Source organism: Labeo rohita, chromosome 20 (genome assembly GCF_022985175.1).
Source record: "Labeo rohita strain BAU-BD-2019 chromosome 20, IGBB_LRoh.1.0, whole genome shotgun sequence".
Lineage (NCBI taxonomy): Eukaryota > Metazoa > Chordata > Actinopteri > Cypriniformes > Cyprinidae > Labeo > Labeo rohita.
Genome location: NC_066888.1, coordinates 17,830,205 through 17,950,442, shown reverse-complemented (window position 1 = coordinate 17,950,442; position 120,238 = coordinate 17,830,205). Strand labels below are relative to the sequence as shown.

The following is a 120,238-nucleotide window of genomic DNA, read 5'->3' as shown; positions in this document are numbered from 1 at the left end:
GATCTAAACATTATTTACACTTTTAATATTGTATATTATGTATGCGTCTCTGTTTTTTCATTGTTTTAAGGCCTGCAGGATCAAGACCGAGCCTGTCTATGAATGATGAATGGTGCGTTCCGCGACGCCTTCGGACTTCAGGAAACAACTTAGCTTTCTGCCTTTGTACCGCCAGACTGTTACTTTTCTGCAGAGATTAGCATGCCGTCTAACATCTGTCTAATTATGTTCATATCTAAGTATCAATTTGCCTTTTCCCATTTTGCCAATTCAAGCTCGCTACAACAGGAGGCTGCATGACAGGAATAGCTAATTGTGCCAAGAGAATATTGGGCAGAGGTAAAAGGCAGATGGGTTTCAAAGCAGATCCGCCTCTCGAACGGCATTTTCAGAGACACCTTCAGGGCTCCTCCCAGCAATCTCACAGAGCGGCTGAAGCTGATGAGAAAATCTGAAACATGAGGAGTGTGGGTGCAGGAGAGCATCTCTTCCACTCCTACTCAGGTCAATCTACTGCACAGTAGTTCATATCTGCTCAATATAAAACTATGCAAATGGCTGTGCATATTTCCCTAAAGCACCCGTTTCAGTGTAATACCTCTTCTGATTATGTGCATATATTGGGATTGTATCATTTCTTTGCACCAACATTTGTTTTTCAACTTCTATTGTGGGATAATAACTGCAAGTTTGGTTTTGCGCTTAAAGCAGGAAGCGGCACTGCACTCATGCTATTCGGCCTGGCTTTGTGAATTGTAACTCCTCATGAAATTATAATCGGAGATGGAGTATGGAAATCACCAAGTACCATTTTCATGGATGAAACATTAACCGGTCAGGCAAAACAATGCCAGCGCTATGGGAATGTGAAGAGACCCAGAGTCACATAGGTGAGTGAATCCTGTGGGAGTGAGATGTCTGCCGTTGACAGCTCTCCCTGGATAGCTGTTCCAGGTGTCTGTACTTCCATAGACTGCCCCTGTAACCCTAACCCATTAGAGTTCCCATAGTGCTCTAATGATGAGAGTGGTCCCTCAGGCACTCCGAGCAGCATTAACCCCCTTGAGGCGAAGAAACCAGTCAGCTGACATGCACTGCTCTTCAAAAGTTTGGAAACGCCTGCAAGTTTTAGACAATGTTACCATAAAACTTATTTCTTGGTATAAATGCATTAAAATAATAGGGCCCTATGATTTCCACGATGCAGAAAACGCGGACAAAAACAGAATTTACAGTGTAACGGAATGTCACAGAATTTGCCTAATTTTGGATGAATAAATCAAAATAGGTCAGTACATTTAAATCAAAACGTAAAATTTACTAGTGTCTGTGAACATTAAGCCGCAAAAATACTATTTAAATATGAATTCTGCATGCTCTGCATGTCTCTGAGTGAATGAATGGCACAAATGCACGTTTTAATCCACTACACATATTCTGAAGCACACATGACGTTTGCAGTGTTTTCAACTTCTGCCACAGAAAGTTAGAGGTCTTCACAGCAACCCGTCAAAATAAAAGTTTGGTTTAACTTGAAGAAACTGTGGCAGAAATATATTACTTAAGGTATGCAGGGTTTTTTCCCCCCGTTTTTTTGCCATCTCTTCATCATTTCGTCATCTTTTCGGATGCGAAAATGCAGACAATCAAACCTGACAGACAAAAGTTTCGGAGGCAGTGTGTAAACATGATTGACACAACGGCAGTGTGTAAACATGATTGGGGGGGGGTTGGGGTATTTAATAAAAATGTAATTAATGTAATTAATTAAAAATGTAATTTTTCTTAAACTTAATTTTGTTAAAAATAAATAACTGTTAAATACGTTTCTTAAGTTCAATTAATTAGACATGCTTTCTGATTAATATTGTTACCATTAGAACAGATTCTAGAAAAATGAAAACAGAATCCAGAAAAATGAAAGCTGAAAAAACGGATTTGGAAAAAAACAAAACTGAATTTGGGAAAAAATAAAACAGATTTAATTCTTTCTAAAATAACTTGCAATTATGACAAAATAGTTAGCTGTTCGCTGGTCTCACAGCCGTGACCAAAACCTCTCTAAAACCAACCAGCAGACCAGCTTAGGTTAGTTTAAGATGTTTTTGGTTTCAGGGTTTTCTATGTTCTAAAATTATTAATGTTTTATAGTTTGTATTGCCCTTCATCAGTGTAAATGCATTAAAAATGCTAAGGATTTATGCTGATATTGTCCAAAAGTACACTTGCCAACACTGTTTTCAGAAGCCACTGTATCATGAAAATCTGGAAAAAAAAATTCAGCAGCTTAATTTATCGGTAGAACTGAAATTATAATTTAAAACATTGTTACATCCTTAAAGATGTTTGAGTTGCCGTTTACAATTCATTATATAGAGTGTACTTTTAATGTACTGTAACAGATATTCTGAACATGATTTCATAACTGCATCTTGACTGCATTGTTTAAAAGACAACAACCTTCACAGTAGTAAATTAAAACTCCTACACTGTTGCATTTCATTAAAAACTGAATGTTTTTAATGTAAAAAGCCAAACAAACAAGGATAAGTATGGCAGACAAATAACACATAGGGATGATTTGGAAAAGCAACCTATTTGCATCTCTTCCTGGGGTGAGTGGCTCTGAAAAACTGTCCCTGTCTTATTGTTTACACCGAAAAAAAAAAAAATAGCGTAGAGGCACCAGAAGCTTTTATTCTCACACCTTTTTTCCTTCAGCCTTTTCTTCACTCTGGTATGCACATTTCCTGAGAGAGACAGCAATGAAAGAGCTAGATTTATATCTCCTAAATCCTCAACTGTGGCCCTGCTATATCTTTGAGGATTTTGTATTGACTTTAAATCGTATGAAAAGGGAAGAGCAAAACTAGAGAAAGGAGAAAGTTACACTATGCATCTTGGTACACAAGAACACTTACTACCTGACTGGAATGCAAAACGGCACCTTCTGGAAAATAAAACACATGCGCGTTCAGTTGACCTGGGACAATCTTTTCTCGCCAATTAGGCAGAAATCAGCCAGAAACAGAACGCCTCTGACATAAATAATCGTATCATAGAACTATGTGTTTTGAACAACATGTACTAGCAACTAATCAATAATTATCTGTGTATGCACGCCCTTCTTAATTTATACCCAGAGTGAGCAATCTCATGACTCAAACCCTAAACAATGAGTCATCTGGCTCATATGGACCAGCAAATATTTAACTGCGTTACACACACAGCCACTCAGACCACAGCTCACTCTCAAAAACAGAATCTTTCCTGTTTTTATAGTTGGATTTGCCTTTCAAATATGAATAACACTTGTGCAAATGAATAATCTGTCAAATCGACTCATGAAATTCAACGGCATATGTAGAATAAATAAAAGATGAGCGAGATGAAATCTAAAAAGCACAGACAATATCTTACCCAAGAAATGTCAGGCCTTACTTACAACAGTATAAAAGCTCTGCATTGATGAAGCATCTGCCACACTCTGGAAATATCCATGGCTACCAACAGAAGTCAAAGCAAATGTTTGAGTGTTTTCACAAGCTTCGGCACAATGTAAGCACCAAAGACAAACAACATTTCTCATTCACAAGAGCATACTTTGAATGCTGATTCTTGGGTAACTGCCTAAAACAGAGCTAGTACGTAGTCATTTCTTCAAAACGATGTTTCTGGCAGATACTACCACTGTTGCCAGGGTGCCAAATTAATTACTTTTTTTTTTTTTTTTTAGATAGATAGATAGATAGATAGATATGCATTTTTCCAATCATCAGTCATCAAAGCTCAGTAAATATTGGTCACAGCCATGCAGATTAACTTTATATTTCACCAAGCTGTTTACTCACTAAAAAAATCCCACAGATGTTTTAATGCCATCTTAAGTCTTATTTTGACATGACAAAGTGGTTATATCTAAGTGTGTGAGCTGTTTACTTACTTTTTTTTTAATTTGTCTTCCCTTTAACACCATTACATTGACCATTCAGACTGTTTTGCGAACATGGAACCCACAGAAACACAAGAGGCGGGATTTATCATATGAACCAATCACAGCCAAACATAATCAGTCATATCCAATCAGATCGCAATTGATGCATCTTCTCAGGTGACTTTCCCCCATTCATTCTCAATTGACCATATGCACGGATTACTGCCTTTCAGGACGTACTATGTACATTTGACCGGAAATTACTGAACTAGGTCAACTGTACTGTGTCGTAATAGGAGTGTCCTTTGCTCGTTTTCTCTACATTATCCATTTACAATTCGAAGAAAAATTTTGTTTGTCTAGAAGGACCAAATGCCCATGTATACCGTTTCAAGAATGACGAACGAGAGTATAAAAATTATGCAAGTAAATCCGCTAAATATGCGGGAGTCATTGCTATGATTGACAGTAGTAACCGACTGAAACATCTGACAAGCCGGTGTTAAAAAGAGAGCTGTGCATTAAATGATTCAGACTAAGAAAACTACAGCAGTAACAAGTTTGTGTTGGTTGAATATAGGCTATTTAATAGCTTTTACAGTTCAAGATAAAACTTAAAAGATGTAGTTATTTGAATTAAATATAAAATATTTTTATCAAATTAATATTAATTCATATTGAATGAATTATTTAATTCTTATACCATTAATTAACTTAATTTGTAGTGAACTATATATATGTAATTAATTCACCCTTATAGTCTGTTTGTGTCTGAGCTTATTAATTTATTTATTTCATTGACTTTCTGCACTTGCTATACAATATACTTAAGTGCGGTAAAAGTACTAAAATTAGTAATTTTATAATAAATCGAAAAGCAGGCTGAAAACACTAGGGAGTTAAAATGGCAGCTGCAGCCAATGAGCCATTTTTTTTTTTTTTTGTGAAAAGACATTTTTTCATCCCATCTTTATGAATGAAAAGTGAATCTTTGAAGTGATTTTTACTGCACAGCTGTAGAGTTGAAAACTAATAAAGGCTTTAAAATATTAAAAGATTTTTCAAATGTGTTCATGACCATGAAGGAAAGTTATTGCTTATCAAGAATACTATTAAAATGTTGTTAAAGAAAAGCATCGTCACGTTAACCTAAATAGTTATGACAGTGTTTAGCTGTCAGCATTGAAATGTACAACTATGTGTCTAGGTACTCTTTTCCGATTACCAGGCTCTTTATATGTTGTTAAATAACATGAAACTGAACGGTCATGCCGCTATCATTATTTACGATGTTGCAGTTATTATTTTTCTTAGTTTTTGATAAGACCAAGGCAGGAGAGGAGTTTCAAGAGTCTCCACGTATATATAGCACATATAAGATGAGCTTCACCTGTGGTTTACAAGCTGCCTTTTTTAAATTGATCAAAAGTGATGATGAAGATGTTACAAGAGATTTCAATTTAAGATAATTGCTGTTCTTCTGAAGTTTCTACTCAGCTGTTTTCAACACAATAATAATAATAAATGCTTTCTGAGCAGCAAATCATAATATTAGAATGATTTCAGAAGGATCATGACTGGAGTAATGATGCTAAAAATTCAGCTTTGAAATCACAGGAATAAATTACAGTTTAAAAAATACATTCAAATAGAAAACCGTTATTTTAAACAGTAAAAATATTTTAAAATTTTACTATTTTTGCTGTACTTTGAATCATATAAATGCAGCCTAGTTATTGTTCTAAAGGCTTCCGTATTCTCTTTCTTATTTCATAAATAAATCCAAAAACAAATGTCAGCAATTCTTTGCCAGAAAATAAAAAAAATAAATTATCAGCATATCAATACTTCCATGATTTAAGTCTGCAAAAGGCAAGAAATCAAAAAATAGGATTAGAATGATCCCTGCACACAAATCCTTTCTGTTCTGATGAACATGAGATAAACACTAGTAGTTCACAGAGCTCACTCTCCCTCTCAGTCCTCAACCTAATGACTTTCTCCAGACCCAAAATCTTGTCGACAGGTAACATCACAGACTCTGGTCATTAAAAGCAGCACTCTCACCTGTGTCCTTTCCAGTGTCACAATTGCGAGGCAGCTACCTAGACACTCTAATGAGGCTGTGCCTCTCTTCTTCTCTCTCATGTAATGATATATCTATCTTTGGCCCTTTCAATCCGTCCATTTCATTATTTCTGTTTTAACAACACCAATGTTCCCTCCAACCCCAACTGCGAGGACAATATAGTTCTGTCGACATCTACTGACTTGCATGTCTTTCCAAACTTGTATGATTTCAGAAAAACATGTTTCTGCCCATATCATGAGCAAATGGGGTCAAATGTTGTTTCTGGAACCCACTGACACATTCTTCATATCTTCTTTTGAGTGTAAATGATGACAGGGGAACTATATTTTAAACCTTTTTTATTGGAATTTCTACTTTATGCTTTAACAGATTGGGTCTATGTTTATATTCTGAAAATTAATATAAATGCGAATCAGAGCATGAATGTAGGGAATGACTGGCACATGTAAGAGGTAATATGTGCTAACAGGATTAGCCATTAAATCTGGCACATTTCTTGATTAACGCAGGTGGCGAGAGCACCTCTCCATAATCCAGCAAAGTAATTAACCTTCGAGAAGTGTCTGAACCAAACGAACGGTTTTAATTCCAGCTCAGAGAAAGAGATAGAGCAGTTGAGCTGTGACATTTTGCCACCGAAACTGACTGGAATAACAAGGTCTGAGAGGGACAGATCTTGGTTCGTCGTCCACCTCACTGACTTTTGTGGAGTATTTGAGTTTACAATTGACAGTCAATTACCACCATGACAGCAAAGTCCAATGGCGTGGCAAGCTTTCTGAAAGCTTTCTTGACATCTCTGTAGAGGAGCCAGGTTCATGGCATGTCCACTAGCAACAAATCAATCTCAACTGTGGTTTCTTTTTCAAAAAGCCCAAAATAGGAAACTGGTTAAAAACGATGAAAGAAAACAGACTGGAATCAAAGGCAGACAATTTGGTGACAGCAGAGAGACAGGTCTGTGATTGCAGCGTATTGATTCTACTCAAAGACTGAGGATGAACTAAAAGATGGAAGCTGTTTTTGTAGTCATGAATGACCATTGAGGTCTCACCACTGCATTTGTCCCAGTTTTTAAATCTCTGAACATAGTTATGGAAAGACGAAATGACTCAAGTGGAGATGAAAAGAGGCCCTGTGAGGTATTCAAAGCATGATCAATTCTTAATTAGTCAGCACCAGCCAGCTGTCAGCGTATTTATAGAAAAGCGCTTTCCATGAGGTCAGAAGGTGATGACATGACAACAAGAGTTGCAGTAGAAGCAAGAGCTATCTGCAAGATTGACAAGTGAAATGAGTCTCATAGAGGTTTCTTGTGTTTGCAGGTCAAGGAGGTCTGTTGATTTTATTGCTACACACATACTAGCATTACACAGCACTGTTATTCCTCAGCAGTTTAGTTGCAAGGAGAATTTTTTTGACAGGTGAACCTGCAAAGCTAAAATTCAATTACGTTATGAATAGAGATGTAACGGCATGTATCTCACGATACAATAATATCACAATGTGAGGAATTCATGATATGATGTTTATTGCAATATTAAAAAAAACAAAAAAAACATTCTGTACGTTTTAAAGTTAAATTCTTCTATCTAATGCACTTTGAGAGTTCAAAATTAAGAGCTCCATCCCAAGTTCTTATCTAAGAAAACTTAAGTCAGAAAAAGTCAGTGAATTGACTTGTACCCGAGCTTTCAAGGGAACTCAAACCTCTTTTTATTTGTAATATACCGTCTCAGTCGAAATTACATTCACACTGGCCAAACAAATTAGAATATAATATTAATAATAACAACAATGATAGTTGTTGTTATTATTAATGATTAAAAGAGATATTTTAAATTTGGACTGCAGTAACATTACCCACTGAAACCGCTAGCTGTCAGCAATTCATACCGCACTTTTAAGCTTTTATTTTGACGGAAACGGCAGTAGAGCTTTTATTTGAAATGAAAACTCCAGCTTCAGTGAAAACAGGCTTACAAAAAATGCGTCTCACTACAAATCTAGAGAAATGCTGTAATCATCTGCCGCGAAAATAAAGCGCAACTGGTGGTCGTTGCATTCCCAAGCGTGCGCTAAACTCACAGCACATGCAATAAACGAGTTCACTGCTTTCACTGTGAACGGGGCCGTTCTGAGGCGTGGAAAACAGCGGATCACGAGCTGATCGCTTGAATGAAGTGCGCGCTTGGCTTTGAAACGTGCAGCGAAAACAGACTTGATGAAGGGATTAAAGGAGAAGTCCACTTCCAAAACAAAAATTCACATATAATGTACTCACCCCCTTATCATCCAAGATGTTCATGTCTTTCTTTCTTCAGTCGTAAAGAAATTACGTTTTTTGAGGAAAACATTTTAGCATTTTTCTTCATATAATGGACTGATATGGTGCCCCGATTTTGAACTTTCAAAATGCAGTTTAAATGTGGCTTCAAACGATCCCAGTGTGGTTGTAAACGATCCCAGCCGAGAAAGAAGGGTCTTATCTAGCGAAACAATCGGTTATTTTCATAAACAAAATACATTTTAAATACTTTTTATTCTCAAACGCTTGTCTTGCCTTGCTCTTGTTGAACTCTGTGTATTCTGGCTCAAGACAGTTAGGGTATGTGGAAAAACTCCAATCGTATTTTCTCCCTCAACTTCAAAAATCATTTCAAAATCATCCTCAGAAGTACCGACCCAGTCTTTGCAAAGTAAACATGCAAAGAAGATCAAACACCCTTAACAAAAAAGGTAAAACGCTGATATAGGACGATTTTGAAGTTGAGGGAGAACATGAGATGGGAGTTTTTCGACATACACTAACTGTCATGAACCAGAACAAAAACAGTTTAGGCAGAGTGAGACAAGACAAGCGTCTGACATTAAAAAGTATAAACTGTATTATTTTTATGAAAATAACCGATCGTTACACTAGATAAAACCCTTCTTTCTCGGCTGGGATTGTTTACAACCACATTTGGGATCATTTGAAGCCGCATTTAAACTGAATTTTGGAAGTTCAAAATTGGGGCACCATATCAGTCCATTATATGAAGAAAAAATGCTGAAATGTTTTCCTCAAAAAACATAATTTCTTTACGACTGAAGAAAGAAAGACATGAACATCTTGGATGACAAGGGGGTCAGTACGTTATATGTGAATCTTTGTTTTGGAAGTGGACTTCCCCCTTTAAGCCATATTGCACTTTCAGTTTAAGATACTGTGTCAAAGCATAACGGCCCAAACTACAACTTTAAAGACCTTTTATGTTAGAATTAGAAGTTTAAATAGATTTTACAAATTACACCTTTTGCCTGAAAGACCTATCGTTTCATGTCTTGTGACCACAAAAATATCGAGACAGTTCTGCTATCGCGATATCACAGTATTGATAGTATCGTTACATCACTCGTTATGACAAAGCTGACTGACTGATGGCACACATACAGAACAGTCCCAAATGCTGTACTAGAAACCTTACTTCATTCTTTGAAGAGGAAGAAAGCCAGTGAAGAAAGGTAATACTGTGTGAGGAATTATCACACTGTTTTTGTTTTTGACCACTGCTGTATGACAAGGGTATAATGTAAAACAGTAACTAAATCAACCTTCTCACTCAGGCGGCACAATGCGTTAAGCCTTCCTCAACTTTGATTCTTTGTGCTATGAGGGAAAGAGTTGTAATTGGTTTTTATTTGTTCTTTCTCTTATCACTGTCTTGCTTTCATGGATAACTTCAAACTAATTAATCAGGCCATGAGAATGATGGAAACGGTCATTGTATCCTCCTCCCTTGTCTTTTTCTCTGAACGTCCCTTGCGGTGCTGACAAAGTCTTTTTAAAAAAACAATCTGTTATGAGCAGATAAATTGTAGGGGGAAAAACGTGAATATTCAGTAAATATATCTTTAGTAAAACGTTCAATTTCCACAACCTCAATTACATTACAATTTTGTCGTGCACTGATTTTATTTTTATATTATCTTATCCAGGCCCCAAGCTGTGTCATATTCAAGCACTTTCTCCTGAATTTCTTATCAAAAAAATTTAAATAAATGAATAAACAAATGCCTCACTTTGCACATCAAATCTGCATTTAGATGTTTTATATGTAAATTCCAAGCACTGTGAATTTAATTTTTCTTACTGTGCGATGCAAATGCAGGAAAATAAAACATAATGTGGTCTCTCCAACAAGAATTTTAAAAAGCCTCATTTGATTGGAGAACATAATTTTAAAGTGATTAAAATATGTACTTCCCAGTTAAATCACCTTAAGAGATTTGCTGTCCTGTTCTGTTAAGAAACTTAAACTTGTTGGAATCAAATGTAATAGCAAGGGATGCATGTTCAGATGTTAAAGGGTCAGTTCAGCCAAAAATTATAATTCTGTCATTAATTACTCACCCTTGTGTCGCTCCAAACCCCTAAGACCTTCTTTTATCTTCGGAGCACAAATTAAGACATTTTTTGATGAAATCCGAGAGCTTTCTGACCCTGCATAGACAGAAACGCAACATCAATAGTTCAACCATAATTTTATGATGCGACAAGAATACATTTTGTGTGCAAAGAAAACAAAAACAACAACTTTTTTCAACAATTTCTACTTAATAGTAGTGCATGTCATTAGCATAATGTCCTAATATGTGAAGTCCATTACACAACTCCCATGACAAATTTACAAGTTCTTTAAAATGTTATTTTGCATGAAACATGTATCTCAGTAGTGTTTTCCCTGCCATTATATTAGGGGGCCTTGTTCTTTTAATAAACTAACTAAATGGTCTTATTTTATTTATCTTATTTACACGACGGCATGTCATTTCTGTCTCTATATGGACGCGTGTCTACAATTTGTCTTCCGCGAAAACGCGGACGCGGAGTCCATTCATAAAAATGGAATTTACCCAATAGCACGGAATGCGTCGATTTTTTGTTAAGTAGATCAAAATTGGGTCTGTCACTTAATTCGAATTGAGATATGGACTTATCTCTCTTAATATTAAAATGCAAAAAGACAGTTTAGATATGGATCCTGAATGTTCCGCTTGGTTCTGTATGTATGAAACACTGAACAAATTCTGAAGCCCACGTGAGGCTCGCGGTGATTTTCGGCCTCTGCGTCTCATTATATGACGACATGAACACATCAACTTCCTCTCCAGAGCTGCTGTGAGAGTAAATTCATGTGAATTTTACCATTTCGTTTAAGAAAACTAGCATCATATCATACTGAATCACACAGAAACTTCACGGCAACCTGTCAAAATAAAAGTACGGTTTAACGTGTAACAGAAATACACTTTTCTTACTTTTGTACATTATTATTAAAACTTTTTAAGCAAATATTCACACAAATTTTCTTCCATGTATTAATTTCAACAGTATACCTCTTTTTGTTTTCCAAAAATAAAAGGGTTTAATTTTCATTTGATTAAAAATATATAAATGTTTAATGTCTTCATTTGATTATTAGAAAAATTAAAACACAAAATTTTAGAAAAAAAAAAGAAAAGAAAAAGATTGTAGGGCCCTATTGTTCAAAATGTTAAAATTGAGAGTTTTGGGCTCTTTTTTCTGTTTAACCCATAAATAGAATATGTCATTAAAAAAAAAAAAAAAATCACACACACAAAACCAAATAAATCAGAGAAATCTTCATAAAATAAGATTTAAAATGTCACCTCAACTTAAAACTAAGAAAACTAAAAGCATTTAGCCCTCAAATATTGTAGAAGACATTTTGATTTCTCTGATCTAAGTATATGGTGGTCTCTTAAATGAGGCCTCCTGCTGGCTGTCAAACTCTTAAGTGGATCTACGTGGGCTAACATCAACGATTTAAAAATCCCAGACAAAAGTTGTCATTATCACAGCATAAATCTCTCATTTGATGCAGTCGCAGCGGGCTTTGAGACATAATGACTGCTGCTAGATTTACAGGCACTGCATGCTGCCACTGTAAAGTGGCTTAACTGCTGGCTGCTTTTATAGCCCCAGTGGTTTATTTTAGCACGATGTTAAGGTAGCAAGAAAGGCGCACAGGTCTAAAGCAATAACTCCAAGTTTATAGCAGTGGACCATGACCACATAACCCACCAAAAGCTAGGAAAGGCCTTCCACAAATCCACTGAGGAAAGAAAAGACCATTTCTTTCTGTCCTCTACAGTATGTTATTGAGTTCTCCTATTCATTTCACGAAGCAGGGGTGCTGACTAAAATAGAATAGCAAATGATTATATAAATGATACTTAGGGAAATGAAGGGGAAAATCATGAGGATGGATGTAACATTCACAGTCAACTAGGACAAATAAGAAGTTCATCTGTAAATCAATCTCTTCTAATTCTCTGAAAGAGCATCCGTGAGAACGAACCCATTTGTTATGTTGTCTGAAACAACCAGAAGGTATGTGCTAACCTGTAACAGACTGCATGTAATAGAAGCTTTCTCTTTTTTTCCAGAGCTTAAATTTATGGAACAACACCAGAGAGCGCCTAAACATTTTTTTTTTTTTTTTTTTACAGAGCTTTGCTTTCTCAAAGGGGATAAGAGTAGCAATGCTTTCACCTCAGCAAAATGTCTGGATTTCTTGCTAATAGTAGCAGTATTTGATTCCAGAGGGTACAGTGCAGCTCATGTACCAACTGACATCTGAGAAATGGCAAAAACACACGAATATGAATGTGGCACAATGCAGGAAATCTGATGGATGAACACTGCTTGTTGTCACAGTGTTTGCAGCAGGGTTCTACAGTGCGACCATGAAAACTACTGCGTGCGACTATGAAAAAATATTTAGAAGCACCATGTGCAACTGACCCAATCAGCGTATTTGTGTATGCGCTGAGGGGAGCTTTAAAGGTTTTTATGTGTTTTTGCAATGCTGAGTAATGAATCACAGACATATCTCATGAATCCTTTCATAAACAAAGTGTAGAGAGAGTGTAAACAGATTCACTGTGCAGTGTAGAGAGCTTTGTTGATTATAATGAAGCTTTGTGAGATCGCAATGAACTGAGATGAATGACAGCTTTCAATGATTTTAAGGGACTTTGTAAATGAGATACTGATTTAATACAACAGTTAAATAAACAAGAAGTTAATATTAAGTGACTTACATTGTCTGACTATAACATTATTGCCTCTATTTTGTCTTCAAAAATGTTACATTTTTAATCAGAGTCAACGATTCACTTTCCCATTTATAAAGACAGTCACTTGCTTTATTCCTGAATGAAACAGCTGTTTAAACAAATAAAATGAATGAATGATTCAGCAATTAAATCAGTGACTTGCCGCCACCTACTGGCAGAAGTATCTTTTTCAGTTATTTAAATATTTTTTTTATTTCTGTATTCAAAATGTTATATTTAAAACATTGAGTTCAACATGAACTTATGAATTTGATTGCGCTCATGCCACCTCTGAGCCTCATTAAACATGGAAATACAGGTACAAGCCACTTTTGTGTTCTTCTATGCCACTTCTGTAATACAAATGAATATTGTTAATACATACTTTTAATAAAGTTAGAAAAATGCCATTACAAAGGTAAAAACCAAATTCCCCTGTAAATCACTTTAAGGAGTCAAATATCACCTCGTAATGGGAAGGCTAAGTTTTGATCAAATTCCTTGATTATTAATTAGAAGGTGCTCCTAAAATTTTGACTGTGCTCCTAATTTTTTTAAAGGAGAACTCTACTTCTAGAACAATTTACAAATAATTTACTCACCCCCTTGTCATTCAAGATGTTCATGTTTTTCTGTCTTCAGTCGTAAAGAAGTTATGGTTTCTGAGGAAAACATTTCAGGATTTTTCTCCATATAATGTACTTAATTGGTGCCTCAATTTTGAAATTCCAAAATGTAGTTTAAATGCAGATTTAACGGGCTGTAAACGATCCCAGCCGAGGAAGAAGGTTCTTATCTAGCGAAACGATTAGTGATTTTTTTCAGAAAATAAAAATTTGTATACTTTTTAAGCACAAAAGCTTGTGTAGCACAGTCTCTGGGATGCGCGCCCACAACTGTCATTCCAAATTCGTAAGACCTTCGTTCATCCTCAGAACACAAATTAAGATATTTTTGATGAGCAAAGACAGCAACAGTATTACCATGTTCAAGGCCCAGAATGTGACATCAGTTGTTCAAACGTAATTTTATAAAGCTGCAAGGATACTTTTTGTGCACAAAGAAAACAAAAATAACTACTTTATTCTACAATTTCTTCTCTTTCGTGTCAACACCCATTCAAGACAGTACCACAACGCCTGCTTGTGCATAATTAGAAATTAAATACCTAATATAGACAAAAGCTGACAAAAAAAATCTTATATGAACTGCTAAACGATATGCAGATATGGTGCATACCTAAAATTATTAACAACAATGAATCAATCATTTATTAATCATAAATATCTCTGTCCCACAGACTTGAGTCACCCCAAAACAAACATTACAGAAGTTAATCAAAGGATGCCTCGTATACAACAACAAGGCCTTGTACTGTGTAAATTCTGTGATAAGCATTACAATTATTCTCTGTGTGATCAGACAGGAGAACTAATCAGGAAGGCCTGTCTTGCTTAATCTTTGAACTGCCTCTCAACTGCTTCTGGTTCAGTGATCTAAGAAGCATCTATTTCCCCAAATAATGAAGCAAAATAGAATAGGGAAAGCCAACAAACATATGTCAGCAAGAGCGATTTTAAACTCCTTATCCGCAGAGGCACAGAATATCCTCAATTTAACCTTCTGTCTACTGGATACAGCATCTGCTGTTCAGCCAGAAACATATAACAAATCTACATTTAGGGAACATGCTTCCACTATAAAAGCTACAGGGAAATCATCCCAGGGGTCTCATTAGTTTGGGTTTATCGAGAGCTGAATATTTCTGGGAAGGTCTGTGCTTTAGCCCACTTATCATTAAGTCTTACGGAAATTGAGGTCGGAGCCTGTGAGATGTAAGGAAATGCTTTTATTAGAGTGCTTATGAATGCTTGCCAATGCAAAAGTCGTAACTGTTTACAACGGCAAACACTCACATTCTGAAATATGACTGAACGTGTGCATTTCTGAGCAAGATGCTTTCTATAAAACATTTCCCTCTCAATTTAGTCCCTTTTGTTCATTTGTGATTCCTGTGGCCAAACCTCAGGGGACAATTAGTGCTAGGCTAACATTAAAATGTAATTATCACGGCAATAAATTATGATTAACTGCAGGGCTGTCATATTCTCAATGGACCCGCTGCCATCTCAGAGTGGTGCTGGAGGTACACATTCATCCCTCAGGGGCTTCAGTCAGCAGTGCAGAGGGCACAAAAGCTTTGAACAGCATTCATCCAACATCAGCCAACCACTTCTTTCGTCCTACACCAAGCCACATAAGTTTATGGTTTGTGAAAAGGACTGTAATGTTGTCCCCTGGGAGAAGGGCACCAGCAGCATGCAGATTTTTTTTTGCATCTTTTTAAAGCATTCTGCTGAACCGCATAGGTTAGGCCATGTTGATCATTATTTGAATTAATGTTTTTATAATGTACCAAATTGGAAGGATTCCTGTATCAGCGTATCTGCTGAATATGTCGCTACTGAAAAAAAATGAACATACAATATGACAAGTGTAATACTATAAATGGGGGTGTGCGATAATGACAAAAAAAAGATATCTTGATATTTTCTGGAATTTTGTTGATAATTTAATTGACAATATTTTGTTGAGAGTGCTATTGTGCTGGTACTTTGACAGGTTTAGGACTGCCATAGACAGGTGACCCCCCCCAAACTTTTGATATTCTTCCTATTCTGAGTGGTAATTAGTTTGCTGGAGTAACAGAAATTTCAATAAGTTTAAATAGATTTTTACATTTTATTGGCATTTATACCTTCATAAGGCCATTTTTCTAACCTAATTAAATGTGTGAATCATCTGTTGTGTCTAATTCTTACATTTAATCAATAAATTTAAATAGTAAGACACTAAAGGTTGTTACCTATCAAATGAAATGAATACCTATCAAAATTTGTGTTTGCAACGCAGAGGTGGCACAGAATCTGGATCCGAAGTGGCATTTAGATGCATTTACACAGACTGTTTAATGCAGGGCATGAATGCATTTAATCTGCAGTTACAAATGCATGAATAATGTTTTGATGTTTTAAAAACAAAATGTTCAATAGTGATGTTTAAAATGATTTTGAGGGAAAAAAGGGAAAGGGAAAATATAATTTAAAAATAAACCTAAAATCGCCAGTAGGTGGTGGCAAATCAATGCATGATTGAGTCATTGAGTCATTCTTTCAACCGAATCGTTCAAACGCGTAATTGATTCAGTAATGAAACACCGTCATGTCTTGCACAGATACGCAAAACAGTTCTGCTGTGGCTTTGTTTGAAACTATTTTCGTTGATAAAAATAAAATGTAATTACCTCAATATTAACTTTTTATTTATAGAACTGTTCAATAATTTCTTTGACGATATTTAACTATATCAGAGAATATAAATATAAAAGAAATATAAAAAAATCTAAAAAATATATATATATAAAATATAAAAATAAATAAAAAACGGGGGCATTTTCACCCCTTTTTCTTGAATTTGAAGGGAATTCTTAAAGTGCCCCTAAGTGAATACAAACATCCTGCAAAGTTTAAAATCTGAAAGTGTATAAAGTTATCATTTCAGAAATCATCATTTAAACGAGTCGTTTTTAAAACGAATCACAAGCTGTTTTACGTTGGTGTCAACATGAAACGTTAGCATATTTCCCACTCATTTGTTGTGTGCACAGACCCGGGAAAACCTGAAAAAAGTGTATAAATATAAATTTTTATAAGAAAATGACAGATCGTTTCACTAGATAAGACCCTTATTCCTCGGCTGGGATCGTTTAGAGCCTTTTGAAGCTGTATTGAAACTGCATTTTTAACCTTCAATCCATTGAGCACCATTGAAGTCCACTATACGGAGAAAAATCCTGGAATGTTTTCCTCAAAAAACGTATTTTCTTTGCGACTGAAATAAGAAAGACATGAATATCTTGGATGACATGGGGGTGAATAAATAATCAGTAAACTTTTATTCTGAAAGTCCTTTAAAAATCCTTTAAAAAATCCTTTAAAAATGGCTGCCCTCATGCCCTCAAAATTGTGCGTGTTATGTTCACTCAGCACAGCTTGTAGGTCTCTAGCTAACCGGCTAACAGCAATATCTGTGTGCTCGCAATTGTCTAGAAATGTGTCGATGAATATTGAAAGTTTGTTGTTGTTATTACTTGGAGTTATGATACAGAATAATGCAATATGTTGGTGTACAAACTGCAGTGCTTTATCAATACATTTCATACGTTTCTGTTTGGGTGTTCAATGTAATGGTGATGGGTGTTCCATTTCCGACATGCGCTGCATGCAGTAGACCAATCACAACAGACAGGGTCATCACCACAGATTAATGTCACGCAAAGGAGGAAATGAATCATTGAGCGAATCGTTTGGGAGTCACTGAGCAAATAAGGTAAATATAAATGCAGATTATAAGACAATGAAAGTGTTTTTTGACCTTGCATGCATGTTAACTTCTTGTTGGGGATTCCCAAAGCCAATATATGAACCTTTCATAATCCATAACAGGGGCATTTTAATGAATTTTAATAGACTAAATCAAGCAGTGAAAGCGTATACCATAAATGTGAATGCAAAGTAGTCTACCCTACATCACGTAGCGTATGTGTGTGTTTTTGCTTGTTTTTTGCCATAAACTCGATAATGTCAAGTCGCATATTGCTTAAAGAACAATTACAATAGTATTGCAGATGATGTATATCGCACACCTACAATCAACTTACAGTGTCACCAGTGTAACCTGATTCCTCAAAAGCAAACAAGTTCTATGTGCCAACCAAACACCTCTACCATCCAGGAAATGGATTCAATGGTAGGATGTTTGGTTTCAGACTTGTCACACCTAAAAGCACCCATCTTTTTGTCGTTTCTTTTCTATACATTAGGAACAATGGACCCAGCAGTAACTACAGCAACAAGCTACATAAGATGTATTGACACTCTCCCAGACTAGCAGGTCCACTGAAAGCGACCCACATCCACAATGGCCTTTCCTCAGACGTGTATAGTCCGCCCTGCCTTCCTCCCAACAGAAATTACTCCCGCTGAAATGTGCCATTCATCCCCAAGAATCAGATGCTGTGTCGCCTGCCAGTGCTGCCAGCCATTGAAACCCAACTGCAAAGCTCCAAATGAAGATGTGAAAAGCCAATCTACGTTCCAGCAGGAGAGGGAAGTAATTTTCTCTTCCCGCCTCTCTATTGATCTCGGCATGGCTGATTCAGAGCCCTGCTGCTTTCTGGGCACAGGAAGTAGAGAGAAATGGCCTCGCTGGGAGGAGAAGGCAAACAATTGAAGAGAGACGTTTTTTGTCTTACCTTCATTGCGCATTTAAAATCCCATAGAGGACAAACAAGCCATGATAGACACTAGATTGTGAAGAATCTGCTGTATTTTTGTGCTTCCCCTCACTGGGACACCACCTCATTGGGCATCGGACTACAAGATAAATGGCTTATTGTTTCAGAGAATATCCTTGGTTGCTCTCTCTAAGGCATGTACAAAAACTGGCTCCACAAAGCATAATGCATGAGTTTACACATCCTTATGGGAAGTCATTTCACTGCACAGTAGTTTCTGACCTTATTCTGTTCTGAACTCTCAAACACAATGCAGAGAAAAAAAAAAAAAAAAAAACACAAGGCTGGAGAAGTACATGAATTAAAGGATTAGTTCACTTCCAGAATAAAAATGTCCTGATTTACTCACCCCATGTCATCCAAGATGTTCATGTCTTTGTTTCTTCAGTCAAAAAGAAATGTTCTTTTTTTTTTAGGATAACATTCCAGGATTTTTCTCCATATAGAGGACTTCAATGGGAACTAATGGGTTGAAGGTTCAAACTGCAGTTTCAATGCAGCTTTGATGGACTCTACACTGTAAAAAACAATTTGTTGAGTCAACTTAAAATAATTTGTAACTTGGCTGCCTTAAAATTTTAAGTTCAGTCAACTCAAAAAAAAGTTTATTCAACTTGAAATGTTAAATTATACTAAGTGACAACTTAAATATTTGAGTTAAATCAACTTCAAATTTTAAGGCAGCTGGGTTACTTACCCACCTGTTATGTTTAGCAAACACAAATATCTAAGTTGTTACTTAGCACAACTTAACATTTCAGTTTGACCAAACTTATTTTAGTTGACTGAACTTAAAATTGTAAGGCAGCAGGGTAACAAATTATTTTAAGCTGACTCAACAAATTGTGTTTTTTATTTTTTACAGTGTACACAATCCCAGCCGAGGAATAAAGGCACTGATTTTCTCAAAACAAAGTTTCTATTTGTTTTTTGTTTAGGTATAAAACAAAGTTTGAAAAAATGTGAGCAGCGGTATACTGAATATGCAAATAAGTGCTGCACACTTTCCTCGCACTCCCGTGAAGTCACGTCACATCTTTACATGGCACTTAATTCAATTTATTGCATAAAACCAAACAGCAGTATTAAATATGAAAAACGGCATCTCATTTCATCAAAAGCAAACTTTATGCTATGCTACTAAGAATGGGCTCTCCACAGTGTTTATGTTTTTACCCGCGAACATCTCACCTCCAAGGACTCAACAGATGAAATTAATCCAGGTGGAGCCTCAGCACACACCTCCTACGAGGTAATCATCATGGACCAATGGTAGTGCGAAGGTCTTTTGCAGCTGGAATGAACTTTTCTGGAAAGTTCACTTTGGCAAGCCGTTTCGAAACAAACACAAAACAAACTTTGTTTTGGCCGGATTTTGTTCAAAATGATCTTACATCAGTTCGTTCTTTCATTTCGCTTTAAGTATAACAGGGTCTTATCTAGCAAAATGATTGGTCATAAAAAATGTTTTTAACCATAAATACGTGTCTTGCACTAGCTCTGCGATGCGCATGCATGACTTTGTGCACTATGTAATGATGTTGGAAAGGGCATGCGTTCAAGGCAATTCAAAGAGGTAGCATAGATTTCCACCAATTTGCACCTTCAACTTGTTGAGTCCCACTGAAGTCCACTATATGGGGGAAAAAACCCTGGAATGTTTTCCTCAAAAACATTCATTTCTTTTTGACTCAAGAAAGACATGAACATCTTGGATGACATGGGGGTGAGTAAATTATCAGGAAATTTTTATTCTGGGGAAGTATACTAAACCTTTAAATAGTCAGTTTTTCAAGTGTCAAAAATAACTACTAACTTTCTTCCCAGAGATAACTGGAAGCACAGCAACAGTCATCAGTGTGTAGCAGTAAATCTTCAGCTCACTGCCCGGGGGAAACAGCACCTTACCTTGGTGACAGATGTGCTGCTGAATAACTTTGGTGAAATGAGGAGTAAACAGCCAATGGGCTCGTGCCACATTAGAGACAGATAATCCAGGTGCCATGCTGCAGGGAAGTTAGTCCGTCAAGAGAACCTGTTGATCCAGCCATAAGGGGTCAGTCTACATGCCTGAGAATAAAATTTAGAATCTTTAGTTACTGCTACACAACCAGGGCCAGGCGAATTGGGTTTCGTTTATCACAGGGACAGCCACTCTGGAACAACACAGAGTGAAGTGCTTTGCCCAAAGGCACAAGATTGATGGCTCACGGCGTGATTCTATTGTTAATTGACCCAGCAATCTTCCAGTTACCAGCCTTGAGCCTTAAAGATGAAGGAGTGTGTCATTTCTGAGCCACTAGCATCACCAAACGGAATTGCAAAAATAATGTATTTTCAAACAGGTTCCCTAAACACTTTTTTAAAAGGAGTATTTCACTTCCAGAACCACGTCTTTCTTCAGTCACAAAGAAATTTTGTTTCTTGAGGAAAACATTTCAGGATCTCTCTCCACATAATGGACTTCTATGGTGTCTCTGAGTTTGAACGTCCAAAACGCAGTTTTAATGCAGCTTCAAAGGCCTCTAAACCAAAGAAGAAGAGTATATCATTTTCTAAAAAAAAGTACAATTTATATTCTTTTTAACCTCAAACACTCATCTTGCCTAGCTCTGCGTGAAATCTGTGTATTCCGGTTCATGACAGTTAGACTCCCATCTCATTTTCTCCTCCAGCTTCAAAATAGTCCTACATCACAGTTTTACTTTTTGTAAAAGGCGTTTGACCTTCTCTGCATGTTCACTTTTAAACACTGGGTCAGTACTTCTGCAGCGATGTAGGCTGTAGCAGTTGAGAGTCAGTTAGAGAGTCGGACTTGTAACCCAAAGGTCACGGGTTTGAGTATCGTAGCGGCAGTGGTTGTACCAGCAAAAATGGCTGACCACTGCTCCGGGTGTGTGTTTACGGTGTGTGTGTGCACACTTGGATGGGTTATATGCAGAACACAAATTCTAAGTATGGGACACCATATTTGGCATATGTCACCTCACTTCACTTACCTACTGTACTGTTTAGCCATCACTGAACTTTTGCTGAATCCCCATTAAAGCTCACTTTAATATGGTACTGATACTGGGTATAACTATTTTTTAGCATGGAATAGCATGAGGACTTATTCTGAAAAACATATTCTCAGTGCAAGAAAACAGCTTCAATCAAGTACTGTACCGAAGTGTACAGACATTTGACTCTGTAGTACTCTGCCATCCCACTCACTCTTTGTAAGAATAAAGCTGTTGAAGAGGGCATTTGTATACATGATCTATTAAATTATACATGATGCCCCCCATCGAGCCAGGCAAAGTTAAGGTTTGTATATCACCACCTGAGGGTCTCTAGAATGCTCTGATGGAGGTGAGGAAAGGGGTTGTTTTGCCGCCTGGGGAACTGCGAGATAGACTGGACTCATTTGCAGCCACTCTTCAGTGGACATTGTCGACTGCATGCCAAGTGGAGCTGTGCATCGGAGGTGTCAATGTGAGCTCCCATATGGCGACAGGCCTCTCTGCTCTTTTCTATCTGTCGTGCCTCACACATTCAGAAACTCTCCCAACCTGCGCTAAAGGAGCAAGTGTCAAACAGTGAAGCATGACCAACTGTGAAATTGTAACAGCTCATATTGATCTGAGAGTTGAGAGTGACCCAAAGTTGTGCAAGGCTCAGTGCTGACACTTAGTCTTTCATTCTGCTTTAATGGTGCCTTTGGGTTTCTTGTTGAACCTGCACTTTTAAGTTAAAATGTTCAGTGCTAACAAATACACCTGTACTGCGCTTGTCGATATTTAAACTTGACTTTTCCCAAAGTGTAACCATCTCACTGTAAGAGCTTTAGGAGTTCTACTGACAAAAGTGCAGCTCTTTTACTACTGATGAAAAAGAAAACTTTCAGCAATGATAACAGAGAGAGGCAAAAACATTATCATTATCATGACATTTCAATAAAACCAAAATAAACAAAATAATTGACAGGCAAAAAACAGGAATGCACAGCATGGGCTGAAATGACCTGATTTTCTAGTCTGTGTAAGTGTTGTAATAGTACATTTATATTTTGTATATATCTGTTTGATCTCACAAACTAAGCTCATAATCATCTTCATCTGAGAAATTATATAATACACACTATCAGTCAAAGTTTTTTTTAGAAAAAAAAAAAGAAGTCTCTTAAAGAAGACTCTTCTGCTCACCAAGCCTGCATTTATTTGATCCCAAGTACAGCAAAAACAGTACAATTGTGAAATATTTTTATTATTTAAAATAACAGTTTTCTACTGGAATATATTTTAAAATGTAACTAAATTTTCAGCATCATTACTCCAGTCTTTAGTGTCATGTGATCCTTCAGAAATCATTCTCATATGCTGATTTGCTGTTCAAGAAACATTTATTCTTCTTCTTATTATTAGTTGTTTTGTCTTCTTCTTATTATTATCATCAATATTTACAACAGTTGAGTACATTTTTTGAGGATTCTTTAATGAATAGAAAGATCCAAAGATCAGCATTTAACTGAAATAAAAAGCTTTTGTAACATTATACACCATACAATTTAAAAGCTTGGAGTCAGTATAATGGGTTTTTTTTTGTTTTGTTTTTTTCCTCAGGAAAAGAAATTATAGAAATTAATACATTTATTTATCAAGGATGCTTTAAATTGATCAAAAGTGATGATAAAGACATTTATAATGTGACAAAAGATTTCTATTTTGGATAAATACTGTTCTTCTGAACTTTCTATTCATCAAAGAAACCTGAAAAAAATTCTACTCAGCTGTTTTCAAAATAACAATAATAATAAATGTGTTTTAGAGCAACGAATCAGAATATTAAAATGATTTCTGAAGGAGTAATGATGCTAAAAAAAAATCAGCTGGGAAATCACAGAAATAAATACATTTTAAATATATTCAAATAGAAAACAGTTATTTTAATGTTACTGTTTTTGCTGTGTTATATTTGTGTGATAGTCAGAATGTTGCTGCCATATCCATGTTGTTCTGGCAATGAAATCAACTAAGATCAATGAATATGAAACAAAATTTAAAGGCACAATATGTCAGATTTTTTTAAAATTAAAATATCCAAAAAACACTAGAACAGTGTTATATATTTTGCTGACTTGTGTAATTTATCCCGTGTTTCCAAGAATGTTTAAATCCAGAGAAATAAGCTATTTTTACTAGCAGCCTATACCTTGTCACTGAGTCGCCTGCCAATGACATCATACACCCTCGGTTTTATTTTGTAGAAAACATGGTTAATGTGTTATGCGTTTTATTAGACAGTCCTTTCAACACACTCAAATGTATCTAGTATGATAAAAAGCGCTGTTTTACCCCACATACGCATTACCGAAAAGAGCGGAAGCAGACGACTGTGGCATAATAAAAGCTCTGCTGCTTTCGAGCCAGGTGTCGTGCTCGTCTCTCATTAGCAATCACCCCAGTGGCCTCATTTTGCTTCCACAGCTTTCAGCCCCACCCTGCTTCATACTACAGTGATGTTAATAAATATTTAATATGTTAGCTAATCAATGAACGTGATTTCTGCCCGAGTCCGGTCCGACTGCGCAAGCTGTAAAGAGGACAACTCCCATGATTTCACACTCAATCACACCATCATCAAACTACGCCTTTGTTTCTTTGTTTGTTTCAAATAGCGGTGAAAGTGACATACTGTGCCTTTAAAACAAAAAACAGAGTTGCATTTGTATTATTATACTGAAATAACTGCACAAGGCTTACAGCAACAATCTATCAGATTGACAATTAGCTGTAATAAAGGTACCTTGTCGTTAGAATAAACAAATCTAGCTATAGAGGACACTACAATGAAAATATTCCCCAGTTTTACAGTATAGCCATTAAAGATTCAGCAAAGGGCTTTGATCCTTTAAGAAGCTAACAGCTCATTTAGATATCACCGTGACCGTTTTGCTGCACTCAGTATTTTTTAAGATACAGTTCTATATCCTCCCACATCCCCTGCTCCCTCAGGCTAGCAGCACATAGATAGGAGAGGTTGTAGAAGTTGATTAAAAAGCCGTAAACCCAGGGAGAGTAGTGTGACTGCACTGTGACCCCAAGAGCTCAAACATGGCAAATTGAAAGCCGATAAACTCCAGCACAGCCCCTCCACAATAACCAGCAACGGGAAAAGAGGGTCAGCGGTTATGATGGTGCCTGAAGACGAATTAACTCAAAGTCTGGGTGGTTTATATATAGATGCATACGCATGAGACGCAACAGTTCACTTCACTTTTGCGACTGAAAATGGATTTGTTAGACCCAGATCCCAGTGGCCCATTGAATGCAGTTTTACAATCAGTGGAATGAGAACTGAAAAAAGAAACTCTGATGGTAAAAATGCTAAAATACTATTTCCTGAAATTACTTACTGAGATAATGGGTGATAATTCATTTAAATTCAAATTAAACAGCCTCGGTGGAACCATGTGACAGTAAAGTTGAGAGATGGCATCGCTTTGGTTTCCAAGTTTGGGTACCCTTCAACTGAAAAGTAAAGTGAAAGTTACAAGCAAATCAAAAGTTACAAGACTTCAAGAAGGCCGTGTAATTCCCTTGACAGAAAGTACAAGCACACAGAGTGCCAACTAGTTCGGCAACAAACTGATTTAACATGCGGCTGTACACTATGAAAGATGACAGGTGGAAAGGGAAGTGACAAGGTAATAATTCACCAAGGACATGGGGCAATCCTGTATTTACCTTATGCTCACTGCAAAAACAGGCCTGGGTTCGTCCTAGTCCATTACACTGCATGCTAAAGGCACAGTATGAGAGTGTCAAATGCATAATGAGAGGCTAACGAACAAATCAGACTTCATTTACTCCTTCTATAACTGATGCATTCATAAAACAGTTTCACGTTTTCTGGGTCAAAATGTCAGTAAAGCTACTTTGAGATCATTAGCGGTTTGAACGGCTTGAGAAATAAGTCAACTGATGTGAGTGAATAATAGAGGTGAAAGTTGAATAATGGACTTCAGTCATGGGTAATTTACTGACTGCGGCCTTAATCATTACCATAGCTACCAGCTAAAAAACCTAATTTAATAGTCATTTCATATCACCACTGGTGATTCCCAGTAGTGTCTGGTGCAGAAATGTAGTAGCATGTCACACCTAAGCCTACGCAACATATGCATAACATCAAGAATAACCAAATGGCACTTTATCAACTGTGTCATGTAATAGAGACTTAAATTGTTTTATTATAGCAGTAAGCACAGTGTTACAGACCAATAGTTGGGCATTAAACAAGAGGATGCACTATACTGAATGTATCCACTGTAAGGTGTTCTTTAGGGAGTGTGACATTTAAACACCTTTTTGTTTTTAATTCACTCCCTCTAGCCCTTCTCTTTAAATAGGAGCATATGAAAGATAGACATTCAGCATAGTAGAATAGGATATCCATCTGTTTCAGCGGCCAAAAATTATGGTAATACATCATTTATTTAAACTGGGATTGTCCCCGTTTATGTAACTTTTGGCTCTGGGGCCAGTGAAGATGTGCCAACATTAAGAGTTTATCCAATTTAATGAATTTCTGCTCCATAAATTGCTCATAAATTCCAGTGTTGTGTGAAATACCTGCCGGCAGTACACTGACCCCTTTCTTAGCGAGTGCTTACCAGGTTTGCTCTCCTTAGAGGAATGAATCGATCCGAAAACGGTCAGAGTTAATTATAAATCAAAACCAGCAGACACTGACAGGGATACTGACGAAAAGCTCCCACTGTGGAGTGCAAGTCGGCCTCAGATACTTTCAGTTGGAAATGTTGCTAAAAACATACAAACAACTCTCTTGAAATTTACCCAAGAAAATAAGCAGAAAGGAAACCTAAAGGATTAGTTTTTTTCCAGAAATTTCCTGATGATTTACTCACCCCTATGTCATCCAAGATGTTCATGTCTTTATTTCTTCAGTCGAAAAGAAATTAAGTTTTTTGAGAAAAACATTCCAGGATTTTTCTCCAAATAGTAGACATCAATGGGAACCAAAGGTCCAAACTGCAGTTTCAACGCAGCTTCAAAGGGCTCTACATGATTCCAGACGAGGAATAAGGATCTTATCTAGTGAAACGATCAGTTATTTTCTAAAGAAAATAAAATGTATATACTTTTTAACCACAAATGCTAATCATGCACTAGCTGGACTTCACGATTACGTAATCACGTACGAAAGGTCACACGTGACATAGGCAGAAGTATCGACCCAGTGTCTACAAAGTGAACGTGCAAAGAAAGTCAAACGCCCTTTACAAAAAAGGCAAAAACAATGATGTCAAAAGATTTTGAAGTTGGAGGAGAAAATGTTTCACCCTAAGAGTTTTTCACCCTACCCTACCTTTTTGAACCGGAGTACACAGATGAAGAACTAACCACGCATGACCTTTCCAATGTGATTACATAATACGTGAAGTCGTAGAAACTAGGTGTTGGTGGAAAAAAGTTGATTCACATTTGAATCGCAATTCAGTCTTCTGGCGATTCGCATCGATTCACACATTTCAAAAATCGATTTTCTAGTTAATATAATTGTAATAGCCTATGCCAAATAATAATAATAATAACAACATAGTGTTACAAAACAGTAACATCAATGGAGGAGGAAAAACAAATACAGCCTGCCCCATTTTCAGCGAGGGCAAGTAATTATTGATCGTTTGTTATTATGGGAATTAGGGATGCAGCCAAATCCGTATTCGCAAACACACGGAAAACAAAAAACACGTTCTACGCAGCCACTAAAGGGAGATTACATTACATAAAGTTTCACTTACCAAATAAACAAAGGAGAGATGCCTGATAGGACGATGGCAAATGATTTGCAGATCCTGAGCACCACTGACAAACATCTAATCTTGTAAAATGTGTGATCAGTACTGCCACTCTATTGTATACACAGAATATGTGCAATCGCAAATCTCGAAAGTGAAAGTAAAAAGCAAGCATATTAATAATGTATATATAATAATGTATATATATCAAAACTCCTCTTATCTCACATTTATTCCCTTTAGGGGTTCCGTAGTACAAATTGTGAATCGAATCGTCATTTTAATTCTGGAGTGAAATCCTTAAAAAATAAAGGCTGGTTAAAAGTGGACCTCACTGAATTAGAAGGGCTAAAAACTGCCTTAGGTAGACAACAAGGTCACATTTAAAAGCAGAAAGATGCTGACTAAAAACTTAAATCACCACCAATAGAAAAAGCGACCTTCACAAGCTTCTCGCTGAGACTATAACTTGCAGTATAACACCAGTAATATACACAATTTGTTATATTTATACAGAAAACTCCAAAACATAAACACTGGAAAATAATAGCATGCATGGTAAAGTATACGTAACTGGATTGTAACTTACTGATGTTATCAAAACAAAAACTTCAGGTCGGCAGGTTAGATAATATCACCAAGCTGCCAAGTTTAAAACATTTACAAGCAGAGTTCACAACTAAATATCCCAACACAAAGAAAACAAATAGTTTCAGTTTGCAAGACATAAATGCATGTATGCTAAAAAATAAAGTAAGATATAGCACTAGCCAAATACAGCAAGTGACAGCTCCATCAACTGCCCCAAAATTCTCGCTAATGGTCTCTAGGCTATCTTTATTCTTGAGCCCTGAAATGTATTTATAATAACTACGGATTTGCATTGCAAGTTTTCTTCATGCCCTGCTAAGGCTCTCTTGCTATCGCTTAAACATAACTACAATTATCCTTTGTCCCTCTCTTTCACCTCCTCTACAGCAGACAAAAGTCGACATGGCTTGTGTCTGAGGCTGTTTGCCTCTTAATCACAGAGGAGCGAGGCCATTAGGGAGGTGCAGCGGTGAGCAGAATTTCACAATGGAAGTCATTTGGTCATTATCAGGGATGAGGTTAAATGAGAGAGTTGGGTTTCTAATGAGGTGGTTTTATTACAGAAGAGACACGAGGCATTAGCATGCAATGGATGGTACTGATGTTTGCCCATCTCTTTCTTTCTTTCTCAGGTTTATCCTGCTAAGACAACTTATGTTGCCCCAAAGCAATCTCAGAGGGGTGCCATCAAATTTCTCTGACGGAAAAATCCTTTTAACGCCATAAAACATTACATTTGTGATATTTACAAGCCTGCACAGAAGGCAAACTATTATTGCAATGGTAAATGAATGGTAAGCTCAGCTGCTGTCAGTGTAGATTTCACCGTAAGTGCGTCTGAATGGCATAAATGAAAGTTGAGAGCAAACTCACTACCAAATGAGTTAATTAGACACCTTAGTGATGAAAAATAACAAGTGCAGAAATGAGACAAATTTGTGCAAAAAGTTTGTTAATGCTTCCGGAAAATCTTTCAGGGCATCTGTTGGGGTTTTCTCACGTATATGCACGTCACGCATTGCGCGCAGTACAACAAATTACTCAAAATGAGCAGGAGCAAAGCGCCATGTCTAATCTAGCAAAAGTGTGTACAATTAGTCAGAGCTGACTGATCACCTCAGACAAATTAAACAATTGTATAACACACTAAATCTCCAGTCCTTCTGTTTGAATGCAGCAAAAAAATATGGGAATTCAAATGATCATATCATTAAAGTCTTGATAAATGAACCTATGACCATTCATGTTGTGATGTAGGGATAACATTCAACTGAAAAACGATTATAGAAACCAGGATTATAATGATCTGTCCATCCTCTATCCATCTCTTTCTCAATTTTACCTGTTTTTTTTTTACTCCCAATTCCTGTCAGTGCAGTTTTAACTCTGCACTTAGCTAAGTTTCCAACTATAGCAAATTTTTTAAGGTGCATTTAGTAAGTTTTGGTTTATGATTAATTGGTCCTTAAGCCTCTGAATAGTGCCAGAGGTTGCAAACTATTTTTGTACTTTTATGTTTATGCTTTGTACAGCACCTCATAAACTCATACAGTAACATCAGTAACATAACTGTCAGTTTCAGGAAAACTGTCAACTGCATCTCAAGACAGGAATTAAACGTGAATTACTTGTGAATTAAACTTGAAATGCATACTGTTCACATAACACAAAAATAGTCAATATAATTATGCTTACAATGAATGGCCGGTGTTTAGTTTTACAATCCACTCTTATAAACTCACTGTTAGTTAAATATGTTAAGGTCACAGACAAACAGACATTAAACGGTAGGCAAACTTGCAGGTCATAAACAAACTAAACGAAAATGTACCTATATTTATGTATTAACAACTTAAATATCAAACTTTGCAGACAATTTCCACAGAAATTAAAAGAACATAATTACGTTACCTCACTCATTTCTTGAGGAAAGCGTCGTCTTCTAAACTTCAACGTCATCATCCGATTCGCGCTTATTTTTGCATTCTGTACGCGCACTAACGTAACCAGGTAAAGGTACAGGTAATGTCAAAGTAAAAGTCCCACTAATATATCTTAAAAGAACGATAAAAATGTAAACAAAATAATTATATTGTTTAATTGTTATTTATCTCTAAATGTCATAGTGTACTGTTCTCAAAATTGTGATATAATAAACGGCCACAAGCTCAAATGCTTTGCCACAAATAAAGGAAAGGCATAGTTTAAGCAAATGGCTTTATAAGCTTTAGCTCACCTTTTCTAAATTCAACAAAGATAATAAAACTAAGCAAACTAGTCATAACTAATGACTGCATTTATTGATTTGAAGTTTGAATTCAGTTATAAGAACTGACTAACTTCATTTGTTTTCACTTTTTTGATTTTCTAAAAACTGTATATGACATAAAAACTGTTTATTTTGGTATAATTATTTTTAATTTGTAATTATTGTTCATTGTAAAATACTACATGTAGAATCTCAGCCAGCCATTGCAGAAGCACCCAGCAGCCCCAAAACCAAATTAAAAGATGCTCCTAAAGAAAGCCCGCCACTGCCATCTAGTGCATTTATATCTAAATACTCTTCTTTTGTTTTTTTCATGACGTGCAACGTCTAAACAAGGCTCACAGATGCGTAAAACCATCAAAAGAAACCAGAAGAGGATGAATACTTGATTTAAAAAGGTTTTGCTCCGTCTCTTATGGATTTTCTAAATTCTATTCTCATTGAGGATTCTCGTGAATATCTATCTATTGTCGCTTTCATCTATCCATTAAAACGTCACAAATTAAAAACTGACTCAAGACATCCATTCAAATCTTCTTTATCATGATGCTCATCTTTAAAGGCTTGACCCTGTCAATTATTTTCATGCTTCTGTAAACACGTAAACACTTATTGAAGCTGTGATAAAATCACTGTCTGAGAAGTGCTTGGACAGACATTGATTAAGTACACCAACAAGCTTTTAGAATACCTTATTTGCCATTTTTTAGAACCAATTACACCTTGAGACAAAATTAGATCTGTTAAGCCAATAGTGGACTAATTTAAACAACAGGAGTTTCTTCCCAAAGGCAACTGGACTAAATAATCTGCCTCAACTGAAATTTTCAACATTTATTCTCAGCATTACCCCGGAGCACTTTTGCGTGCAAACAAGAGTACAACCAACAAAGATCTTTATTAACAAATTAGTTGAAGACTGGGTAGTTAAAATTTCTGATATTGCATAAAAGCACATAAAGAGTGAAGAGAGGGTATAAACCAGGTTTTATTGCACAGAGGAACTGGTCTCATACATGAGATGCTCAACATAATAAAATTAACAAAATTAGCTTTGTGCTTCATCAAAATGAATCCAAGGAGCACATTGTGAACTCATTTTTTAGACAAGTTTAACAGTGTTACAAAACACTGCAATGGTGAAGCTGAAAAAGTCAGTCAGGTAGTTAAACACAATAACTTTAGAAAACACTTAAACAGTATCAAGTAAGAGATTATCAATTATTTACACCTTTAGCAGCAAAAAAGTTAAACGTGTGAACTGAAACGTGGTCAAAAACAATGTGCAAAATGGCAACAATTCTGTAACATTCAAGTGTGAGGAATCTATTTTAAATTGGCCACATAAAGATTTCCCAAGCAGAGATAACATTCAATCGTCAGTATAAAAATATATATGTATAAAAAGAAAACAACACTACTCCAGGGTACAAATTAAAATACTATACATTTTTGTTCAAGAAAAAAAAAAATTAATAGAAACAAAATAATCAAAATTAAAAAGGTCTCAAAACAGCTAAAAGGAATAAAATGAACTTAAACAGAACTTAAAACTCATTTAAATTGTAAATATTTAGGGGGTGGGGGTCAACAGAGAGCCATTTGAAAACCTGATAATGTCTTTGAACTGCCTTTTGCCTAAGGGCCATCAGCACTTACTGTAGGTGGACACAAAGACTGTCTGATTTCACACACACGCAAATGTCCTTGAGCTAGAACCAAGTGGTCAAATAAAGGAAAGGGACAAATAATTAAGATGCATGAACTGCAATTATGTGGGTGACTCAAAAAAAAAAAAACAACTAAAAACAAAACAGTCAGACTCAAAGGAACATTGCACTGTGAACTAAAAAAAATGAGTAGTGTCGAATTTGGACTTAATTACAGGACATTACAGTGGTGAGGAATATAACAGAACATTCAGCCATGAATTAACGGCACCCCGTGATGCAGAGCCCTTTTCCACATGTAGTAGGTGGAACGTGGAGTAAGAGGAAAGTAGGAGCGGAACTCTTTGAATGTGGGAAAGGACTTTTCTTCAAAGCGCTGTTGCAAGAACAGCTTTGCTTTGGCCTTGAAATTGGCCAGTGCCACAACATCCATCACAAACATCTGTTCGCTACTGGACTGGTCAGGCAGAGAGTATTCAGGCAGTGTGAATTCAGAGGGACTAACTGTCTGTCCATTCAGGCAATCCATGTTCCCATCAAAAGAAAACATTCTTTGAGTTTTTATCTTTTCAAAGACGTCTGGCGAGACAACCAAGCTCTGGGATTTCTCCATCTCAGACATCAAGACCGGCTCCTTGGTTTTCCTGTTCAAAGAACCTCTCCAGAGCCAGTAGAAAAAGGAGGAAACTGAGGGGAACTTGAGCTTGAATTTGATGAAGGACATCTTTGACCTCCGGACGTGCATTTTAGCTTCTTCCCGTAACGTTTTCCTCTGGTGGTACATCAGCCTCAGGCTTCTCTGCTTGCGTCTGGAGATCTTCACTATTGGTGACAGTTTTTGTCTGTTAAACTTGGCAGGGGATACTTGACTTCTGGGACTCTGGGTTTTATCAGCATCTGAGCCTTCCTCGCTGCTACCTGAGAGCTCTTTGAAAGGCGTAAACAGCATGGCTTCCCTTCTCCAGTTGTAGTACGTGGACCTGGAGATGCCTGGAAACCTTCTTTTGAAAATTCTGTAGGGGAACGACGTGTTTGCAACGATACAGTTCTGCAGGCTCTTCTTCGCCTCCTGCATCAAAGCCACATTTTGGGCACGTTCTCCTTCTAGCTTTTCACATTTGAAGGCCAACATGCTAGCAAAGCTCCCTTGGCTGGGCTTCTTCTTGACTTCTGGTGAGGACCAGTAGTCCTGTTCAGTGCTGTCTGCAGGACTCAGCTCTCCCGTGGAGCCGCCCGAGACACTGCAAGTGGACACGAGCTCTTGCTTCCAAGCGTAGTATGTGGACCTTGGAATTTCTGGAAAAAGCTGTTTGAATTGGCTGAGGGGAATAAGCTTCCCTTGCTTGTAGGATGTCAGGAAAAAATGTTTGGCCTCATACCTAGCCACCGATTTCTTGTGATACTCGATGCTTTGTCTCTTCCAGCGGTAAAAGGTACTCTTGGTGATGTTGAACTTGTCTTTGAGATTGGAGTAAGACAGCTGGGAGTCTTGATTCAGAAGATCCACCGAGGGAATTCGCTGCTCACTGTTTGGACTCCCAATTTTGAGGTCGCTCACGTGAATCAAGGCCACGAAGTTGTGAGGTTTGAATACAGAGCCTGCCTCCAAGTCACCTGACCACATGATGTGAAGGGTCAAGGGCTCAGCGTCTTTCGACCACGTCCTCGGACGAATGACTCGATTGAAGTAGGGCCGAATCTTTAAATTGTACATGGGATAAACCGAATAAATGTTGCACTGCAGGACGGAAGCCAGCGCATACACATGCCACATGTTTGCAAACGACCCAGGGAAGCAGGAGGCTTTGACATCGGCGTCGAAGATGGCTTCCAGCACTTGAATCGGCAGATTGAGCATGTCCTGAGACTCCTCGGTGCAGAGGGAAAACCTTACTGCCTGCAGCATGACCTTTGAGTCAATCATACCACACAGGTAGTATCGCTTCCAAAGCAGCATCTCCACCACAGTTCTGACCTGCAGCTCCAGACTCAGGCTCGTAGAGCCCACCAGAAGCATGCTAGCTGCATCAAACAGCAGGTTTCCTTCTCCTTTGCAGACTAGAGGGAGCAAACCCGTCGGTGCGTCTGCCGGGTACAGTCTGTGAGCTACTGCATCAATGCCCAGCCATGAGGAGATCTCAGAGCAGAGTGCTGTAGGAAGATGGAAAGGAGCCAGGACCTGCTCCACCTCCACAGCAACTTTTGTGAGGGCATCAAGACCCACACACTCCGTGGCCTCCTGCAGCTCCCCCAAGACCGAGAGCACCACCTCTGTCCTCTGAATCATGCCTACACAATAAACACAGGAAGAAACAAGAGGATTAGCATTAGTACATCCATATATAGAGCGGTTGCCAAATTTGCAAAAATGCATTCATTTGGTTTTATTGACAAACGTAAATTGTCTTTGATTATATCGCTACTTCTGCGCTACTACTTCAGAAGTGATGAAAGAAAAAAAAAAAACTTTTGTACGAAATTAATAAATTTAAAATATTTGTTGTATAACGCAAAAATATGATGATAATAATAATGCTGATTAATGTAAAATGACAATGCTTCTTTGTAAAGAGATGGGTGTGATTGTCCCTGCCAAAAAAACAAATAAAAACGTAACCATAAATCCATTTTTGTAGCAAACGAGAGAGAGCGAGAGAGAGAGAGAGAGCGAGAGACTAAAATAATTATTAGTTGACAACTATACAAGAAATGTAAAACTGTCTTGGTTTAACGTTAACATTTTTTCAATAGTCATTTAATTCCAGTTTGCTCTTCTGAAAGTTGCCAAAGCTCTAGAAAAATGTGACCAAGGACCACAAAACCAGTCATAAGGGTCAATTTTTTGAAATTGAGATTTACACATCATCTGAAAGCTGAATATATAAGCTGTCCATTGATTTATGGTTTGTTAGGATAGGACAATATCTGGCTGAGATGCAACTGTTTGAAAATCTGGAATCTGAGGGTGCAAAAAAAAAAAAAAAAAAAAAAATCACCTTTATAGTTAAAATAAACTTTTGAGCAATGCATATTATTAATCAAAAATTAAGGTTTAGAACAATTACAAAATATCTTCAAGGAACATGATCTTTAATTAATATCCTAGTGATTTTGGCATAAAAAAAAAAAACAATGTGTGTTGCCTATTGCTACAAATATACCCATACTACTTAAGACTGGTTTTGTGGTCAAGGGTCACATATAATTTTTATAGGCTCTATTATCAATATTGCTCTTTATCACAGAAATCATGATCAACATATGTCATCAGAGCACCATTTTGAATAATAATAATAATAATAATAATAATAATAATAATAATAATAAAAAAGAAAATATAAAATTCTTGGTTTATCAATCCATTTTCCCACATCTGTCTGGTAAAAAAAAAAAAAATTTTTTTGTAGATTCACACGTACTTCCACTGACTTTTATGAAACCTTTTTAGAAATAGACATGCGGCTTGTTTTTGTTTTTTGGCCAGATATGTATTTTACGCTTTAGAAAGCCCATGTATTAAACGGAGACAATTAAACGGAACATTATTATACAGAAAGATCAGTTACCGATACTTTTCACTAATGAGGCTGAAAGTAAAGTCCAAACGCACCAGCAATGAGTCTCCGTTACACACGCGAAATGCACAGTTCAGTCATACAAAAACTTATCAGCACTTTCGGTACTTTTTTATTGTGTACGTTTACCCATTAACATTTTTGTTCATTTCCTTTGTGGACTTAACAAATAGTTTAAGCTATTTAAGAAATAAGAGAAATACGCCTAGGAACACAAAACTGTCCTCATACTGAGAATGAATAATTCCGAATATATACAAACAGTAACTTACCGTGCCGAGTGAACGACATTCAAACGAACAAAATTAAAACCCAAATATCTCACCTTGTTTTTGCGTTTCCCTGCCTTGAGATTTAAATCAGCTTCGTAAAGCAGTAAGGTATGGCAAACTGTGAGCTTCTCACAACTCAAAGTTTAATCCATTGTGTGAGGTGGACAGCGTGCTCATCATAGGTGAGACAACGAGCGCAATCTGAACCCAAGCAGTGGAAATTTCACATGATAAGGGAGGGACCTCCCTCCAGGAAATTGTCAATCACTGAGTTGTGTTGAACCCCTACACACACACAAACACACACCTATAGGCTATCAGTGGAAACTGTTTTAGTGAGGACTTCTCATAGTGTAGACAATGGTTTTTTATACTAAGATAATATTGCATACGATGCCCTGCCCTTACATCTAAGCAACACAAACCAGTTAATAGTAGTTTGACTAATTTTTGAGCATTTTAAATAGTGAGGACCACCTAAAATGTCCCCAAAAAACACATTTTAACATATTTCACTATAACTGTTCAGGTATTTCCCAAATAATTTCTCCATCACTAATAAAAAAGCAAACTGCACAGAGGCCTCATGTCATTGTCTTTTAAGTGTAAACAAAGGCCACATTTTCATATGTATCATTATCACAGAAGACAAATAATGATGTGAAAACATTTTATATTAGTTTATTTATTATGTTAATTAAAAATATATGGTTAATCACTGGAAATTTGTAATTGCGGTGTTAACTATAGGCCTGTGCTGAAACTTCATAGAAGCTTGAGTAGTAAGTTTGTTGCATAGTTTAGCCTTAAATGTTTGGAATAACCATTACAAAAAATGAAACGATTGTAAATAGACAACAAAGTTTGAATAGAGTCTATAGCTTCCTTGGTAATTAAAGTTAAGCTTCACTGCACTTTTGGAGTTAGCCAATTATCATTGAGGAATGCTGGAAATTTCCATTTCCATAGCTCAAAGTGAACTCTCTCAGACAATGGCTTTGAAGTGTTTTCTTTCCATGCCAAAGCCCGGGGTCCAGTTTCAATCAGATGTAGATGGATTTTTCTGTATACCTGGGGATGTTCAGTGTAGTGCTCTCTTTTAATGGATTAGCAAGGCCTTGTTTTTCATTTTAACCCCCCATGAACACAACTTTTATCATTCTCAAGGTTCAGAAAATCCAGCAGGTGAGCTATTTACCTAAACCTTTACCTATTTATTCATAGTGCTGCATGTGTGTTCATCTCACTAAAAAGCAAGTCAGACCAGCAGGCTGTACAAGGTCAAGCTCACTCTTTTGTTTATTGGAGTTGTGCTAGAGCAGACAGTGTGTGCAAATGGCAGAGAGAGAGACACAGATCTGGGAAGGTGCATATCTGCCTCTTGTTTCTTCAGGGTATCACTTTTAACACCTCTGCCTGTCCACCTTTTGCAGGCTTTTCACAGAACCTTTTGTTTCTGCTGCTTCAGCCACACACCCCTCCACCCAGCCCTCACTGACCTGACCTACATCTCTCTTCCTGAATTTACCCTATACAGTCTAGTTTTTTGAATGGAGACAATGTGGTGCCAGGCTTAAAATCATGCTTTAGCTTGTTTTATTAATTCTTATGTCCAAAAATGCATCATTATTAATTGTCTTAAATGGCCAATCAATGGGATGCAACTCTTGGGTGAATCTAAGCAGTGAGGAGCCTGTACACTCTTAGAAATAAAAGGTTTATTTTCTTAAAAGAACCATTTTGGTGTATGAAGAATATTGTATTAATCTGAAGAACCTTCTTTTATTCTTGAGAACCTTTCGTTAGGTTCCATGAATGTTAAAAGTTCTTCACGGAACCATCAATGCCAATAAAAAGACTTTTATTTCTGGAGTGTATTGTAAAAATGCAGTTGATAAGTGTGATAACAGAGGTTCCTCCTAAAATGTGCTGCTGAAATGTTGATGAGCCGTTGTGGTCTAAAACACCTCAAGTGTTCCTCTTCCATCCTGTGCTTAAAATGCAAATGGGGCAACATTGGGTCGGCTCCGGTAGTCTGCCACATGCTGAGGTTGTATGTATGTGCTGGGGTTTGGGCCGTGCTTGTGTATGTTGGGGGTTTGAGGGGGGGTCGTCAAAGATCTGTGGGACACAGACAAGGAGAGTCTTGCAACCTTTTGTTCTTGAGCTTGGCAGTGTGGACTCAGGCACAGTCAAGAGCAGGCACTTGACACCTATTGGGTAATCTCAACATGGGTTCTGCTAGGCAGAGTTTGCTTTTAAACAGCGCTTCGCCTCATTAACCACCAAATACAAACCAAAGGTGCTCAGAGATGAGGAAACACAATATATATTTTTTTTTTTCAAAGATTTTTTTTTTTTTTTTACAATAATATTGCTTTACATATTACTTGCTGGGGAAAACAGGTCAATTAAAATATACAGTACTGTTTTTACATGGATATTTATATATGCTGGTCCATTGTCTTTGACTCAAACATAACATTCTCATTGAGATCATTATTTCCTGTAACGGGTGTTTACAGGAACCTTTATTGTATATGGAACTAAAAAGCCTGTGAATGTTTCCATGTCATTTTTTTTGAATGGTTTAATTTCTAATGATTACACAGAATTGTGGTTGAACTCTAAATATGACAGTAAAGCACACTTGCTAAATAAGGATGACGACTAGCTCAAGCATGTGAGTTTACTGTATGTGCTGGAGGAATTGGATAACCACTGTAGTCCTTATATAGAAATTTGTTAGCAACTTACATGTACATTTAAGGTATGAACAGATTCTGTTGTGATGTGAAAGATTATTTAAACTAATGTGTGTGTGTTTGTTAAAAACCTACAAATTCAAAAGAAAGTCAAAATATTTGTCATTGTGATTAAAAGGCTCTACTGGGAAGCCATGTATGACAAACTGTTGATGTATAAAGTTTCATGGTTGTGGTTACAAGAGTGTAGCTTCTATACAAACTGAAATGTAGGTGATGACCTATAGTAACATATTTGTCTGTCTTCAGATTTGAGCCCACTCACTGTGGTTTGCAGCTATATTAATTTCCTTCCATCAATAAAAATAAAGGTTCCAAAAGGGTGTTTTTTGCAGTGATGTCATAGAGGAACCATTTTTGGTTCCCCAAAGAACCTTTCAGTGAACGGTTCCTAAAAGAACCATTTTGAAAAACATTTTAAAAATCTAAAGAAACTTTTTTTCTGTAAATTCTCCAGGTCCTGCAGTTTTCCAGCATCCTTTGCATATTTGAACCCTTTCCAGCAGTGACTGTATTATTTTAAGATCCATCTTTTCACACTGAGGACAATTGAGGGACTCAAACGCAACTATTAAAAAAGGTTCAAACATTCACTGATGCTCCAGAAAGAAACATGATGCATTAAGAGCCGGGGGATGAAAAAAAAAAATAATTTGAAGATCAAGGTAAATTGTTCCTAATTTGTCTTCCAGGAAACATGCAAGTATCTTCTGTTACTTCCGAAAGGCAGTACTAAATAAGAGAAAAAAAAAGATATTTAAAAAAAAAATGTTTTTTGATCATTCTTCATCCTGTTCAAATGTTTTTACCCCCTCTCTTATTTTGTTAAAATTGTTCACATTTTTACATATTATGCAAGGGGTTCCCAAGCTTTCGTATGCCACTGTATACACAAGTTATGATTTCTGCAGTTTCTGCAAAAATTAACACATTTCTAGAATTTAATAAGGCAAAAATGTTGGTTAGGATATTGCCAGCATTATGATCACTTTTTTTCAAAACAATATGACCCATTTATGACTTCTAGAATTAACACTTAAGTCATTAACATTTAACTACTGACCTGATTACACTGCAAAAGGAATATACAGCAGACAAACAGTTACAACATGAAAAAAATAACTGGTTGAAATCTATTATTAATGTTAAATTCTATTAATATAAAACGTAAACACACATGTAAATATACTAGTAAAACAAGATTTAAATTCATTTTCCAAATAATGACAAAGAAAGACATTTTTCTGTATTACCTACATTAAAATCAACAAAGTTGAACAGCAATTCAAGACATGTGCAAGTCATTTTTTCTCTTTTAGTAACAGGTTTCACTCTCAGTTCCCACAATCTTACATGCACATATCTTTTGACATCACTTCCTCAGACTGCGCAATATGTTGCCACAAAAGTGAACCCGTGATGTTTTCCACAAATAAAACTAAACCCTTAAAAGTATAAAGAACCACACTCACATGCCAACTCAAGACTAAGCAAAAAGCTTTTATTTGATCGTTTATCATGAATGCCGTTTCTTTACATGAATACCGCATTCACGTTTAGGAGGTTGAAGCCCTGATGAATACTTACACCACTAACCTAAAAAAAATGTCTGTTCCTATCCTGCATTGCCATTCCCATCCTGCAGGCCATCTAGTGGCAACACTTGTCATCAGAGTTTGTCTTTTTTCACAGAACAAACTCATCTGTGTGAAAAACATGTTGAGAGGTGTTAAACGGTCAGCGAGTAAAAATGAGAAGTACACACAATAACACAACTCTCTCATCTCCAAAAATGTATCCTTTCAGATACTTTTTATCCCAATATCCAATGGCAGTATTGTACTTAGTATGACCAATCACTTAAACATCTGACTTTTAATATGACAAATTGTTATAGGTGTAAAATACTATGGTGTTAAATTATACACATACTGATATTTAACCTTTATTCAGGTTTATGCACTATAATCTGAGGTTGGTAATTATTTCAGTCATAGTGCAGTGTAGCTGTTTGCCCAGCTGGTGGCATCCATGCACTTGGTGACTAATGTGTCAAAACAAAAGCACAAAGGTACAAAAGCATTATTTATAAACCAGGCCAAAAATTGCATATCCTTTTAGGATGCAGTAAATCTTTGAGTTTTTTTTTTTTGTTCCTGATTAATAATATGCCAAACATATGACACGACCAATAGGCATATAACACTTTGTTATTATGAAATAGAGATAGAAACTGTCTGAGATTTAGACAAGCCGTGACTTGAAACAACTGTCATGTTGCCAGGGCTTATAAAACTAAACTGCAGCATACAGAAAACAATTAAGTGAATTGAGACCTGTGACAGAGGACCAAAATTGGTTAAAATGACTTTCTATTTGTCTGATATCCAGTGATTCATAGAGTTACCGAAATAACAAGAAATGGGTGGTTGGGATCAGTGTTCGAATTGAGGGGGGGCTGGGGGGGTCCTGGACCTCCCACAAGCATTAAGGGACACCCATAACACCCAAAAAAATATGCTTGGGGGGTCCCCTGGTTTTTCAATAAAAATATAATACTTAAAACATAGAACTAGTGAAAAGTTAAAGTTAAAATTAAATGAAAAGATTCGATTGCTGTATTAAATTTAGACCTGCTCGCGTTAAATCATATTTTATTACTAAGCGTTTTTGCAGCGTTGCGCATTATAACCAATCACACACGACTCTGTTGAGTTTAGAATGCAGTGGCCAATCAGAGACGTTCAGAACAGTCATTGCTGAAACCTGGAGTTTTGTTCAGATTGAGCTCAAGAATTCCCTCATCATAAGCAACAAATTATTTATCATACACTGTATTTATCATACAGTGTATGGACAGCTTTAGATTGAGTCTAATAAAATGCATTTTCCCAAAATTCAGGATATGTGGGCAGAAAATGTAAATTTTTATTATGTCATATACACTGTGTGCACAATTATTAGGCAAGTGAGTATTTTGACCATATCATCATTTTATCCATAATTTCCAACTCCAAGCTGTATAAACTTGAATGCTTATTGGATTTAATGCATATCAGGTGGTGTATTTGTGTAACGAGGGAGGGTGTGGCCTAAGGAGATCAACACCCTATATCAAGGTGTGCATAATTATTAGGCAGATTCTTCTCCTCGGGAAAAATAGGCCAAAAAGAGATTTAACTGACTCTGAAGAGTCAAAAATTGTAAAAAGTCTTTCACAGGGATGCAGCACTCTTGAAATATCTAAGATATTGGGGCGTGATCACAGAACCATCAAACGTTTCGTAGCAAATAGTCAACAGGGTCGCAAAGAATCAAACATGAAGCTACCAGGAAGCCATTATCCTCCAGTGCTGCCGTATTCCACAACTGCAACCTACCTGGAGTGTCAAGAAGTACGAGGTGTTCAGTTCTCAGAGACATGGCCAAGGTAAGAAAGGCTGAAACCCGACCACCTCTGAACAAGACACATAAATTGAAACGTCAAGAATGGGCCAAGAAATATCTGAAGACCGATTTTTCAAAGGTTTTATGGACTGATGAGATAAGAGTGACTCTTGACGGACCAGATGGATGGGCCCGTGGTTGGATCAGTAACGGACACAGAGCTCCGCTTCGACTCAGACGCCAGCAAGGTGGAGGTGGGGTACTGGTATGGGCAGGTATTATTAAAGATGAGCTAGTTGGACCTTTTCGGGTTGAAAATGGACTCAATCAACTCAATTTTTAGAAAACACTTTCTTCAAGCAGTGGTACAGGAAAAAGTCTGCATCTTTTAAGAAGACTTTGATTTTTATGCAAGACAATGCTCCATCACATGCATCAAAGTACTCCACTGCGTGGCTGGCCAGTAAAGGCCTTAAAGATGAAAAACTAATGACATGGCCCCCTTCACCTGACTTAAACCCTACTGAGAACTTTTGGGCCCTTCTTAAGCAGGAAATTTACAGTGAAGGTAAACGGTACACCTCTCTGAACAGTGTCTGGGAGGCTGTGGTTGCGGCTGCACAAAAAGTTGATTCTGAGCAGATCAAGAAACTGACTGACTCTGTGAATGGAAGGCTTGTGACTTATCGAAAAGAAGGGTGGTTATATTGGTCACTGAGGTTTTCTTTTTGAAATTTCATAAATGTTTTTGTAAATTGAGTTTGTTTATTATTCTCACTTTAACAGGTGAAATTAAACAAGTGAGATGGGAAAATCTTTGTTTGTCATTTAGTTGCATAATAATTCTGCACACTAATAGTTGCCTAATACTGGTGTACATGTAGATATTCTCTTAAGAAAGCCAAAACTTCACTTTTACTACTTAAATGTTCAGGTTTGAGGGTTTGTTAACATTTTGGATTGACCAAGAGCACTGTAGTTGTACAATAACAAAATTTATCCTCAAAAATACAACTTGCCTAATAATTGTGCACACAGTGTAGTTAATCAATATCACACGAAGAGAGCCTTTTTCACAAATGTTTACAAATAGTAATTTTATACAACAGCTCAATAAACTAGAAGATATTACTAAGAGACTTACGTTATAGACACCATATTGCCTATTTTTGTTCTATTTCGCCAACAAAAATCATTCCAAACACAGCCACTGCACTGTTTTGCGTCTCTAAACAACATGACGTTGGTTTCGTTCCTGAATGAATCAACCGTTTAAATGATTCGGTTCAATCGCAATGACTCACTTAACTGTGACTTACTGACCTACTGGCGGTTGTAATTCCAATTTAAAGTACCTTTTCATTTTTTAAATTAATTTTAAAAAATCAGCAGTTAACATTTTAGGATTAAAATATTCAAACATTTTTCATGCATTTTTGACTGCAGGTTAAATGCATTCATGTCCTGCATTAAACAGTGGGTAAATACATCTAAATGCGATTTCAGATGCAGCGTTTGTTTCCTCTATATTGAAAAGATGAATTTTGATGAAAATGATTTTATTTGTGTGATAATAGCCTAAAATGTCTTATTATTATGTGATTTTATTGATTAAATATAAGAATTTGACACAAAAGATAATGCACACTTTCAGAAAAAAAGAATGGCTTTATAAAAGTTGAAAAAATGCCCACAAAAGGTAAAAATCACTTTAAACTTGTTTGAAAATATTAATTTCCTCGGCTAGATATTTAATTCTTTGCTTAGTGATTGTTTGGTACACCTAATTCGCTGACCATCGTAAAATAAGCTTTTATCTTAGAATTGAGTTCTAGACAAAGACAAAAATATGAGTCATATTTATATTGTTTTTTTTTTTGTTTTTTTGTTTTTTTTTATGAGGAGGGGGTCTGGTTAGTGGGACCCCCCAAGAGCTTTGACACAATTCGAACACTGGTTGGGATTAGTGACAGTAGTATCCTGCAGTGCATCTAAAACATTAAAACAGAACTTCCCACTTATTTTACAATTATATATAAGCTTTCGTGACCAAATGTGACCCCGGTCCACACAACCAGCCATAAGTAGCACAGTATATCTGTAGCAATAGCCAACAATACATTTTATGGGTCAAAATGATAGATTTTTCTTTTATGCCAAAAATCATTTGGATATTAAGTAAAGATCATGTTCCATGAAGATATTTTGTAAATTTCCTACCGTAAATATATTAAAACTTAATTTTTGATTAGTAATATGCATTGCTAAGAACTTCATTTGGAGAACTTTAAAGGTGATTTTCTCAATATTTTGATTTTCTTGCACCCTCAGATTCCAGATTTTCAAATCTGCCGTAAATAGTAGGCCAAATATTGTCCTATCCTAACAAACCATACATCAATGGAAAGCTTATTTATTCAGCTTTCAAATGATGTATAAATCTTATTTACAAAAACTGACCCTTATAACTGGTTTTGTGGTCCATGGTCCCATTTGTACTCCTGGACCACAAAACCAGTCATAAGGGTCAGTTTTTGTAATTGAGATTTATAGGGTCCATTTTTTTAAACATTATCTGAAAGGATAAATAAGCTTTCCAAGCGATGTATGGTTTGTTAGGATAGTACAATATTTAAACGAGATACATATATTTGAAAATTTATATCTGAGGGTGCAAAAAAATTATAATACTGAGAAAGTCACCTTTAAAATTATCCATATGAAGTTCTTAGCAATGCACATTACTAATCAAAAATGAAGTTTTTATATATTTAAGGTAGGAAATGTACAAAATATCTTCATAAAACATGATCTTAATATCCTAATGATTTTTGGCATAAAATAAAAATCGATAATTTTGACCCAAACAATGTATTTTTGGCTATTGCTACAAATATACCCGAGCTACTTAAGACTGGTTTTGTGGTCCAGGGTACATATTCCTTTTAAATTTAAGCATGTTCATGTCCATGTTATTTGTCAACTATCCAAACACAGTCAGGGGGATTCTGACAGGATGACGTTTAGCTGTGGGCAGCGTCTTGTTAGTGCGCACTAGTGAGACCCGCCTCCCTTCATTTTCGCTCTGTAGCACACAGTGCCCTCAATGCATAACACTGAGGCTGTCTGTATGTCTGTTCTCATGTAATTCAGCAGAAGAATCACATCTGAGCACTGGTTGTGCATCAGACGGGGTGAAATCGGTGTATATATACCGGTCATCTACCGCGCTCTGGAAGCGTCTCTGCATGGAACAACGTCCACACGCTACAGTCATGCTGGAAACAGTTCGCTATTGTGGATTTGCAAGATTGGAGGAATGATGAATGAATAAAAACAGCGACGTGGATAATCGACTAACGCTGTGTATTAAACCGACAGCAGTTCTCTTGAATAATCTGTCAATAACAAGCGTTCAAGACGGACGGCGTTCAGGAGCACAGAGGAAGAAACCGCGCGAACATGAGGGAGAGGGACTTTATGCCAAACATGGAACGGGGCAAACCGGCCACATATACAGGAGATAAAAAAGCTAAAATGGCTGCTAAAACCAATAAAAAGTGGGTGAGACTGGCTACTGTATTCGCATATGTCTTGTCGGTGTCTTTGGCTGCTATAATACTGGCAATCTATTACAGTTTGATATGGAAACCAACGTCTGGATCTGTGTCTGGACGGTCAGATGTTTTGGTGACGGCGGCAGTTATGCCTATAAACACAAATAACATCACAACAAGTGATGTACCAACCACCAACAAGATGAATAATACACCAGCGGTCAGCCTGAGATCAACACAGATCCCCACATATGCCCACCCCACTTCTTCACACAGACAACAGCACTGGGGTGATGACAAAGGTCATGACGGCCTTTCCAAAATCCCCACAACAAAAACAAAGAACACTGACCAAACAGGAACATTTGATTCGACACACATTAACCCAGGACGTTTCAGTACAGCAGAAGTTAGCCGTGTATCGGAAACTAGTATTCTTGTAGCAGGTGCGTCAAGGGAACCCTCTTTGGTCCATGGAGCCACATCCTCTACTAAACCAAACATCTACAGCAGTTCTGGGGTCGGTGCCACTGAGAATCAGCCAAACATGTGGGATTCAGCCTCTGACACACCTGACCAAGCATCTTGGACAAGCTACAGTGCAAGACCTGACGTCTCCTCTTTGACAGAACGTGGTCTGGAATTAATGGAGGGCTCGTCTCCGTTGCAAGAGGAGTTGGTTACCAAGGACACCGAGAATGCAGCAAGTGGAGTGTGACACCAGATTATTTGTGTGGCACGTAATTACATGACATTAACTGTGATGACTGTGCAGTGAAAGAAATAACTGCGAACGTTTGAAAAGAAGTCATGCGATTTATACTGATTTTGTTTCTATTTAAAGGAGAGAAACTGTGCTGACCGACCTGCTTTGAATAGCTCATCTAAAGGTTGTTACGTTGAAGAGTGCAATAGTTGGGTTCCGAAAATAAAAATCCCATTCATTTTCTTCACTAAGGGAATTAATTTTGAACGATAACTTATAAGCCTTTAAAGACGGACATACTGTAAGCTACAATGTTGTTTATTGATTGTAAATGCTTTTATTGAAGCATTGGCAATTGTAGTTAAAATAATAATTGCATTTATTCCTGGTGTAAAACTACATTACCCATGATTCTGAAGAGAAATTACTAATCAGAAAATCTCAACAAGCAAATTTATCATCCACTCAAATCCATGAAGCACATATTTTCCCCATCAAGTTTAACTGATGTTATTTGCAGTGTCAAAACCATTTTTGACAGATTTTCAAATAATTTTTTGCTTCAAGTCATGTTTGTAATTCACTTCTTAGCTGGTCTGTTTGGTTCATGGCTTATAGCTCTTTGACGAAGACTTTCTATGAGAAAAATGAATGGAAAAATACTTTTGGAACCGAAGTTGCTGAAAAAAATGGGCAGGCACTGTTTGTGGAACTCTATAAATTCAGTTGCAGATAATCACAGCCACGCTCATATTCAGCATCACAGAACGATTATCGGATATAGCATTTATACAACTGTTCTAATAGAATTAATATCCAATAACTTACATTTTAGACAAAAATTGGCCAGTATATTTATTTCCAGTGAAAATAGTTTCAAAATAAGTCAGAGTATTAAAGCTTTGTTTTTAATGAAACAATACACAGATGACTCCAGCCACATTCACTCCAGTTTTTCCAAACATAGACATGTGGGGTGATACAAAAAGATAAACATTACTAAATATGAAGTCCTGGAACACTTCTTGGCAAATCAGATCAAGGACGAGAACAAACTGTTGTATAATGAATTATAAATGATAATGGATTAGGATTGTGGTTAAATGTTAGGATTATGGTTCTTAAGATGTCTTTTGGAACAACAGGAAAATGAGCCATTCACATCGCCAACGATGGACAAACATCCTTCAGTAGCGTTTATTTCATTGTGTAGTAATTGTGAACAAGTTAAACACTGTTTAAACACTTTGCCTATAGAGTTCAGAAATGCTCAGGAATGGAATATCTGTCTGAATGCAGAATACCTGGCAAGTAGGAAAAATACACTGTGCAAACTCACCTATGTTGACAATTTAAGTGTCTTATAAATCAGCGTGGGTTGAGCAGGATATATAATAACTGAAATATGATGTATGAATAAACAAATATTTTTCATTCAGTGGAATGATTATTAAACCAGAAATGTGCCCACCTTATGAGCTATAAAGTGATTTCTTACAGTAGAAAGAAAGTGGTCCTGCTTAAACACAAGATAGAGTTTATATATTACTTATTTTATTTAAATGTAAAGCAGTTTTCTGAAATGGAGTGGTTATGATAGTTTAAAAAAGCACATATTTGGGAATTAAACTCTTCCTGTATTATTATTATTATTACTATATAAAGCCATCTTTTCACTTTAAAAATCCATAAATATTGAATAAATATAATATAAATATAAATGAATAAATGTTGAAATAATTAAACAATGTATTATTATTATTAAATCGATTTTTGGTCCATCTTTATATCCGTATTTTTATATTTATATTTTTTATGGACAATAAGCGTAACCATTCTTTTGTGCCGCAAAGTAATGTTTATAAACAACGTCTTGCCAAAGCAGTTTCTAGCCTGTATTTTGTAATGTTGGCCAGATTCTCTGTTAAATGTCAGACTCATAAATTGTATTTTGAACCATACTTTTCAAAGCACTTAAGATAGCAGTAGGACAATGACAGTAACCAGATGTCTGCACAAGTGGCCAAAGCTGAAACTGAGTAGACGTTTATTTCCATCTCCAAATCATCAATCTCTCTGAGAATGTATGCAATGTAAGCCAAACCCTACAGACGAGTCTCAGACCATTTTTATATGCCTATATACGTCAAACAAGACAAATTAGTTTATAGTAAGATGTCACACTGTAAATAGTGAATTAATGTTTTATGGGACACTGCATTAGGGAGATGACATATTTAATCAGTAGAGTGCTGTCTAAAGGGAATCGTTTGCTTAATTAACAGTCTTTTACATCTCTACTATATATTTGGCTTTATAAATCAAACCAGACTTATAAAACAAATATCTAGCAACATTAAAAAGCAACAAGCCATACCAGTGATACAGGAAATTGTATGACTCGATGGTTTTAAAGTGACCTGAAATATCCCTCAGCCTAAGTGTGTTTCTCACACTGTGTATCCTCCAGCCATCAACTGTCCATGGGGACTTCTTCATCACATTAAGCCTCAGCATCCCATTCAACCAAACAAATAGCACTGTCCCTCAGCAGATTCCCATTAGCTTCAGATGAGCAAAGACTGTTTATGCCATAGCAATAGCAACGTAAAATGCTACCTTAGCCCCATTTAAAATACAAAGAGCTGAACATTCCCTGCATATTCAAAGATCGTGCTGTGGGTGACACTCTTTATAAGTGGAAACATAATGCTCTGTAGACTGAACACATTAATGGAACACTTCAAGTGATAGTTCACCCAAAAATGAAAATTCTGTCATTAATTACTCATCCTCATGTCGTTCCAATACCATAAGATGTTTGTTCATCTTCATAACACAAATGAAGATCTGAGAGCTTGTAGACCTTTCATAGACAGCAGTGCAACTACAATATGTTCAAGGTCCAGAAAGGTAGTAAGGACATCGTTAAAATAGTCCATGTGACAGCAGTGGTTCAACCCTAATGTTATCAAGCTATGACAATATTTTTTGTGTGCAAAGAAAGCACGTTGTTTTACTCTTTGTGAATGCGAGGCAGAGACTAACATGGACGAAATTGTGAAATAAAGTTATTTTTTGTGCATAAAAAAGTATTCTCGTAGCTTATGGTTGAACCACTGATGTTACATGGAGTATTACAATGATGTCCTTACTACCCTTTTGGGCCTTGAATGTGGTAGGAGCATTGCTGTCTATGCAAGCAGGGCAGGAAATCTCTCGGATTACATCAAAATATCTTAATTTGTGTTCAGAAGATCGACAAAGGTTTTATGGATTTGGAACAACATGAGGGTGAGTAACTACAGACAGAATTTTCCATTTTCTGTGAACTATCCCTTTAAAGGAGAAGTCCACTTCCAAAACAAAGATTCACATATAATGTACTCACCCCACTTGTCACCCAAGATGTTCATGTCTGTCTTTCTTCAGTCGTAAAGAAATTATGTTTTTTGAGGAAAACATTTCTGCATTTTTCTCCATATAATGGACTGATATGGTGCCCCAATTTTGAACTTCCAAAAAGCAGTTTAAATGCAGCTTCAAACAATCCCAAATGCGGTTGTAAATGATCGTAGCCGAGGAAGAAGGGTCTTATCCAGTGAAACGATCAGTAATTTTTATTAAAAAATACAATTTAAATACTTTTTAATCTCAAACGCTCATCTTGGCTTTCTCTCCATGAACTGTGTATTCTGCCTCAAGACAATTAGGGTATGTCGAAACACTCCAATCGTATTTTCTCCCTCAACTTCAAAAATCATTTTAAAATCATCCTACATTGCTGCAGAAGTTCCAGCCCAGTCTTTGCAACATGAACATGCAAAGAAGATCAAACACCTTTTAAAAAAAAAAAAAAGGTAAAACAGTGATGTAGGACGATTTCGAAGTTGAGGGAGAACATGAGATAGGAGTTTTTCGACATACCCCTGTCATGAACCGGAACAAAAACACTCCAAGCAGAGTAAGACACGATGAGCGTTTGGCATTAAAAAGTATATAAATTGTATTTTTTAAAATGAAAATAACCGATCATTTCGCTAGATAAGACCCTTCTTCCTCGGCTGGGATCATTTACAACCGCATTCAGGATCGTTTGAAGCTGTATTTAAACTGCATTTTGGAAGTTCAAAATCAGGGCACCATATCAGTCCATTATATGGAGAAAAATGCTGAAATGTTTTCTCAAAAAACATAATTTTTTTACGACTGAAGGAAGAAAGACATGAACATCTTGGATGACAAGGGGGTGAGTGCTTTCAAATTTTCATGGTGGTTGTAGTGAAGGAAAGATTTGAAATAATAAAAAATTACACTTTTATTCAGCAAGGATGTGTGAAATTGATCAAATGTAACAGCAAAGACATTTATAATGTTACTAACAATTTATATTTCAAATAAATGCTCTTATTTTAAGCTTTCAGAAGGATCATGTGACACTGAAGACTGTTGTTATGCTGCTGAAAATTCAGATTTGCCATCACAGGAATATATTACATTTTAAGTTGGTTATTTTAAATTTGAATAATATCCCAGTTTTACTGTATTTTTGATTAAATAATTGCATCCTGGTGAGAGACTTCTTTCAAAAACATTACAAAATGTTTCCAACCCCAAACGTTTCAATGGCAGTGTAATTCTACAGAGAGAGTTTCCATTTTAATTCACAAACTCCTGTAGGGCACGTAAGCCTCTCGATGTTGTGACAGTGTGTATGAATTGTCCTGTGGCATCAATCTTGTCAATCAACGTCACTGTGAACGACAGAGTGATTACACCTGCAGCATCATTCACAAATCTTATACAACGATTTGTTGTTTGAATCACTTTTTAAGATCTACTATGGCATGTTCCACGAGCATGTGCTGTAAAACGATTAGTTCACCTCAAATTACCTCTCTTTACCTTTGTTGACTGAAGTTCCTGAGGAGATTCTGTCTGCAAATGTTTGTGGTTTCTAGTGCATGACATTTCGAAGGGGTTCTCACAGGACAAACCACACACACATACCATGGGATACAGAAACAATGGGGAAGCAGATGCCCTCAGAAGAAAGTATCTGCATATCACCCATAGGACTAGAATGACTGGCATATTTCACCTCAACATAATATTAACAATAATACAAGATAAAAAATGATTTTGGGGTTGGCTTTATCTCTGTATATGGACATATCTTCTTAAATTTGTTTAGAGAAACAAACACAATAGGGTTGGAAACATTTGGGAACTAGTGTCCTAATATGACCTTAATCATACAGTGATTGAGAAATATGTAGACAGAACTATGCACATCACATAACTCTGCTCTGCATTATCCAACCAGAACTTGGTGACCGAAAGTAATTGTGTTAACAATTTTAGTCCAGGTTATTCACAAAGGAGAGGAAATGGGATCTGGTGACGCACATGTTTAATCTTATCAAATACCTTTAAGAGCCATCCTTGATTAATTTCTACACTCATCATGCAGACCAAAATAGATTACCTATTTGACATTTTTTGCTCTGTTAAAGATGGAAGCAGTGGATGACTGTGCTGTCTGATGTCAGAGAAGCATTGTGAAGATGTCATTAAATACACTGACAACAATCAACATGTGTTGTTTTTTTCCCCACATCAGAACAACATTCATAATTGATATTTTTCCCCAGCATCTGAGGTTTTTGGCTTATAGTCAGTCACATTTTTAGCCAGCACGCATATGTGAGTGACTGTGTATTATGTCATAAACAGATGGCATGGGTCAGTTGACATTTTGAAATGTTTCAAGAATTATTTTATGGCCTTTTAAGGCAAAAGGCTCTAAAAGCAGCATCTCAAATAGCACTAGGCTATCTGTGAACATTCACACCCACAAAATGTGTCAACGGAAAAGGGACCATTTAAGCATGATGCTTGTGTTTTTTTCATAAAATATGTTTTGTTTTATTTTAGCTGAAGGCTGTTGAGTCCATGAATTCAGCTGCATGAGTCAAATCACAGCTCTTCATTCTAAGACTCTTTACACATTATTTTCAAATGCCTCTGTTGTGAGAGGACAGATGGCGGGAGTAACAGATAATGAGAAAGTGGGAAAAGCCAAATGTGTGAACGTATTCTAGGGTTTTCTAGCATCTTTTGCAAATTACAAAATAATAATAATAAATATAACTGCAAGCAGCAATTAAGGGGCCAAGCACTACAGAAGCATGCATCAGATGAACTGTAGCAATGAATAACTGAAGCCATTTCAAGATGATTTTAGTCAAAATGGCTGGAAAATCAAAAATACAACAATAAGATTTAATGGCTTATCACTTTTGACTAATAGGTGGCGCTGTTATCAAATCGATGCCTTATGTTCTGTGTGAGGTGACAATGGCACCCACAAAGTTTGGTGTCAATATGTCAAAACTTTGCAGAGATACAGCCTCAGATGTAGTTTGGCATCGTGCCTTAAATTTGTTGAGTTGCTATACAAAAACGGTTTTGTCTATCAACACGGAATCCATAACTTTTTGTCAGCACAGTCTGAAGACGATCTGACTTGATTTTGGTGCAAATCAGACAAATGGTCTAGAAGGAGTTCGAAAAAGCAAGTTTTTAAAATCATGGCGGATAGGAAGTTTGGCCGACTATGGCATAAGTGGTATCTATGTTGTCGGCATGACCCATGGAATATTTTAAGACCAGTTTGATTGCATTAGCAGGTTAATGCAATCAAAAGTTGTTAGCATTTTTGGAAACTTAATTTTTAATGGTTAATGAATGATTTATCACTTTTGATAGGTGGCACTGTTACAAAATTGATGTGGCATGGTTAATGTGAGATGACAGTTGCACATACAAAGATTGGTGTCAATACGTCAAAGCATTGCAGAGATACAGTCTCAGACGCAGTTTGGCATCATTCTAGCAAATTCAATGATGCATTAAATGATAACCGTTTTGTGTATTGACACAAAATTCATAACTTTTTGCCAGCATTGTCTGAAGATGATTTGAGTCAAATTTGGTGAAAATCAGACTAGCGGTACAGGAGGATGTTTATGTTGATGTTTTCAACATAAATTAAAATGGTGGACAGGAAGTTCGGCTGACTATGGCAAAATTGCTATCTTTGTTTTTGGCATGACCCAAAGATATATAGATACATAGACCCCAGTTTCATTACAACAGGCCAATTTAATCAAACATTATTAGCATTTTTAATTTTTTTTTTTTTCCACAAGATGGAGGTGCCCCAAAACTTTTTGAGTACTGTCAGAGCATGGTGCCGGTTTCGCAACAATATGCTGATGCATTCATAAAATAAAGCATTTTACGACAAAATTCAAAATGGGCAACGCCCAAAATGGATGATATTGGGTAAAACTGGGTATGGTTGGACTTGGCATGCTTATATTTCTATTTTTTATATTTCCTGACGACTAGGTGGCACTGTGCCAAAACTGTGCAGGCAGCCTTGGGTCATGGTTATTATAACACACACCAAGTTTGGTCTCAATACGCTGAAGCATTGCAGAGATATAGCCTCGTGTTAATATTTGCGTGTGCTTCGTCAAATTCGTTTGCGCGTTATATGAGAACAGTTTGACTAGTCAGCTTGAATTCCGTAACTTTTTGCCAGCATGGTCTGAAGATGACCTGAGCCATCTTTGGTGAAAATAAGACAAACCATCTAGGACAAGTTTGAAAAAGTAGGTTTTTTGAAATTGAAAAATTATTAAAAGTAACAAAATTTTACAAACTGCAAAACATCTTGGCCTGTAAAATTTTGCATTTTGTTCTGCATTTCACTCAACATGAGCTACAAAATCAGAAGAAAAATTGATTTTTGCTTATGAAATGTTCAAAAGTTATTAGCATAAAGATGAGTGAAACTTTAGACAAGTGGTGGCGCTACAGAGTTTGAGTTAGAGATCCCAAACTTGCTATTGTTAATCTGTTAAAACTAATCTATCTGTTATTATTATTATTCACAAATATTATTAAACTGAAATAAAAATATTGTACTTCCTCATGCATTAGATATGACCTGGGTGTGTAGCTACACATGACACATTAGAGTGTGGGTGGATTGATACAATGAATCAGCAAGAAAATTAAAGATTACATAAGATCAATCCAGACTGAATTACTTTTGAACAGACAGCAGGTGAATTCATAAGAGTTCAATCAAAATTGCTCCTGGACAAAGGCATCTGCTAAATGTCTGATAAAAATTGACAAAATGCTGGAATTGTCCTGAGGTTTACAGGACACAGAATGCATGAAAGTCTGTTTTTAAGGGTAACAGCCAAAGCCTGTGCTAAATGACATGTAATGAAGCAACTACAAAAGGACCAGGTGGCTGGGAAGTGCTATAAAGTGGACCTTCAAGAGGACCGTGCCTGTAAACATATGACTGGAGTGGGCGGATGATGTGTTATGGAAAGACTCTCCATTACTGAAGTCGGCATGAACAGCTCCCATGAGAACCAGACACCCACAATCGTGACAAACAGACCTGCCTTAAAAGGACATCATGTAAACCAGACTAAATCAGAGGGGCACGAGAGACGGGCATTGTGGGTCTGTGATCCAAGGCAGAACTCTGTTGATTTGGAACATGCAATTAGGGATAATGGAGAAGAAATTCATTTAACAGGATGTAACGGAAACAGATTGTAGCGTAGATGTCACAGATAAGACATTTTTTGAAAACAATACATACGTAGCTTAAGTCATTTTTGGTTTTGTTAACAAACCATTATTGTTAAAATCTAAGAAAAAAAATTCTAAAAGTTTTCTAAAGAAATTCTTCTTTCTGTATCTTATCCTCCGAGACTTCCGGTTCATTGCTGCTAAAGGGAATAAATAACGAGAAGAATAACAACATGAAAACAGTTAAACTCTGCACTACAAACTAGTTATAATTAAGATAAAATAATACGGTACGACACACCAATCTGCAATATCAAGCAGCAAAACAAGCTGTTTTGTACAGCTAAAAATAGCTGGATGCAGATAAGACCAGAAGCCTGACCTATACCCTGGTGAAAAAAACAGCATATGCTGGTTAGGTATGTTTTGGTGCTGGTTTAAGCTGGTCCTTTGCTGGTTTATGCTGGTCATGTTGCTGGTCAAGGACCAGCATAAACCAGCAAAGGACCAGCATAAGCCAGCTAAGGACCAGCATAGACCAGTAAAGGACCAGCTTAAACCATCTTTTCACCAGGGTTAAATACCCACTCCTATGGGAAAAAATAAGCTAGAAATATACTTTACGCAAGTGTATGAATAACTAGTGATCATTTAGATCAGATTAAACTTCCTTTCTAAAAATCACTTTGGTAAGTAAGTTAAAATAAACATACCTACTAACTTGCTCAACATTATTCTCTTCGACCAGTTGCTTCGACATGACTTGATTCTCACCGTCCAAGACTTTCCGCTATAGCGCCCCTTGCGGCAGAGCAGAGGAAGCGGCGCGCATTTTACATTCTAGTGTGGATTATGTTCGGTTTTAAGCAGTAAAATATTACAGCTACATTTTTGTCTGATAATCGAGAGAACCAGAGAATTCGTTAATTTCAGCAATCACGTCTTCTTGTGTTTTCTGACAGATGTTTAGAATCAGAACCAGCGATGCCAAACGATTCAGTTTGATTCATTAGAACGGTTCACTCACGCACTGACTCGTTTGCAGCGGCACTTCAAAATAGTAGCTTTATGACAGAAAACAAAGGAAATGATGAAAGAGATCGACACGAAACTTGCCAAATATCTCCTAGCAGCTCTTGACTGTATTCTTGAAAGACTAGAAACGCATGCTGGTTTTGATGCTGGTTTAAGCTGGTCCTTTGCTGGTCCTTAGCTGGTCGTGGACCAGCATAAACCTGCTAAGAACCAGCAGAAACCAGCATCAAAACACACCAACTGGTTTTTTCACCAGGGGAGGCCTGTTCATATGTGTTAATGGAAGTTCTAAACATATACATAAGCATAAAACAGCGCCACCAAGTGGATAATCAAAGAGTAACATGAAGCACATAAACAAAAGCAAACAGCCAGTGTGCTTCACGCTTCCAATAAACAAACAAGCAAAAGAAATACAAGCTCAGCTACATGACCACACGAACAAAAGACGTTAGTTTCATTTCCCACTCTCCAAAATGTCTCTACGCGTAATATTTAAAATACCCTACGTTTTGTTTCATTAAAAGAATTCCTTGGTTCTAATCTAGGTTCTTTTTATTAAACAGCTCATGACGTCCTAGTCAGGTATTTACCCAGTGAGAACGCAAAGTTCCTTCCATGCTAAACTAATTTAGTTGGACAAATACAGAGTTTGTATGCGTCACAGTGAGCGCCACAAGAGGTTTCCAGGCATCTAGAGATGGTTTCCAAAACCACAAGCTCACTGGCTGCAAAGGCAGTCGAGCTGTTAGGAGAACATGTAGGCATTAAAAGGCTTTTAACCAGACATAAACTCATTTGAGAGCCTGAGATAGAGCCTGTTTGGGCATTTTAAGTAGATAATTATAGCTAAATACAGGCTATGTATGAGAGGGATGATGATTTTGTGCTGATATTTAGAGTTAGGTCGACTAACAGCATTTGTACACGTCTTTTGTATAAACCCTAAGACAATCTCCTCTACACCAAACCTGTTTCTCATAGAGTGGTAACACTTAAACAGCTCCTCTAGTCTACAACTGTGGGTCAAATAATATGAGAGAAATGTCACCATCTAGAGGTTAGCGATGGCAATATCCTGCAAACAAATAAACATTGTTCAATTTGGCCCATATGTTTGATGAGTTCACTATGTTCCTGCCTTCCTACAAACCTACACAGATCGTTCCTTCCTTGTTCCAACTCAAATCAAAATACTTCTAGAGTGCACAGTTATGATTATTATCAGTGCAGCTACTGAACATCAACAATACATTTAACTGCAATAGCATTTCATATTATAACCTACACTAAAGAAATCAGCAGCTGTCACACAATGCAGAAGCATTGTTCATTTTGACTAATTAATCAAGCTATTGTGTTACAAGTTAAATAAGACAGCAAACAATGCATGGAATAATCATTTAAACCATTTCGAAAGAAAGCAATAGTATAATTTTTTAACAAATTTGACATTGCTAAGAAAGCTATTTTAAAAGATTTTTTTTAATTTGGCAGGAGATTCATCCATGCAAGCTATTGTGTGTGATATGGTCGGTTAAATGCAGGGATAAAATATCCCGGATGGGTTTGGAATGATCATTTGCATGGCAAATATTACGCTGCCATTATCCAACAGCCAGAACGTTGTAATAATTCAGCAGGAAGCCTGTATAGTCTGACTACAGAGAATACTTTTTATATGATAAATTAATCATTGTCAGATAAAACAATAAACACACTTTATGAGAAAAGTTTTGCATTCCTGTCTGTGAATTCTGTCAAATACATCACACAAGTCACCAATTTTTAAACGTTTATTTTTTCTTAAATCCAAGAATGTATGAAACACTGAAGGAAATGTTTAAAATGTGATCAAAAAACAATATTTGCATATATTCCTTGCAATATTTCTATCACGCCAAAATATTTTCACTAGGTTTAGATCACAACACAACCCGAATACATTGCTGAACAGCCAGTGCAAATGTCTAAGCTGTTTGTCTGTAAATTAAAATCACTTGCTTGCTTTGGTCCATAATAATAACTCTTATGTTTAAAAACCCATCACAAATGTAACTACCAATGAAGAATACAAGTGAGCTCCATAAACCCCACTGCAACACAGTTCTGATATACTTTTTATACAATCCATATATTAAGTCATTAAGCTATGTAAGCCTGAATAGGTCAGTTTACTTATATGTGACAACTTATTTCATACAGAACGTGGAGCACCAACTGTCACAAGTTTAGCCAGACTGTCTTGCCTTAATCCAATCATTAACTGCGTCTAGATAAATCTGTATGATCTCATGGCCCTGTTGATGGTTCATGGATCACAGCTTCAAAAATCTGCTCTCTAGCCTGTATAAATGACAAGTGATTAAACTGTAAAAACACAAAACCGAAAACAAACCAACCTGGCTATTTCACAGGATATTTCAGACAACTGGCGAAGTGCTTGTTTATTAATACAAACGTTATAACTTACCCTACACCCTTGTGCAAGCATTATATGGCATTTCCACATACTTCACATCAAGCCACAATAATTCTACAAGGTGTGAAATATTTGAAATGTTAAGACCTCTTATAAGCCCATTTAAGCTTTAGATGGACCCTAAACAAAAGCATATAGTTTGATTGCTCTGAACAAAAACAGCGGCTGATAAGTATTGTATATCATCAAAAGAATCTGTTAAAATCTGTTTATATGACATGAATATCTTTGGGATACTGAAATAACTACACACAATAAATGCTGTTTTACTCCATGAAACTCAGTTCACATCAACTCTGTGAACGCACACTAAATTAGGGTTGAATTTACAACAGTTTGCATAGATTCCTAGGATTTGTATGAGTGACGATTTAGCAAGTACAGCTAGCTGAAAGGCATCACCAAGAGTGTTTTTCTTTGCTTTTTATAAAATACAGTATTTTTAGTGTTCTGGTGCAAGGAGGGAAAACTGCCCGCATACTATTAGCGATGTATTCTCCTTTAATATCTCTGTTCTTTTACTGGATAGTTAGCTTAAAAATTCTCTCACCCTTGTGTCATTCCATCCTCTGCGGAACAGAAGAAAAGATATTTTAAATAATGTTTTAACAGTTTTTTGTCCAAAACAACATTGGACCCCACTAAATTTCATTGACAAAAGCAGTTTATTTAAAATATCTTTTTTTGTGTGTTCAACAGAGAGTCAGTCATAAATGTTCAGGGTCATTTTCATTTGGGTGAACTATCCCTTTAAGGACAATTGAACATGGAGGATTATGACAGGTAACGACACCAGAGCTACTTGAATAATGACAAAATGGAAGCTGTATATGCTTGTGTTCACTAAAAAAACCACCACCAATATAAACAAATGACCCCTTTGACAAAAGTTCTCTTAAATACTAAAGTTAAAATGTTGATAAACTTTCATAAGCCAATGTGCACCAACGTTAAAGCTTCATGAACAGATATTATTTTTTGGATGTAAAACTATTAGCCACGGGCCAGTTTCATAACTACAGACCTATATAGCATTTTCAACTGAAACACCACTGATAGTGTGATTTAGTCAATATCTAGACTTAAAGGGAACCCCGGGTACTAAGACTTGTATGGCTTAATAGAACATAAATTATGTCTCTTACTTAGATAGGTATTGGAAAACATGTGAAAGATTTATGTTATTTTAAAAATCCACATCGTTTTATATATTTATATTTAAAATGTTGCGTTCAGTCCGTTGGGTCATTTTATTGGGTTAGTTTTAATATTTTTTACCCAGCTGCTGAGTTACAGTCAGATCATGGGCTTTTTGAGTCCTCTGGTGGAGTGACACTGCTTCAGCAAAATAAAGGTTTGTATACGTTTTACCTACAGTAAGTTTTTACTGTGTTGTAAATTGTATTAATTTATGCAACACAACATAAGAAAAAGATGTCTGTCAGCTGCGTCAGCTGGGTTTTATTCGTTATTTTACTGAGTTTAATTTAGTTTGATATTAAAATGTTTTCTAGGCATCGTTCAGCTAACGTTACAAATGAAACGCAAGGTCTCAGTTCGCAATTACCCCGCCGAACAGTAGCCCTTCACCGGCTAAGATTTTGGCGACACACACCGGCACAAGAATTAGCGCTATTTTGGTAAAAAGTGATTACAGAGAACGGTTAAATACACTAAAATTAAAATGCTAGTTTTAAATGTGACATTTTTATGTCTTAAATGTTTGTTAAACGAGTTTAAATGTATGTAATATTGTAAACTATGCTGTATTCACCCAAACAAATTCAGTTTGTCTTGTATTTTGTCCATGTGTTCTTGCTTAATAATAAATGTTCATCTTTTGATTATTTCTGTTGTCTCTAGTAATTCTGTGTGTGTTTTTATAAGTTCCAGTCTATTAAGCGACCATTAAACCAGCAATATAATAATTTTTAAACAATAGTTGACTTAAATAAAACAACATAGCATGTTTGGTACAAACATGTAACCCAACCAGCTAGGTCAAAATAACCCAGCACGTGTTTTGTCCAATATTTACCCACCACTTGGTTGCCAAATAACCTAAGTTGGGTTGTTTTTAACCCAGCATTTTTTAGAGTGTACATATTTTTGACTATGGGGTCTCCAGTATTTTGATAACTTCAAATGGTTGCACTCAGTGAGCTACTAGCGCTACCCGTTGCTATTTTTACCACAACACAGCTCTGAAAATAAAATACTGATACGATGCCACACTGTGCAGTTTTTGGTTGTAATTTTCAAGCAAAGGGCAACAAGAGAAGCGATGCAAGTCTTCACTGCTTTCTTAGCGATAAGAAAGGGAAGATGCCTGTGGAAGAATAAAACTTCCTAAAAACACACATCTTTGTTCTCTTCACTTTACCCCGATGCCTCTGAAGCTTTTAGAAGACCACAGCTTAACCCTAACCCTAACGGCAGAGACAAGAAACACTAGATGACATCCTGGCAGGATCTAAACATGCTGATGCTTGTCATGACACTGGAGTCACTGAAGGAGTTCCTCAGTGTGGACTTCACTCGAAATCTGGGGGAGTTTAGACTCCTTGTAGGGAAAAAAAAAATGATGATACAGCATTTGGTAACCTGTAAGCTCTTTCAGTAGCTGTGGTCATCATATCAGTATTTTCTAAATTTTGTATTCCAAGTTATGTTGCGTAAAAAGAACATCACGTAGCGCCAGTAGCTCAACGAGTGCAACCATTTCTCGTCATCGAAATAATGACGCCCTCCTTAGTCTCAAATATGTATAAAACAATGTGGATTTTTTTAGATAACGTAAAAATTTCAGTAAGAGACTTCATTTACATTCTATTAGACCACACAAGTCTTAATACCCAGGGTTCCCTTCAACCAGTGTCTGGATATCCATATCGAAGTATAAGAAAATGAAGACAAGAGCTTGAGGCACTATATCCCACCAAAAACATTGAGCAACACATCCAGAATTTGCATACACATAGAAAGTGCAGTTGTAAAGGTTACAATTGGTGTCTAAGTGCATAGATTTGTTCTCACATTTACAGTATGGCTTATTTAAAAAATTCAAGGGTTGTAGAGAGAGGCCTCTCATTGTCTCTTGGTGTGCTTGGAGTTGTAGTGGCTCCGCATGTCTTTGCGGAGACGGAACTTCTCTCCGCAAACGCCACAGATGTACAGATGCACATCCATGTGCTTCTCCAGATGCTCACCGCTGGGGAAAATCTGGAAGCACACCTGGCAGATAGTCTCTCCGGCAGACAGGTGAGAGATCATGTGTCGCACGTGATCGTGTTTAAGGAACGTACCCTGATCACACACGGGGCAGACGTACCGCGCCATTCCCTTGTGCATGTCAGTGTGCAACCGCAGCTGCCGCTCGCGCAGAAACTGTTTCCCGCAGGTCTGACAGGTGAACTGCTTTTCCTTGGTGTGCACAGTGTAGTGCTCCCGTAGATGACACCTTTGGTAAAAGCCTTTGCCGCAAATTGCGCAGAAATGCTTGCGCCGATGATCTGGCTCACCACTGTCTTCCAACAGAACGGGCCGGAACGGCTCCTGCTCCGGACAAGCCAACGTGTGCTCCACAGCAAGACTTTCGCTTTCAAATATCATCCCACAGAGTGGACATCGAAAGCCCAGGTCGGCTCCTTCCAGCAAGCTTTCTTCCATAGCTTCGGCATCTTCAAGTAGAAGCGAATCCTCACCTGGGGAGTCCGTCTCGGCCCCTTGGGGTTCACCACAACGCTCTGCGTGCTCCTGCAGCTGCCTGCCTTTAATAAGCACTTGGCCGCACCTTCCACAGGCACAGATATGTCCCATGTGGTTGGAGATGTAATGAGCGGACTGATCCTCCTCCGTCAACAGGGCTCCGCACAACTCACACGGAATGCATGCGCCATCTTGCTTTTCCTCCTTGATCTTGTGCACCTTTGGATCTGTATCTATCCCTGTGCTTTGACCCTCCAAGGCATCCATGGCGGATACTCCGGCCTCTTCTTCGCTGTCAAACTTCATCTGGTCTGCAAGATTGTCTTTGTACGCTCTGGTACGAACTTTGCAGCTCCCTACGTTAAGGTTCCCTACCTTTACGACTTTTATCGTTTCCAAATCGGTCTCAGAATCGTCATCTCGTTCGACTTTAATGGTTATATTTCTGGAGAAGGCAGCTTCGCCGTCCATGCCAGTGGAAACGGACCTGATCACGGTTTCTGTGTCTGGCTTGTGGTCTGACCAGTCCTCTTCACCCTTGCAAACCATTCTGTGTTCATCTGTACCCTCTGAGGTCGAACTCTCAGCTTTGCCAGCATCGCTGTAAGCATCTTTGCTGACCTTTGGTGTTTGGAAAGCTTTGCGATTGGTGCACGTGAGGATGTGTTCGATGAGCAACTTTTCACAGCTGAACACAAAACCGCAATCATCGCAAGTGTATGTACGACCAAATCGAGGACGCTCCTTCATGGCAGAGCTTCGGCCTGATGTTCTCTTCCTCAAGTCGCACGGCTGGTCTACAACGGTCTCTGAGTGTGGCGGAGGGTGTGGTATGACCACATCTTCAGCAGGCCTGACAGTTGAGATGTTAATGGTCTGACGAGCAGTTGTGGTTGAGGCTTTTGGTGCACGTTCATTCTCAGAAGGGCTTGGTCGCTGCTGTTCAAACATTCGAACGCCGAACATCATCTTGCTTCCCACCACGCTGGATGAGGACGAGGAGCTGGATGACGAAGAGGACGATGCAGAGGACGAGGGGGTCAGATTGGATGTTCGGATGTCTCGGAGGTCCTCAAGTGAGTCGGGGATGTAGTACATTTGTAGGTAGGCCATAGATGATTTCAGCTCTTCGAATTCATAGTGATCCACGACGATTCGGCCGAGGTACATGAGCTGCAGGATGAGATCGAAGCACTCTGCGCTGATCTGCATGTTGCTGAGATCAAAACGTGCAGTGCCCTGCTGATCCCGGATGAACATCATTCTGAAGTAAGAGCTACAGGCCGCCAGCACAGCCTTGTGGGCCCTGAAATAAATGTCACCTATGGCAATGCAGCAGTCACAGAGGAAACCCCACTCCCTTTGGTTGTTAAGCTGCTGCAGTACATGCTCACTGTGGCTTGGCCTTGCCATTACCCTGTGAAGAATCGTAAAGAAAACATAATACATCAGCAAGACCCAGGTTTGAGGAACCCCTCTCACTTCCTCCCTTTGGCAATGACTATGCATTGATTTGCAAAATGAAGAGTTGGTATTAACTGTGGAATGGAGTGCACAGATCTCAAAATATATTTTTAAACTTGACATGCTGCCTTAAAAACAACGCTTATGACAAGACACCCAAAAACAGCCAAAGATGTGTGAATGTGTATGGCTGTAGCTTAAAACAGGGATTTCTTTTTTTACTCTTTTCCAAGAAGGTTTTATCATACCAACTTTCTAAGAACTTAAGTACAACATGCTAATTCAAGCAAAAATATCTTAATTAAATAAGACTGCTTTTTAAAAAAAAGTCTCTTAAGCTCATCATAGCTGCATTTATTTAATTAAAAGCACAATAATTATTGCGAAACATTACTGCAATTTAAAATAATGGTTTTCTATTTTAATATATTTTAAAATGCCATTTATTCATGTGACGGCAAAGTTACATTTTCAGCAGCCACTACTCCAGATTTAAGTACTGTTTATTATTATCAATGATGAATACAGCTCTGCTTTATGGAAACCATTATACATTTTTTCTGGGTTCTTTTATGAATAGAAAGTTCAAAAGAAAATAATTAATTTGAAATCTAGTGTAACATTATAAACTTCTTTATTGTTAATTTTGCTTAATTTAATCCATTCTTGCTGAATAATTTTTTTTAATCTTACTGAATACAAACTTTTGAATGGTAGTGTATCCAAGTAGGGCTGTCAACGATTAATCGCGATTAATTGCATACAAAATAAAAGTTTAAGTCTGCCTAATATATGTGTGTGTACTGTGTGTTATTATCATGTATATATAAATACACACAAATTAATGTGTATATATATGAGAAATATGTTATTAATATACAAAATGATTTTATTTATATATCATATAAATTATATAAAAATTATAATAAATACATATGCTTGTAAATATTTCTTAAATATATACATGAATGTGTTTGTATTTATATATACATAATAATTATACACAGTACGCACACATATATTAGGCAAACATAAACTTTTATTTTGTAATTGCATAATTGTAATTGTGATTAATCGTTGACAGCCCTACATCTAAGAAAAAATATAGATAAATTGTCAAATCAACTAGACGCCTTGTCAGTATTGGACACTTATCTTCATCACTCGTACTTAGCATTTAGTTTTACATTCTATAGTAAGAGCCATTTGCCAATATGAAACAACAAAAAATATAAGTGTAAGCTGATAAAACTTTTTATTATTATTATTAATGATAGGTTTAAATATTTTAGGTGTGATAAATCAAAATGATATTGTGACCCTGGATCGCAAAACCAGTCATAAGGGTCATTTTTTCAAAATTGAGATTTATACATCAAATGAAAGCTGAATAAATAAGCTTTCCATTGATGTATGGTTTGTTAGGATAGGAAATCAGGAATCAGGAATCTGTGGGTGCAAAAAAATCTTTGCTCTTTCTCAAAATATTGAGAAAACTGCCTTTAAAGTTCTTCAAATAATGTTCTTAACAATGTATATGACTAATCAAAAATTACGTTTTCATACATTTACAGTAGGAATTTTACAAAATATCTTCATGGAACATGATCTTTACTTAATTTCCTAATGATTTTTGCCATAAAAGAAAAATCAATAATTTTGACCCATACAATGTATTTTTGGCTATTGCTACAAATAAATCCCAGCGACTTAAGACTGGTTTTGTGGTCCAGGGTCACTTTTGCACTGATCTGTAACCATCTGCAGGTAAAATTCCTTATAAGGCCAAACTTGGTCAATAAACTAAATTGATTGGGCTATAATAATTAATGGAGTTTAGTGGAACCTTCCGTTTCTTTGAAAACTTATACTATTCAGAATCATAAAAAGCAAATGAGAGCAGAACAGAAACTGTGTTCATATGATTAATAAGCATGGTAAGAGTTGGTTTAAATAGTACTTGTTTCCGTCGTTCAGCTCTATCATAAAGCCAAACAGAGAGGTTTACATCCCGCCCCCGCGTTCTCATTGGCCTATTTTAGAGACCGAATCATGCGGGCGTTGTGGCTGTCAATCATACCGCACTTAAAAGTAAAATCAAACAACTTAGACAACACGCTACAGATCTGACCGTACGACTATCCTTAGTGACAACGTAAAGTTTTTAAAGGATCTGTTACTTAAAAGACGGCAGAATAGAATATATCTGACCATTGTCGTAGGGAAATCTCTCACGCAAGCATGCAGTGCCACCCCCGCGCAGCTTCCCGCACATACGCTATGAGCTTCACATTACTGCAGCTCGTGTTTACACGCAAAACACACTGAAAATACTCACCGACGGTAATGGGCGCTAACTTGTAGCGAACGGCAGAATTCAATTTAAAACACCGAGCGAAGAAGTTCCACCTCTTTTGCCTTCGTCCAAGCGAAAACTTGGGACGAGAATAGCTAATCTCGAGGGCGAAGCCCCTTCTGTGCAGCGCGGATGAAAGAACTTCCGCACAGCCGCTCTGCGAGCTCTATCACCGCACTGAGATCCGGCCCCGCTCACGCAAATCCAGCCCGCCCCAGCACGCGCAGCACAGTGAAAATGCAACCAAACCATGTATGAAAATATGCTCCTCAGGACGAACCTTTGCGGTAACATTCGTGCTAAAACCGAGATAGGGTTAGCTTACATTTCGCACCTTTCCCACAATAACTACTTTCAAAATATTTGGTTTTAATGTGTATGGATTGCAGCTGTTATATAATAAAATCGCTTTCCTCTGTATTTGCTGGCATTACCATCATGCCAAGCATATAAAAAAATGAATTTCTGCAAAAAAAAAGTTGTTTTGATGGAATGAAAGGTCTTATTTCTAATGTAAACATCACTATTTTTGCACAATATTTTATGTTGTCACATAGATCGTTAACAAACGTAGTTTAAAATGTTACATTTTATATAATTGCAATTCTCAAATATATATGTAAAAAAAATACGGCTTGCTAACTTGTGTCCAGGAATTATTTAAACATTTAAAAAGGTCATTATCATTACATGCCATTACACAAACGTAAATTCACACCATAACTAATGACATCTTATACCAAAATCCACCTGATTAGATCTTTATTGTATTTTTTTTTTTATGTTTAAATTGTTAGAGGTGTTCTTACATAGGTGCGTTACACTAAAACGTGTGTTACATATGTGTGTTACACTAAAATATTTTCAGGAGCGCCTCAGATCTCAGACCTTTTTGGAGAGCACAACTGGCTTTGCATTCTCGTCTGTGCAACTTAACGTATATTCGTTTAGCGACTTTTCCACACAAAATAAAACTGCTATAGTCTATATATATATATATATATATATATATATATATATATATATATATATGTATGTATATATATATATATGTGTGCTCCCGAGTCAGCATTCGACACAAAAGACCAAAAACGTAATGAACGAGCATGTAAATACAAGCAAAGCGTTCGCTTTGTATGTTTCCACTATGTGTGCGTCTGGCTCAGCTAATGTACAGTACGGTCACGTGACGGATAACAAGCTAAGCCGTCAATCGCTTAGGAAGAACCGCGAGACCATAAGAGAATTTTCCTGCTGCAACAAACACGAAATTATTATCCGTTTCTCTCGTATAGTTGGTAAGAACGCTTTTTTTGGGACCGTGTGAATGCATTATGTCTGTGCTTTGGTACATGCATGTTTTGTTGGCCAAGGTGCATGAAAACGTAACACCGTTTCTTCGACAACACTTGATCGGTGTAGACCAGACGTGTGGAAATTATTATGATTCTGTCGCGGACAAATCTGCTGGGAGTCAGAACATGCATATTACACAAGCATGAACTAAATAGCTCCTACACGCTATTTTGTGTATCACCCATTCATTCATGGCATTTTCCTATGCGACGAACAACTGCTGTTTGTAAATGTCCTTTTGTGTAATGATTTTAAGAAATCGCTGTCAGCCAGGTATTGTCTGGTCAGGTCGGCATATTTCAGATTTGAAATATGTTACACTGTAAACATTAAATACAAGCTAGTCGTTGGTGCTTCTCCTTTTATATTAAGGAAAGTCAAATTAATACAATGATACAATATGACATTCTGCTGTAGATTAAGTTATGTTTTAAGAAAAACGTACAATGTAGTTCCTACGGAATTTCCGAAGAGTGGTTTTATAAGGAATGTAAGAATGTCATTTACTAAAACATTGTCATAGTAGGTTTCACTGTAAAAATGGAAATCCTATCCAGATGTAAACAGCTGGGTTGTCTCTAAAATTACTAAAATATTACGGATATTTTGATCGATAGAGGTCGCCAGTTACTCAGTCAACTAAGGCTCTTCAGAGAGACTCACTTCATTGGATGGTTCTGGCACTTGCTGGTCCATCATATTGAGAGACATTTAGGACAAAAAAAAAGTCAGAGAGTAGTGTAGTTTAAAAGTATGTGCCTTGGTATTCGTGTTGCTTTCTTGCATTTTGAAAACATTTTTTTGCTTTTGCATTTCTTCTTTTTAAAATGTCAAATGAACATTTTTCAAATATATATTATTCATTAATATCTGTAAGCTTGCTGTATGTTTTTTTATTATTAAAAACGTATGACACTGAAAAAAATTAAAATACACAAAAAAACATGTATAAATTGCATGATTTTTTTTTTTTTTTATTAATTGTTGCTAGAAATATTGACTGAATAAAATACTCACATTAATATAGGTAAATGCTAGTATTAATACCAGCACAACAAATCATGCACAAGAATTTATTTGGTTTACATTGTCTTCTTTGCATGTATGTATGCTCTGTGTAACAGGTTGAGATGGACGTGTCTGGCCATAGTCTATTCCTCCTGCAGCAACTGAATGTCCAAAGGGAGTTTGGTTTTCTGTGTGACTGCACTGTTGCCATTGGCAACGTATACTTCAAGGCTCATCGTGCAGTCCTTGCTGCCTTCTCAAACTACTTCAAAATGATCTTCATCCACCAGTCCAGGTTAGCGAAAAAGTCAATTTTTAATGTATCTTGAAGCGTGGTGAGGAAGTCAAGATAGCTTGATTTGGCACTGATAGCCTTATGTGCAGTGCGCCAACATATAGCGCCATTGTGCATTGGGCGACCCGAGTTCGAGTCCCGGCTCAGGGTCCTAAATCAATTTATGAGATGAGTTGTATTTTCAGTCCAGTTTTTTTTTTTTGTAAAAGGCAAAAAGTTGATCATACTGATTTCAAAGGTAAGGATTCTTTAGTTTGAATATACACTGAACCGAAAACTATCGTAACATTTTAGTTGATAATGCAGTATACGTTTTGACAAAACACCCCATGTTTCGGTAGCAAGTGCACATTTTTGGTTGTGACAGTAATGCTTTGGTAGCAACCAGATCACAGTACAGAACTGTAACTTGCATACTAAAACACTACTAAATAAATGATGATTTTATATTAAGCTTACTGATATTTGAAATATTATTGTGGGTTTTGAGTAAATAATATCTTAATAATAGCTTAATAAACATCTAAGATTTGAATACATTTTTAAATGTTTTTGGTTGTGGGACAGCATCTTGTACCCGTTCTGTAGAATGGCCCTTGTCCTATTCTAATAAAAGGCAAAACAGTTAAAATAAAATAAAATAAAAAATAAATAAAATATATATCATATATATCATGCAAGATGTAAATAAATATAATATATATATATCATATATAATATATATCATGCAAGATGTTAAAAAAAAAAAAAATAAAATAAAATAAAAAAATGTCTATATTTCTTCAGTCGTATAGAAATTTTTGAGGAAAACATTTCAGGATTTTTCTCCATATAATGGACTGTTACGGTGTCCCAAGTTTGAACTTCCAAAAGGCAGTTTAAATGATCAAACGATCCGAGCCGAGGAAGAAGGGTCTTATCTAGCAAAACGATTGGTTATTTTCATTAACAAAATACAACTTTTTAAATACATTTTAATCTCAAACGCTCGTCTTGTTTTGCCCTCCTTGAACTCTGTGTATTCTGGCTCAAGACAGTTTAGGGTATGTTGAAAAACTCTGATCGTATTTTCTCCCTCAACTTCAAATATCATTTCAAAATCATCCTACATCACTGCAGAAGTTCCGACTCAGTCTTTGCAAAGTGAACATGCAAAGAAGATCAAACACCCTTAACAAAAAAGGTAAAACAGCGATATAGGACAATTTTGAAGAAGAGGTCGGTAAGAGCAAGACGAGACAAGCTTTTGAGATTAAAAAGTATATAAATTGTATAATTTTAATGAAAATAACCGATCGTTTCGCTAGATAAGACACTTCTTCTTCAACTAGGATCGTTTACAACCGCATTTGGAATCGTTTGAAGCCGCATTTAAACTGCATTTTGGAAGTTCAAAGTCGGGGCACCATATCAGTCCATTATATGGAGAAAAATCCTGAAATGTTTTCCTCAAAAAACATAATTTCTTTACGACTGAAGAAAAAAAGACATGAACATCTTGGATGACAAGCGGGTGAGTACATTATCTGTAAATTGTTGTTCTGGAAGTGGACTTCTCCTTTAATAATAATGAATATAGACCAAATGGCTGTTATTTACCATACTTTAAATGAAATAATAAATTGATGGTTGTATTTTAATGACTTTCCTGCTTTTCCAGTGAGTGCATCAAGATCCAGCCCACAGATATTCAACCAGATGTCTTCAGCTACCTGCTACACATCATGTACACAGGCATGGGTCCCAAACAACCCGTAGACCAAGGCAGACTTCAAGAAGGCATCAAATTCCTCCATGCGTACCAGCTCTGCCGCAAAACAGGCGAGGGCGGCCCAGATGCATCTTCTGAGCCCATTCGTATGTCCAACTTGTACGGCATCCAGATCTCTTCACAGCTGGCCAGTAAAGAGAACTCAGGCCTAAAGGCTGGTGGTTCACGGGACCCTGAGGACGGCCGCTCCAGTGCTAGGGCCGATCGCACACATGGCCGTTTAGCTCTCGCTGTTGGTCTGGAGGGCATTACGTCTGAGCGACAGCCTCAAAGCTTCCGCGCCGCGTCCTCTGTGGCCTCGGGGGACGACTCTGACATTTCAGCACGGATCAAACAGGAACGGGTAGAGGAGGAAGAACAACAGGATGGCGACAAAGAGCCTTGCTCTCTCTCCCCAGCCCAGGTGAGCCCTTGTCAAGCGGGTCTGTTCAAAGATGGGCCTCTAGCGCTTTTATGCCCCCGGTGCGGTGAACGCTGTCTGTCACCCGAAGGTCTACAAGAGCACCTATTTACCCACGCAGCCTGTGCCCTCGAGCCTAGCGGTCTGATGGAAGGCCCTTCAGAGGACAAAACCGGGGAGCACAAGTCTCTAGAGGAGAGGCGGCCTCATAAGGAGCGCATAGACTCTGGTAGCCTGGAGGAGGCCTTACGGCAAAGCCAGGCCCTGGCCGATGAGCTGGCTGTGGAACTCAGACGAGGTGGTGGGACCGGACGGAGCGGCAGCCCGTTGGCAGCCTTCACACGAAAACGAAAGATGGCCTGTGCCGTATGCAACCTTCGCTTCTCGCAGAAGAGCCAGCTGCAGGAGCACATGTTCGCCCATGTGGGCAAGCCGCTGCGATACCATCGCTACAGCCGCTTCTGCGGCCAGCTGCTTCACGGCTGCGATGGCCAACCAGATATTAGCGCAGCCACGGGAGAGGAGGCAGCCAAGGACACTCAGGATAACGGCAGCTCCTGCTATTCACTGGACTCTGAGGTCTCCCAGGAGAGTGTGGACGCAGTGACTGTGGAATGACGTAGTGTTTCACATATATTCATGCGAACACACAATGTCTGTTAAAGGAATATTCTGGATTTAGTACAAGTTAAAGGAATAGCTTACCCAAAAATGAAAATTCTGTTATTAAAGGGATAGTTTCCAAAAATTGATGTTTATCTGCTTACCTCCAAGGCATCCAAGATGTAGGTGACTTTGTTTCTTCAGTAGAACACAAAGATTTTTAACTCAAACCGTTGCAGTCTGTCAGTCATATAATGGCAGTCAATAGGATGCATGGCTTTGAGAGTCAAAAAAATATACACAGACAAAACCAAAATAAACCCTGTGGCTTGTGACGATACATTGAGGTCTTAAGACACAAACCAATTGGTCTTTACTAGAAACTGAATAGTATTTATCTTTACCTCTGATCCACCGCAATGTCCAACTGAGCATGTTCACAACAGCCGGTGTGTGACCTCAGTTCGTCGAGAAAAACCATAGGCACAGCTGATGATTTCAGTAGTACTTTATCTCCCTTTGGCTCTCTGGGTCAGTCGATCAGGCTCAAAAGTTTTGAGTCAGTGAAAGGTCAACACTCCCGGATGAGTTCCCGCAAGCAAAGTAATCTTATAGTTTTTAATCCATTGCAACAATCAGGGTAAGCACAAGTAATTACCATTTTGAGTAGCCGTTGTACCCACAATCTTTGTGCACTGTGTAAACAATGAGTGATCTATACGCGCAACAGATCACTTCCGCGCATGCGTCTGCTATTCCAGAGCATGTTAATGCGTCACACACCAGCTGTTGTGAACGCGCTCAGGACAGTTAGACATTGCGGTGGATCAGAGGGAAAAAATGATATAAATACTGTTCAGTTTCTTGTAAAGACTGATTGTTTCGTGTCTTAAGACCTCAATGTATCGTCATGAGCCGCAGGGCTTAATTTGGTTTTGTCTGTGCATGTTTTTTTGACTCTCAAACCCATGGATCCCATTGACTGCTATTATATGACTGACAGACTGCAACAGTTTGAGTTAAAAATCTTTGTTTGTGTTCTACTGAACAAACAAAGTCACCTACATCTTGAATGCCTTGGGGGTAAGCAGATAAACATCAAATTTTTTTGGGGGGGGGAAACTATCCCTTTAAGTATGTCATTCCAAACCTGTAAGACCTTCGTGCATCTTCAAAACACAAATTAGGATATTTTTGATGAAATCCAAGAGCTTTCTGACCCTGTATAGACAGCAACACAACTGACATGTTCAAGGCCCAGACATTGTTAAAATAGTCCGTGTGACATCAGTGGTTTAACTCTAATTCCACTGTTCTGGGCCTTGAACTTGTCAGTTGTGTTGCTGTCTATACAGGGTCAGAAAGCTCTTGAATTTCATCAAAAATATCTTAATTTGTATTCTGAAGATGAACAAAGGTCTTTGGAACTACATGAGCATGAGTAATTAATTACATTATTTTCATTTTTGGGTGAACTATGCCTTTTAAGCTCAATCGACAGCATCTGTGGTGTAATGTTGATTACAACAAAAATTAATTTCCACATGTCTCTCCTTTTCTTTAAAAAACGAGCAAAAAATAGGGTTACAGTGAGGCATTTACAGTAGAAGTAAATGAGATCATTCCATAAACATTAAAATACTCACTGTTTCAACAAGATATAAACAAAGTATGTGACCTTGGACCACAAATCCAGTCATAAGTGTACATTTTTTTTTAAATGGTCAAATTTTAATCTGGAAAAAGCCATCGCTCATTTTTGTGCAAATTTGTATCCAGTTTTACAACTTCGCCTCCATGACAACATAAAGCCCAAAGTAAACTTCGGTTTTTAGACATAGTATGCGTAGAGTGTTTTTGCTTTTAATTCTTCCAGAATTGGCCTCCTTTCACTTATATTCCAATGTGCCTCACCATAACCTCAATTTTTGCTTTTTTAAGAAAACAGGGAATGAGTCAGAATTATTTGTGTTTTCTTCAAATGCTGTTGATTGAGCTGAACTTCTCTCAAACCCAGCATTTTCCTTTAACAAATTTAGTTTTCTGCCTCAGCACTTCTGTCCTGTCACAAAAGTCCTTGTCAGTGTTAAAACATACAAGAATTTTGTTTAAAACTTCGTGTTGATGATTGTAGTGTTGTTGTATAATGATGTTTCTGACTCTCGGATGACTGAACACTGTTGGATCAATAATATATTCAAAGGAGGTATTAGAATGACAAGCACACACGCATGAAACTCAAACAGCACTCTGGAGTGCTACATTTGACCGCAGTCAAAATATTTATTTTCAGAGGCCAGCTTAAGCTAATAATGTGATTATTTCTTGTTTATTTGTGGGTTGTGGCCTAAGTGAAACTGACTGAGCGTAGAGTCTAAATGATTTCTTCCCTAAATCGAATTTCCTATACGTAACTGGTTCAGTGCCTTAGAATATTTTTGCCAAACATCTCTGTAAAGAAAAGCACTTAAACTATTGCTCAGCCAGTTGAACCAAATCCAGCTGTTTTTCATGTTTCAAGTTAGTCAACAGTGCCTATTTGTGCAAAGTTGTCCAAGACATCTACACAATCAGAATAATCTATCAAATGAATGTGTGCAACTGGTGCTTTTCTAAAAGCTTTTTGATATGTTGAAAGACTTTCATGATTATATTGTGTATGGAACACTAAGTTTGCTAACAGTCTTACTATATAAACCGAGACGTAGCTACAAAGAAGGGACAATGCCATTGTAAATGTCTATTATAACACTTGTCGACAAAAACAGCAATGGCACATTTAGTCATGTTTCAAAAGCTGAGACATGACAAAATGTTTTATTTAGAATGACTGATCAATTTCAAGACATCACTGATGGTAGACATGGTTTCTTTGTGCTGTATTTGAACTGTCAAAGCACCACTTTTTGCAGTTATATTCATTGAATAATTGAGGCTGGTGTACTGTGATGAGTATTTTAAAACAGCGAAACTTGCATTTGTGTTACTTGTGTGACTTGTGTAGTGCATTGAGACAGTCCCTTTCGATTTTATTCATCATCAGCACTTTTGCCATTGTGTGATAATGTGTTTGGGTATTTTTTTAAATAAATGGCACATTGAATAAACTGTGTTTTATAATGCATCTGCTTTGGTCATATACTTGCCATTTTAGCACAAAATTCTGTCATCATTTCCTCACTCTCATGTTACATGCTGTATGATTTTATTGAAACATGAAATTTGAAAATGTTTTTAGAGGTTTTTCTTTGGGTCTATACAATGAACGTCAGTGGAGTTCAGTGTTGTTTTGGTCCCCACTGACTTTCATTGTATAGACAAGAAGTGTTGAAACATTCTTCAAAATATCCTCTTTTGTGTTTTCCAGAAGAAAATCATACAGGTTTGTAACAAGTAAACAATGCCAGAATTTCACTCCTGGCTCAACTCTCAAAATGAACCGTCTTGTAGTAACATCTTGGTGCCACAAGAGAGTAGCATGTAGTCACAAACGCAAACATAATCTCTGCTGCCAACTCTGTGTAATCATTAAGTGTTACTCCCAAGCTTGTAATGTACGCTATACAGTCACTTAATGTAAAATCTATCTAATAATTTCACACTAGGCTTCAGTCAGGGCCTCATTTAAATACGAAAAGAACATCCTATGTGCACACCTGGGTTCTCAAACCACTTATTTCCATAAAAACGTTGCCTAAATATTGACGGAAGGCAGTTTCACACAACATATCATAAGCATGTGGCTCGGTGCCTTCTCCGAGTCATGTGGGGGATATTCATTGCTATAGAAACTAGACTGCAGTGACATGGAAAATAATATTGAAGTATAAAAATAGCCCACAGAAGATAACATTAGGATTAGTTTACTTTACCATAATGAGTATTTCCTGTTAATTTCATGTCATCCCAGTCGAAAAGAAATTAAGGCTTCTTAGGGAAACAATTTAGGATTTTTATCCATATTTTATCCATAAGGGTCTTATCCTAAATGAAAATTTCTATACTTTTTAACCACAAGTGCTCGTCCTGTACTAGTTTGACTTCACGTATTACCTAGTCACATTGAAAAGGTCAAGCGTGACATAGATGGGTCATTCCACAAAATCATGCTTTTTGGTCCCTAAAAAAAAATCAAACATAGATTTAATATAACAACAAATAAATGTGCACCTTAAAAACATAACAATACTGCATTTGCTTTCATTAATATTGCATAAAAAAGTAAATTAAATGTTAATGGTAATCTTTTAAATAGCATTTATGCCGGTAAGGGTAAGGTTTTGGGCTTGTCCCTCACTATGATTTTTCTTTTTCGGACTTTTAATTAGCAAAATAAAGGCAAAATTATATAAAAATCACATTTACAAATTGTTGTTTTAAATATAGTCTCATTGTTATCCAATGTTTTTTGCACAAGTATGCATTTTCTCTATAAAATACAAATCATTTTATTGGTGTCCCCTGATTTCATGTCAGCCCTGTTACCATCATCAAAAAAACCCCTTGTAAATAATGTACATTTAAGTGACATCACTTGGAGGCTACATCATTCCTCAACAAGGATTCCAACACTTAAAACACAAACATGTTTCTCTCACTCCTCTATAATGTTCTATTTTTAACATGTATGAAACTTGACTAAAAGGGGATGAGGCAATGTCAGTCCTTTTACCATTTTTAAAATGTAAATTTAACAATTATTTCTTACATTTAATATAATCAATATAGTAAAATCCTTTCAAAGTGTACAATATGTGCTTTTGTGAACTTGACTATTAGCTAGCAATTAGCGAATTTGTTTGAAATTGTCAAACCTGTTAATTTTTAGAGTAACAGGTCTTGATATGTGGGTAACAGGGATGACTGATTAGGTTTGACCCTGTTTTTAGAAACTGTCTGTATAAAATTTTTTAAACTAAAACTTAAAACATTTTAGAGGTCACCCTCGGTATATTATTGAGCTAATGAGCTATATCATTCAGTAGCGTATGAGTTTTAAATAAACTATAGAATCTAGAAATGCTTGTGTCGGTAACAGGGTTGACAAAAATACCAAAACATGAGGTAGAAAAAATAGTTATAAAATAACATAGCTTGAGATAGCACAGTACATTTCTTTGTTGTTTTAAAGTGTCTTCATTTCATGGGTATTTAAAAAATATTGATTAAACATTTTATTTTAAAATTTTTCCAAGTGGAAAAGGCACCGATTTCATGGAATGACCCAGATTGAAGTACTGACCCAGTGTTTACAAAGCAAATGTGCAAAGAAAGTCAAATCTCCTTTACAAAAAAGGTAAAACAACGTTGGATGATTTTTAAATTGGAGGAGAAAATGAGATGGAGTTTTTCACCCTACCCTACCTTTTTGAACCAGAGTACACCGACGAAGACCTAACTGCGTGTGATCTTTCCAAAGTGATTACGTAATGTGTGAACTCACAGATGGCATTACAGAGCTAGTGCAAGATGAGCATTTGTGGTTAAAAAGTATATTTTTATTTCATTTCGACTGAGAAAAGAAAGACATGAACATCTTGGATAGCATGAGGGGTGAGCTAATTATCAGGAAACTTTTATTCTGGAAGTGAACTAATCTTTTAATGAATATATGACAAGGTTAATCATGCAAGTACAAATTTACAGCATTAAAATTACATGTAATTACAAGCTTTTCCACAATCTAACATCAACAATTTAAAGATTACAATGTTTATACACACTGAAATGTCATCTGACATTTAAATCACATGAAATTCCTCTTCGCTTTTTTACGCAAAAGCTTTATTTATACCATCTTACAGAAACATGAAACCATTTGCTGAATAAAGAATATGAATATGTGTGTTTACGCATGGTCCAAACTTATCTGATTCTGCTGCTGCTCAATCGTTAGTTGCTCCACAGCGCCACGTATGGCTGCTTGCACCATTGAAATTGCCGTCTGAACCAGTAAGGTCTCATTACAACGGCTGTGGTCTGGTTCAGGTGACACATTTAGGTCAGAAGGATGTAGTGTGTTGTTTGTTAGGCTGTTTATTCTTAAATGTTGCCAAGACCCATTCACTGTAAGACCATCAAACTGAGGTATCTCATTCACGTTCTCTTCCTCTGATGAATATGCTTGCTCTATAGTAATCACTGGCCTGCATCTGACATCATGTTTAACAGGCTTCTCAATTAAGACTACCAGATCACCACCTGAGGATGTGCCTGGAAACTCAGAGTCGAAAGTACGGCCCCTGCAACATGATGGCAGAACCTCAGAATCCAGTCCAGATTTTAACACCTGGTTTTCGTCTTCATTTAAACTAACATCTTGGTCAGGACGTATTTCCTTATCATCCTTGTGGTCAGACACAATATTTGTGTTAACGCTGACCTCCGCACTGAATGTAAATGTCTCTGGAAGGCTTTCTGCTTTTATGTGTTGTTCCTCCTTTTGATTCTCTTCTTTCTCAATACTGGAAATGTTCAAAGCAGCTGCAGGTGATTGATTCAGTTGATCAGCTACTTCTGTTTGTGATTCACTGGGAGCATTACACTCAAACTGATCAATAGGAGGTGCTTTCTTCCTTCTCGGAAAGATGCGGTAGATCTTTTTGAATGTCAAACCTGTTGGTGCCATGCTATTATCTTGCTCTCTATATCCCCTTCCTAGATTGACACTGGATGTGGTAGATCTCTTAGAAATGGGCCATACTGTGAAAAAAGCCCTAGTTTTATTTTTCCCATTAGGAACTTCCTTGTTGGCAGCACTCAGTTTATTCTCATCCGTGGAGTTACACATATTGTGTTGAGCTTTGTTTCTGTTTTTCTTTGTTTTTTGAGGATTCAGAGTTTTGTTTTCTGTTACCTCTGATTCCTTCCTCTTTCCACACCTGAGGAGTGAGGAAAACGTCCTTTTAATGGATGTTTTTGAAGTGCTTCTGATCATTTTGGTTTTACTTTCCATGTTTTCATCTTTGCTTTCACTCTCCTCCAATGTTACAAGAATTCCTGAGGTATCTTCTGGAACACCTGGCTGTGTTTCCTTCTCTTCTGAGGGTTTTTCAGGGCTGTGGTGGGTAGTAAGGGTGGATTCATTTCCATCATTGTTTTCTTGTTCAGTATTCTCCACTGTGCCATCAGAACTTGTAGCTTGTCTTTGCCTTCTCTGAGATTTACCTTCCAGTTTCTCCCTTGATTTCGACTTCCCCAGCAAAAGTCTCGGTGGACCTGTCAGTTTTCTCTTCAAACCCACCCTCTCCTGACTGTCGGGTAATTCTGTCTCTTGTGTGGACATGGTTAGTCAAACGGTACCAAAGTCAATAATAGTCCACAATGGCAATTCTTGATCAGTTACACAAGCATTTTCTTCGCTTACATACTGTCAGCTTAAAGATGTGGAGATGCTGCAAACCAACACAAAACATTGTCTTGGTGAAGTTCACTTGTTGGTTGAAACATATTTATTGCCCGAATCATCTTCAGTGATCATTTTTTCGGTATATTACTTATTTCAAATTAGCATATTTTGATCAGAGACGACACACGGGCTGTGCAATGTTTACAGCACAAACATGAACTCATACTGGGTGTGACACCAGTGAAAAGTCTCTTTAAAAACATCCTTTATGTAAAGAAATCAGTAGGTGTTTTGCTAACAGGTGCTATCAGTGAACCAACATACAATTAAAGGCAAATAATAACTTTTATCTCCTAACACTTTCTTTAAATGACAGGCTACAGAAATGCATGTATCTCAGTATGAAGTAAAAACTCGAAGACTATTTCCGATAACACCACATTTTGTTTGTGACGTTACTGGAAGTAAACGGTCATTACTTTTACATCTTAATGTAAATATGACGATAAAATATAACTCAGAACAGCAGGTTAACTTCGATTTTAAAAAGTCTTACAACAACGTACTAATTAATGATAAGTTAAACGACATACCTGTGAAGTGAAGAGCACGACAAACTATTTTCACGGTTGTCTAGGGCGATGAGATTCAAAGAGCGGTTATAAATCCCCTCATAGATCCGCCGCGCTCAGAGACTTGAGCAGACACACAGCACGTTACGCGCCTATCTGTTTCCATGGCGACCAGCTGATTGACGGTTTATGTGAGCGTGCCGATCATCCATCCAATCAACACGGAGGAGGCTCTGCTAATGTGAAGATATTGTTGATATCCATCATTGCGACCATACACACTCGCCATACACAATATCATGACACATTTTTCCATCTCTGTCCACACAAACAAGTCGAAAAAACACTAACATGGCAGCTATAAGTAGTTTTGGCCTCCGAAACACTTTTCAAACTCTCATTAGTTTAACTTATGCATTAATAATGTCCAATTAATTGTTCATGGACATCGTTTTCATTTTTTTGGATCATTTGCTAACGTGACAACTTAATTGGAAATGCATAATATATTTTGTTCATGTGATAATTACTTGTTTTTATCTTCACACATCAAATGTCTGCATTTCATCGCATTAATGGGAAGTTTGTCTCCTTGGTAACCCCGCACTCTTAAGTTTTACTAATTTATTTTCTATTTAGGGTAATTGTAAGTCCTGATGAAAATGATTCTAAAACGAGAAATGTGTGTAAAAACTGATATTAATAATTTATGTAATAAACATTGACATGGTTCGTTTACTTAGATAATCGCGCTTTTAAAATAATATATCCACCTTATTTGTAAACGCGGAAGCCGTTTTCTGTGAATGTGCGCGAGTTCCGGTTCATTAGTTACTGTAGGAAAATGCGTGCTCATAATTAAGCTAATACATTAAAGTAATGTGGTTAGACACCAGTTTGCAATATCAAGCAGCAAAACAAGATGTTTTGTACAGCTAAAAATAGCTGATGACACCAGAAGCAAGAACTATTAATTTACAAATGCCCACGCCCACTCTTACAGGAAAAATAAGGTGGATATAAACAAAATCCAAAACACCCCAAAACATGTATGCTGTTGTTCAAATAATAAAATATTTTAGTCATGGAGATCAATGGAGATAAATATATACATATGTGACCCTGGACCACAAAACCTTATAGCACGGGTATATTTGTAGCAATAGCCAAAAATAAATTGTATGGGTTAAATTATCAATTTTTCTTTTATGCCAAAAAACATTAGGATATTAAGTAAAGATCATGTTTCATGAAGATACTTTGTAAATTTCCTACCGTAAATATATCAAAACTTAATTTTTCATTAGTAATATGCATTGCTAAGGAATTCATTTGGACAACTTTAAAGGTGATTTTCTAAATATTTCTAAATGTTTTTTTTTTTGTTTTTTTTTGCACCCCCAGATTCCAGATTTTCAAATAGTAGTATCTCCAAGGAGCAAGAATCTTGACAACATTTGTGTTTGTTCTTATCATTTCCAGTCAGGCAGGTGAAATATTAGGCAAATATTTTAATCAATACTGCCCTTGTGTGTCTTCACCACCTGTTAACTTTAGTTTGTCAAAATATTGTGCCCTGTCCTGCTTATTAAGTCCTTCTCTATATGATTTCGCAGCCTCCACACGCTATTTCCCGTGGTTTAGACAGCATAAATTAGCAGAATAACAAATTCAGTAGTACATTTACCGTGCAATCCTTGCTGCTGTTTACATCTGGGTAACTGACCAAATCGTGACGTGCACACCCTCTACATACAATGTTGAAAAAATTATTATAAAAAAAAAATCTGGCATTAAACAAAACGTCCATGATGAGCAGATGGCACACAGAAATGAATTCTCATTTGGAGGCTTGCTTGATGTTTGCAAAAGACATATGCGCAAATATGACCTCTTCCAAGGGTCTATTTTAGTAAACGTTTCCTTACGGACCTTTCAGTTGGACCGCCTTTTTATCATTTAGGCACGTTTTAAACTTGATTCAGAAGAAGGATTGCCTCTTTCACTGGATATATGACACAAGTGTTGACATCTCATGCGTGAAATGTTATTTCAAGCTCAAAGCCACCAATGCTAATGCTCAGTGACGTGAGGTCCCAAAGGTCTGAGGAAAATATGCCCTTGAAAGCTTCACCAGAAACGTACAAAGTACTCAACAAAGCTATCACAAAAGTGTATTTAGACCTGGCAGAGTTCACTCAGGTTCACTTGAATGGACTGCCTCATACTGATAAACCTGATGTCGTGAACTAACCCCTGAAGCAAACAGGCCAGATGCACACTCAGTATCCCTCTTAGTATGGCTCCATTTTCATGGAGACAGACCTATTCAGCATTCATTTTATAAAGCACAATGTGCTAAAATATGATAACACCTTTTATTTTAGGCTAATTATATGGAGGTGTTTAACATGTTTTTGTATAAACGTAATAACATTTTAAACCAAATCAAAACATTAAAAACAAGATGGCAATCATTTGTTAAAATAGGACCCCAAAACATTGACTTCTATAGTAAACTCGTATTCAATATCAGCAAAATATGTGTTTTTTTTCCCATAAAAAAGAATGCTTTCCCAGTCATACAGCATCAGATAACTGTAAGGAACACATTGACTGTGATCAATGACTACTGGACGGCAGCAATGGGTGCTGGGTAACATGTATTGAAGAAGAGGCTAAAAATAAACTGGACTAACAAGCTGAACAAATATACAATTATCTAATTATAGTCTACAATCAGGTTGGCAGCTTAGTATCTATAGCAACTGGAAACTTCATTAAAGGATAAGCCAAGATTTTATTTGAGTCAGATAAGATTGCAAATAAAGTAAACATATAAACATTACGCTATCTCATAGAATCAGTGTCTATAAAATCAAATGTGGCTTTCAATAATACTGGGAAACGTCAGCGTAAACAGTCTGATAAGAAAAACACCGACAGACAATTGAAACGCAATCATGGCTAAAAATATCATATGGATCAAGAAGCACAGCATAATAACTGAGATCTGGTGTGAATTCCTAAAATACAGAGCAACAATATTTGTTAGGTTACCGATGTACACTTAATACAGTGAAAAATACATAATTCATTGTTTTTACATATGTTTTTATATGTTTTAAATGAAAACCAGTTGTACAGTACTTATTGTAAAACAATGTTTTTGATCATATAAAGCTAGAATTAAGACTATTTGTAGGTGTAAGGTAAAAAGCAAACTTTTTCTTTCCAGTTAATAAAAGTTTGATTGACCATTAATTAAACCAATTTCAGCTTTCCCATTTTAGCAAGTAACCATTGCGCTACTTGCTGTCACTGTAAAGGTTGTTGCCATGGAAACAGGGCCACATGGGATCATCCATTTCTGTATTTGTCTGTTGGAGAGTTTGAGGAAATTAATCAATCTGGTGTTATCATGGAGGAGTTATTTTGCTGTCTTAATAATACACCCAATTATGTTTTTGTTCCGCTAAGACAAAAAAGAACACTAGCTTAAGCAATGAAAAGAAAACAATAAAAACAGTGCGACAAGCTAAACAAAAATCACGCTGAGCCATGTTAATCATAACTGCACATAAAGAGCGGTTTAACAAATTGACTTACAGTTGTAATCTGTAATGAGCATTAATGTTGGATAAGGTCACTTGGACCACCAGTGGATTTTGTTGAACAGCTCATGTTCTGCACAGGCATGCAGCCTAGCAACGTGTCTGGATAAAAATATCCACAACATGCGTGACCAAATATTCTCTCTTTCTTTTCTGCACTATCGACTCACCCGATGAGCGACTGATTGAAGGGGACAGAAATGAATCAATGACATCATCTGACTAGAGGTCAACCACCTCAGTGTTGATGTAATCTCATCATTCTGTCTTCCATTAGTGCGTCAGTCAATAATCAACAGTGGTTGACAACAAAAATCACTTTACTATTATGTTTTTTCCATCCTCAGGTATTGGGAGATGGTGTAATGTGATCAGGCTCATTATGTCCAGTTAAATGTTCGGCTAAAATTGTTTTGTTTCTTGTCTTTCCGTTTAAATTAGTTTCGTATACACATCAGTGTAAATTCTGATGCTAAAAACGAGGTATGAAAATATAGTCACAATCACTACTGTTAAAGGTTTGGAGTCAGTAAGATTTTTTTAAATACTTTTGAGTTTCTTATTTTCACCAAATCTGCATTTATTTGTTCAAAAATACAGTTAAAGCAATAACATTATGAGATATGAATACATTTTGAATTGTCTGTTTGCTGTTTTAAAGGGAACCCTGGGTATTAAGACTTTTATGGCTTAATATAACACAAATTATGTCTCATACTGAAACATGTAGTAGAGAACCCATGAAACGTTTTTTTTATGTTTTTTTCTAAATATCCACATTGTTTTATACATATTTTGGACTATGGGGGGTGCCATTATTTTGATGGCGTCAAATGGTTACACTCGGTGAGCTACTGGTGCTACCTGTTGCTATTTTTTACTGCAACACAGAATCCACAACTTAGAAAATAAAATACTGATATGATGCTACATTAGGGGCTTTTGGTTGTAACTGTCACTCGAAGGGCAACAAGAGAAGCGATGTAAGTCTTCACTGCTTTTCCTAGTGATAAGAAAAGGAGAAAAGAATGGGAAGACGTCTGTGGATGAATAAAACGTCCTAAAGCCCCATGTCATTGTTCTCTCCACTTTAGCCCTGATGCCTATGAGGTTTTTAGTAGACCACAGCTACTGAAAGAGCTTACAAACGGCAGAGACAAGAAACGCTAGATGCCATCCTGGCAGGATGTAAACATGCCAACGCTTGTCATAAGGCCGCAGGCACTGAAGAAGTTTTTCAGTACAGATTTCACTTGGTATCGCGGGGGATTTAGACTCCTTGAGTGGAAAAAATGATTGCACGGCATTTGGTTTAAGCCTACACTTTTACCCATCGCCACATGTAAGCTCTTTTAGTAGCTGTGGTCATTGTATTAATATTTCATTTTCCGAGTTGTGTTGCAGTAAAAATAGGAAGAGGTAGCGCCAGTAGCTCATTGAGTGCAACCATTTATATGTAATGCAACCAAATATATGTAATGTAAATCTTTCATAGGTTTTCTACTACATATTTCAGTAAGAGACATCACTTACGTTATATTAAGCCACACAACTCTTAATACCTGGGGGTTCCCTTTAACAAGTGCAAATTATGATGCTAACAAGTCGCTAAAACAAGGTATGAGAATATACCCTACCATTATAAAATTTAAAGTCAGTAAGATTTTTTATGTCTCATATGCTCACCAAATCTGCATTTATTTGATCAAAAATACAGTAAAAGCAGTAAAAATAAATTAAAATTAGCTATTTCAATAAATTTTAAAATGTAATTTATTCCTGCGATGGCAAGGCTGAATTTTTCTTCAGTGTCACATCATTCTTTAGAAACCATTCTAATATGTTGCTCAAGAAACATTTCTTATTATTATCAATGTCTAAAACGGTTTTTCTCTGTCTTTTCTCAGGAAGTTAAAAAGAACAGCATTTATTTGAAATAGATTTTTGTAACAGTATAAATTCTTAACTTTTGTCATCACTTTTGATCACTTTAATGCAGGGATGCCTGACCCTGTTCCTGGAGATCTACGTTCCTGCAGAGTTTAGTTCCAATACTGATCAAACAAACCTGTCTGTAATTATCAAGTGCTCCTTCAGATCCGAATTAGTTGTTTCAGGTGTGTTTGATCAGGGTTGGAGCTGAACACTGCAGGAAGGTAGGTCTCCAGGAACAAGGCTGAGCACCCCTGCTTTAATGCACAAATTCCTTGTTAAATAAAAATAATAGTTCCTTTCAAAAAGTAAAAAATCATGCCCAAATTTAGAATGGGTGTATGATTATCTAGCTTTAATATTATAAATAAAGAAGTATAAAGCTCACCGATTCAGTCAGACAACAGAGGAAACCTGCTCCAGCATTAGCCCTGATATCAGTTATGGGCAGCATGAAGTTGGTGGGCACTCCCTTCAGCATGGGGTCATTACTCAAGGACAGGGGTGTCTTAGCTATGCAAACTGGCAAATTCCCAAAGCCCTTTAAAAGAGGAAAAACAAAGATGATAAAAGAAAGAAGTGGAATAAAAGAGAATGTTTCACTCCGCCTCAGGCGGACAGGCATACATATAATGTTAAACAGTCCAACTCATTTCTTCAAAACTCTGTTCTACAAAATTTTCCACTCAAAACATCCACAATATATTTTATCTACACTGCCCTCCAAAAGTTTGGAAACGCCCTAAAAAATGGGTTTTTGGACAATATTGGCATGAATCCTTTTTAAATTGTGATAATTTTGCACTGATAAGGGACAACACAAACTACGAAAACATATTTTATTACATAAACAGTTTATACATAGAAAAAACTTACATTTTCAATTCATCAAAATATCCATCATTAGCCGCTATTACAGCTCTGCATAATCTGGGCCTAAATTCATTGTATTCTAAACCTAATTGGCAATCAATTGTTGAAGCTATTAAGGTGTGCTGACCCAAAAATCTTTTAAAAACCTGGCAGAGTTTAAACCAGTAAGGGGCATGTCTTTGACATGTATATATTGCCATTATTATGTAATTAAAATGAAAATTATTATTGCTGGTCTTCAATGATAATGTCAAGTTACTTTAATGTATTTGCACCAAAAAGTAAGTATTTATGCTGATATCGTCCAAAACCACACTTCCGCACGTCCTCAGCTGCTTCCACTAATTAGTCCAACCCACATCTAATAACATAAAGTATTAGTATTAGTATATATACTGTATTTGATGAAGAATGTATCATTTATAAAGTACATTCTGTAAATAGGCAACTACATGTGAGGTTTATGTAAATAACCATTTCTTAGTCTGCTAAACAGCCTTATTGTGAAATGGAAGCTTACCTGTTTTGTATAAAGTGCAAGCTTTTCTTTTGCTTTTGGAGACAGCACGATATCTTTTACACCATACATCTTTTGTGCCACAGTCCTTAACTTATCAGCAGCTGGAATCTGAAAATAGCCATTTATCTGTGTTTAATAATGCATTAGTATGAGTAATGGATTCTGGCTTTATTCCACCAGTGGAACCTTTCTGTGCTTAATACATACAGACTTCCTCCTACCCTTAATTGGCCATGAACAGTTTTCATGCTGGTTATATTTAGGCCTTGTCAATGAAATGGATTTCATGCATTCTAAAGTCACTGGCTGGTAATGAAACAGCTCTATATATAAAGTGTTAATTGATCTCAGAATATGTGTGGGAAAGAAAAGCAAAAAAGACACTGGGTAATGAAAAAACCTGTGTGAAAGTAAAAATGCTCTACTGTAAACTTGTATAAGGAATTTGATGATGCCGCAAACAAATATCCTTTCACGTCCTCTACCACATAATTCAGCTGATGCGTTTACATGAAGCAAAGTAAAGTACATTTAGTATTAGTTTCAGTTGTAAAAGTAGGATTTAAACCTACATTTTTTAGGTTACCAGCGCAAATCTTACCCACTATGCCACTTCTCACCTGTGGGTCATAGAGGAACCTGAATTGTCCAGGTTGTTTTGATGCTCTCTGAACAGCTTCGGCCAGTGCCAGCGCTCCTGCGCCCCCCTCAGACCAGTTAGTGCACTGCACTGCATCAAAGGCACCAGCCTGCCTCGCCTGGCCACACACCAGCTCCAGCTCAGCGTCAGTATCAGAGCTACGCCAAATACAATCAGAGCCCATATTCACACACATTCATTCAGAGTGGGAGTACTGTGTGTGATTCAGTTTGGCTTGTGAGCATATAGTTAGTGTACAAAGGATAAAATGTAAATATTAGATTATAATTAGAGATATGAGTGAAAAAGAATAAAATAGCACATGGTAATAATCCCTGTGACCCTGCAGAGTGTATGGATGGATGTAGATAATAATATATGACTCGTTGCGAAAAAAATACACAGACAGCACTTTTTGTTTGGTTTTTTGTTGTTGTACCTGAATTTGTTGACAGCTACGATCACTGGCAAACCAAATGCTTGTGCATTTTCCACCTGTCTCCTCAGGTGACAACAGCCTCTCTCCAGCTGCTTGAGGTTCTGCATTGCAGAAAATACCTCAAGTTTAATATACTAAACCCATTCACTCACTTCCATACATGTCATTCAAAATTTCCCTCATTTTCGATAAGTAACATGGCTTAACCCTGACAAATATGAACTTTCAGAATTGTACATAAAATGATTAAACAACTTGAAAGAGTGTACTACCTCCTGTGAATATTCTTTTGGAAGGGGCAAACCTACATGGACCTATAAACAAGAAAGAATACCATATTGCTTTTGTCAGAACAAGCACAGCACTGATTAATATGCACAAGAGAAGTGTTATAGGCTTAAGTTAATACATAATGGAATGATGTCTATAAATTTGTGGATCTGACTCACAGGGGGGGCACCGCCATGCATCTTCAAGGTACGAACAGTTGCCACCATCACTACCACATCTGGCTGCAGGTCTGAGTAGTGACATTTAATGTTGAAGAACTTCTCCAAGCCAATGTCAGCCCCATGACCAGACTCAGTGACTGCAAAGACAGGAAAGATTAGATTAGCACCAAGGTTGCTCATCAAGACTCAGAAACACAGAAATCCAGCAATACTGTGGAATATAACAAAAAAAAAAAAAAAAAAAACTTTGTATTTGAATACATTTTAAAATGCAATTTATTCCTGTGATGGCAAAGCTAAATTAATTAAGGCTGTCAAATTGGTTAATCATGTATTGTGTATATTTGTATGTATATAAATACACAGACATACATATATATATTTAAGAAATACATATAATATATATTTTTATTTATATAAATTATTTAGCATATCTAAATATGAATATACAAGAATATCTCAGATTGAGCGATTGAGGTGTTGTGTTGCTGGATGTAATAATGAACGTAGTGGTCGCCATTTACTCACGACATCTGAGCTGTTGAAGATGCAGTGGATTACGTTTGTTTGTAAGGGGAATGCACCTCCCTTCACGCGAATCATTCATGATCCAGCTTCACTTACAGCAGAAGTGAGTATAAGGGCTTTTTTATGAATCTTTGTGATCGCCTTTCCTAATAATGTGCTAGTTAGCAAGTTTAGTGGCTAAACATGGCTAAAGTAAACAGGCTCGTCTTTCCACAGAGAGAAGAGAGGGGTGGGGCAAGCAGAGCTCATTCGCATTTAAAGCAGCCTCGACCAGAATGAGACGATTTTTGCAGAGCTGATTTTGGCAAGGTAAAAAGGGTGTTGTTTTACACAACCATAGAGAATTTTTAACCAAAGTATATTATAGACTTTTCATTAAGACCCTAAAGAATCATATCAACTTGTGGAAAATGGGCATCCGATGACCCCTTTAAAACTTTTGAACAGTAGTGTATTTTTAGTAGTAGTATTTTTACTAACAAGAATGTACAGCATTACAGAAATAAAAGAAAACGTGTTAATTAATTAATTTATACTGTATATATTATATATATATTCCTTCTTCACCTACAAAACCTTTGGATCCAACCATTTTTAATGCCAGTTTGTCTGCCAGAATGGAGGGACTGCCTTGGGCAATATCAACTAATGGGCTGGTGTGAAGAAACACCGGTGTACCCTGGAGAGAAATACAGAGACAGAATCTGACAGAGCTGAAATAAATAAATAAGAATGATTCTGTGTGCACCGACCCTAAAATATTTATACTGAAAAATGACAATGACATTTTCAGTGGTCACGTAAGATTTTGCGGTATTAAATCTTACCTCTACAGTTTGCATCAAGACAGGTTTCAGGGCATCTTTCAATAGCATGGCCAATAGGTCGCTCACATCCTGTGATGACAAAGCTGTACAGGTTAGATCACACACATATACAGACACACACAAACATGTGAACACATACTGACTAAATCCTCTGTGGTGACAGGATCTCCAGATTTGTTTGTAGCCACTACTATCTTGGCCAGCCTCTGCTGCATCTCCTCCTCACTGCTGCTGAGTGACAGTATAGCCATGATCTCATTTTCCAAAGAGCCAGAATCCTGAACAACACATACACCAATTAAAATGAACAAATCACCCTTAAATACATTATCAAAAAGGCACTAGGTCAAATTCAAATGACACAGATACATACTGTTGCTGTGTCTGGGTCAATTTCCAATTGGACAAAACGTCTTATCTCGGTTCCTGTGAAGGTCAAGGGGTCGGATTTCTCAATGCCCAGTTTCTACAGGTCATGAAGGACACTGTGACCATGTCATCATACTTCTGCTGTGGATTTGAAATGAATATCTTACTGTAGGCTCTGTTTTCTATGACTTACCTTCAGTCGATTAAGCTGGGCTGGAGAAACAGACCTTTGCCCCTTTCTGAGAGGAACCAACAAGTCAAACAAAGCCTGCAAGATATAAACGTGTGAGATCATACCAAATGCAAACTGTATAAACACACATACACATATCAAACACAATCTGACCTTCTCAGAGAGCTTGTTCTCATAGTGGGCATGTGCTTTAATAGCGTCCATCACCAATCGACTGGCTGCAGAGATGAGCTCATTTTGGCCTGAAGACTTAAGGCTGACCTGGGATCAATGTTTTGGAAGATATTCATGTTTCATTTGAAGAAACATGCTTTAAAATCTTTGCTGCACAAGGGTCTCAATTTCTCAAACATACCTCCTCCAATGGAATAATCTGAGAGTATCCACCTCCAACAACAATCCCTGTGAACAAAATGAAACCATAACCTCAAGAGTTATTTGCTCCACTTTTGTCTAAAAGCCTGTTTTTTTTTGTCTCAGTCTAAAATAAAATGGTTAATTGCTAGTTTTGTGATTAAAGCTTAAAATAAGAAATATGAAACTGTCATATAAAGCTGCACAGCAGTAAAAATGATCAGTGAGCCTGTAAATGAGCAATGATTTTATGATTTAGGATCTCTTAATTTCATGTCGCAATTTCAATAGTTGATTTTATATCAGAATTTAGAATTTAAATGGCTATCGACTTTTGACAGAATTATTTTTCATATCATTTTATGTAACTTTTTGTCACAGTTATGAGTTTTTTCTAGTGCTGTCAAATCAATTAATCTTGATTAACCACATCCAAAATAAAAGTTTGTGTTTATATGTGAGTACTGTGTATATTTACATGTGTATATATAAATACACACACATAATTATAATATTTCTTTAAAAATATGTGCATACTTATATATACACATAAATATACACAGTAATAATAATAATAATAATAATAAATATGTTTTTGAGCAGCAAATCAGAATATTAGAATGATTTCTGAAGGATCATGTGACTGGAGTAATGATGCAAAAAATTCAGCTTTGAAATCACAGGAATAAATTAAATTTTAAAATATATTCAAATATATATATTTGGCGCTCAGAAAACTTTTTTATTATTATTATTATCGAAGTTGCAAAAGGTTGTGATATAATACAATATAATATAATATAATATCATTTTTCGTAATATTAATAACGTCTTTACTGTCACTTTTGGTCATTTTAATGTGTCCTTGCTGAATAAAAGAATTTTTAAAACTTTAGAACAGTAGTGTATATATGTATATATATATATATATATATATACATATTTATATATACACACATATAAATATACACAGTACACAGACATATATTATGTAAACACAAACTTTTATTTCAGACGCGCTTAATCACAGTTAATTAATTTGACAGCACTAGCTTTTTCCTCACATAATTTTGAACTTTTAATGACTTCTTTAAGTTGTAGTTTTTACTTTTTATCTCATACTTTTGATTTAATGCGCAATACCTTAGCTTCAGTAGATATAATCCTGGAAATTTGGGAAGGGGGAAAAAAATAGTTTGTCCCTCACCCCTAGTGCCAAAACAGGATCCTGGGGAAGGCTCTTGTATGCAAGCAAAAGCGTTGATATTCAGGTGGGCCCCTAAAGCCTGAGCCAGTCCGAGAGTGATGGTGCGCTTTCCCTCGCCCAATGGAGTAGAAGTAATTCTAGACACAGTAACAAAAAATGGGTTGACTCTGAAAGCATTATGTTTGTTTGGTGAACTGCCCAACAACAGAGCTCAAGCTGGATGTGAATGCAGTGTGTGATCCACGCTTAAGTGTCGTGCGGTTCCATTTGGTGCTTGTGAAAAGTTACTGCACTATAAAATTATGCTAATGCACATAATTATATTTCAGGATGCATCCTACCCAGTGACAACCACATATTTCCCATCAGGCTGCTTCTCCATGCGTTTCAGAGCATTCAGTTGTATCTTAGCCCTGCTTCTACCATATGGCTCCACTTCTTCAGAAAATAAGCCAACCTCTCTAGCAAGCTCACCAATTGGTTTGCTTTGGCATGACCATGAGATTTCAGCATCGCTGAAAAAATGCAATAGGCATCACATGGGTCAACAAAAGTCACAAAAGTGTCACTTGACAGAATTTGCTTGAATTAAACAATATCTATATAAGCAAGCCAAAACAGTACCTTGGCTGAGGCTCATGGGGTTTCTTCTTTTTGTACTCTATGTTCCATTTTCCTGGAGTGTAGGTCTGCAGACAACGCTTTGCACTTTCTACTGTATTCTGGTCAAAATCCAAATGAGAAAGCATAAATTTGTAAAAACAAGCCTTTTCATACTGTACAGTACCGTTCAAAGTACACTGATAAAAAATGATTCTGTGTTGAAGTAAATACAACAGAAAATCAAATGTAATTTCTACATGAAAAAAGTTAGTTCATGCAATAATTTAATCAATGACTGTATGATTTTGAGATCCACCTTTTTACACTGATGACAACAGAGAGACTCATATGCAACTATAACAGAAGGTTCAAACACTCACCAGAAGGACACACGATGCATTAAGAGCGCTGTTTTTTTTTTTGTTTGTTTTGTTTTTGAATTTGATCTTTTTGAATTTGAAGATCAGGGTAAATTTAACTCGTTTTAAATTCTGGAAAACATGTAAGTATCTTTTGTATTTCCTAAAGGCCAGTACTAAATTAAAAAAATATGATATGTAGGAAAAATCAGAGAAATGTACACATCTTCATTATGTTCAAAAGTTTTCACCCCCTGCTCTTAATGCATCTTGTTTCCTTCTAAAGCATCAGTAAGCAAGGTGTATGTAAACTTTTGACTTCAACTGTATCTGACTTTTAATTTGTGACAGGATTAACATTTTTCAGTCCAGAAAACTTGATTTAAACTCATTTTAGCTTGTTAGCACAAATAAATAACACTCAATGTTACAGTGATTATAAATCTGTAAATTTTACAGCATTCATTTGTTAGTAGGAATTGTTGCCAGCAACAATTTTTTTTATCTTATTTGGTCTATGTGCACAAACAAAGCACACAGTAATTCACTCCTGATATTTTCTTTGATATGATACCTTCATTAGCATGGCTACAGTCATGGGTCCGACTCCGCCAGGCACTGGAGTGATGAATCCAGCTCGCTCTTTAGCTGACGGGTAGTGAACATCCCCTACCACCCGTTTCCCACTGGCTTTACTGCTATCTATGTGTGAGTCAAAGGTAAAAACATGAGCTAAAACCAGCAGCTATTTAATATTCCATTATTGGTTTAAACAAGTAGAAAGAGTCAAGCAAAGAGACCTGGTATATGATTGATACCACAGTCTATGACCACCGCCCCCTCCTTCACCCACTCTCCTTTCACCATCTCAGCTCTGCCAGCACCCACAACCAAGATGTCTGCTCTTCCCACCTAAAGAAAACAAGATGCTCAAAGTTCCTCCAACATTCACCTACTCCATTCGTTAAACCGCATGCTAGGTCAAGGTTTGTGCTCAATATCGACAAAGCAAACAGTAAATTCACCTTTTATTTTTTAAAAAAAAAGAATTATGAGCTACTCTTTGTTGCTGAAAAATCTGGGAAAAGGGATGTTCATAAATCAAGCAGATGAAACCAACCTGTTCAGCAAGGTCAGGGGTCTTTGAGTGACAGGTGGTCACTGTGGCGTGATTCCATAAGAGCAGATCGTGCATTGGAGCTCCAACGATCTTACTGCGGCCGATCACGACAGCATTCTTCCCCATCACACTCACACCTGCACACATGAATCACACTTGCTCCGTTCCAAAACCCAGTGAGCATTTTAATGTGCACTATCAACACAAAGCCTGTTCTAAAGGTCTCATTTTAATTGTGCTGCCTTGTTTGAGCCAAACTGTAAAGCAGCATCACATGTATCCTTTGTGGAGACGACAGAATGCTTTTAAACAGTAATGTATTTCATTAAAGGAGACCTATTATGCCCCTTTTTACAATATGTAACACAAGTCTTGGTTTTGATTATCATGTATATTCCACTGAAATCATGCGTTTTAAAGCCATATCAGTTTAAACTTCAGATACAGGGTTTTCTAAGTGCACACATGCGAAACACGCACAGAAAACAGTTGTCACATGGCATGTGAGCACTAAACTGAGTTCTCTTTCATGTCTTATTGTGCTTAAACTGTCAAATGCACACAAGTTTATGTTAAAACACATGAGTTACAAAAACAGTCAGTTATGTCTGTGAAGGTAAACAGCTGGGAACGGAATCGCATGTCTATATTAGATTTGTGTGGCAGCAGCGTAATATACAGTAAATAAATCCACTGCTCTCTTGTCTCCTCTGAGGCTGGGACTCTAAATAGTGCTCTGTGCTCGTCTGTGCAGCCAAAAACAGAACAGTTAACATGCTTTGCTCGATCTTTCTCCATGGCCTTAGAACTGGTACACCGTTCTTTTTACATTTTCTGGATTTGTACATGCACCAGGGACTCAATTATAGCACTTAAACAGAAAAAGTCAGATTTTCATGATATATCACCTTTTAAAATGCAAGGTACCATTTAAAAAATTTGCATAATTAAAACAGACTATTTTACCAAAAACTTTAATGAATTTCTATGCTTATTAATGATGCTGGCCATGTAGGCAGTAGATGGCAAGAAAGCTCACTGGGTTTTAAATCAGAGCTTTTTCCTTATCTTTTTGCGATGTGCCCTTTCTGACGCACCTACGTGTGCTGCTAAAAAAGAATGTTCTGGAACCTTCTTTTCTTTCCTTAGGGTGACGGCTCATTTCACCACCCAGTCATCAGACTGCACAGCTCTGTGCGTGTGTGTGTGTATATATATATAGATTTCACACCTATCCAATCACACTGCACACTGATTGTGCTGTAGTACAAAGGCCCTCTAGACAATCATGCTATGATTCTGACTGATGAGAGCTAGAGCTCATGGGTAGCGCTTCACAAGATTTCTACCCACCGGTCTGACTGATGAGCTCCATACAGCCATTAGGAGTGCATGGGATGAAACAATCGCCCAGGTCTCCACGAGAGAGCTTGCCTGCATTTATACTGGTCAGGCTGAGAGGAAGACACATTTATTAATATATAGTTAAAATGTTCTGTGAAGGTTTTTTTTTTTAAATTTGATGTGCATTAAAGGAACAGTTCACCCAAAAATGAAAATTCTGCCATTAATTACTCACCCTTATGTTGTTCCAAACCCGTTAATTAATATAATTTTAATGAAATCCAAGGGCTTTCTGGCCCTGCATAGACAGCAAGTCCATGTGACATCAACAAAGGTCTTACAGGTTTAGTAATTAATGACAGAATTTTCATTTTTGGGTGAACTACCCTTTTAATGGAGCATATTATCAGATTATAGAATAATTGTAACACCTAATATGGCAGCTGTAACATTTCAAGTCATCTATGCAAGAGCCTGCAGGTGGATATTGCTTATTTGTGCAAATTTTAGACTCAGTTGCCCCCCAAAACTATTTTTACTTAGATAACTCATCTGAAATCGGCAAAAAAGGCCAATATTCACACATATCAACAAAAAGGCCTTTGGCCTTCTGACTTTGAGTGGAAAAACCAGATAAGATAGCCAAATAGAGTGATTAGACCTGGAAACTAGAACTAGCAGTTGCCTGATGGATCAAACGATGGGGAAAAAAAAGTGTGTAAAATGCAACAGCTTGACGTTGTAAAGAAAACAAACCTAGCTGTCTTTCCCAGCTAGTTTATCAAGAATAAAAATCCACTATCAGGCTCATTTTCTCTGTTCTGCTTCCTCAAACATCCATTCAAGCAAATAACAGAAATTCACCTACCCATCCACATCCTTCTCTGGGGCCACAGCATTAGTTACTTTCTCTGTGTTTATTGGGTTGATGGAGTCAAGTGGTAGTTGTACGATGAGACCATGGACTGCAGGATTCTCATTCACAGCAACTATACTTCGCAGGACCTTAAGAAAGTCAATGAAATCAGCCTTCAGAATTAAAATCTTCTTGTCATAAAATTGTTTCATGTGCTATGTGCCATATTTATGTAACAGTTCAGAATGCATTTATCTATTCCAACCTTTGACCAAAACTTGATCAGCATGAGCTGCATGGTTTAAAACTGATATAAGCTGACATCCAACGGTTCTAATTTTGATTATAATGAATTGTAAGCAATGCCGCATGGATTTCTGAGGGGTGAAAGGGCTGGAAATGAGATGAGGTGAATCACACTGTTGTTATTGCTCAGGGCATGTTTCTCTTACTTCATCCTCTGTGGCTGTTTCGGGAAGCCTAATGTGGTTCGCATTGATTCCAATCTATGAAAAAGGGAGACGGTGTCAGCAAGAGGTTTATGATAAACATGATTTCAGGTTATTAAATCAGCTCACTGAACCTCAGCCGCTGCCTTGAGCTTCATGCTGATGTAGAGGTTTGAGTCATCTCTGTCCCCAACCTACAAAACACAGGGTAAATGAGAAGGCAAAAAGTAGAAAACTGCATTGATCTAATGTGTATTAATTATATATTGTTAGACTAATACTTTTAGACATTTTATGTCCTATAAAAACAGAATCAGTAAACTCACTTAAATTAAATGCTAGATTAATTTTACAAAATAATTGTATATTATCTGTTTAATATTGTAAATTGTTGATCTAAATTATGAGTGATATTCTATTTACGTGTAAACATTCGTTTCTATATGAATATATAACTACAATATAAACACTATAAAAATATTTATAATACATATTTCATCTTGACATTAAAATTTAAATGCATTTTTTTTAAAAGGCACAATATGTAAAAAAAAATTTATTAAAATACCCCAAAACCACTAGAACAGTGTTACCCATTTTGTTGACTTGTGTACTTACATTATGCAAAATGTTTTTAAAAATCCAGAGAAATAAGTAATTTCCTTTGTCATTGCGTCGCCTGCCAATAAGAACATACACCCTCGATTTCCGGTTTTATTTTGTAGAAAACACGGAAACATCAAAGACGCTTTAATATGTTATGCATTTTATCAGATAAGTGATGAACGCACAGAGTAGCATTATAACAGAACTTTCAACACCTTCAAATACACCTAGTATGATAAAATAGCACTGCTTTACCCCACATTCGCATGACCGGAAAGAGCGGAAGCGGTCGACTGTGACATAATAAAAGCTCCGCTGCTCTCGCTCCATTTGTCGCGTTCGTCTCTCATTAGCAGTCGTTTTTTTTGTGCTTTGTTTCACTTCCACAGCTTTCAGCTCCACCCTGCTTCATACTACAGTGACGTTAATAAATCTTTAAAACATTAGCTCATCCGTGAACATGATTTCTGCCCGAGATGGACTGCATCGGCTGTGGGGATGAAGATGATAACTCCCATAATTCCACACTCTGTTTCTTTGTTTCTTTTGAACATGTGCCCTCTAGCGGTGAAAAATGACATACTGTGCCTTTAATAAAGTTTTAAATAAAATGTATAATGTTTTAAATCTGGTTGTATCTGTTGTTTTGGCCAAGACAGATCAAATTTAGAAGAACAACAAAACAGCATAGTTCAAGCAGTGAGATTATTATGGACCAAGGTATGAGTCACACACCACATCACTGTTATCTTATCATGGTGACCTTAAACCAACACACCTTTCTTTTATGTTGCACACTTTTGCATTTATCAACACATGACCATGAAGCCATAGGGAGACTAGCTATTTTAACTCAACACCCACAACCGTGAGAGAAAAGAAAATGGCACATTACCAAATGACCATCTGGAGTAGAGCGAAAGGAAAAAAAGAATAAAGAAGAAAGATGAGTCAGATTATCAGGAGAGATAGAAAATTATACAGCTAGCTATCACCACAAGGTTTATTATACGGGCCAAAATAATGAGCGAGAGGTCCAGACTGACCTGCAGCACAACCAGGCCAGGTCTGAAGCCTGAGAACTGATTCTTCATCTCTGCTACCTCCTTCTTCAGTCGCTCCTTCACCTGTCTGGACATAGAGAAGAATGGCATTTAATCAAACTTAAGGGTTGTAAAAGGGGGTACTTTAATTATTTCTAGATCTCAAATAATAAATGAAAACATGCATTTAACAAAGGTATTTTATTAAAGGAATAGTTCACCAAAAATAAAAAGTTAATTTGTGCTCCGAGGTTGAACGAAGGTCTTAATAATTTGGAACGACATGAGTAATAATAACAGATCTTTTATTTTTGGGTGAACTATCCGTTTAAGTTGCAATCTTAAAGCTGAACTTCACCTAAATGTTTTAATATCCTTAAGTGTATTAAGTATAATTAAATATATATATTATAATATAAATTGATAATGATTAACAACAATGGCTTTCCAATGTAAATATAAAGTATGTAAATAATTATATGAATAGATTATTACATTTTATACACTAAAGTTTGGGGTCTGTAAGATTTTCAGTCTCTTATGCTCACCAAGGCTATATTTATTTGATCAAAAATACAGTAAAAGCAGAAATATTATGAAATATCATTAGAATTTTTTATCTTAATATATTTTAAATATACTGTTTGCTTTGTCAATTTTTTTATCTGTTATTATTCCAGTCTTCAGTGTCACGTGATCTTTCAGAAATCATTCTAATGTGCTGATTGAAACATTTCTTATTGTTATTATTATTAATGTTGAATATAGTAGTGCTTTTTCAGGGTTTGTTAATAAACAGAAAGGAAAAAGACTTTTTTTTTAATTTTGTAATAATGTAAAAGTCTTTAGTGTCATGATCAATTTAATAAAATAAAAATAAAAATAAATAAATACAATTTACTGATCCCAAACTTTTCAAAGGTAGTGTATATATCTACTTACTGTAAAAATGTATTATTATATCATTTAATTTTAATCATTAGATTCGATTAATACATTATAAGCATATTATTATAGGACAATACTGGAATATAAAAATGCAACACTTAATTTGTAACATCCCTGTATCCAAAAAAGGTCCTTGGCTTAAAAAGGCCCCCCATCCACCTGATTCCTACATCTGCAGGGGCCCTCAAACACACTGAAACTCACTGTGAGGTCTTGTTTCCAGATACAATGGTTGCCATGGTGCACCGGCTGTCCCGGTATCTCAAAGCTCCTCGCCGGAGCACACAGGCAGCGACGGCAAACATCTCCAGCTACTGAGCACAACACAGTGCCAAAGTTAGTGAAAAAAGAAGTTGAAAGTAGAGCTGGGTCAGTATTCTACATAAATCAACACCTGTCCTGTGTGAAAACAAAGCCTGCACAGTTACTCCTCCCTCTTTCCTTTCTGCAACCGTCTCCTCTGCTGTCACTGGAAACTGTGCAGCGTGCAGCTCCCAAACCAGAGTGTTATCACTGGATCCAGCTGCGGCATTCCGGACTATTCCAGTACGAGTAGGCAAGTAAGCTGATAAAGGAGCCCTGTCAAGGCTGCAAAGCTTAGACAAGCTCAAACAAATCACATGGTTTGCGGAAAAAGCGTGCACAGGGCCAAAGAGGTTAAAATACAACTGCTGGGCTGTGGAGGAAGTGGGCTGTTCCACAGCAAAGAGCCAGGCAGCCAATCAGGGATGCTTTGAGCTGGGACAGGAACATTCTTGGGACTCTGAGCTCTGTCTCCTCCTCTTCTTTCTGCCTGTGAAAGAACTCCAAATGTGATCTACAAAACAGAGTACCTCCTTCTCACGTCTCTCCAAGCAGCCTGACGCCTTCAAAACAGCTGTCAATCAAACAACCTCTAGGAACAGGCTAGTGCCAAAAGTCTAAACTCTAGATTTTTGCTCATGTGCTGCCTGCAGACAGGTATAACCCAGCTGTATAACTCGTATAAGCATTTGTTTGTTTTAAGGAATTTCTGCCATGACGCTGAAAATAGTATAGGTAGTGTCTTAAAACTTCCTAAGTTTGAAGTGTTATAGATTCATATGGTATCTTTAAATTACATTTCTGGCACAACCACAGAAAAACTAAATTATTTAAAACCTATGTATATGATATTACATATCTCACATAAGTAGTCCGAGTGGAGAAAATGTAGAAAACGTCGAGAACATCATGACACGTTTCTCCAACAGCTTTCTCAAAAAAACAAAACAAAACAAAAAAACCCCGATACGGTTTGTTGTTGTTAACTTTAGCGCCCTCTAGTGACAAACTGTTAAATAATAACTTTGAGACGTTCCCTCTGTACACTCACTCATTTAGTCATATTTATTCAATATGTGGGTGTTTATTCACTGTTTTCTTTGGCAGATTCTTCTTTTTTGTCACACGTTTTACACACTGTTTTCAAACTAAACAGTTTATAAACAGTACCTGGCCACCGGCAACCTGCCAAAATAAAAGCTTGCTAATTTTAGTTTTGAAAATCATGAAAAATTTATTTTCTAAGTTTACTATAAAATAATTGTTATTTTAAAATATAATAAATATATTTAATAAATATAGTTAAATATAATAAAATACAATCAAGCAGTCATTTTAAATATATAAGTCGAATGACATTATTATCATTATTATTGATTTATTTATTTTTTTAAGTTATATATAATGGGTATATCTATATATCTATCTATCTATCTATCTATCTATCTATATATCTATATATATGTATATATATATATATATATATATATATATATATATATATATATTGTTATTATTATTATTATTTTTATTTATTTATATATATTTTTTTAATTATGACTGTTACTCAGATGTGGTGTAATTTCTAGCACAACCAACAATTTTATCTTAATACATTAAAAATATAGTGTTATGTTTACTTTTTCTACTTAAAAACACATTCATTCATATGTCACAACCAACTGTCCATTCGGAAAATTTAATTATTTGCTATAAATGGATGTACTGTGGTCTTATAAGGTTTTAAACAAACAAACGAATAAATAAATAAAAATTGCAGAAAACTATTATTCACCAAGCGTGCAAAAAATTGATCACAAGTGACAGTAAATACATTTAGAAAGTTACAAAATATTTCTAAATCAATAAACGTTCTTCTGTTAAATTGTCTATTCATCAAAGAATCACAAAAAAATGTTTCCATTTCCACAAAAATTTTAAGCATCACAATTATATTAATCATTGATAATAATTAGGAAATTATATTAAATTATATAGAAATATTATTTATCAAGGATCATGTGACACTAAAGACTGGAGTAATGACTGCTGAAAATTCACAAAAATAAATTACATTTTAAAAACATATACTAAAATAAAAAACAGTCAGTTTACATTGTAATGTCATACTGTTTTTTCACAGTATGACATTACAATGTAAAATGACTGTTTTTTATTTTATTACATAAAGTCGAAAGTTTAAAAATAAATACACCCTCATTAAGGTAAAATAAATAAATAAATAAATAAATCCCCTGAAAATCGATTGCAAGGAGCAAATACTTCTACGTAATAATAATAAAAAGTTAATATTAAGCACTCCCAGCAGCTAAAAGCTAAGATTTCTATGACCACTAGGAGGCAGTATCGTGTTATGTTTCAACGTAAGTGTCAGGTTATCTGCTCCAGACCATTTAGTGCAGTGGTCTCACTTTCAAACTCAGTTCCTGGAGGGCCACAGCTGTATACAGTTTAGCTCCAACCCTAATCAAGGTCTTCAGGATTACTAGAATCTTCCAAGCAGGTGTGAGATGTAGCTGGTTGGAGCTAAACTCTGCAGAGTTGCGGCAGACTTCTGATTTAGTGACTTATCACATTTAAAGCCAGATAAGAACACGTTTAAAAGATAAAGCACACCTTTTAAAAATAAATAAATAAATGTTTTTCCTGAAAACTGATGTTCTTAACAGAAGTTTGACGTGCATTTCCTCCTAAAGAAAATGTATTTCTCTAATGTTAACTTAATGTAAACAGTTTTAATAGAACCACAATGAAACACTGACAAAAAAACACTGCAGATGAATGTATGTTAATCTTTTAAACCACAACTGTGCTTTTCTCATATACGGTCCAATCCCTGGTGTCCCATCATGTGAATCCCCACAAATGAACAGTTTATCTGGATATTCACCATGCAGATCCAGCAGGCTCTCCAGAACACCATTAGTGTCCTGTAAGCATTAAAATCATTAGGATTATTTCCTGCTCAAGGGACATTAGAGTGTAATTGCTCTGGTCTGACTGATCTTGTTAGCTAAATAATATAAGCCTGACTTCCTCCTGGTGCTATGGACAAAATATCTGAAGAGTGATTTTACATTTACAGACATTGCCAGAAGTAGGTCCATTACATCATGCATGCAACATGAGTCATTGAGACGCCACTGACCCAGAATTCCTGGACGATCAAACCAGGGGTGGAAAAAGGGCACACAGATATCATCGATACATTGTTAAATATAAATACACAGTTAATCTATGGCCAGAGGAAATGTCTTTGCATTGGCTTCCAGTTAGTATCAGTTATCAGTACCCAAATCGCTCAAGAACCAGGTTCTCTGGCAGTGGTCTATTAGCAGTTCATAAAAGCAGGATAAAATAAAATCATTTGCAGCTTTAAGTTACATACCATATACAGATTCCATTAAGCACAATGTCACATTTGAACACATCACATTTATCACTGCAACAAATCTTGCTGCTTTTGCTGTTATTTAGGAAATGCACTGTACATTTTTAAAATACTGCATCCATAACTCATTGCTCTTTTTATATTTCATCTCATATATGACCGATAGGCTGCTCTCGGTGGGATCATGAGCACTGAACGGCTGCTGACGCCCTAGAGCTCACATTTTGTTGTTGTTTTTAAAGAAATGAATACTTTCATCCATGAATACCAATGAATACTGCATTCAAATTTAAGTGACAAAGGAATTTATAATGAATTTCCATGACTGCTAACTGACTGCCATCATAAAACAACAAATGGAACAACAGTTTTGAAATTGTAATATTACAATTGCTGTACTGTATTTTTAAAATAAATAAATGCAGCCTTGGTAAGCATAAAACTATAAAACCATTTCCACCATGTAATTAAAAAATTCTTGCCTTAAAAAGTCGAAATTACGACATACTTATGTCATAAATACGAGACAAAAAGTATAAATTATGACTTTAAAAGTCATTATTATGAGATAAAAAGTAAAAACTTGAGGTGGACAGTAGTGAAGTATTTGTACTCTGCTTTGAAAGTACTTTTCAAGCGTTTGTACTTTATCAGTGTTTTTCTTTAGAAAACTTTACAACATTCCAAAGCATAATATTGTTCTTTTTACTGCACTACGTTTCATATTAATCATAATTTAATACTTGATTGCATTAGAAATTTAGCACTTTCTTATTTTTACTCAAGTAAAAATAATTCAAAGATTTACTTTGAATCTTAATTAAGTACTACAATTTTAAGTACTACAATTTTATTGTTCTTAAGTATTAAAGGTAAAAAAAAACAACAACATCAACTTTTGTTTATGAAATGTAGTGCAGTAAAGTACAACATTATGCTTTGGAATGTAGTGAAGGAAAAGTTTTCCAAAGAAAAAGACTAAAAAGAGTAAAGTAAAAATACTTCACTACTGTCAACTTCTACATAAAGTCAAAATTGTGAGATTAAAATGTCGAACTTATTACTTAAATCATAAAAAGTCGAAAATATGACTTTAAGTCAAAATTAGGCCACTAAATAGCATTTTTCTCAACATATTTACATCTTGAGTTGATTAAAATGATGTGGCTTGCTGAGAAAGCCCTGATTCCTGATGCAATCACATGAATCATGAATCACATTTACAAGTCAAAATTAGGCCACTATCCTGTAACCAATGTGTCTATAAAGTCAAATCTGACTTGTAAAATAATTTTAACTTTTTATTTCGTAATTTCAACTTTATAAGTCATAATTTCAACTTTTCATCTCATAATTATGACTTAAGTATATCATAATTTTGACTTTTCAAGTCATAATTGTAACTTTTTATCTCATAATTATGACTTTAAAAGTCATAACTTTGACTAAGTAAGTTTTAATTGCAACTTTTTTCTCGTAATTATGACTTATGTCATATTATTAACTTTTTAAGGCATGATTTTTTTTCTTACGTGGTAGAAATGGACTTTCATATAAAACTCTTCTTTAGAAAACATTTAAAAACCATGATGCATCAGCTTTTATGCACAAACATTTATTTACAAAACAATAAAATAATAATTAAGAGTGTATTACTACATTTAACACTTTGTATCATGTAGTAAATTCATTTTACAATTTTTTCAAGTGCAAAAAAAAAAAAAAGAAAGAAATCAGGATTAGGGGGGCATTCACCTGACCTCATGTTTTTTTTTTTTTTTTTCAAATTAAGAGCTGAAATAGCATTTTTCTCAACATATTTACATCTTGAGTTGATTAAAATGATGTGGCTTGCTGAGAAAGCCCTGATTCCTGATGCAATCACATGAAATCTTTCTGAAGGCACTGCATGTGATCTTGATTCACAAAGGGGCATCCTCCACCCATGGGATGATGGATATTCTCATAATTTTGTGACACTCCTCCACCACCTCTTCCTCTTGAGCCTAAACGATTTCTCTCAAACACACCTTTTCTGACAAGCTCAAACTTGCATATGGCATGACGCTAATAGTACTAAGAACTGTGAGGGCGTGTGTGGGCGGCTTGCTTCTTGAGCAGATTGGCCTGTATAAAAATGATGTCCTTATCAGGGTGAAAGCATTCCCCAGAGAAACATGAGCTAGCCAAAACACATACAGACAGACAAGTTGAAGTGATTGGTACATGTTTTACATCTATACAGTAGTTAAAGTGATTTCAGTACTTGGAGACACACAGACATGCACATACTCTCTGCAATATGCAAAGACGGTCCAATTATCTGAGTTCTTTTGGCCTATTTTCTTTCTTCTTTTTTTGCTTAAGTAATGGACTGGAAATCACAGAGCACTTTATTTGCACTCTGCTCTTACATTTTAATTCACTAAGGACAGAGCATTTTGCAAATCAAATCGCTAATTTCTGAACCTAGGGGCGTGAAAGCAAATTTACTTTGTGCTTGTTTCTGGGAGGTGAAAATCACATTTATTTTTGAACAAGTGCGGTCGGTCACCTCTGTCCTACTTATGTCATACGCCAGCCTTAATCCTCATAAAACAGAGTAAGCAAGACATAGCGCGATAAATCAGCTGTGGTGATCACCGGCGGAAATGAAGGGATGAGACATGGTGATTTAGGGGCATCGCTGTGCTTTCTTTTTCCTCCCTGGATGCCAGCCTGGACACACTTGTGTCAAAATGCATGTAAAGGTAGGATGGTACATTGCTAAATGGGTCATTGAACTGGGACAGTGTAGAATATTTACAGGGTGAAAAAAAATTGCAGTCGAGATCAACCTAAATGCAGATTCACAAATGTCAGCCTTGTGCTTTTGAGAAACGCAAAAGAATAGTTCACCCAAAAATGAAAATTTGCTGAAGATGTGATCAGCCTCTGGCCATCTAGAATGTAGATGAGTTTGTTTCTTTATCAGATCAAATTTGAGTAAGTTTAGCATTATGTCACTTGTTCACCAATGAATCCTTTATAGTGAATGGGTGCCGTGAGAAAGAGTCCAAATAGCTGATAAAAGCATCAAAATAATTTACAGCATGACTCCAGTTCATCAGTAAACATTCTGTGAAATGAAAAGCTGCTTGTTTGTAAGAAACAAATGCATTGTTAAGATAAAATACTAAAAGATTAAGATCTAAAATACAAGTGCATCTCTCCAACCAGGAAGTGTTATTATGTATTATGGGCTTGTATTTTAGCCAGAACCAGTGGTTTAAAGTTAATGTCTTAATAATGGATTTGTTACTTACAAAAAATAAACAAACCAAAAAACAGCATGTCAATTACTTGTGGATTTATCAGCTATTTGGATTCTCATTCTGATGGCACCCATTCACTACAAAAGATCCATTAATTTCAAATGATGTTAAATTTCTTCAAATCTGTTCCAATAAAGAAAGAAACCAGGAAACTCATTTACATCTTGGATGGCCTGAGGGTGAGTACGTTTTCAGCAGATTTTCATTTTTCTGAGAACTATTCCTTTTGTTTGAACTATTCAATTGTTTTGGGTGCAAAATGGGTTGTTGTGGACCAAAATTAATGCTGTGCTTTTACTGCTTAGCCTATTGTACCTAGAAATCGCACGAATCATCAAAATTTTTACAGACAACAAAGTTTACAGTCAGTGCAGTTCCATAAGTAATGTACAGCAACAGTGTTGATTATTGCTGAATAAACAGGAAAAAGATTAACAATGCAAAATGTAGCATTATTAATATTGCTTTTAATATTTTTGATGAAGTCCAAGAGCTTTCATTAAAATAGTCCATGTGACATCAACTGTAATTTTATCAAGCTACGAGAACACTATTTGTGCACAAAGATAACAAAAATAACGACTTTAATAACAATTTCTTCATTTTTTTTCCGCACAAAATTTGCGCACAAAAAGTATATTTGTAGCTTCATAAAATTAAGGTTGAACCACTGATGTCACATGGACTAGTTTAATGATGTTCTTACTACCTTTCTGGTCCTTGAACGTGGTAGTGTCTATACAAGCTCTCAGATTTAATCAAAAAATAGTTTAATTTATGTTTTGGGTAATGTGAGGGTGAGTAATAATGACAGAATTTTCATTTTGGGGTGAGCTATCCCTTTAAGTCCTCCAAACTTATTTTCTTGACATTCGATAAGACGAATGGTGGCGCCAGTTGCGTTAAGGTAAATATGAGTCTTCATTGTATTGGATTATTTTCCTGAAGAAAGACTGTACTAATTGCATAAAAGTTAATTTTGTCAACGTTTAGGAGTACGATATCATATATAAGCACTCAAAGACATTAAAGTCGGCATGAAATGTAAACTGTGATAGTCTTGTCTTCCTTTTTCGTGAGGTGCACACGTCATCAGAGAAGAGATACTGTTGCGAGGGGGAGTAGTTGTTAAAGTTTTGATTAAAGTTCAAAACATAATAATAATAATGTACATTAATACACTATTTATATAAACTACGCTTTATTCCATAAACAATAAACGCTGCCAATGTTGATTTTAGGTAGCCATTAAACTCCTACAGTGCTTTTCCTTTAAAATAAATTGCCTGTCCAGTAGATGGCGCTAAAGTTAATTACATTAGTGTGCTGTGGAAAGTCCAGCAAGCCCCTTAAAAAAGAAAACGTTGAGCACCACGGGTTTCCATCAACAGGCTTTAAGGTGAGAGTAAGAATTGCTCAAAAGCTAAATTATTGCTGTAATTTATAAAAGCTACTGGCTGACACTGTGTGTGAATAATCACCCACTGAGCACAGCAAAACATGGGAATGTTCATTTTAGCAGACAGTACTGTGTGTCTGTCCATTATCATTTCTTTCAGATTTCAACTACAACTGAATGGTTTGTATTACTTTGCTGCATTAGCAATTTACTTGTAATCTTTGCAGGTGAAGGTGTGAAAGATGTAATTTCTTGCTTGAGGAAAATTGACCCTTGGTCTATTTTATCTTTTTATACACTTTCAATATGAAAAAGGAGCAATGCTAAACTGCATTATGAAAAATTGTAACCTACAAACTAGATATAAGATGAAAACCAAAATACAATCTGACCATATAAGGCTATGCTTAATGTTATTTCACTTATAGAGTGACAGCGATGAGAGAAATCAGCAGGGAATTGTGAATTGGTAACACATTACTGAGTCACATTATAGAATCACTTTTATTAGATACAGACATAATTCTTCTATTAAACCATCGAAACTTTGTTATTTTTTCATTTTCTTTAAAAATATAAAAAGTGGAGGCACAGTGGGCACTGGGGAGATGGTCAAAGCCTAAAAGAATTGCCCAGAGCCTGTTTGAAGCCACTGCACTTTAAAACCTTAAAGGTCTTCTTGCAGTTTTTAATGAGAGCTTCAGTTCGTGAGGAGTGGGATAAAATCCCTGAATACATTTAGGACACTTATACACCTCTCTGTCCATTTTTGGTGGGGGAAGGGGTAATGCGCTCTTTCTTTCTTCTTTAATGACATCTTTTACTTGATAATCCCTTGATGCAGAGGAGCTTTTGAAACCCAGTGGAGAAGAGGGTCACGGGGTGGTCCTTTACCATTAGCACAGAATTAATTAATTGACAATCTGAGAGAAAAAAAAAATGGCTTGCTGTTCAGATCTTAGTGAGTGAAGCGAGATGAATATGATGAGGTCTGATTTCCATCAGCTCAGTTTCTTTTTCTTCTTCTTCTTCTTTTTTAGTAAGATACATAGCACTCGCTATGTGAGGCATCGTCTCTGTGTAGTCAAGCAAAAGAGCATCATATATGGAGGTCAGATATAAGTCAGGGCTATCCAGAGGGCAATAAAACAGAGAAGTAGAAAAACAGACAATAGTAAACACATAATGAATGTCTGATGCAACAAAACAAATAAACAAACAATTTAGACTGATTAATTCATGGTAATGTCACATTTAAGACACACAATTCTCATTTTAGAGCCAAAAAGCTACAATATAATTAATTCACATAGTCATAAACGGGGATAAACATGACTTTTATTGTAGTAAACCCAGATCAGGCCTTTGACTCCAAACAAAAGTATTGGAAAGCTTTTGGTCAGTTTAGATGCTTAGATTATAGTGGTAATAATGCATTTCAAGCTGCATTTCAAGTACTCAAAAAGCACTGTCGAGACCACCTGACCATCAGTTTTAGGCAAAATTCTTACATTTGTATCAAAAAAAAAAAAAAAAAAAAAGAAGAAGAATTCATGTAACTTTTGTGATATTTTGTCTGACATTCATATGAACCAAATTTGGTAAAAAGTGTTTCAGTAAAAAAATATTTGTAAGAGAAGTAGTTTGAAAATATAGTGTGTTTTATGATAATTGGGTTATAATAATGGAATGTGATGCTGCAGAAATTATGTATATTTGTAGGCCAAGTTCTGTCAAGAAACTTCAAATGGCGCAAGATGATGGGTTGTTAACGCAAACTGATGATATTCATAGCATTAAACTACTGGGTACAAGCTGACTGGTTCATGTTGCATATGCAGCCAATGAACTTCCTGCTTTACTAGGGCTGTGTATTGGCAAGAATCTGGCGATACGATACGTATCACGATACAGGGGTTGCGATACGATATGTTGCGATACATTGCGATATTGTAAACAAGGCGATATATTTCTTATTTTATGAATAGGACATCATTTTAGGAAAGCTGTAATTAAGAACACACACTAGTATTTCCTGTCACTGTTTAAGTTCAGAGATAAAAAGACTGCAATCTAGCGGACAGGATATAAGCTGAAAAAGAAGCAACTGTCATGAATCTTGTATGATTTATTTTTTTAAATATCAATATTCCGTTTTTGAGAAACGATGCAGTATCGCCAAACAAAATATTGTTACATAAGTAACATAAGTACATCTTTACATAAGTGCTGCTTAGCATTCAATAGCGCATTTTGCAGCTCATTTTCAGAGTTCCTCTGAAACCCTCCACCTCCCCAGCTCCACCTGTATAGATCTGCTACAGGTTATTATATATGGTTTTTGTGCAGCAGCAGTATGTCTTAAATACTCACAGCACCTTATCAGTGTTTATGTATTGGCAGTAGCAAGTTACTGTACTTGTACTGTATTGCAGCAGCAGCAATAATCTACAACAACAGCAGTAAGCATTTGTCTATTACCATGCTAAAATCTTCACAGAGTTGTCATGATAGAAATGAGCCCATCTGGTTCAAAAAATCATTGTTTAACCAGTTTTTGCTTAAATGCCTGAAATAAGGTCTGTGGTTAACACAAAGTTTAAATATTCACATTTTATTCTATGACATAATATACATCAGTAATACCCCTAGTGATTTTAAAGCTTTTTTTCTTGTCTTGTAAATGATGGTAACAAGTGGCTAAATGGGACAACAGAATGTCATCACACCAAATAGGAAAACTTATCCACTAGTCCACATTCTGTCTCGTTGTGTTTTTTAATCACGTATAATCACTCGTTGTGTTTATAATCACTATCGTACCACAAACCTTCAGGGACAATGTCCTTCTGATTGTATTTAGATTTAAAAATTGATGGTAAACAACACGTGTAAGAATCAAAAACATTTGTTGCTCACAGAGCCTATATTTTCTGCAGTCCAAAAGCCACCGAAAAAATCCTATTGGTTTTTTATCAAGGGAACCAGGATGATGCTAACTTCTATCACTACAGTGCTCTACAAAAGCCATTTCTGTGTAGTTTTTCTTTAAATGAAATGGTGTTTATACTGTGCACAGAGAATTTTTACAAACTGTGCAGTCTCCACAGAGACCGAGACAAACTACACCTCACTGTTAGTGTATGAGCCGAATCTCATTACTTATCAGGCTATTTCACTATACTTTTAGTATTATCTGATAATATTATAGACAGACTGAAGCTTTTACAATAATACTAAATACAAATCAAATACAGCTGCAAGCAGCGATTACTAAGGGTTCAAGCGCATAAATGAAAAAATACATTATTTAGCAAGCCTGTAACCACCAAATGAATGATTTAAAAAAGCATTCTTGGCAAATCCAGGTAATTTTTGAAAGAAATATTATGTTTTTTAACATTTATGACTGTTACAGCGCCAGCTGCGGTCTGATCCCCTTAAAACTTTGCATGCTTGTTTAGAATCACCTGTCGCATGTGCTCACCAGGTTTCATGAAGTTTTGAGTTTTTCTTTAGGCTACATAGGATTTGGGGTAAATTTGGACAGGCCCCTTTTCTAAACGACCCCGTTATAGCTTCCCATTTTTGATAACTGTTGGCCTAGAGAGTCCAGAGAATTGTACTACAGTGTTTTTTTCCAGATTGAGTGATAAACCTAGGACAAGTTCGCAAAAAAAGGTTGTTGTTTTTTTTACTCAATCATTTAACAAAATTTGATTGACAGCAGAGGTTCTAGACACAAAGTTGTCCAGAATGAGAAGTTCTATTGTATGATTTGTGCGTATGCGCAAAAAAAAAAGTGCAATGTACAATCGTTTACGCAATTCGTAATTACAATCGTAATGCGATATCGACCCCCAGTGGCTGATTTCTTTCTAATTTCTCTCAGACCTTTGGGGTTTCATTCCTTGTCTAACAGGTGCTCAAAATTCGTCGGTCAGTGACGGTCATGTTTTTTAAGATACGTAAATATCCTTGTAGATACTTGTGGCACTTCGGACCAAGACCGTGCAAACTGATTTTCATGTTGATAGGACAAATGGTTGCACAGTTTTTCCCTTGTATAACACCACCAAGGGGACAAGCTTCGCGATTTTTGTCCTACAACCCCAGATTGAGCTCTTACATAAGTGTTGTGAGTTTGGCGGAGATATCTCATTCCGTTCAGGAGTTATAGGCTTTTTACTAAAAGAAGCCTTGCCCCTTTCAAACATTTTGGCGCCCCTTCGTGACAATCGAAAGTTCAACTTTTTTTGATAATTATTGATATTTACTCTCCAGAGGATCTTTCTGCACTGGTTTTGTTCTGATCGGGTGAAAAACCTAGGATTGCATGAGCCAAGGATTCCAGCGACATAAGACACTTGAACCTGCGACTGACGGTCAATTTCGTACCTTTGATCCCTGTAGCACCCCTGTCAGGCTGACTGGTGATGTTTTAGGGGGTGTGAATAACTACCATCCCTCCAAGTTTCAAGTCTCTACAATTTACGGTTTGGTCTGCACAATCAGTTTTATGTGGAGATTGCTGATCCGAGACCATTCTAATAATTGCAATAGGGTTTTAGCGCTGAACTCTCCAAAACACCTGATGGTTCTGCCTTACATAAAAAGAATTTTTATCAAATTAGCCTTTACTTGAATTAGCGGCGCGGTGTCTATATCAGATAATATGGCTGAGTGAAGCTTCCCATTTCAGTAAAAGGATGATAGCAGGACTAGATGCAATACCTCTGACTATCTCAAAGGGGGAAGAAATGCATAGGTTTTTTTTTTTAGACATGCCGCTACTGAATAAACAGGTATTTATGCCCATAACTGAGACAAAATTACACATAATATAACCAAATATCCACCCACAGACACTGGGCTACGAAAATGGATGAATCTTAACACATCCATGCAGATCTCACATCTATCCCACTGTGATTATTAAAGATTCCCTTGCTAACAGACAGGCACTTTACTTTTCCCCCCGGTATCCTCATCTGCAGTGATTTTAAAGGTGATTGACTAAAAATAGATAGAACTCATAATGATTCCACCGATGCATTATGTAGGAATCAACAGTCAATCATACAGCAATTTTTTCTCTGCTAAATGCTATGAATATATCCATATACAAAGAAAACACATGAATGTTTTCTACACTAGCTTATACCAATGCCGTTTCTATTCTGGGAGCAGTTCATTTTAAGTTTATCTCTAAAAATAATGAACATCTCATGCAGCACTCTGTATTTCTGAATTCTTGGATAACTTTGAAACGTGTCAAGTAGCAACAGAAGCAGCAATAAGTTCAAAGATTTAATCTAGACGCAGAGTGACAATGTGAGCTCCATGCCCTAGTAATGGTTTTCCCTTTCAGCCTATGCACTACAAAATTCAGGTACAGAGAAAATTGAAAATAAAGTCTATTCATAAGCATGAGCACAAAAAGAAGATAGCAACGTGAGTGTAGGCTATCCTGAAGCACTGGCAAGTCTGTTCTCATTTAATTGGATATGAATTGTTAATATCATTTTGGTGAAGGTGAGCTTGGGAGCAAAATGGTGAAAGGATTTCGTCAATATTGCATGGCAGGTCTCAAGAGGTTAAAAGAATGGAAAGAAACACCAGTGAACTGGGAAACAAGTGATTGAGCCCCTCACAACCTCTATATGAAAGGAAGGACACAGAACATAAAGAAAGACAATACACTTGGTTGTGCCTCAATATTTTTATGAATCACAACTTTTTAATTGGTGAATACTATTATTAGACAAGCAAGCTCTTTAGCTGTTATGTACTAGACATACTCATTAATAAAATAATAAGTCCACAGGTGAATATGATAAAACAAGAGTTTTGCTCTAGGCAGAGTTACAGTGCATGTAAACCACTAATTAGTACAGTGCTTACATGTGGCAGACTGAGATTAATTATTTCATGATAACTGAGGAAGACAACAAAGACTTAACATCTATAATTCAAAACTAGAACATTAAAAGTCTTTATGTTAATATTCTGACTGACAAAATACAAATTAGCCTTAGACTGTTGCCAAAAGCATAATTACACGACTGGAAAACTTGATTCTGATTGGTCAATCTTTCATCTGCGGACTAGCGCTCTCTCACTTTGTACAAACACTGGCGCCATTGATTGAAGTGAAATTGACCACAGGCAACTTCAGTATTAATGTTACTGTAAGATTTTTGCAGTGTTCATCTTGTTGCTACAAAGATTGTTTTGTACTTTGATTATTTTTCTTAACAGAAGATGTGAAGTATATACACAGAAAATTATAAAATAATTCTAACTCATGTCTTTGCATTAATTTACGCTGGATAATGTACAGCTGGTCAGTCCATATCAAGTCAAGTCACCTTTATTTCTATAGCGCTGTATAAAATTACAGACTGTTTCAAAGCAGCTTCTCATTTACATCAGTATCAGTGATGCAAACTTTTTCAAATATGAGACAAATTCCACTGTAAAGCCACTCTAAATAGTGCAATAGAGTCAGTATTTAGCTCAAATCAGTTTAGTGTTGTTTCAGTACTGAAAAGTTCACCAATTACGAAACAAGTTAAATTCAACTCTACGCAGTGTCATTATTCAGCTTGAATCAGTGTATTGTTAAAGGAGAAGTCCACTTCCAGAACAAAAATTTACAGAGAATGTACTCACCCCCTTGTCATCCAAGATTTTCATGTCTTTCTTTCTTCAGTCGTAAAGAAATTATGTTTTTTGAGGAAAAAAAAAACAGGAATGTTCTCCATATAGTGGACTTCTATGGTGCCCATGAGTTTGAACGCTCAAAACGCAGTTTAAATGCAGATTCAAAGAGCTAAATGATCCCAGTCGAGGAGGAAGGGTCTTATTTAGAGAAACAGTTAATTTCTAAAAAAAAACCCCAAACATTTTAACCTCAAACACTCGTCTTGTCTAGCTCTGCATGAACTCTGTGCATTTCCGGGTCAATACAGTTAGGGTATGTCAAAAAACTTTGACATACCCTTTTCTCCTCCAACTTCAAAATCATCCTACGTCGCAGTTTTACCCTTTTTTGTAAAGGGCATTTGACCCTCCTTGCGCGTTCACTTTGTAAACACTGGGCTGGCACTTCTGCAGCGATGTAGGATGATTTTGAAGTTGGAGGAGAAGGAGGTTGCAGGAGGATGGCTACGAGACGCGGCGTCTCGTTCCCTTCGGGGAACCAGGGTTACATACGTAACCTTAGACGTTCCCCTTCAGGAACTCGAGCCGCGTCGAAACGCTTTGGGAACGAGATGCCCACGCCGCCAGAGCCCTAGTCCCTGCCTAGGATGTGCTAGGACAAAGGACAGAGGTACCAGGCGAGACCCGCAGGTCCAATTCATAAAACCTTACAAAGGTCAAAGGTGAGGACCATCCCGCAGCGTTGCAAATATCTTGCATGGGAACCCCAGCAAGAAAAGCTTTGGAGGCAGCCATGCTCCGGGTAGAATGGGCTCTGACCCCTAAAGGAGGAGGGAGGTCAGAAGCCTCATAAGCAGAAAGGATAGCGTCCACTACCCAGCGACTTAAAGTTTGCTTAGAAGCAGGGAGGCCCCTTTTTGGGGGGCCATAACAGACAAATAACTGGTCTGACTTTCTCCACCTGGCAGCCCTGTGGACGTATGCATCCAGCGCTCGCACTGGACACATACAATTAAGCTTCTGCTGGTCAGCATCCCAAAGGGGGGAGGACAAAAGGCCTGGAGTACGACAGGCCGTGGTGTCGAGGTGGGGACCTTAGGGACATAACCCGCTTTTGGAAACAGGAAAGCTTTAGAAAGGCCTGGCGCGAAGTCCAGGAAAGAAGGGGCCACAGAGAGGGCCTGAAGATCCCCAATTCTCTTAAGGGAGGAAAGAGCTAAGAGAAGGACAGTTTTTAAAGTAAGGAATCTGTCCGAGATTTCCTCAGCAGGCTCGAAGGGAGGCCTGCAGAGAGCCTCTAACACCACAGACAGGTCCCAAGAGGGGACACGAGGTCGTACAGGAGGCCTGAGCCTCAAAGCACCGCGGAGGAAACGTGTAACGAGAGGGTCCTTTCCCACGGAAAGACCACCAAGAGGGGCGTGGTAGGCCGCAATGGCCGCCACGTAGACCTTCAAGGTGGAGTGGGATAACCCTGCAGACAACCGGCTTTGCAGGAACTCCAGCACTGAGCCAACTGGGCAGTTAACTGGGTCTTGCTGGCGGTGTCCGCACCAAGAAGTGAAAAGTTTCCACTTCAAGGCGTACAGTTTCCTCGTGGAGGGAGCTCTAGATTGGAGGATGGTCTCAACAACCTCAGTTGAGAGACCGGAAGCTAAGAGGTGCGCCCCCTCAGAGGCCACACCCAAAGCTTCCACAGCTCCGGCCGGGGGTGAAGAATGGTACCCCCTGCCTGTGAGAGGAGATCTCCCCTGACGGGAATCTCCCAGGGAGAGCCGTCGAGGAGAGAAATCAGGTCCGAGAACCATACTTGGCCCGGCCAGTACGGGGCTACTAGAAGAAGGGACACCCCGTCCCGGCGCACTCTCTCTAGAACTCCCGGGAGCAGAGCGATCGGGGGAAAGGCGTACAGACGTAGCCTCGGCCACGTCTGCACCATGGCATCCAGCCCCAGGGGAGCTGGATGAACTAGAGAGTACCAGAGGGGACATTGCGTGTTCTCCCTCGTGGCAAACAGGTCCACCTGGGCTGGACCAAACACTCTCCAGATCTGCTTCACCACCTCGGGGTGAAGCATCCATTCCCGGGCCTCGGCCCCTGTCTCGACAGGATGTCTGCTCCCAAGTTGAGATGCCCAGGAACATAAACTGCTCTCAGCGAGAGGAGTTTGTCCTGGGACCACACAAGGATCTGGTGCGCCAGCTTGTACAAGGGGCGCGAACGCAGACCTCCCTGGTGGTTGATGTAAGAGACCACCGAGGTGTTGTCGGTGCGGACCAACACATGGCGGTCTCTTAGGTCCGGGAGAAAGTGTTTCAGAGCCCGAAACACGGCCAGCATCTCCAGGCAATTTATGTGCCACGTGAGTTGGCGACCGCTCCACAGACCGCGGGCAGGGTGGCCACTCATGACCGCTCCCCAACCGGTGAGGGACGCGTCCGTCGCTAGCGTTACGCGGCGACAAGGAGCTCCCAACACCGGGCCCTGAGACAAGAACCAAGGCTTCCTCCACATGTCCAGGGCACGTAGGCAACGCCGCGTGACCCTGATCATGCGAAGTGGGTTTCCCCTCGGGGAAAACTCCTTGGTCTTGAGCCACCACTGTAGGGGTCTCATGTACAGCAGGCCAAAAGGTATCACGTTGGACGCTGCTGCCATCAGACCCAGCAGTTGCTGGAACTGCTTGACAGTGAGTGACAGGCCTTCCTTCACTTTCTTGACTGCAGTGAGGATCGACTCGATCCGAGCAGGAGACAGACGTGCCTGCATCGTGGTCGAATCCCACACCACGCCCAGATAAGTGGTCCTCTGTAATGGAGAAAGCACACTTTTCTTGGCGTTCAGTCTTAACCCCAGCGCTTTCATGTGAGCGAGAACGACATCTCGATGCCGAACTGCCTCCATCTCCGACTGAGCTAGGATCAGCCAGTCGTCGATGTAATTGAGTATGCGGATGCCCTGGAGTCGCAAAGGAGCCAGAGCTGCATCCACACACTTCGTAAAAGTGCGGGGGGAGAGTGCTAGGCCGAACGGAAGAAACCGATATTGGTAAGCTTCGCACCTGAAAGCAAACCTCAGGAACTTCCTGTGATGAGGAAGGATGGAGACGTGAAAATATGCGTCTTTTAGATCTATCGTGACAAACCAGTCCTCGGATCCGATCTGAGACACGACTTGCTTGATGGTGAGCATCTTGAACTTCAGTCTCTTGACTGAGCGGTTCAGCAGACGCAGATCTAAAATGGGACGCAGGCCCCCATCCTTCTTCGGAACAATGAAGTACCGGCTGTAGAACCCGGACTCTCTTTCGTGAGGAGGGACCACCTCGATGGCCTCCTTCCTCAGGAGAGTGGCTACTTCCTGTTCCATTACCAGACCCTGCTCGGGGCCCACCAGAGTGGGAGAGACCCCGTTGAACAGCGGAGGTGGTGCGCCGAACTGAATGCGATAACCTCGCTCTACAGTATGCAGGACCCAAGCAGACACATTGGGCAGTAGTTTCCACGCTGCCAAATGATCTACTAAGGGAACCAGCCTCTCGAGGCTGGCCTCTGGTGTTAAGGGGGCCGCTGGAACGGTGTCCTGAAACGGTTGCCCGGCAGGAAGCACCTGAACCAGCGGTCCCAGAGACCCCGCGGGGGGTGGCGAGCTCCCCAGCCCCGCTACGTTGCTGGGCGGGAAAAACTGGGGTGGATGCTCGCTGGAGACCGCTGCGCCCTGAAACACTGGCAGGGTTGGCAGGGCGATCTCCCGGGGGCACGGGGGGGACCCGGACACCGAATACTGCGGTGCTACCCGTTTCCCCCCAGATGGGGCTGCCCCCGGCGGTCCCGACCCGTCAGGACCGCTTGGTCGAGGACCTCTTCGACTGAAGCACGACCCTCAGATCGGGCTTAGCCTGGGAGGTCCTCGACCTAGAGCGTTTGACCACTCGCTCTCGATGGGGAGGAGTGCGAGTGGCCACGCTCTGTTTCTGAGCTTCCCGGTACGAGGAGCTGGTAGACGGCTGGGGCTGCTCCGTCGCAGCAGCCCCGCGAGCCGGATGACGGCGAGGGAGGAACCGCTGGAACGCCGGCGCTTGCTTACGCGCCTCCTGGTATCTGTCGACGACGGCATTGACGGCATCTCCTCACCCTCATCCAGCTCTTTGAGCAGGTCAGCCTGGTACGCCTGTAACACCGACATGGTGTGCAGCCGTGTACCCCTTGCCCACCAGCGCTGAGGTGACTCGCAGCGGCTTGGAGGGCAAGACCGGAGCCTTCAGAGACGATGCAGACTCGGGGGACAGATAGCTCGCGAGCGTCTGTTCCACCCGAGGCATCGCTCTGTACCCTCGCTCATCCAACCCCGCCACATAACCGTAATTATAGGAAGCGGGGATGAACAAGCGGGACGAGAAGGGTGCATTCCATGATCTCGACACCTCAGTGTGGAGATCAGGAAAGAACGGAAGGCTCCGGCGTGCTGGAGGTGGTCGAGACCGCAGAAATCTCTCGTCCAACTTACTTTTCTGCGTTTCGACTAATGGCTCGGCGGGCCAATCGATGCTGAGCTTGGCCACCGCCCGAGTCACCACCTCCAGTAGCTCCTCGTACTGGGGAAACTGAGGTGCTGCAGCCTCATCCACACTCACCACATCAACCTCCTCGGAGGAAGATATGGCGAGCGTGGAGGCCGACCCCCGGGGGGAAGAAACCGCAGCGCAGGCTTCCGATCCCGAAGGCCGGGCAGCGGATCTGGTGGGTGAGGCAGAAGATAGGGGGTCACCCGTCTCCATACCCTCCACCAGATCCAGTTGCGAACCCCACGAGTGCAGCCGCCGCTCCGCCTCGGCGGAAGAGGGACCGGACCCGCGGGGAACGCTGATGAAGGACCCCTCCGCGGAGAAGAGGTCCTTCCGGGAGCGGAGCAGACGCATCGGCAATGCGTCGCAATGCGTCGCAATGCGTCGCAATGCGTCGCAATGTGGGCAATCGGCCCGCTCGAGGGCCGATGCCGCATGCTCCGCTCCCAAGCAAGCCACACATAGAGCGTGTGTATCCCCGCTCGAGATGTAACGAGAGCAGGGAGGAACACACGCTCTAAAACCTGGCTTGCTAACGTTTTTGGTTTTTTCAGATTTTTTCGACATCTGTTCCAAAATAAAAGTGGTGCAAACTAGCAACCAAAAAGGGAACAGCACAGACACAAACACAGAGCGCTGCTGAAAGACAGAAGCTGACGCTCGTTCTGGCGCACGTGCTTTTATGCTTCCTGGTCAGTGACGTCACCCGCCTGTGACGTTTCGTTCTTCCATTGGTTTGATTGCACACGTGATTCAGAGCGCGGTCACGCTGAAGGCGTTCCCAAAGCGTTTCAACGCGGCTCGAGTTCCTGAAGGGGAAACACTGGACATCAGAACGTATTTTATTTCAACCGCGGGAAGATGTCAATAAACACAATTTTTCAAGTTTAAGTCCATCGAAGTTAATCTACTCTCCTGTCTGATTTGTTTATTGGACAAAATGGTGGATTCTGCGTTATGATTGGTCAGATCGCCTGTCAGTCAAGCTGTTTGCAAATGGTCAGTTATGAATTAATTCATTTCATCTATAGCAGCTCTACAGAACACAGTATTGTCATTAAAGGTATAGTGGATTAAAAAAACAAAAATTAATTAATTACTCAACCTCATGTCGTTCCAAACCTGTAAGACCTTTGTTCTTCTTCGGAACGCAAATTAAGATATTGTTGATGAAATCCAAGAGCTTTCTGACCCTGCAAAGAGAGAAACGCAAGGCCCAGAAAGGTTGTTAGGATATTGTTAAAACAGTCCATGTGACATCAGTGGTTTAACCTTAATTTTATGAAGCTACGAGAATACTTTTTTTGCACGAGGAAAACAAAAATGACTTTATTTAACAATTTCTCCTCTTCCGTGTCAGTCTTTAGTACGTGCATTCACAAGAGTACCATGACGCAAGCTCTCAGGTTTCATCAAAAATATCTTAATTTGTGTTATGAAGATAAATAAAGGTCTTACAAGTTTGGAACAACAGGAGGGTGAGTAATTAATGACAGAATTTTCATTTTTGAGTGAACTATCCCTTTAATCAACTCAATTCAGTTTAAGCTTTGTTTTTATCCAATAGTGTCAGTGCTGTCAAATCAATAATATTACTGAAAATTAAGCAAAGCAAAGAGCCCAAATTTCATCTGATGATAGAAACTGGACAAATAAACATAGTGAAGAACCAGGCTCAGACAGGGAGCCAGTCCTTCTCTGGCTTAATGAATAAACATGATGATATTGATTCCACGCTGCATCACATCAAATTTGTGGATTGATATTATAAAAAAATTTACATCCAGCAGAATTATCACAAAATAAACCTCCAAGTAGTTTTTAAATCAATACTGTTTTTGGCTGCAATTAAACGTATTGAAATATTCTATATGGGTATAAATGAGCCCTGATATATTTTCAGACTTACACTGCCATTGTTCACAATTAACAATAAAAGTGTTTTAATAGGAACATTAATTAATTTCAACCTGAGGGGCATGATCATTATTTTTATCTGAATTCACAAAACAAGACAAAGTGGTTGTTTGTGAAGGGTTCCCTGAAGGGAATTGTTAACGTTTCCTGATCTGTTGCAGTAAATAGCACTGCTTGGGACTGCGGTGAAAGAGCAGCCTATGAAAACCCTCGATCCTCAGATTTCTGCACCTAATGAAGAATTCATGAACGT

The 120,238-nt window shown here is 37.4% G+C and overlaps 6 protein-coding genes and 1 long non-coding RNA gene across 10 annotated transcripts; 2 read left to right on the top strand and 5 right to left on the bottom strand.

The window, feature by feature from the left end:
* Nucleotides 1–31,152: 31,152 nt before the first annotated feature.
* vrtn (vertebrae development associated) lies at nucleotides 31,153–35,944 on the bottom strand. Its single transcript, XM_051138111.1, has 2 exons — nucleotides 35,747–35,944; nucleotides 31,153–34,135 (listed from the first exon to the last, which is right to left on the bottom strand). The coding sequence occupies exon 2, from the start codon at nucleotides 34,131–34,133 to the stop codon at nucleotides 32,097–32,099; it is 2,037 nt and encodes a 678-aa protein (XP_050994068.1). The 5' UTR covers nucleotides 34,134–34,135; nucleotides 35,747–35,944; the 3' UTR covers nucleotides 31,153–32,096.
* An 8,988-nt stretch (nucleotides 35,945–44,932) lies between these two features.
* zgc:153157 (uncharacterized protein LOC751674 homolog) lies at nucleotides 44,933–46,564 on the top strand. The gene has a single exon (XM_051138116.1). It carries the CDS (start codon nucleotides 45,308–45,310, stop codon nucleotides 46,118–46,120), a length of 813 nt encoding a protein of 270 aa, XP_050994073.1. The 5' UTR covers nucleotides 44,933–45,307; the 3' UTR covers nucleotides 46,121–46,564.
* A 14,083-nt stretch (nucleotides 46,565–60,647) lies between these two features.
* Nucleotides 60,648–65,959, bottom strand: zbtb1 (zinc finger and BTB domain containing 1). Its single transcript, XM_051138112.1, has 2 exons — nucleotides 65,764–65,959; nucleotides 60,648–63,378 (listed from the first exon to the last, which is right to left on the bottom strand). The coding sequence occupies exon 2, from the start codon at nucleotides 63,372–63,374 to the stop codon at nucleotides 61,341–61,343; it is 2,034 nt and encodes a 677-aa protein (XP_050994069.1). The 5' UTR covers nucleotides 63,375–63,378; nucleotides 65,764–65,959; the 3' UTR covers nucleotides 60,648–61,340.
* zbtb25 (zinc finger and BTB domain containing 25) lies at nucleotides 65,881–71,387 on the top strand. 2 transcript variants are annotated; one of them, XM_051138113.1, is made up of 3 exons: nucleotides 65,881–66,033; nucleotides 68,262–68,440; nucleotides 70,101–71,387. In XM_051138113.1, the coding sequence occupies exons 1-3, from the start codon at nucleotides 65,914–65,916 to the stop codon at nucleotides 71,227–71,229; spliced, it is 1,428 nt and encodes a 475-aa protein (XP_050994070.1). In that variant the 5' UTR covers nucleotides 65,881–65,913; the 3' UTR covers nucleotides 71,230–71,387. The 2 variants fall into 2 exon arrangements, with proteins under 2 accessions (XP_050994070.1, XP_050994072.1); XM_051138115.1 differs by lacking the exon at nucleotides 65,881–66,033 and adding an exon at nucleotides 66,974–67,079.
* LOC127182674 (uncharacterized) lies at nucleotides 70,855–72,396 on the bottom strand. The gene is made up of 3 exons (XR_007829940.1): nucleotides 71,619–72,396; nucleotides 71,379–71,491; nucleotides 70,855–71,267 (listed from the first exon to the last, which is right to left on the bottom strand). It is a non-coding gene; the product is annotated as an uncharacterized LOC127182674 (long non-coding RNA).
* A 2,728-nt stretch (nucleotides 72,397–75,124) lies between these two features.
* Nucleotides 75,125–79,779, bottom strand: si:dkey-1h6.8 (myb-like protein V). The gene is made up of 2 exons (XM_051137892.1): nucleotides 79,156–79,779; nucleotides 75,125–78,608 (listed from the first exon to the last, which is right to left on the bottom strand). Exon 2 carries the CDS (start codon nucleotides 78,497–78,499, stop codon nucleotides 77,063–77,065), a length of 1,437 nt encoding a protein of 478 aa, XP_050993849.1. The 5' UTR covers nucleotides 78,500–78,608; nucleotides 79,156–79,779; the 3' UTR covers nucleotides 75,125–77,062.
* A 1,719-nt stretch (nucleotides 79,780–81,498) lies between these two features.
* mthfd1a (methylenetetrahydrofolate dehydrogenase (NADP+ dependent) 1a, methenyltetrahydrofolate cyclohydrolase, formyltetrahydrofolate synthetase) lies at nucleotides 81,499–99,666 on the bottom strand. 3 transcript variants are annotated; one of them, XM_051139227.1, is made up of 27 exons: nucleotides 99,578–99,666; nucleotides 98,615–99,203; nucleotides 97,466–97,550; nucleotides 95,948–96,007; nucleotides 95,817–95,870; nucleotides 95,377–95,513; nucleotides 94,518–94,618; nucleotides 93,165–93,301; nucleotides 92,845–92,956; nucleotides 92,619–92,746; nucleotides 91,707–91,804; nucleotides 91,424–91,597; nucleotides 91,083–91,219; nucleotides 89,877–89,923; nucleotides 89,675–89,782; nucleotides 89,522–89,596; nucleotides 89,333–89,425; nucleotides 89,103–89,237; nucleotides 88,960–89,028; nucleotides 88,700–88,811; nucleotides 87,602–87,741; nucleotides 87,425–87,466; nucleotides 87,153–87,253; nucleotides 86,694–86,871; nucleotides 86,074–86,181; nucleotides 85,069–85,221; nucleotides 81,499–82,514 (listed from the first exon to the last, which is right to left on the bottom strand). In XM_051139227.1, the coding sequence occupies exons 2-27, from the start codon at nucleotides 98,713–98,715 to the stop codon at nucleotides 82,443–82,445; spliced, it is 2,757 nt and encodes a 918-aa protein (XP_050995184.1). In that variant the 5' UTR covers nucleotides 98,716–99,203; nucleotides 99,578–99,666; the 3' UTR covers nucleotides 81,499–82,442. The 3 variants fall into 3 exon arrangements, with proteins under 3 accessions (XP_050995184.1, XP_050995185.1, XP_050995182.1); XM_051139228.1 differs by having other exon boundaries at nucleotides 98,615–98,721; nucleotides 98,805–99,660; XM_051139225.1 differs by having other exon boundaries at nucleotides 98,615–98,724; nucleotides 98,805–99,659.
* Between the last annotated feature and the right edge of the window lie 20,572 nt (nucleotides 99,667–120,238).

Bases quoted from the DNA above. Each gene is read 5' to 3' on its own strand.
- zgc:153157 (XM_051138116.1), top strand. From the start codon at position 45,308: ATGAGGGAGAGGGACTTTATGCCAAACATGGAACGGGGCAAACCGGCC.
- zbtb1 (XM_051138112.1), bottom strand. From the start codon at position 63,374: ATGGCAAGGCCAAGCCACAGTGAGCATGTACTGCAGCAGCTTAACAAC.
- si:dkey-1h6.8 (XM_051137892.1), bottom strand. From the start codon at position 78,499: ATGTCCACACAAGAGACAGAATTACCCGACAGTCAGGAGAGGGTGGGT.
- zbtb25 (XM_051138113.1), top strand. From the start codon at position 65,914: ATGAAAGAACTTCCGCACAGCCGCTCTGCGAGCTCTATCACCGCACTG. The intron at 66,034-68,261 runs GTATGAAAATAT...TCTGTGTAACAG, and splicing joins TGAAAATGCAACCAAACCAT to GTTGAGATGGACGTGTCTGG. The intron at 68,441-70,100 runs GTTAGCGAAAAA...CTGCTTTTCCAG, and splicing joins ATCTTCATCCACCAGTCCAG to TGAGTGCATCAAGATCCAGC.
- vrtn (XM_051138111.1), bottom strand. From the start codon at position 34,133: ATGATTCAGAGGACAGAGGTGGTGCTCTCGGTCTTGGGGGAGCTGCAG.
- mthfd1a (XM_051139227.1), bottom strand. From the start codon at position 98,715: ATGTTTGCCGTCGCTGCCTGTGTGCTCCGGCGAGGAGCTTTGAGATAC. The intron at 91,220-91,423 runs GTAGGATGCATC...TACTGTGTCTAG, and splicing joins AAATATGTGGTTGTCACTGG to AATTACTTCTACTCCATTGG. The intron at 89,238-89,332 runs GTATGTATCTGT...TGTGTTGTTCAG, and splicing joins TTGACCCAGACACAGCAACA to GATTCTGGCTCTTTGGAAAA.